General features: G+C 39.0%; 3 protein-coding genes across 5 annotated transcripts; 2 read left to right on the top strand and 1 right to left on the bottom strand.

Annotated features, from left to right (window-relative positions):
* Positions 1 to 5,651: 5,651 nt before the first annotated feature.
* Positions 5,652 to 41,948, top strand: LOC139140162 (one cut domain family member 2-like). 2 transcript variants are annotated; one of them, XM_070709223.1, is made up of 3 exons: positions 5,652 to 6,748; positions 39,879 to 39,941; positions 41,451 to 41,948. In XM_070709223.1, exons 1-3 carry the CDS (start codon positions 5,800 to 5,802, stop codon positions 41,729 to 41,731), a joined length of 1,293 nt encoding a protein of 430 aa, XP_070565324.1. In that variant the 5' UTR covers positions 5,652 to 5,799; the 3' UTR covers positions 41,732 to 41,948. The 2 variants fall into 2 exon arrangements, with proteins under 2 accessions (XP_070565324.1, XP_070565325.1); XM_070709224.1 differs by lacking the exon at positions 39,879 to 39,941.
* A 10,986-nt stretch (positions 41,949 to 52,934) lies between these two features.
* On the bottom strand, positions 52,935 to 69,635 carry LOC139140161 (BRD4-interacting chromatin-remodeling complex-associated protein-like). The gene is given in 11 exon segments (XM_070709222.1): positions 52,935 to 54,692; positions 55,207 to 55,358; positions 55,871 to 55,973; positions 57,092 to 57,186; positions 57,842 to 57,987; positions 61,973 to 62,166; positions 62,552 to 62,836; positions 63,380 to 66,415; positions 66,418 to 66,486; positions 67,764 to 67,890; positions 69,581 to 69,635. Coding segments are annotated over 11 exon segments (5,577 nt in total). The 5' UTR covers positions 69,616 to 69,635; the 3' UTR covers positions 52,935 to 53,357.
* Positions 69,636 to 72,926: 3,291 nt separating this feature from the next.
* On the top strand, positions 72,927 to 114,208 carry LOC139140160 (condensin-2 complex subunit D3-L-like). Of its 2 annotated transcripts, none has more exons than XM_070709221.1 (34): positions 72,927 to 73,058; positions 73,672 to 73,836; positions 74,287 to 74,442; positions 76,023 to 76,100; positions 76,752 to 76,957; positions 77,160 to 77,290; positions 77,790 to 77,889; positions 78,703 to 78,821; positions 79,339 to 79,537; positions 80,464 to 80,533; positions 82,751 to 82,841; positions 83,546 to 83,705; positions 84,649 to 84,772; positions 85,190 to 85,263; positions 86,504 to 86,667; positions 87,317 to 87,505; positions 88,672 to 88,774; positions 89,082 to 89,348; positions 90,286 to 90,450; positions 91,126 to 91,204; positions 94,036 to 94,294; positions 95,866 to 95,974; positions 96,669 to 96,753; positions 97,912 to 98,016; positions 101,569 to 101,723; positions 102,129 to 102,218; positions 105,174 to 105,344; positions 106,463 to 106,547; positions 107,523 to 107,665; positions 109,253 to 109,359; positions 110,198 to 110,483; positions 110,863 to 111,037; positions 112,377 to 112,482; positions 113,155 to 114,208. In XM_070709221.1, the coding sequence occupies exons 1-34, from the start codon at positions 72,995 to 72,997 to the stop codon at positions 113,354 to 113,356; spliced, it is 4,782 nt and encodes a 1,593-aa protein (XP_070565322.1). In that variant the 5' UTR covers positions 72,927 to 72,994; the 3' UTR covers positions 113,357 to 114,208. The 2 variants fall into 2 exon arrangements, with proteins under 2 accessions (XP_070565322.1, XP_070565321.1); XM_070709220.1 differs by having other exon boundaries at positions 76,749 to 76,957.
* The last annotated feature ends 289 nt before the right edge of the window (positions 114,209 to 114,497 follow it).

The raw sequence follows: 114,497 nt of genomic DNA, 5'->3' as shown, positions 1-114,497 counted from the left end.
CATCCATATATCTATGTATCTTTGTATCTATCTATGTATGTATGTATCTATGTATGTGTGTGTACTCCATTCTTTAGCTTTTACTCTCTATTCTAGCAAGTTGATGACGAAACATGGAAAAGAAAAAAAATGCCTGATTAGGTGAAACCCTTTTTTATTTTATGCAATCGAATCATGCTGAAACAAAATGTATATTACTTTTTCGAGATTTTTCGAAAACTCTTGTCGGACATCAATTTTTGATCCTTCGCAAATTTCAGCATACAATATCAAAACACATTTTTATGTGTTCGATAACTTTGGTAACTTAATTTGCCTGCGCTATGTACAGCCGTTTACATTTCTCTACTTCTCTGGGGCTATTTTCTTATTTTTTTCTTTTCTTAGTCTCCTGAAATTTGTTCCGTTTTGCGAAGGTAATGGGCCCGTTAGACCAATAATAAACACTATTATCCAATAAAAGAAGTCGTTGTTTGTTTTTTGTTACGCTAAAATTTGCATTTGTTCTGTTTCTAATTCTTCCCGGCTACTCAAGGAGTTTTACCGCTGAAAAAAAAGAGTGTTCAATTTACGCACAGGTCTCTAGCTTCGCTGAGTCAACACTCCGTTGCAACAATATACCTTTTGAGTGGAAAAGGGGTAAAATGCGGCTAATTTGTGTATTCAACTTCGATTTCCGATGTCGAGTTTCCTTGGATCGGGAAGCAGTGCATTGTATTTACATGCTCATAAAAATCATTTATGGCACAAAATGTATAAATAATGCTTGAAATCGAACATAAGATTCGAGCTTTGAAACTTACATTAAGGAAGAAGCATCCGAAACTAAAAATTTAAAACTTTCACACAATCTTTCTTTTTAAAGAAACCTTATTTTATTCCATGAACAAGAACAAAAGTCGAGGGTTGCAGTACAAAGCTTGCCATTAGAAAAAACTAACACAGAAATATTCACCGATATATGAAACTCAAAATGGCCGCTGTACCCTGTGCTATCTCTGTGAGGAAAGAAAATTAGAATCAAACAAGACGATGGAAACGTTATTAACTCAACGGGCCTCATCAGAACCAGGAAAATATTATAAAACGTCCGCAGAACTCTTCCTATACGCATTCAATTGGGGGATTGGAGCAGGGGGTTTGTAAGACACATAGACACGTCAAAAGAAAAGACATATTTTGATAGTGTGTTTTAACTATTCATGAACAAGACATTCACCACATGAATTAATTTGAGTTTTGTCAGGTACACCTATAGATCCCTTTAGAGTCTATGGTACATCATTTATTTCTTTCAAATTAGGAAAGTTGGAAATTATGAAATATCTCGTGCAGCGTAGCTATGCAGCTACGTTGCACGAGAAAAACTTGACATTTATTTCATACGATAACTCAATCAGACAATAAAATTTCGAGAGCTGGGTTTATAAGAACACCTTTACATATATAATGCATGCAATATGCAATGCTTATATAGTGCCTTTACCACAGTGAAAATGTGGAGCTATTATGACATTTCCAGGGAAGATTTGAAATGAGATAATTGAATAATTGATCATATGTTTACCGTCATGGTTTTAGCTACACTATAATTTCACGTAAAGTCGTATTTTATCCTGACGTGCCGTCCTAGTCAACAATAATGGCGTATTGCAGGTTTAGAAAAAGAGTTGCAATTTCTCAGCTCTTAATATCGCACTGTGCAATAAGTGTATTATTCTCCTCCTGTTTAGCATGATTCGTCCTGACCTTTTCATCCTTAAAACTATTCTCTCTCTCTCTCTCTCTCTCTCTCTCTCTCTCTCTCTCTCTCTCTCTCTCTCTCTGGCGATGTAATTTAAAACTTGAAAGGTTTTTAATGTAAAATTAAATATAAACGTCAACTGATACGTTTATCTAGAATGCATACCAATTTTTGCACTAATAATTCATTAAACAGGCGAGTCGTTTCGCTCATCACACTCCGATGTTGTGCACCCTGAGATTTTTCTTCACGCTGACCAATCTCCCCTCAATGAAGTTGTTACATTAATACGGGTGTCTTCTGTCGCCGTCTTTTGGGCGTGTGTGGCGCTCTCACATTAAGCATTCCATGACAAGAATCGGGAATGATACCTGGTGGGATTCATTCGATTCCTCATACATTTTCAACACCCTTGTTCACGTTCGCCGAATTGACCGTGTATATTTTCGGGGATGCGGTCAGTAGTCTATTTGGCTGATACTGCGTTGAGAGCTTTCTGCGTGATTAACAATGAGAACACGTCATAAAGGGGCATAAATTTTATACCATTGCCATTTCAACGAATGATTCACGCAACAACAACACAAATGGCAGAAATCAGGATCATGAAGTTTACATCTAGTTACCTGATACAATTTGAATCTTACGCTATGAACGTCATATTAACTGTTCTGCCTGTATGTAAATCCCTGTTTGTCTCTAACACTTCGTCCGGCCTTTGTCAGTCTCTTTGATCTCTGATGTGTCTCAGCGTCTATCTACCTAATGTCTGTCTGTTTGTTTGTTTGTTTGTTTGTTTGTTTGTATGTATGTATGTATGTATGTATGTCTGCCTGCCTGACAGTCTATCTATCTGCCTGTCTGTCTACATGTCTGTTAATCTGTCAATCTGTCTATCTATCACTCTATTCTTCCGGTTATCTATTTGTATGTCTGTCTGCCTATCTATCAATTAATATATCTATCTGTCTAGCTGTTTAAATTGTCCATTTATACGCCTTTCTCTATCCATTTATCTATATATTTATTTATATTTGTTCGTCTTTATCGACACACAGTATATATTTACATACATACATACATACATATATATATATATATATATATATATATATATATATATATATATATATATATATATATATATATATATATATATATATATATATATATATATATATATATATATATATATACACATTAATATACAGCTTTCTGTCTGAATGTCCCTTTGCCTTATCTCTCCACCATCTCTCTGTCCGGTCCCTCAGTTCAATCCCATGAGCGTATGACGTGACACCTTCCGTGGCATAAATCCACATTTAAAAACTGAGATCAAAGTGGGATCCCTCAGCACAAAAAGAAAACTTTGTTTCGACAAAACAAGATGTCTACGGCCTTATACCTTTTCGAAACATATGTGTCGTAAGATAGTACTATTGGAAAAGCAAGTACAATAGACCCTGTCCAGTTGACTCTGTGATATCACCACTCCAGGCGATACGAAGAGCAAACCCAAGAGTCAGAGGTAGATATTAAATTCTCGACACTGTCATACCTAAATAAATGTTTAACATTCTGTGAATAAAATGCGCTTTTTTTATGTCAGATATAAAAAAATGGATCATGTTTCATAAGTCAGAGAAAGTAAATCTGCTTACACTGTGTTTGCTCTTCAGAAATCAAATTTTAATTACACTGCGTGAAAGCCGGCGGAGGGAAATATCAATGCGTTGAAATTCGCCCAATAACTCACGAATGTCTTTTTTCATTACGTAAACACCTCAGTAAATGACAGGTTTTTTAGTTGAAGATATCATTCAGTGAGGTGCCTTGTGCGTGAGTAACTATTGAAATATGAATGTCGTAAGCTGTAGCGAAAGTTTATGAAAATTATAGTTTTTTCCCTGAGGAACGCGCGCAGAATATCATCAACCCTCTCCATGGCCCATGAATGACTGCTGTGTCCACGTCTGCACGCTTCTGTATATTGTCCCCTCTCGTTTTTGCGAGGCGAGAGAGGCTCCGGGTCTTTGATCCCCTCGCACTTTTCACTTCCCGTCACGTGCTCAGGACCCCATTGCCAAATATAAATGTCGATTTCGTGTGCTTTTTGCTTTCAAAACCCCCCAACGCATTGCGAAATTCGCCCCGGGAGTGTAGCTGTGCGAGAGAGTGCACGGTATTGTTATCCGGCGAGGGTGTCGGGATATTGGCTAATGAGGTCAATGCGCGTCCGTCACATTCGTGAATGGCAGAAAAAAGTGTTCTTACTCTGCACCAGAACTACTACTACTCTTGTTTTTTAAATCAAAGATGTATAATTGATACTACATCGAAGGCTGAACCGATCTTTTCTACGACAAGAAGACAATCTCCCTAATTTTGGAATATATTGCCATCTATAGTATATCCCAAATATTCGCATTTAAATGTTTGCACACAGCGATGTGCCATTGTGTGCGCGCGTCGTGTATGAATGTTGATGACTGGAATTTATTTCTCTCCTCTTGAAATCGGGGTCACGTCAACAGAAGCTATACGGCCCCGTGCAACGTCAGACCGTCCTATACATGGAAAAACACACAGAAAGTAACGGGAATCTCCCGGCTGTTGCACCTGTGACGCTTTCTCCTTTTTCGCCATGTTTATAAAACGCATGTAGGTTGTTCGGATTAGACTGCAATTCGCCATATCCTTACCGTCAACGGAGATGGGTAAAAAAAAAAAACGCTGATGTATTAACTAAAGGCACGGGGAAAGGCACCGCGCCTTTTTTTAACAAATGTCCCCTAATTATGTGCCACAACAAGAGAACAATATATTATGTATGAGCCGAAGACGCTTAAGTTTTCCCTTGGCCTGGCTAACACAATGACACTATTAGACAATAGCATAGCATCACACTGGAAAACAATTTTTTGAATTTATTTGGGCGTGTTGATATGACAACAATACAGGGCGAAAATAAAGTTTACCCGTTGTAGAACGGCCTTGGACAACGAAAAATAGGTTTGAATACTGAGTATTTCCTTTTGAAGGTTTTCTGTTGTGTGCGTTCCTTGTTTTGAAGCTAGGCAGACCACGGACGGTGAGCTGGGTGACACACAAACATGAACTTGGTTTCGAAGTGATCCCGAAGAGCCGAAATGTTTTGAAAAATGCACGTCGTAATATTGGGAATGTTGTTGCTTGGTACGGTGTGAAGGATAAGGGTGTTATGTTAGCAAAGAGGCTTGTGTTCCGCGAAATAGCCGAATACAAATTTACCGCGACTTAGTTGCGGGTTAATAGACAGGGTGCACAGCTGAAAAGGGTGACAAGAACAAATGTTGAAAAGACACTGGGGGCTTTTTATGAAAGTGATGGATACCCTTGTTCGGGCTGCTGATGTTCGTGTTTACTTTTGGGGGTGCGCTGTGCGTTCGCTTGCTATGTATCAGTCAGCCTCTCATTGTTGGCGAAATTTCTGTCACTCGACGTTACAGACTTCATAAAAGTGTGAATGTAAAAGTAGCGTATACACATAGAAATAAAAGAACTTACACACCCGTCAGTCTGTTCTGAACTTCTTTAAAAGGAAAGCCGATTAAGGCCTTATCTGCTTTTCCCATTGTTGCGAAGATAAAAGTAGGAAAATAGAAACGGCTTTGCGTGACGCTGGCAGCGTTATCCTGCAAGCGAACTCTTTTACGCGTATAGCTACACTAACGGCACTGATGCCGTTATTTGAATGGCGACTTTAGCGCAAAATTGGGTGATTTCGAGCATTTTTGTCAAAAATAGCATTTCTTTTGCGCGAAAGTGGTGTGTCAGGTGCATTTGGCTTCGCGGAAAATGTACTACGGAGCATGCGTAATGTATTTGAACGCGGCTGCGCATATGCAGTGCGCATTTCAGTAGTTAGCAGCTGTCTAAACATGGAGGTACAGTTGTACTGCAGATTGCATGTTCCCAGGCCTACACTACTCCCCTAGGCCAGACAACATCAAGCCCTTAAAAAGCTCAGCGCTACCGTCCGATTCTCCACTGCTTCGCCGTTCCACGATACGGGCATGAATATCAGCGACTTTCAGGTGATGGAAAGCTTAGTCGGGGATTTTGCCCACGGTGCGTCCGAACCAGTGCCCGTGTCCACAAGCGATCTCCTGCCTTCGTCTGCCGACATACCTAAGCATTCTCGCTCTTCACTTGCCAGTCTTAGTAACATGATGGACCCAAACGATTACCGAAGCCCCGATTACGGTGTCACGTCGTATAACGGACTGCAGACAAGCACAAGTGCTAGCTACACAACGCTAACACCCTTACAGCCCCTTCCGCCGATTTCTTCCGTCACTTCGGACAAGTTCCGCCACCATGACCCGAGCAATGTGAGCGGTAGTTTTACCCTGATGAACACACACGGCAACCATATGATGAACAACCCGTACGAAAAGCTTACGAGTATGAACATGGGCCAAATCGGCGGTGGCATGGGGGCTAATGCAATGTTGAACGGCTACGGACATCACCCGCAGAGCATGACCGGCTACGGACCTCACAGCCCAAGCAACGTAAATTCGTATTCAAGGAGCATGAACATGAACGGTTACGAACCCCAATACCCGTCCCATCACACAGACCATATGAGTCGGTTGCAACCGCAAAGATCGAGCCTGGCGAACCCCATGGTCCTCAACGGCATGCACTCTGCGCCACATCCGACACCCACACCTCCAAGTCGAAACCATTCGAGTCTTTCTTCGAGGGACACGGGCAATGGCGAAGAAATAAACACCAAAGAAATAGCCCAGCGAGTGACCAGTGAACTGAAACGCTACAGTATACCACAAGCAGTTTTCGCACAACGGGTGCTTTGCCGAAGCCAGGGGACGCTAAGCGACTTACTGAGAAACCCCAAACCGTGGAGTAAATTGAAGAGCGGGCGGGAGACCTTCCGAAGAATGTGGAAATGGCTACAAGAACCCGAATTTCAGAGGATGTCAGCGCTCAGGTTAGCGGGTACGTATCTCTGAAAAGAAAAAGTAAATATAACAATTGACGGGTTCACAACGCAATGCATGCTCAATCAACACAAGACGTTCGGCCATGCACGCTTGTTTTGAAATGCAGAACAACATAAACAATCGCTTTCGAAATCAATATACCAGACTAGCCATCTCCAAAAGCACTATTTTGACATCTCAATTCAGTGCATTCGTTAAATGTGTGTCCATCAACATTTTTGGCGAATATTTTTATATTTTTGGACGCGTTTCGAAGAGACGCTTCGAACCTAGCAACAAACACTTGCCATTTCGTGTGGGAACATTTTTCTTGTTTTTTTACGGAGTCAAGTAGTTAGGTCGAAGCCTTTTATTCCTTGGGTGTCCATGCGTAAGTACGGATGAATGGCTAAGAAGCACGGTAAAGGCACTTTCATTTGCATCTACGCTCTATCAAATTAAGCAATTAAAAGAAACGGCGAAACAATATATCGGTACTGTGTTGCCAAACGGAAGAAAATGGCAATTCTGGTCGCGTGAAAGTGATGCTCGTTAGCACGTACACGTTTTTTGTAAAGCTTTTCTTTTGTAGCGAATGCCCTCTTCAGTATATTCTTCCTCCGTATTTTTAGGCTGTTCAAATCATGCGCACAAAAAAGAACGTTTCCGAGCATGTTACACAATGTGTGGTTATTATAATGGAAAGGAAAAACGAGGAAATATTTGTCGCGCGGGAAGCGATGACCCGCGTTATTGGTTTGACGGACATGCATAGAGCCGCGGTCGCGCACACTCACACACTCTCGTACATGTTGACAGTACATTACTATTTTTTAGGCGACGCGCTTTTTGCTCACAAATTCCCGCACGTACAGTAGGCTAATAAAGCAATGTCGTGATTGATGGCCTTACATCGCACGCTCACAAAATATTGGTTTTGTCGAGATAAGTGTACAAGAAATTATGATGGTAGAATTTACACGTTGACTGTTTTTTTTTTCCGGCCCTAGCTAGTAATTTCCTAGCAAGCACCGCGCGCCCCCCAAAAATACGCGAAAGTGTTATCAGATCGTCCGCGGTACTAGGCCTAACATCATAAAAATACACACGCATCAAAAGCATTTTCACTACACTTCAATTTCATTCACTAGGTAATATTTATCAGTTCATTGATTCGCTTTGGAAAATTGAATTAATTATACCATTTGGGTGGAGGCTTTTAGCGGCCGCTTCCATTTGCATCCCTTGTGGTTATCAAGAAAATATTGACAAAATTTTTTTCAATGTGTAATTTCTCTGTCAACACATTTAGAATAATAGGAGACCATCTTCCTAAGACCGGGTGCATATGGCTTTTGTGGACTTTATTAATGTAACAGAGTATGCATATTTTTTACCTGCGTTTTCATCATTTTCTTAGATTTTTTTTACATTTATATTAATTTAATATGCCCTCTTATGTGATTACAGACATGCCTGAATTATTAGCATTTGTTGTGTGGTGGAAAGTGTCCAGTGTATTGGTAAAGTCGACTAGTTTGTCACCATTGTGATTTGATTAAGAGCAATCCACATGGCCACAGAACACCACACACACACCTACACACACACACACACACAATCCTGTATTTTAAAAGTTCATGAGGGATATGCCATCCCCTTTTTCTGTCGACTAAACGCCGCAATGCTGTGGGTATAGTACATGATTAGTGAACTCCTAGGCGCAGTTGTATTTCTTAAGGGTATTGTCGGATCACACTGACCGTTTCTCACAAATGCGTTCAGACTCTGAAATGAATCACTTTAGGACGTGAGTTAAAAAGGAGGTCATTTGACTTGCGGCCATTACTGGAACTGCCACACGGCAGTCTGTTTGCTTGAAAAAAAAAAAATTGTACTGGGTTGAGTTAAAATTAAATCGGGAGGTCTCAGTCAAAACCAGCTGTTTAAATTTTTTACTCGGCAAAATCTACTGCCGAGCTGAGTTTAATTAATATTTCTCTCGAGTATCTGCTGGCATTGTTCATTTTGAAGGCCTTTTTGGAACAACGAGCTTTGATGGTTTTTTCCCCCTTCATTCTGTTCCCATCAGAAATTACTACTATTGTTAAAATTTAGTGCCTCTTGGTTTGTTGCCTTTCAAAGCAAATTGACTGATCAAATGCCCTGTACAGTTGATGAAAAACAGTTGCAATTGAGCCGGCCACTTGATCACCTCGAGAATAATTTCAGATGCCATTGAAGTGGTATTGTGCGCTCGGCTAGTGCCGTTATGTTTCGGTGATGTGGTGTCATTCCCACGTTAATTTCTGCCCGAACATCAAAGACGCTGAGACAAGAAAGTTGTAAATGCAATTATATGGCAAGTTGACAGCGGGCGAAGCAAGCTCTGCACAAGGCAATTAGGTGGCATCGCTGTCTGACTGACGATTGCCGTCCAAAATTACTGCTAAGCAAACAGACGCTAGTTATCGCTTTATGTATTGCGCTAGAAGGCTCTGAAATATTCACAACCAAAGACAAATTATTTAAACCCTCCAACACCTTTCATAGAGACACGGTGAATTTTTAAAAACTGTAAACGATAGCCACTTCCTCAATTATTCAGTATTAGGTAATTTCTATGTTTGTTTCGCCAAACGGGAAATAAAATACAAGATGGCGTGTCTTGCGCTGTACTTTTAAGACAGTGCCTCGCTTGCAGTGATAGACTGTTTAGTCATATCTCAATTAGGAACATGTTTGGTCTTGATATGGACGAGAAGTTAAAACCAGGCAATCTGACATGGCCAGCGCAATGTCATGCGTGTGACTAGCCCCGCATTGCACCAATGGCATTAGGTGTCCTATAGTTACTAAATAATGATCTTTGATAAGATTATAGACTAACGCAGACCTCCTGATCAAGCCCCCCTGTATATAGCTTCAGAGTTTGCAGTGCTTGCTTTTACAAGTTTGATGACAGCAACAATAGCTAATAAATCAGATCACCCCATGCCCTGCGTAAACTGGTATAGCCACCGGACACGACCTCAGCTTAAAGTTGATTTTGGAATCATAGCAAAAAAACACTGATATGACACACAAAATAATGTCAACTCTTTCTCATTAAACCAAGTATTAAACCCAAGAAACCTGCACTCTGTTAATTCCTAGATTACTTTCAGTTTCTGGGGAATGATTTTTGGTTTTAGGGGTTTTTTTTTATTTAATATAAAGGAATGGGTGGATGTTGAAGTGTTCCATTGTACGTCCTGTGCAAGTGTAAGCGTGTGCTACCATTGAAATATATGGGACATGATTTGTTTTGGTTAAAACATTGCTTGAGGCGAGAGAGTTTTTGAAAAGGGGAAGATGTTGTGTGTACGTGTGAGACAGAGAGAGAGAGAAAGAGAGGGGTGTACAATGCATGTACAGATTGCCCCCCCAAAATCACATGCAGATGATAGGCCAGGCCCGGCAAGGCATGCATGGAAGTGACAGGCCCCCCGTTGAATAGGGCCGGCAATTGATGTCAATTTCCTGGTGCGCTTTACGTGAAATTAACACATGAAAGAGCAAGAGGAGACAGGGAATGCCTGGCCTTCCAAAACACTCCCCAATCTGCTTGTATGGCTTGTTTCCTGAGGGGGATACCAAATGCCACGCATATTGTTCGATTGACCCTCATCACCAACTGCTTCTCCGTCAATTCACTCAGTTACGTTTAATTAAGCGCAGGGTTAAATGCACCTCCTATCTCTTTTTTCCCCCTTCTAATTTTTTTTTTTACGCGATTGCGTTGATACTGGGGCGTATTGTGCCTTTTATTCCGTAGGCTGCTCTGCGGAGCCAAGAGACAGATAGAGAAAGAAATTCCGAACAAAACACCAGGTCCCAGTAGCAATGATCTCGGTCCTTGGAGTGTTATAATTTGTTAAATAAATTGGACACTTTCTGTTGAGGGAATAATTGAACATGAGTACCTACACACAGGCAATTTCCATGTTGAAAGCGAAGTCTCGTTTTTTCCCAGAGAGGCATTGGGACGGTGTTATCACTAGCATTCAGCCAAGGCGCGTGCAACACCTTTTGTTAGGCAGGAGAAGATAATGCCTGTTTGTGTTTGCAACCAACAGTCAAGTTTAAAAAAAAAAACTGTACTGCAAGTGAGAATTCAAGTATAGGAAATTTTTCAGGAGATACATGATCACTTCTATAGGATTTTTTTTTGCATCTTTTTCCCCCCTGTAATGAATAACTGTGAGCAAGCTAAATAAAAGCTGCCCTTTCTTATTAGCATGCTCAGCCTCCATTTTTCTTTCCAAATGTAATTTAGCAACAAAGGGGCTTTATTAATCTAAACAAATATCATTAACTGACTGGAAAATGTGTATAAATACATGATCAAAAAAAACCCACCCCTGTCATTGGCTATTCAGATCCCTGACAAAAAAAAAGTTGTGTGTCAGTTGATATTGTGTGGCGAAGACCTCTCTTCCACTAATGTGAGTAATTTTCACTGACATTAAATGTCGCCGAAGCAAATGCAGCCCTGTGTTTGACAGCCTGCCTTTGCCATTAAGCAGCAATTTTCATTTTTAAAAAGCGGGTTTGTTTGCTCGCTAGGGGGACATAGAAATTGAAGTTTACTGAGTGTACGCCCGTAACAATGGCCATATTTTCATAAGGTTCAGCGTTTTGTTTTCTGGTTGTATGGTTTCATCCACTATTTGCTCGCGAGAAATATATTCATGTCAGAGCCTCAACTTGAATGAAAATAAAAAAAAAGTTGAATATGATGGTAGGTATAGCTACCTGTGAAAGTTAAAAAATCTTAATCCAGGAGAAGATGTGTCTTTGAATTATTTTTACCGGTATTAATTTCTGCTAGTAATTCCTTGAGCCTTGAACTCATATTTTTAAAGTAAGATTTTGTTCGGTCATCTAGGAAAAAAAGAGAAAAATTTCATCTTTTTATTGTATGTGATTATTGGGTTTTGATAGTCTGGACACCACTGTGTTAAGTTTTATTCTCAGCGTTAGTGTCAATAGTAAAGTTCATAGGGTGGTCCGGTGGAATTGTTTTAAAAAGCCATTGAGCTGTTTAGACATGTTTTGTATGGGTGCCAATTCGTCATCCAGTCATCTTGATTTTAGTAGCTATTATGTAGAAAACTTTTGAAAAGTTTTTTTGATGGATAGAAGCCCTTTACTTGTCTCCTAACAACCTCAGAAACGAGAGACCGAAGTTTTTGGGTTGCTAGGTCATCCAGAACTTGTTTTTTATTAAATTTCCATTGCATATTTAAGTCGTTGGAGACAAAAATTCTACTTGTCCACCCCTGGGGTTTTTTGCAACACGACGACAAGTTGTGGGCAGTGAACTTTGGATTGCAGAATTTATCGTCTCCCCCTCCTTCCCTCTGCGGTTGTTCTGGCTACCCACACAGGCACCAAGACTTCACCGGCTCAACAGCGCAGCCTGGAACGATTGATTGAACCCATGATTTTTATGAGCGTGGTCAATATTTTGGCAGTGATTATCAAATGAGGAGCCATCTTAAACTTATTTGCTGTGATCTCCATTTACAAACATTTGCTTATTGACTGGGCCCGTGTTCATCTGAGGATAGCCTTTGTTTCTCAACTGTCTTGTTATGTACAAATCAATTTTCACCTATTTGGTCAGGACAACTGCGTTATAGATTTAGCACAGATATATGGAGTGTAAAAAGTTTATCTTTACTGCAGATTAGATTCTGTGGATGTTAACAAGATTTTATTGACTTGACATGACAGGGATTGCACGCCGCATTGGGAGAACGTTATCTCCAGAGTGCCAATGGTCTGAAACATTCACGTACTTGCAAAAAAAAAAATAATTTAAGCGTTATTAAACCGAGCTTATACATTTTTCAAGAGGCTTCAGAGCTTTGCATGCATACTGATAAGGGTTGTAAAGAATTATTACTCTAATTTGGTGTGTGTGTCAGGGGGAGCTGATTTGAACTGGTGCTCGATGATGTGCGAATTGGCTAATTAGACCTTCGCAAGGAGAAGGCGAAAAAAAAGGACAGTCGTTACTTTCAATTTCCTGGAGAGAGCAGAAGTGCCAATGAAAACTAGTGTAATCAGAGTTTGGTTTTTTTTTATTTGGGAGTGTAAAAGTTTGATTGCTGGTTGCACTTTGTGTGTGTGGTGTCCTTACATGACTCTTCAAACTGGGATCCCCCCTTATAGCCCAAGTTGTAAGATGGTGACAAAATGCACAGGCTATTACAGCTGATCTGCCAATAACCAGTAGCGGCAGCAGTTCTGGTTGATAGTCTTATCTGCTGATTGAGCTCAGCCTCCCACAGGTTTTATGGAGTGATAAAGAGTCAAAGTTTGTTTTGCCAGAGATTGTAACCCTGTTAATAATTGCTCCCCTACTGGGCAAAGTGTTTGCGTTTGGGTCCGGCACTGTCACAGGGGGATAGCTCAAGTGGCAATACACACACGGAAAAGAGGTTGAAAACCAGTGTGATTCTATGTGCTGACCTAGCTCAATATACAAAAGCCCCCACCCCCACCCCCACCCCCTCACTTGTCAACCTCCAATTGACAAATCGACAATGCCACTCTTTTTAGCTTGTGCCCAATTTGTTCTCAACAGAATGCCAACAGTCTGTGCCGGCTATGCACTCTTGTACCTTAGACTAACTTAGAGTGTGTTTTCCACAGCTCAACAGCCGTGTTGACAACTCATTGAACTTTGTCCATACTTCATATAAAATTCAATCAAGTAGCATTGATGTCTGGTGATTTACATCCGCGTATAGACTGCTTAGGACCGATGTACTCCATGGGAGTACGGGAATGCTCGTTCGCCTAGATTAATGATCATGTGTTTAAAAGCTATCAGTGTGTGTTTTACCGGCTACCTGTTTTTTTGTGAATTCCTTTTTTTATGTCGCCCCTATGAAGTGTCCCTCCATTTCTTTTCTCTGCGCTCTGTAGAACGGCTATCAAAAGACTGAATGACCTTGCAGACAGGGCTTTTTGTTTTGACCCCCATTAATACTCAGGTATGTAAACTGATTGGAATGGGGCATGTTGAAACTACCCATTTTGAGTGACACAATTGGCTGGAATGACCAGCATTGTCTTGGGTCAACAGATTCTAACAAGCGATATCAAAAAGCAACGCCGAGCTGACAACGATAGCCGCGGTTGAAATGCCAAGTGTCTTTTCTTTCCCCACCCCCATCCCCCGACAGCGCGATCGGAATACGAAACACGGTGGAAAGTAATGTCCCCGTTCTCACTTAATTTCATTCGTGAAGGTCATTTGGACTGTATAACACAATTACATCCAAACCAAAACAGTTAACCTGTGCACTTAATTATGATGAAAAACCTGTACAGCGATCAGCGAGTACAAGTCACTGAATACAATGCGCAATGGCAGGGTCAGACAATGCGTCTCGTCCTGACTGCAGACTACTGTGCCGGTTAATAATTGATAGGATGTGTGACCGTATCTTTCCATTATCAAAAGTAAAACATCTCCTTGACACATTGTACAAAAATTATAGATCAGTCCTGGAGTAATGGCTTGATTGTTGTGATTTTTGGGAAATTAGACAATTACCTGGCAATTCTGTATTGATTTCCACTACAAGTCTTGTTGGGAGTTTATCGAGAATTATGTTGGCAGTTTACTGATGCATAGTTACACCCAATGAAGGGTGATAAATGAGAAAATAAATAATCTTTAAGACAGGTGCCTCAGTTGCAGGAGCGGTTTTTGTCCAGGTTTGAACCCCCCCCTCCTTGCCGTGGTTTTTTTTTTCAGTAAACGTCATGTGTAAACATGCAAACACGAGTAGGGTTTGTTCCCCAGTGACAACACCACTGCACTGGCACTGTTTGTCCTGAGTTGCCGGTGAACTACGTCCACCGGGGAAACCGCAGCGTGAAGCAGTCATTTTTTTCCCACGAAAGCCGTGCACTTGTCAGGCTTCCTTCATCAAAAAAAACAGTCGCACCGAAATCGAGTCGACAGGCCTAGGTGTTGTGTAGAATATCTGCAGTTGCTGGAAACTGTGGTATGCGTGTAACACAGAAGCTAATAGGAGCTACATTAGTCTTGCTTAAGCTGGATTTGGGAGCTACATTATATAGAGCCCGCGTGTGTTTTAATGATGCTGTCCGCTGTGTACCAGTTAATACTGCCAGCCGGTAATTTATTTGTGAAGTTCTTCTGAGCTCAAATCTACATTCCACAGTTTTAGCCCTGCTTACCCAGCCACTGACAACCATACATGTATGAATGCCACCAAGACATTGGAAGAAATTGTCACATTTTGTTTGGCTTTTCTTTCTAAATTTCTCATAATGTGTTTGTAATCTGCATGTTTAGGGAAAAATACACACTGTCAAGTGCGACTACCTGTAGTTGACCTTTCTGTATCTAAACCTCTGTGATAGAAAAAATAAATTTAGAGTTTAGTCTGATACTAAGTCATTGTCCATTATTGGCTGTGAGTAAATTTCCAGCACAGAGAAATTATTTAACCCTCAGAAGGTACAAAGTCATTTTCAAACTTACTCGACAAAACAAATTGACATAGATCAAGTAATCAGTACTCACGGCCATTTTGACAACTCTTGTATCTGGTTTTTTTTTGAAAGAAAAATTTAGTTTGAAAGAGTCAATTTTGATTATGAATAACACAAACACTTTTTACAAAATTTACCTTTCTATGATCAGAGAAAATTTTTACCTCAATGAAGGGAGTTTTCGACTTCAGTATAGACAGGGGGCAAAAAAATGTTCACGAATAGCACAGTGCTAGATTCAGTATGTTTTTTTGGTTATTCACAGATATTTCAGCGCATTCAAATGACAGCCATTGTGACATCTGCAATGTCCACAAATGTTTCAAGAGTCCATTTTCTTTTGCTCTGAATAGATTTGTGTTTATTTGTAAGATTATACACGAATCGCTATGCCAGGGACAGTGTTTTGCCACCAACGCATCAGTCGTCATGGAAATGAGCTTGGTGAATTTGCATGAAAATCTAAGTGGCCTCTTTTTTTTTTGTACAAGATTGTGTGTGTGTACCGTCCAGTCTCATCTATGCTGGCATTATCCTAGAACACTTGCACTCTGACATTATACGTTAATTGCCGTTTGGCTATTTGACGTCCATCTATGTCACTATTCCCCCTCTCCTTAATGATGAAAATAGCGTTATGAAAACGAAAACATTTACTGAAAGAGAAGTGTATTCAACCATATGTGCTCGCCGCTGGTCAGCCACAACCTTATGGGGGTATGCTGTAACACTCGCTGCTCAGGGATATCATAACACAAGTGTGGACATCCATGCCCATTCCACACGCACTCACTCAAGATTGCGTAGCAGAAATTGTCTTCCTGTACCAGTATGCTAGCACCAGCCCTCACGAGTTTTAACCCGATGCTTCATCAATGATGCTCTGAAAGATAGTCTCAATTGTCATTTTGAGTGTTCACATTCAAAGTCAGGGTCATACCTAAAATATTCAAATAAATTTTCATTAGGATAAGCAGCGTTTTTTTTTTTTGTGTGTGTATGATGTTCTGAGGACTTCCCATTTTCCTGTTTTTGTCATCATATGCCGGGAGTTTGCAGTTTCTCACAAAAGGGGCATTGTCTGAGTGTGCTCTCAAACACGGAATGACATCACTCAATTTACCGAGTGTGAGAACTGCAATGTGGTCCGTTTTTGCAGTTTGTTAATTTACTCAGTATAGTTAAAACATACCTTACTACTTCAAACATTGCAAAGTGCCCCAATACATGTTTGACATCTCTCATTTCTAGTGTGTTTTTGGAAAAAGGCAAAAAAAACCGGGCGAATCCTTCATCAAATATTTCCAGTTGATGGGCCCGTCTCCTTTTTTTATTCTCATGTTTTCTCATCATTCTCTCATTGTTTGTCGTAACTCGTGTTCATATCAGGTCCTCCCGACGGGCTTGTTATGGACCTTAATTGGCGAAACATCCCATTCCAACTGATAAGACAGTATAAAAATTAAACAACCGGTACACAACTTACTTTGGGGCAAAAGTCCAGTAATTGTTGTTTTTTTTCCACATGTTCTCAGCATTGCCATGGATGATCATATGGAAAATACCCAGGATAGAAAAAGGAAACCCAATTGAGAAAAAAGTATTTTTAAGTCATGATGATGAGATTTTTATCAGCTATGAATGACAACAAACTAAGACAAAAATAGTTCCTGAAAATTCCAGGTGAATCCAAGGTTCATGCTGGGACGCAGTTGTTTGAATAAGGTGCCAATAGGCCGGTGTAGGTACATTTAATTAGTTTGTGATGAACCTGATAATTCCCTCATTTAGTCTGATTGCTTAGTCTTGTCGGCAGGATTAGGATAAAGTCTAGCATTTTACAGATAACAGGACACTGTCTTATCTAGATAGCCATATTTGGAAATCTGTTATCTTGGCGGGGAGGGGGGGGGGGGCATAGCCTCTCAGCCAAACACAATATCAAAAGCTTGAAGTCTTGCTATTCTGTGTCTTTTCTAGATCACTGTCCGTACTAATTTTTCAACAAAATTTTTTCATTACAATTTTTGGGCCAACAGCCCTTTCTAGCATACCTTAGCAAATCACAATCTCTGGTCAGTTCAAATCCAATGTACTATCTGTTTACATTTTTGAATGTGTGTGTGTGTGTGTGTGTGTGTGTGTGTGTGTGTGTGTGTGTTTATCTGAAGGAGGATGCTCAGATTATTTCCACAGTGAAAACTGTATATCTGATACACTTCCAAGCAGGTCTGTTTTCTTAAAAACCAACAAAACGATTAAATTAGAATAAAATATTTGTATCAATAATGCAGTAAATTTGAGGACTTGATTACATTTGGATCTGTGCACTTGACTTTTTTACTTTCCAATGTAAAGAGGAAGTAAAAATCATAATTTGATGTCCTGTGAAAATTGCACCATAAGGAAATCCACTCCAGTTCCCCATTTTTTCTAAAATATGTATGACCATCATAATTGACCAAAGTCATCATACACACACACACTGTACCCTATAACAGGATGATGACTAGAAATTATTTTGTGTAATGCTGCAATAAAGGACAAAAGTTTGAGTTCTGTTCACACTTTTTTCCTCGAACTGACAGTGGGAGAGTTTATGATTTTTTTGTCAAATTATCCGCAAGGCCTTCATGTTCATTCACAGTCTCCTTTCAATCCCGCCATCGCTCAAAGAGACTCAGTCAAACATCTAATGGATGTTTTGCATCAATTGAATTAACACCCCTACCTATCAAATTTTCGCATTTCCATCATATGAATTGCAACTGTGCAAATTTGCAGGTGAACAACAGTTTGGGGGTAAAAAAAATATTGGCAAGGCCGAGGTGGTTTAAATTCAGTTTTTTTTATGTATTTTTTTCTGTTCTGCAGCGATCACTTTAAAAGGGTGTGTTTGTTGATTAGATATGTAAGTTTGCAGGTCATCAGTCGACGGCTTGCTGTGCGTTTGACAATCACCAAATGTCAAAAAAGTCACCGTTTTGTTTCTGTTTTGATGGTGGTAACCACAATAGCGAACGGTGCCGCGCGGCTTCTGACCAAATCTGAAAAGGCGGATGCTAAGTGGAAAAATTCAGGCCTCACTTTATCATCGCCAGTTGTCGAGGTCTTGGCAGGTTGCCATGGCGAAAACAGATATATTGCATGATGTCATGGAAGCTGACTTGAATGTTTTAACTCACGTGGGCCAGCGTCAGTCCATTTTATTTATATTTTACACCTTCGGACAAAGTACAGACATTCTTTCGCGTTGGCAGAGATTGACAAACTAGAAGAGAAAATTTGACACTGAAATTTCAAATCGTCAGTTTTTTTTAAACTCGTGCGGTTTTAAAGATGAGAATAATTGAATCCTTGGAGTATTGTTACAGCTTTAATTGAGCTGCAATTGATGTTTATTGCGCGTAAGGTTTGCATTGTTTTAAAGGTGTTTTGTGTTCCCTCTCTGACGGACAAACTCCTCGTAAAAATAAACACTGAAAACATTCTCAAACATGTCCTAATCTGTACATAGTACAAAAGCTTGCAACTTTTCCATCATCATAGAGGAGGCTTCAATGTTTTTTTCTCCCCATTGAAAAGTCAAGGAATTTGTTATCAAGATTTCACCCTTATACTTGGAAGAGTTCATTATATATTTGACGAGGGGGGGATTGTAAATCAATGTAAATTGTCCATCAATATTTTTTAATGTGCAAAGTGCCGTAGCCTTGCCTGCTCAGTAGGTCGTGTCCCCCACTGGCGAAAGGAGGAGGGTGTCATTAAAAGTTAAGCTGTTTTCGGTTACTCTTTCACAACAATAACAGTAAACCTTGATATTCCCGATGGGACTATAACATTTAGACTTTCAAAGAAGTCAACCCTGAAAAAGAGAGCCCCACTTGCATGGCAGATTAAAAAAGCCTACCCAGTTAGAAAAAGAAAAAAAATTTATGAAAGCTGGAAGCCTTTGTGCGTGCATAGCCATTCTATTGATGGCGGAGCGTAGCTGTTATCCAACAGTAGTAAGCTTTACATGTCACACTTCAATGGAAGATTTAAGAAAAGCAGATTGAACCGTTAGAAGGAGAGTTTAATGAGTCGGACAGGTTGGAATACGCACAACTTTTCCCACTGCTTTTTTCAGGATATATGTTTATTTTTTTGTCACAGAAGACCCGCAGCTAAGAGCTGAGTGCATCTTCAGTTATTGAATTAAACAAAAAAGGTCTCTTTTTACCTCGGTGACAACTGAAATGTTCTATCTTGATTTCATGGTGGCAGGTTACGGTTCTTAGGGGTTAGAATAACGCTGCTTCCAAACACATGTGCAGCAGTAATTGGCGCTCAGTTTTGCGGAAAGGAGATCCATTCTCCGCGACTTGTACTGCGGTGTGCGCCTCTGAAGGCCCTTTCACTGGGTTTGCAAGAGTACATGTGTCCCGAACAATGGGCGACAAAAAAATCGCACTTTGAAATTGGGGGGGCTTGTTTGGCCCTTCAAAGACGCTTATTTCAAAGGGCTACCATGCTTTATTGAAGTCAGTTTTAACCCACACGTGAAGGATTGTCCGTTGATTTGATGCGTGTGTTTGCACCAATCATATTATTAACAGCCCTCCCTCCTCCTCCTCCTCCTCCTCCTCCCCCGCCTGCTCTCTTCCGAAGCGAAAGTCCGCGGAATCAGAGCTTTGCACCTTCCCGAGTCCGCAGTGTCAGTTCGACTCGTGCAGCGCTGAGTTTTAGATGTGTGCGTTTGATAAGTGACAGCTTTAGAGGCCAGCTCAATTCAAATACACATTCCGCCAAGGGAGTGATTACTGGCGAGAGCTATCTCTGCCTGGCTTGTTCTGAAGAGTACGCCCCAGGCTTTCATCAGTTTAGCAAAGCAGCGTTGTTTTTCACGATATATCATCCTACCAGCTGACTTAATACACGTTTTCCTTTTTTTCCCCTGAAATCACCTCTCCCCTGTGATTGGAATTACCTAAATTTGTCACAAAAAGTTGAAGAAAAAAAAATTGGTTGTTGAGTTACACAACTCTCATGTAAGCTGAAGTGTCTGGGCCATTGATTTTATTAAGCGATACCCAGAAGGCTAAATCAAACCTGATTGTTTTATTGAATAATTTACATATTAATAAATCCTGTCTGTGTCCCACAGTTATTAATATTTCACAAAAAACATGTTTCTCTCTCCCCTCCCCCAATTTCTCCCACACCTGTACCTCCTCCAGGTTTTGTGTTATCCAGGGGGGAATCTCTTTCACCAACACTCTCCATATTATTCATAGTTGCGTCGGTCAATTTACAACTCCGAACCCTATAACTAAATTGGGCAGTAATTACGGTCGGGGATGATGTCCGCTTCAAAATAGGAGAGAATTTTATTGCAGTCGTCAAATTGCTTGTGTAAATTTTTGAATATCAATGAAGTGGACAGTAGCTTTTAGTAGTACAGTGTTGTCTTTAAAAAAGTATGGACAGAGAAAACAAAATCTTAATCTACAATAATACCGGTTTTCGGGTTTTTATGGTTTCTTGAATTTTGTTTGATGTATTTGTCATTCAGAAAAGAAAGAATATGTATTTGAAGCTGTGGAATCTTTAATGCAAAGTGTAAATTAATACAAAGTGTAAAAAAAACCATGATGGAATAATATTGAAACTTGACAGATGGAGTCTTTTCCTTATGCCTTCTCTTGGAATCATCATCCACTTTCCATTTCCACGGCAGTGAAAGAAAAACACAGCATCATGATGTGTGACATTACGGAAGTTGATTTTTCGTGTGGCAAGACGTGAGTGACACAGTGAAGATCATGGGAAAATGAAGAGCGGACACAACGCGTGTCAGATGGGATGAAGTCTCTGTGATAGGCTTTCCCTCCAACAAAACAGTGGATTTTGCCCCCCCCCTAAAAAAATAGCCAAGAAAAGTAAAGCGACCAAACAAACTGAATGGCACAAGGCAAACAAGTTAAACTTAGGCTGGTACAATAGAGAGGAGCTAGGCAAACACTGCCACGCGCGTGCCCGCCAATGAGTGCTTTTAATTGGAGCAAATTATAACACTGTTGTATGGGGTAGTGCAGAGTAGCACAAATGAAGAGCAAACAAGATTGTCTTTGTTCGGGTATAAAGGGATCACTTTTTCAGCCGCGTGTTTGCAAATTGTAGACAAAAAAGTTCCCATCTTACGGCTATTGTACCCATTTTGCCTCCGATTACATCAGTTTCATTCTCAACCCTCCCTTTTTTTATCCTAATTTTTTTTTCACGCCTAAACATTCTGATTCTGTTGATGTTATAAAAAAAACTTGATGATTTGAAACTTGCTTCTTGGATTTACTCTAAAAATTAAACAGTTTTTTTTTTGAGAGAGAGTTATACAGTTTAATATGATAATTTATCCAGGTTTGACATTGACTGTGTTTGTGTGTGGCCAGAGCACTCAAAAAAAGTAAACAACTAGTGATTCTGCAGCCATTTTTTGCATAAAAAAATTTGCACAAAGCCCGTTGCAATAAGGACATTCACAAAGCAAGCGTTTTCTTTACGTTTCTGCCTATTTTCTACTTGCCTTTGCTTTCAGTAATAAAGCCCGGAGGGCGATAGTTTGCAGATGTCTTTGCCCATTAATTGATACAGTAGAGGCTTTACACTGACAACTTTGTCAGCCTTCGCCCACAATATTTGTTGTTACTGTATTTAAGAAATTCACGGAAGCGCTGAAAGTTTAGCCGAGAGGATAACAGGTTGAAATTTTATCCACACACGTTATATTGTGTACCACCAAGTTTAGCCGTGAAAGTCTGTGAACAACGCAAGATGGAAGTATTGTTTTAATTTTAACCTGGTTGTTCAGTTTTGTATAAAACCCTGTGCCTGAAATTTTTATTGACCTCGGGGAAGCTTGAGAAATATTTTGTCAGGAAAATTTTGAGAGGTTTTCTGGATGTCAATATCTGAACTTGCAGGGGAAATAAATGCTGCGGAGTCAGTCGCGGGAGTCAATGTGTTTTAGAGACATATTTGAACTGAACGTGCAACATTGAATTTTCAGAAGTCAAAATAAATAGGACCGGAATAAACCCGGTCACGAATGAATGAAGTTTTAGTCCCGCAATGCGGATAATGATGTTCATTTTGAAAAAATATGGATTTTTGAAACTTCTTCCCCCGGCAGGTGAAAAGAAACGTTAAAGAATATTTTTAAAGGGATCGGGCCAAAGAGATAATGCAAATGTCGTGCAATTTCCATCAAGCTAAGTCAGCGGAGGCCGGCCAGATTTTCAGCTGTTCACTTGATACAAAGGCGGAGATATTACGCTGCAGATTCCTGTAATAGCTGTGCTGCTGCTAGTGGTACCCTGAACACAATACCTCCCTCGTGGAGCTTTTCAGCCGATGTTCAGACTCAGAAAGCTGACCAAACTTCCTTTATTCAGCTCCTTCGTTGGAAATGGGTTTCTCTTTGTGGAGGCGCGGAGCTTCAGAGATGCTGATGATAGGGTTGAAATTGAGGAGGCTGGCCCAGGGCCGCGCTGCGTACGGCTTCTCCGTCCGTCAATTCAAATTCTGCGATAAGTTTCCTTTAATTGTTGTTCATTTTGTTGTAGAATGGATTTTTCAATTTTGGTCTCATTGTTTGATAGGGGGGAAAAAACCCCCGACTCACTCGTTGGCTTTATTCTTTTTTCGGAGTTAATTGACTTTTGTATAACAAGGTGAGCTGATCTGTGTATCAATACAATGAGTCTGCTTCCTGGACAAGGAGTTGCAAATCGTCTTTGATCCAGACATTTTAATCTGAGGTAAAACCGATACTGAAATCTTTAAGGTGTGATATTTGACTCAACAAGGAAATATCCGCCATGTTGAACTTGACAGCATTCCAGATATCCGTTTCTGTGTTTGACTATAATCACACCCCTAAGATAACGACCAAATCATGATCCAACTATGTTTGCTGAATATATTTTGTAAACAAAAATATCACAGTTTTTTTTTTCCATTTTATTTCAAGAAATTAAAATAACAATAACAAAAAGCAACATAAATTGAAAACAAAATGTTTTCTGGTATTGCTTTAGTAATCTATAAACAATATGTTTCCTGGAAATGTTTTAGTAATTTGTAAATAAAGTGTTTTCCTGGTATGGTTATTATTTTAGTAATTTTGAACAAAAATTTTTTCCTGGTATAATTTTGGCAATTTATAAGCAAACATGTTTTCCTGGTATTAATTTAGCTCACTCTGTTTAAATTCGTCTTTCCATTCCTGATTTGGTTTTTTCGTTTCTTTTTTTAAATTCATTATTTTTATTTCAATATTTCTTACAATATGAAATCTCACCACACCGTCCTGTATGCTGATAGAATTCTGTCTACTTCATAGCACTTTTCATTTTGGTATCTCTGCTTCCCATAAGTCACAAAATAGAATCACCCACACTCAAGGTGTGTGAAGATCATACCATTACTGTGTTGGGTGTAGGGAGTGTGCATTTACGAGGTAGAAACTGTGCGTCTAGAAGACGCATCAACAACAAAAAAAAACATAAAAAAAAGGTAAAGCCTCGCAGGTCTACATTCTCCACAGCTAATTCTTTGGATTCAACTCATGTAGATGTCGTCTGGCCTGTGGTTTCTTAGGGATATCAATACTATTCATTGGATAAGTTTTACCGAGTGCCTGGGGACGCAAGAGAAACTGAAGATAACCTGTAAAGAATACGTGAACAACTTGCGCGGAAGTACTTTATTAAAAGACGGACGTGTTAGCTGCCAAGAAACTGCTTTTGCTCAATTGACGTTTGTCTTGCCCTGGAGTTTTTGGCTCGTGGGCTAACGTGTACTTGGTACACAGTTAATGATGGATATTTTACTGGGAAGAAAAATCTGTCGTAGAATGCGGAAGTAATTTTGACAATTTAGGCAAGATTTATTGAGGATTTTTCTCTCCCCTTTTTTGTGACTCAATAAGCGATAAAAGAGAATTCCCTGAGCTGGCATGGCCTTGATGTTGACAAAGAACGATGTTGCTAACCGTGTCAACAGAGTGGATTGACCAGCTTTTCTGCCGTGGATGAAGTGAGCAAAGTGGAAGCCCAGTGTGTAATTTGCCACTGTACCATATTGTGAAGCGGAAAATGGAACAGCGCATTAACCACTCTGTCATAAGTGCAAATACTTCCCACACAATAGCGTCAAGTTTTTGTCCTGCCGTTTCATATTTTTCTCCGAGTTCTCTGAACGGTGGGGTTCCAAATTAACAGAGTTTAGTAAGGCATTGCAACCAAATTACTGCTTGTCTGACAGAGATAAAGGAAAAAAAAGCATCGTGTCACGGTATGCACACTTTTCCCATTTTCATCGGAGTGACGTGAATGTAGTTCTTAGCAGATGATCTTTATTTTTAAATCAAACCCCATAACTTGTCAAACAGTACACAAAAATGACCTGAAAAACTTTGCGGTAAAAAGAGTGTTGTTATGTGGAAAAAAAAACTTGTGCACACGTGACAATTCAAGGTACGTGGATAAGTGGAATTTACATTTTAAGAACGAAACAAGATTAAATTAGCCGGAATTTGATTATCTGACATTTCTCAAGAATTAAACTGATTGCTATAAATAATAAATACCGAGTGAAACTCGCCACCTCTTGTGCCTGTCAAAAACAGGCTGCAACATCGGCAATGAAAAGATTATTACGGTGTATGGAGATAGCTCTTCATGTTGTTTTTTTTAACCGGTTTTTTCCCCCTATTCTTCTGCACTATTGTTCTGTCGTGGACCCGTGATGTATTGCCGAGATGCCATGTTGTTAACCTTTGACCCCGAGGAAACAAATACAGACGGAGCAAGTAGAAAATAATAGAGTACAAAGAGTCAACATTTTGTTTCGTGATATTCTCAAGTCTTAACCTCGGTGACTCCCAGTACGCAAAAAAAAATATGGTCGGGGAGACATTTAATGAAAATCCTTATCATAGCATGGACATTATAGAGATTTTTTGATCATGTTTAAAGTTTTGAATCTGTATTTTATAAATTTTCAAAGTTGTCAGAATACTTTGATTTGTTATTTACATCAAAATTTCACAGCATAATTTTTCCTGTTTTCCATCGTCTGAGATTTTCTGTGTTGCTAAGAAATCTTGTAAACTTTGTCAATAATTACATGTATAATGCCACAGTTTCATCTGAATAACTCACTCTCACCATTCCAGCTGATGGAAAAATATTAATTTGGTAATCTCGGCGCTGGTCTAACCAAATTATTGGAAATTGCATTTATGATTAAAGTATCATTGCCAAATTGAATTTCCAATTTCTTTCTTATCACCAATGACCACCATCGCAGTATTTTCAAAACTTAAATATTTGCTCAAACAATGTTTTTTGCACTTAACATATTTAGTTAATAAAACAAAATGAACCATAGGTTGTAAAAATGTGAAGTGACGCATTTTCCAAGAGGCGTCTTAAATGCTTTCTTGTCTTTTCTAGCAGTAGTCAAAATTATAACTCTTACCAAAACTTGGAACGTTAAAATGAAAAAAAAAATTTAGGAATATTAAATTTGTTGATATTTTATTTTTTGAAAATTGTGTTGAAATTATTGTATTTTGAAAAATGTGTGTAAGACAGACTGTACTTAGTTCTTTGAGCGTTTCATTTTATGATGACTGGTAAAGTGATAATAATAATATCTGACAGTAGTTACATAAGCAATGAGTAAGCGAAACAAAATTTAATTTTCTATTTAGTAATGAGTTTATTTTTCAGGGAAAAACATTTAAAAACATTTTAGTCATACCTTGTTTCAAGGTATGACGACAGTTTATTCAAAATATTACGCGACAGGAAAAATAAGTGTTAGCTGAAAGATGGTTGCTTAGCATTTGGACGCTCCACTCCACAGACAGGCCGTAACGCGTGCTCTTCGATTTTCTCCCGTTTTCCATTGATTTGTGTGTATACGTGACCCTTAACAGAACCAGTGCCAGTGCGACTGATAGAAGATCAGTGACAGATCAGGCAGCTTAAAAAAGATAAAAAAACCAAAAAAAAGAAGAAAAAGAAGGAAAAAATGTAAGAAAGGGAACGGTCTGAAATGATCAGGAAGAGACGAGAACCCTGTGTTGTTTGTCAAAATGCCCTGAATAACTCAGAAGGTGCGAAATGAAATGTACTATCAGGGTATTTTTCTGTAATCCACGTTGCCCTAAAGTGAGTGTTCACGGGGATCATGCATGGGAACCGACCTATTGTTGGCACAGGTTGTCACATTACACTAGTCTGTTTTCTTTAAATGCAAACAAAGTTCTGGAGGCTTGTCCGTTTCTTTTCAGTTGTCCCTGAAAGGCACATAATGAGGGGCTTATGCCTGCCGCTAAAATATTTATCAAGGACCCTAGTTCTCGGACAATGCTCCTACCGGCCCCCAAAACAGGTTTGAAAAGTGATTAGCCAAACCGAGTCTCTTAATTACAGTTAAAAGAAACAGGGTCTGTGTTCATTTTGTCACTAACTCCACATCTATTGCCAGTGGGGATTTTTCTTTTTCTTTCTTTTTTTCACTGGCATGCATACATGTAAGGGAGGGAAATTTATTCAGCAAAAATACCGTTGGTGTTTCAGTGGAGCTTAATTGGTTGGGGCTGGCTGTCCCTTACTCGCTCAAATTAAGCAGACTCCAATAGAGACAGGGCTTTCTCTTTTAATTACACTGTGTGCGCGTTAAATAACCAGGGATGTTTCAAAATTAGTGCCAGAGTGCTTCCCGGGTAATGCAACATCTAATTGTTTGAACATCTGTTTTCCGGGAATAATTGGCAGTTAGTGAATTTCCGACAGCGCCCTTCCATCACTGTAATTAAAATGGATGGAAAACTTTGCACTTTAGTTTGGAAAGATAGTAGGGAGAAAGGAAAGGGAGATAAGATGGGTTATTTTCCGCCCACAACCGCCCGTGCTTAATGAAATAAATTGTAAAACAAAGAAATGGACATTGAAATGAGCAGAAAAGATTTGAGAAACTGACAAGGGCTGTCTAGAGATTAAGCCGGCTGGCTTGATTGAAGTGCCTGTAATTCAATTGCTGGGAACTGCTTTCCGCTTTCCCATCACATCCAGAGTTTGATCATGTCTATTCCGGAATTTCCGTCAATTTCACTCTTCAGACTTGTCATTAAGGTGAGAGGTGAATGTTTTTTCCGCAGACAACGTTTCATTAAATAGTAATCAGCACTTGGGAAATAAATATTTTTTATCGAGATGGAAATTTGTAACATGGGTTGGAGGCGGGCAAAACTCTTTGCAGCGGAGTTTTCATAGCATGGTACATACAATGTAAGACTCGCTTACCTCGCAAAGCAAGACAGTTGTAAGGGTGCATCCATTTATTGGGCAATGTTCACCCAAGAAATATATATTTTTTGAAAGTGAAATTGGTCATTTATTTTTTCCCTGAAGAATTAGCCAAGAGAATGGCCACAATGGTCAGTGTTGAATTTCAACCGTTCATAAATTTTAAGCAGTTGTTTCTGAAGTACCAAAATTGGCAGATAACGATTCCTATCTTCCTGAAACTTTTAAAAGCTGATGGTCAAGGGTTTCTTTCTGCTAAGCCTGCAAGAAAGTTTGAGATGTGAATTTTGGAGGATTGTATTTCTTTAATTAATGAAAGAATTAAAAAAGAAGGTGTGAAAAACACATGGCTGAGAGAGATGAGCTCATTACGCTGTTCTCAATGGATCATCACTTTGAATGCCCGTAAACAGGTACATCGGACTGAGGAGTAACGTTTTGTAATGGACACTTTGATGAGGTATGCAGAGATTGCAAATTTCAGCGATAAAGAGTTCTTGTGTCACCTCGGGGTTGTTGTGAAATGGCTCAATCACGGAATCGGATAGAACTGCACGTGGGGTCGGATTTCATTCCGTCTATTTCGTCACCCATTCGCTGAAGATAGTGCGCTACTGTGGATGAATTTGAGGAGAAAGAAAAAGAGAGAGAAAAAAAATAGTTTGAAGGCGGGCAGTGTATGAGTGCTTGCTTGTCCCCCTAACGCAGAAGCTGAGCACACCGCTTGGGTTTCAGCAGCGAAGTGCTGATGAAACTGATTCAAATGTTAGGCAGCATTTTAATGTACATACAGAATGAGGTGGACGAGTTTAATGGACCCGAAGTGCGTGCAGATTGAGTTACAACTTTGATTGACACTAAAGCAACTTTTAATTTTTTTTCTCCTCTTTTTTTTTGTGCTCTGTCAGATTTGTTCTGGGGTTAATTTTGACTCGGATTGATGTTAGTGCCAATGCGTCTTCACAACGGAACGCCTTCCACCCTGTGTTTGCACACCGTTTTGGCGGGGCTAAGCGTTATAATGAAACATGGCGAAGGTGAATTGCTGAAAAAACCATATTGAACAATTGTAGCATTATTGAGGTGATCAGGCCTGAATAATATGTTGGACTATTTTGCTTGGCATTATAATTGCACACTAATTTCCTGTTACACCTTAACAAAGGCCCAGTTCCGTACTTTAATTTTACGCCGTGTTGACAGAACAGCTGAGAGGAGATGTTTTTTCCCTTTTATGTACATTATGACACTTGTGGATCTGTGTGGTGTATTAGTGAAAGGAGACATTGCCACTGGAATAATATGGCTCACATTCTGAACATAGAGTGCGCATTCACCTATTTAATTATGTAGCACATTTCCTGTCAGATATTAGTTTGCCCAGTCACAAAAGAAAGCCTCACTTTCGATGTGCATTTCGTCGTTTATTTCCACCAGACAAAGCTACGGTGAGTTGAGAAAACCTCATAATGAAATGTGATTCGTTCATTTCAATCAAGATGTCTCGCGGAAAAGAAAGCAATAACAAGAACCATACATTCCTTTTTTTTTCTGAGAAAAAGCCTTTCAGGCTGGCAACTTCTTTTTTTTTTGAATTTTTTGGGAAGGCAGGAAGAACTGATATATTCATATTTTTTAGTGCATTCACTGCGCAGTGTCAACAAACGCGATTCTTACATATACAAGAGCCTGGCACACACTTTCTGCCTTTAGGTCAGAACAGTGATTAAACAGCAACCTGCACTGCTTGGTAATTACAGAATCAAAAAAAAAAAAATTGAGTCTGGGCTTCAACCGCTGTAAAAGTTCACAAGACCAGGAGAAGCGAGTTTTTTTTCCGGGACTGATGCTGTCAGGTCGGGAATATTAGATTTGACTTTTTACATATTAAACAGTCATCGGATTCCAGCGTTCCATTTAATCGAGGGGAAAGCGGGAAACTTTAGAAGAGCACTTTGCGTTCATTTGGCGCACATGCTCGGTTTTTAAACAGGCAATTGGTGAAATTTAAGCTGTCCTCTGGGAAAAAATGCTAGAAAAACAAAGATTGTGGTGAAGACATGATTGCAGTTGTCAGGAAACTGGAAAAAAAACTTGAATATTACATCCACCCTCTCGGCGACAGCCTCTGAACTTTGTATTTTTCTCTCCCCAAGTGATGACGAAATCTGCTCGTCTCTGTTTAGTCAGCAGAGAATATGATTTAATTTTATTTGAAAACTCTTGTCGACGTGTCTGTCACTTTCCAAACGAAACGAGAAATGATTTCATATTCTGTCAAACAGAAGGCAATTCAAATGTGAAATACTTGGAATGTGTCTGCCAGACCATTTTTTCGCAGTTTGTTCCTGCGAAAACCTGCACAGCTTCTTGCATGAAGTAAGCTGCGTCAAAGTTCCTGAAGAACGAGGACTCGCATGCCTGGCAAGATCGTGCATGGCCGTGACTTTTTTCCCTGAGAGATAATTTCATACATCTTGAAGTCATATAATTGCAGTAAGCCAACGAAACTGAAACTAAACAAACCTAGTACAGAGCACAAAGGTCATGTGTGTTCACATACTAATGGTTTTCAAGGAAGCGTTTCAGATCTTGCGCTAGACCGTATGGATATTCAAGAATAAGGGGAAAAATGGGTTTGGACTGACATCTGTATTATTTGACAGCTGTGAACAAATATTATTAAATTTGACTGCACATCACAAAGCACCTATCTGATAGAAATTATCCAGTTATTCACTCTGTGAATAGTCCCAGCAGGCATGCCAAAATTTCCTAGATACAAAGTTCACTTGAAAAAAAAAATGATAAAATTCAAATTTACTTAAAAAAGGATGCAAAAAATGCCCATTTTTTCAGTGTTTTGTAGTTTCACTTTTCGAACTGTTGTAGGTCAAGTTTAATCACATCTGACAGACATTGATTCAGCCCTGCCTCGTATTGATTAATAAGGAAACCCAAGTTGTAGGAACACGAAGAAACAGACTGCGTTGTTTGGATTGGGTATTGATTTGCCCGACACTCTAAAGCATTTCACAGTCTATCATTTCACCACAAAAGTTGAGCAAAAAAGAGAAGAAAAAAAAAAGGAAACCCAGGAGGGAATTTAACAGATAAAAAGCTATTTGTTTTCTGGATGTTGGCAATCAGTAAACCAACCTCGTAGAGCAGCAAGAGAACGTGTTATTTATCTGGTTAAAACTTTTTTCAAAGTTTAGCTTTATGATTTTTGTCATTCGTCTGCCAACACTTCAGCCGTTATCTCATACAGTAATATAAACTCAAATTTTTATCAATTTGTCGATAACCATTAAGGATATCTAAAGATAGTGTTGTTGATATATTTAGTGGTATGCTGGAGAAAATGCACACATGTTCCCTAGTAACTTCTGTAGAATTTTCAAAAAGTAAAATTTGTTTTTATCTTGTGTAATTTGTCTTTTTTGTTTCAATTATAGCCTTACATTTGAAACTTTTAAAGCAAGTACATTTGATTGAGGCAGAAAATTACCGAAAAAAAAAAATTATTGGAGCAATTTCAACATTGTAGTTTGTATGAAACTTGAGTAGAATGTGAAGATTTCATGGAAACCAAATTGTGCAGCTCAGAGGATGTGAGAAATGCTTGTAAAACGCATCTTTTTTGTTCGGAGGGGAAATTGTAATGACTCTACATCACCTGAATTAATGTAGCGTCTAATAACCAAAATATGCCTGTCACTGAGAGACAGCTGGCCGAGTTGGAAACCAATCCACACGATTTTTTTCCTGTGGCGATTTTGTGCAAAAGATGTCTGCGCGTTAGCCACGGTGCAAGCCGTGTTCCGTTGCAGTACTAATTGATCTCGTGGGCAGCCAAGCCGTCGTATTTAACGACGGGAGCTGTGTAAGCAGATTACGACATTCTGACAGACATGCGGGGCTGATTTGATTTTGATATGCAGTAAAAATTGATAAGTTTAGCAATATGATCTGTGATTACAAGCGCTCTGAAGTGAAAATCTATAGAAAATATTGAACCGAGATCGTGGCGGATTTGAAAAGGCGGTGTGCGTGAATGGCGTTGGAGTCACACCAAATAGGGAATATTGATGGATGTTGTTGTCCTTACGGAAAAGGTTGAAGTCACAGTTTGCGCCGTGTATCAGATTGTGGAAATTGAAACTTTCCCATCTCGAAGCGCAGGCAAGCACAATTGGGGAGATATTGGCTTCAACGCACTAAGTACCAGCAGTACTAGAGCTTAGGCCTGCAGCCGCTGGTAATCTTTTTTCAGAAAATTGATCAAAAATACATCAGTTGCTTGGTAATTAATCATGTGCTCCATTTTTGAAAGCTGATCTTATATTTTCATCCGAAGTAAAAGAAAAAAAATTCTCAAGGAATTTCAAATTGAAATAATTTTTTTGGCATAAAAATGGGGGTAATGCACCATGAAGTTGCTGTAAACAATTAAACGCAGACTGTTTTGACAATAGTTTTCCATTATTTGTTAAAAAGTTATAATTTTAATTCAAAACCTTTGACTGAATTTTCACGATCTTTGAATTAAATTTGAGTGTGATAAAATTCATCCATTTACTTGTAGGAAAATATCAATTCTTCAGCATCCTAGGATTCCCACAGTAGCAATTATTTGACTCTCATGCCAGCCAGAAAATATGTCCAGTCATTGCAAATGCTTTACCGTTCAGAAAACAGAAAAGGGGGAAAAAAAAAAGGAAATTCCATTATGCCGTGAGAGTTATTCCAAGGCAGCAACCGCATGTAGTGAAAGGTGAAAATGCTGAAAACAAAGACAATTCCGGCGTTATCTATTCGGGAAACGTTACATTTATCTATATCCAGCTCGTTACCGGTAGCGACAGATTACTCTGCCATCGTCACAAGCTTGTAACCACAAAGTTGTCAAAAACAGGTGTTTCTGTGAGATTTCAAATGTGCATGTGTTCCCCCATCCTCTGTTTTGTAAAAATCATTAGGATTGACACAAAAATTTGGGTTTTAAAAAAAAAACCCGGGATAAACATGCTGTAGTTTGTGGGGAAACTTGTTTTATTACAGTGAAACGTGCATCTGAGAATTATATGTTTGAATTTTTCGTCGGCCGTCAGAGCTGGCTCACTACACTGAAAGTGTGAGTGAATTTGGCCAGATGTCGGATCTCACATGTACAAGAGAGAGAGAGAAAGAGGGGGAAAAATGTTTTTAGAGGCACTGTTTACTTTACTTAGTATGCATTCAGTGTTGTGAGTATGAAAACTATATTATAGTAATGGAGACAGTGAGACAATTGGTAGTTCCTTAGAAAAGTGCTGTTTCTCACTCGCTCTCATAATGGGTATATTCTGTCGGAGGAAGCGCGAGCTGTTATTTTCTGCTTCCATTCTCGTGCGGGCATTCATCGCCATTGCCGTCGCCACAAAGAAGCTTTTCCCCCGAAAAAAAAAAGGGGCGAAACATGCCCCCAACGTAAATTAGGCTTGCCAAGTAGTCTCGCGGAAGGAAGTTACATGCCCAGTAGCTACACTAATTTAAACATCCTCGTTGTATGCAACTTTCCGACAATATTTTTTTTTTTGTTGCGCCTTCGGAAATTACACTGAAAATTACAAGCGATGGCAGGCATATCAGATTATGAAAAAAAAATGGCTAAAGCAAATAAAGGGAGAGTTTTTGCCTTATATCACTGAAATTACACGGATGAATGGAAATCAATTCTTTTTCACAGAAGAATTCCCTGATTTCTATGGGAAGTTGGTGAAATGAATATAAAATTTGGTTTACTTTAGCTAGAGGTCAATATAGGGCATGATTAAATTTTGTTTTGTGACGGTGTATCCAAATATTGCCCTGGTAACCACATATGGAACTTGACAACCCTTTTCCAAGTAATAATGTTGTCAGTTTGTCGTCCGTGCAAACTAATTTCTATCATGAGTCAAGTACTGTGATATCTCAAAGGTGCAACGTAATTAGTTCCCACCATTCTTCTCATTTTTTCTCTATATGTCTGTCATCCACGGAAAAGTTTGTTCTCAACATTGTATATCTCATTATTGAGTTTTCCTTTCATTAACGTTTATTTTTAGTGCCCCCTCGATTCAGTTCATAATCACTTTTTTTCTCAGCTTCTTTTGTGTTTGAGAGTGAAAGTTGAGCGAAATTAAACTCCAGCGCAGGCTGTCATGATGACAGGGCTGGGAAGCTCGGGAGGATGGGTAGCTGTGTTTAGAGGGATGGGTAGTCTCGGTGTTGGGGATGTACACAGAGAGCACAGTACGTCCGTTCTTTCCCCCCCAGTGGAGCTTGATTTTCCAAAGTGATAATGTCGGTGTAATTGACTAGGCGTAACTCTCAATGCATTCGTTCAATTATTCATTCCAGTCGAAACTATTATGCAGACAAGGCCTGAAACAGCTGCAAAATCAATGGACTTCTACCCAGCATGCACCAGGATTTTCCGACTTGGCTCCTTTCAAAGTTTGGGAAGGCAGAATGGATGCGGATTTGGGTTTGGCTATTAGTTTTCCACTGTTGTAGTTTGGGATTTACTTTCAGCTCCGGCCAGCAGTAACTGTTTGCCTAGTAATTAGCAAGCAGCTTCCTTCGCTAATCTCCGATTGTTTTCCGAGGCTTTACAATGGATTATATTTCTCCGGACCTGTGCCGTGCGGTACACATGACATTTTTAAAAGCTTCTCAAAAAACAAAAAAAAAGAAGGTGAAAAAGAGAGCTCTTTGGTTCATTTTTTCCCACCATTTCAAAAGGGATTTCTTTCCGTGGTTGCAGGATGTAGTTCACGGAAAATCACTTAGGCAACATCACGGGTGATAATACTGGATTTCCGAAATTGTGTAAGCTGATTTTATTTCACCCTCTAACGATAAATTGAGAGATTAGAAACCATTTACTGCCATTGTTTTAATAAATGTAAATACATTTCTAACGAGATTTAGACTACACAAATTGATGCGTAGATCTCAAAAAAAATTAACACAATCATAAAGAGGGAAAGTGATTCTTTTCGCATTTCCTCATAGACGTGACAAAATGATCATGAGACAAAATTGCATTAAGTGGAGGGTTTGCCAAGCCAGTGAATGAAATAACCAAAAAATAAAAGAAATGGTTTTTAAAGTGAAAATTACAAATTGGAAAGAAAATTTTTTAAAAATGGGCAGAAAATTTCAGAAAATTTTTTTAAAAATGGGTGAAAAATTTCAATGTGATGTGAAAAATTACACAGTGAAAAATAAAACGTCTATTATTAATATTTGTTAAACAATTATAATCAGGAATTAATCGTGTTCCTTTAGGTTTATTTTCAGTGGCCACAAAGTACACTCAGTGAGAATATTAGTTTATACATTGGATCATTTATCTAGCAATTTGTTTGCTATGCTGGTCCTTTCCGAGCTCTTGAACTGTGACAGCAGCTTTGATGGGCCTAGCATCTCGGTGATTTCCGCGCCAGGTGATCAAACCTGGGCATCGCCATTTTCCGTGGAAGTGCCAAATCTGGCATCAACCTGTGCAATCGAAGGGCTCTCTAGGAGCCGGTCGCTGTTTGGTCAGTTGCTCCGCACCAGACATTCTGGCAAACAAAACCCCCTGGCCTGTTGTACAAGATTTAGTGTTCAGAGGGGGTAGGTGTTTGGGTCAAAAGTCCCCCCTCATCAATGAATTTTGTGTGTTTGTGTTCTGCAGAGCGCCATACTCCTTGGATGTGAAAGTGTAGATCAAAATTTTCAGAATACAAGGAATTTTTCAAAACCCAATTAGGATAAATTCTGTTGTGGATATTGTCATCTTGACATTTGTGTTTATTCCAGGTCCCTGAAATGAGCAAACATGGTTCAAAAATTACAATGAAATAGAGTAATAATGTGTGGAAAAGGGCCATCAACAAAAAGTACATTCATCGCTTCAAAGGTTTTTCAACATTATAGATTGTGCAACATTTTCAGAAAGTTACTCAACAGAGAGAAGTCATAATTTTTTGTTTTCCATTGTTACAAAGTAAAATGTCTTTTCGCTAAAACAAGGAGAGTGACTGCATCAGTATTTGAACATAACGTTCAGAAATGCTGGCGTTGTCAGTAAACCCTGTTCTGGTACCTGAAAAAAACCTCCATGAATTAAGATGCAAAATGTAAGAGTGTCAGCTGCAGTAAAAATCCCCAAGTTGATTACTGCATCCTTGATGGGGGATAACTCGCAAGCCGGCATTCAGACATTCGCTTTGGAGGTTTTTTAATTACTCTTTGAGATTCAACGTCCTCCTGTAACCTTAAATTCTTAGCCAGTTGCCTCGCTTTGAGGGTGAACCGAAAAAAATATCACCGCAGTTGAAATTAAAATGTCTTACCTGGCGAAAATCAACCACCTCCCTCATCCATGGTGATCACTGTATTTTTTTGCAAAAATAAAGAATGAATGTTTTGATACTGCTGTACTTTGGGCAGTCAAATCTCTGTGTCAGTGCAAATAAAATTATGTCATTATTTCCCCCCACCCCCACCCCCACCCCCACTCCTTGTATTTCAGTCAAGGCAATTCACTCAGCATGAGGGAATCTAGTAAATTCCAACACTCAATTAAAATATTGAGCTTGGAAATAAAATGACATCAGTTCGGGTGATATTCAGTGACACAGAACAAAATGATCTCATTGTGCTTTCAGGGATGGGACACCGGCGGCAGGGGTAGAAACATTATTGCATTAGGACGGAACAAAAGGGAAGAGAGTAATTTCCAAATAAAAACAATATGCTGTGCTAAGTGGGGGCTGTTACTGGATTACCCGATGTCAACATCTAAACACGTCCATTGTTTGCCGGTTGTAGCTTTCAACCAGACTGAAAGTACCACTAATCAGACAATGTACCTCTCTCCTTCTAATTCAATTTCGCTTCTTTTGACAACGTGTTTCTCCGAGCATTTTGACCAGGTTTTTTTTTTCTTTTCTCTTTTTTTTTTTTCGCTGGGAGTGATTAGAGCTTTGATGGACAGATGTTCATTTCGGAGAGCGAAATTGGATTATAGTTGAAAATGTATTAATTAAGCATCCCTTTGTTGAGATCATAACCCACCAGCTAAATAGTCACCAGGGTTGTCCCTTTCAAACTTTGAAATGAAATGGACATTACTGCACTCAGGGAGAAAATATATCCTTTTTCAGACTTAACATTTTAATTATTTTTATTTGGCTTTTTTATTTTAACAAAGTATTGTGTTTGTTTATTTAATATGCAGGTAACATAAAATGTTGACATCTTGAAAACGTACAGTTTATGAATCTGTGGTAATGAGTTTCACATTGGGATAGCACTGGGACCATGATAAAAAACACTCTTTACAAAGCCATTATAATGATAGAGCCATTATGAAAGAAGCGAGTCTGATGAGAAACATAGTGTCACTTTCACTGATGTCATTATTCTCTGAGAAACTAACACGAATGGATGAGGAAACTCTTAATTAATGCTTTTTAAGGACATATGCCCTGACGTCCATGCAAAACAAACTCTAAACACAGTGATAATTAGGAAAAATTGCCTGAGCGATTGACAAAAAGTCTTTCGTATATGTTTTCAAACAGATGTCTCCCGAGTCTGAAAAGGACACATTGTATCTCCTCTGTCCACATATGTTGTTTTTTTCCATTGAGTTTGGCAGTGGCATTCTCCGACAGTCCTTGTTTTGTTTGTTTGCGTTCCCCTCATTGTTGTGGTATTAGAGGGATGAAAGTGCTGGCTGTCTTATATTGTTACCGTTTTTTGTGCGTCCTAGTCTAACCATTAATAATAGATCAGGCAGGCCATTGTCACCTTCCTGGATTGCGTTCACGTTTTGTCCCCACTGGTGACCGTCTTTCACGTTTTGTCAATGGGTGAATTTTGGAGAGAGTGGTTTCCATTGTTCCACTAATGCCCACATATGACCATACTCCCAAGAAATTCTTAGCCCGCGTAGCCATGGCAGCGTAAAAAAGAAGCCTTCACTGGACTGTCATCAGGGATATTTTTTCTCGGCCAAAACTTTCCACACACCCAATGCATATGCGTCTCATCGTTTCAAACGAAACCATGTCTTGGGAAAAAAGACAGTTGAAAGGCAATTGATTGTGCTGTGTGTAAAGCTCTGTACATCTCTATAATGCGAGACGGATAATTGGGCTTCTACTTATGCGTTAAACTTTAATTGAAATGTTATTAGCTAATGAGATATCTTGTGCCGTCCCAGACCTGACATATCTGTGGAATTAGAGTGAAACTGTAAACACACACGTGAAAATTCAGGCAATATTGCGAGACAAGGGCAGCGGCAGGGGTGTACTGGGATGACCCGAAACAAATCAAGTCCTGCTATTTAAAGATCCGTTTCAGACTTCTATTGATCTCCAATAAAATTTGACAAAACTTTCATCGATGGGCGCTTTTTTTTCTATTTTGGAAGTGGTGTATGTACTGTGGCTGTATTGTGGCTGTCTGCATGCCTCTTTAAGCAGAAAGTCAATGTGTAGAGCCTCGTGTTGAAAGACTTTACAGATCAGGACTACTTGACGGCAAAATATAAACAAGGGGGAAAGGCTGTTAATGGTATGGTGAGCAGCGCCCACAAAAAATTCAGCGTGTACCACTTCTCTTTGTGAGAAAATTTTGGAAGATCGTAGATGAACTGCTCTTATCTGTTCTAGAAGATATTAAGATATGTTTTTGGTGATTTTTTTCAAGAGTAGGCACACAATATACCTGTGAGAAACCTGACAACAAGAGATTAAAAGCCAAATCGCTAGTAGTCAATGAGATCTATTGAGCTATAAAAATCTAACAAGCTTCACTTTTGATTGTTTTAAGTCAGACCATTCTTAGTCAGTTTTCAATTTTATCATAAAAAAATAATAATAAAAAATAAATAAATAGATAAATAAATAAATAAATAAATAAATAAGTCAGGTTGGGTGTTCAGTACTTGAAATGATCCAAAATGGTAAACTCTAGCACTAAAATTATAAAAGTTCAAAATTAAAGTCTTGTTAGACATTGGTAGGTGACATGTAGCATGAAAGCATGTTGGAGTTTCATCTTTTGCGTGTCTGGTCGTGATTCCCAACTGTGTCAGTAGATAAATCCATGCGTGGTGATATTTGAGCTGGAAGATTGACAGAATAGCGGGTGAATTTGGCTGAGAGAAAGTGGCTCCCAACGACAGCTGTTTCTGACACACCGATGAAGAGTGATTCATAGGAAGATAATTATCGTGTGATGAAGGCAAACGCTTGCATTCCCTCTTTCCTTGAATCATCGTCACTTGCTGTCGGGAACTGGTAAATTAGCCGGGAAGGATAGAGTGAGAGAGAAGGGGAGGGGGGAGAGAAATCTTGGTAGGTAGTTGATGGTTGGACTAATTACAAGTATAGAACTGAAATTGTGTGTGGGGGGGGAATAAAAAGGAGGGATGTAGAATAGAGGGTGATAGGAAAGCTAATAAGGGGAAATGAAGACAAAATTTACGGAGGATGGAAAGTGGATTGGTAATTGGCGGAGGGACTTTGACATGAGGAGGCAACCTAACAGGTGCACCGATTCATGTGTTTGACAACCAGATAATAGCAGAATGCCGACCACAAAAATAGTTCAGAGAGAATCTTTCTGGTAATTTTTTCTCTCTCTCTCCTTCGAATGGAGATTGAAACCCTGATGGATGAACCGGCAGCAACTCGTTGTGCAGCAATGTGAATGTAAATGTCAAAGAAAACAGCTCAGATAAAAAAAATAGACACGAACACTCTGTTTGTGGTGAGAAACGACCCTAGGGGAAAGACAAGCACGAAGCTCTAGATCTCATCTCGTCGCAAAATATCTAAAATTACGCACACACATCCCAGGAAATTGTTGAATAAAAGTATTTAAACTGTCCAGTGTCCATTTTCCACTTTTGAATAAACACCCTAGAGATGGTATATTTGCCGACTGCAAAGCGCTCGCTAAAAGAGCCCCAAGACAGCTGAGTCAATTTCAATAAGACCACGGGCTGGCTTCACTCGAAGCCCAGAGTCCTCCTCGTTGTTTCCCAGCATGCACTGTAATAGACTTGTTTAAAAACAAAAACCGAACGTTACACCCCGAAGCTATCCAGTATTCTTTTGATATTCCCATTAATTTTCCCTCTTTCTCTCTTTCTCTCAAAAGCTCACAGTAAAGTGTCCAAGGATTTCTCTTGTTATAATTCGACTGGCCACATGCTCGTAAAAGGTGAAAAATTTTTACGATTTCTCTCTTTCTCTCATAACATCACTAGAACCCTGAGCTGCCGGCATAACCGGGCTCAGATTTCATAATCTTCTTTTCTTCATACCTATATTTTTTTTTTTCCTGCCATGGTATAATTAAGTTCAAGTTCAACTTGTGGGTAGTACAGTTTAAGTAGACTTCATGTTAACTGCATGCTGAACAATAATCCAAATTTTTCTCCTCAAAAAAAACCTGCTTTTCAACATCAGTCATAAGCAGCAGTTTTTGTAGGTTTCATGTGCAAAATAAACGCCATTGTATTCTCTGAATCTGAATCCGAATTTGCCCAATTACTTTGATGAACAAAATCACAACATCTGGCTTTTTTACGCTACATTAAATCAACTAGCCAGCAGCTTCAGACTGACAGATTGTTTTTTTCTTTTCGAGTCAAAAAACCCACTCTTTATATCTGTCTTTTGTACAATGGAATCCATGCATGAGACTATCATTAATAAACGCTATTATTATGCTAAAATGATCACAATATTTTTCCACGCTGTTCACTGTGAAGATATTTCGGCCAGAAATAGCATCACTTGCAATCACTGACTTTGCAATCTGAGCTGTCTTTTTTATTCTTTTTTGATTCATCATTTGGGAAAAAAATTCTCACAGTTGTGGTCGAGTAGTAACCCCCTCAAGTAGTGCATGGTTCAGTATTTTACATCGTAGTTTCAGTGCATGGTTACGATTCTGGGTGAGATATATCTATCTTATGCAATATGTAGGTGACGGGGTACGACTGGTGGCAGGTTTTCATGTCTGTAGGTCAAGGGTAAAATACCTTTTATTCTCTGTAAGCAAAGAAATTTTGTAAGGTGTTAATGCATGATTGTACTGTAATTTGGGTGATCATGGTGGAGGGCTTCTAACAATTAAAGTGAGAGTCAGTGGACAGAGAGTATGTGATGGTCGTTTGGAATGGTGAGTATTTTTTATCACTGATGAAGTCAAACCAGGTCATGGTGGAAGGGCATGTTGATCACTCCATTGGTGAACTTGCCAGTTGTTGTCAAATAACTGACACAGTTTAAAATCGGTGGTAGGTTTCATTTTAGAGTTTCAGTGCCATCCTCCGACTGGTCAGTGTGACCTTGGTGTTTTTTTTTGTTTGCATGTCAGTTCAGTTCAAGTGATTCATAAGTTGGTAGCAACAGTTTGATCAAACTTGGGAAGGATCATGACAAATGCCACAGCAAATGCTCAGATAAGACGGTTTGCTTGAATGTCAAAAATATGTCCCAATACCGTATTCTGTTGTATAAAGCGCCGTTGAAATGTATGTGTGGCTACAAGAATGCTGTTACTAGGGTATGAGAAATAAACCTTCCCTTCAAACTCAGGGTAATTGACATTTTAGGTGCTGACATTAATGCTATCAGAAAATAAGCCAAACGGAAAATTCAGATTGTTTTTATCACAAAACATGATGATTAACTAGACAAATTTTTCTGTTTGTTTTTGCAGCGTGCAAGAAAAAGGAAGAAGACGCCAAGAGTCCCCAACAACAGAACATGCCAAAGAAGCCGCGCCTGGTGTTTACTGATATACAGCGCCGTACCCTCCATGCCATCTTCAAGGAAACCAAGAGGCCGTCCAAGGAAATGCAGATCACGATTGCACAACAGCTGGGTCTGGAATTAAGCACAGTCAGTAACTTCTTCATGAACGCGAGGCGGAGGTCGTTGGATAAATGGCAAGATGATCCGAACAACAGCGCCAACAACAATGCCTCGACGAAGGCATGATCACGTCCATGTCCGTCGTTCTCCGATCCTGTTCCAGCGGAAAGAAAAGTAATAAAAAAAGAACAGAAACTCTAGAGAAAACAAAAAAATCACAGTGAAATACAAAAGAAAGCTATGCATCATGGGAATGAGCGAGTCGATGATGTTTTGAATGTTTCAGCCGTTGTTGAAGAAACTGATTATTTTCATTGATGCAAAATGAAAGTTTTTTGGGGGGGAAGAAAACAAAACGACTGTAAAGGGTGATGACTTCAGCGTGTTGTACGGAAACTGAGAAACAAAGCTGCGCCCTGAAGTGAACAGGGACGGTACAGTCTGTGCTCCACCATACAGCGTCGGATATCATTGAAAGTTGTGTGCCTATCTATATCCATGGGATTCTAGGTCTACCTCAATAATAAGATAGTTAAATGACAAACAAACAAACAAATGGTCAAATAACAAACGAATAAAAAAGCGAACAGAAAGATACAATTGTGCATTATGATAAGTACTGTTCAAAGTAATAAGTCAGAAAAAAAAATATCGTAATACTCTAGTTTTATGTTTAATTTATAACACTGATTGTGTTTTGTTTTCCCTTCATCGACATAGTCAACTGCAGTAGATCGTCCAGAGTGTTTTAGATTCCTGTTTCCGTCCTGGTATTTTGCCCCAGTGTAGGGTATTTTAGTATGTGCTCGATTTTTTCCCAATTGGAGGAAAGAAATAACAAACATTGACACATTCACTTGTGTTTTGTTTCTTTCCTCCAATTGTCAAGGTCGAGACAGCTTCTTTTTTCTGCTGCAGGGATTGTGTTCATGTCTTTTAATTTCTCCTGGCAAGAGTTGGCCTTCCGTCCCCACTTTTCCATGCTTATTGGAGTAAGCAACTTCACGTCCATAGGTAAACCGGTCCACCATTAAAAAAATTAGCAAGAGGTTGAAACAGGGCGCATTTAGGCAGAAGTCGTAATTTCCCTACTACTGCTAGTTTGTAAGAATTTTTGTATAAATTACTGAATTATTTGGAATGTTTCAGTTCATATCGTCCGACCCGTAAAAAAATTGGCTCCACTACTTGAACTGACAAAGTGTCTTCTATTTATAGTTTTGATTAGCAAAGAACAAGAATCTCTCTCAATTTTTTTGGAGAAGTCTTTGTTGTCATTCTTTGACGGCCAGGAAGCGTTGGCTTTTGCCAAATAAGTTACTTGTCATTGCAATTACGTGCAACCATTGCCAATGTGTTTAACAAAAGAGTGTTTTCAGAGTGTTTTGTGTCAAAATTATCATGTACATTATTTTGACACGTTGTGTGTTTTGAAAATAACCAAAAAAGGTAATTTCAGAATATATTATATTGAATTACATTGTTGTTTTTTTTGCATAGTTGGATGGCTAAATTTCTGTCTTTCAGGAAAAGTGTATTCTTGTCACATGTGTTCCATTGGATTTGAAAAACCAGATATAGCGTAATATTTTATTTTTATTTTGAACAGGACTAGGTCAAACCTACAAATGCCCTCCAAGAAAACTGAGTAAAGGCCAGTTTTGTTATAGCAATTTAAGTTTTTTTATTGACATGTTCGAGATTCTGACTTGTAAAACAAAAATTTAGACTTTTCGACTTAATTAATTTCAAATGAACGTCCGTGAGTCTGTAAGGATACAGATAGTTCTTGCAAAAGTTAAATTATTTGAGAGTAGGTTTAGACGAAAAACACACCAGCCAAGAAATGAAGAGATGGAGTTTAAAACTCATTGAGGTAATTAAAAACTGATTAAATAGGGAACCTTGGACAATATAATTATAAAAGATGACATAAAAAAAATTTGACGAGAAAAAAGGAAAAAGGCCTTACAAGTGTTGCCTTACTGCCAGAGTTTTAAGATAAAAAAAACGTTGCCATACAATACAGCATTATTATTGTACAGAGGACCATGACATTGACACATTTTTCCTGAAAGAAAAGCCGTTCAGTGTCAAAGAGTACTTAAGAAATAATGAACTATTACTTTTAGAAAATATATTTAAGATTTGTGTGTGTATTTGTTTGCTGGAGAAATATTGCCAATGAAATTTATTGGGTATGAATATTCAAATAATGTTTTACCAGTTTATATCTATCATTCCAAATATGGTCCTGAAAATTCCTAAACAGGACACCTGTACTTGTAATTATCTTATTTTTTAAAGTTCCATATAAGGTATTGTCTTTACCATATATAGTATTATCCTTACCACCGTGGGTATTGTGTTTACTATATATGGTACTGTCATTACCAAATATGGAATAAAGTTCTCTTGATTACAAATGAATGTTACAGATGTGTGAATACTAAACAGAGTTAGCTTTAAGGTTGTACTTAAAACAGTTTGTGTTTGCAAACAGAAAATAATCGGATATTACTATGAAAGCAGGGTGGCTTCAAATTTTACTTTTTTGTTCCAGTGTTTTGTTTGTATTTCCCTTATATTTCTCAAAAATAGACTACTTTTCAGTGTGTATTTTTCCAAAACTTTTTCCCGCAATTTTTCGTTTCTTTCTAAAAAAAAATTTGAAAGAAGAAAAAATTTCAGCTGTACTTTCTTCTGAGCTCGTGCAGACTTATCCCGTCTTCTACTCCGTCGAGATTAAATAACGTAGTATGTGTTAGAAACCCGCAGCTTTCTGATGTTCTAATCAGGACGTGAATCTAGTCACTGCAGCTGTCCAGCCGAATCATATCAAAGCCGGCAGATAGGCTGTAACACAAGCTCTCACCTAACTCTTCCCTTTCATATGCAGATTTTTACTCTTCAAACATTTTCACCCCCCTGGAATATTGAAAGGAAAAAAAAAATCAGGGGAAGAAAATTTAGCTTTGTACGTCCTTCGTCTTGTGATGTTGAGTTTGTGTGTATAGGTTGTCTGTTTTGGACAGACATCTTTAACATATGCAAATGAGCAGACTACTTACTCAATGATGACTTTTTTGTAGTTTGATGAAATTCTTTACAAAAAAATTTGAACCAAAAAAAATATCCAAGACTGAGAATTTTTCAATGACTTTGCTTTCATTCAATCATATCAACTTCTTTCCTGCTATGTTTTGATGAGGCTGCTGTAAAATTTGTAGCGTTTCAATAAAAATAATAATTAGGTAGGGTAATCGCTTGGGGCAGAGAGGCATACCGTGGCCTGTTTTCACAGCATGGCTAGCAAACTTGCTGACGTGGTTTTTGTTTTGTTTAACTTTGTTTTAGTTTGGTTTTGATCCATGCGGTACGACTGTAAATACGACAAGCAAAGCAATACTGCATTACGGATCAACTTGCATGAGCGCAAGAACAAAATGATGTCCAGAGAATGTAAGCAACAACAACAACAACAACAACAACAACAGTCCCAGAGAAACACCCTTCTAGGGCTCACTGGGACCGATAAACAAAAACCAAGCTTCATTCTCAAGATTCTCTCAAGATCTTAATAATAATACCGGTAATTCGCCAGAAATACTAGAGTTCTTGTAATTTCATTCAAACAGATTGAAATCACCATATTCTCCCTCCCTGTTTTTGTTTTAATTATTATTTGCCAGTGGTATGAGGACCAATCATTTTATCATCATGGTGTAAATTTTATCAAGACGTATTCTTTCCTGAGATTAGGGATCATGTGTGTGGTTTGTGCAATATATCCTTTTTTTTATCATTCCGGTCCATTTGAAAGAGTTACTTTTTTGAGAATATATATAATAATTTTGCTTTTTTTGTGTTGGCCAGAATTTTACAAATGCTGTAGATTTGGCTTTGCTTTTTTGCCTGTATATATATGCTAATTTAGAACGAAAGCACCCTAAAAGCTGATTGGTCATCAGTCTTCAATATTCAAATCAGTTTCTATATTTGGAAAAAATATGAAAATGAACTTCCATATATGGATGAAAAAAATGTCAGCCTATCGATTCTGAGTCTCTATATGTATATTTCAGGTGTTCAACAGAAAATAGTTCTGACATTTTTGCAATAATTTTTTCTCTCAGACAATTTTTGTAGCAATTTTTCAGATTTTGACAGCTGCATTGTACAAAATAAAAAAAATGAACGCAAAAGGGTGCTTTCATTAGATTTGCTGCTGATGTGTCATGTTTTGTGTGTTCCACTTTTAGTTTGCTGTGTGCAATACTAACCAGTTGACAGGGGGTGTCACAACAATCCAATGTACTTGCCCATTCTGTACTGTAAATTACAGTATGCAATATATTTTCAATAGGAGTGGCTCCCCTGTTTTTTTTTTGTTCCCGTACACGTCTATTGGACTTTGCAATTTTGCGTGAGTTTCATAATTTTGAATTTCTTGTGATATTTTCATTTTTATCCGATGTATATGTGTGTTTGCTGCCATAGTTACGGAAGTTTAGTTTCTCGTGTGCTGCTGGTGTATACTTTACAAAGAGGTGGTTTTTTTTAGTTTTTGGCATCACCAAGAGAACTTTATTTGATGCTTTTGAAAATAAATGGATATATTATTTTGTGTATGTTTTCCCAGAGTTGGTGTGATCTGTATATATTTGGCATTTTCTGTATTGGATTAAAATATATGCAAAATACATTTTGTTTATTTGTCATTTACTCCATGTACATGTATGGTGTCTATGACTGTGTCTGTGTGTGTCTGTCTGTGTGTGTGTGCATGAGTTTGTATATTGATGCATCCAGCATTTGAAATCTAGGTTGTGTCGATTTTCCCCATAAAACATCTTGGTACTGCCTGCTAGCAACAGATTTTAAAAGACGAGAATATGCAAAAATGCCACAACAGCATGTTCACAGAACCAATACCTCACCTCTAAAAATGCCTACATGCTTGTCTTATCAGGTGCCCTTTCTCATTTCTGATATCGTACATTGGACAGTTGTCTTGGAGACAGACAGACAATATGTAAACACAACAAGGTTTAAGTGTTTATAATCTACAGCGTAGTAGGTTTGCTGCAAAGTTCTAAAAATTGCAAATCATTGCAAAAAAGTCTAAAATTAAGAATGTTTATGGAGAGGGGACATACAGACAGAGACAAGAACCTTCAAATTCTGTCAGCTTGGCTGTGATCTTTGCCCTCCAGCCGCTGTTGCTGGTGATCATAGTTCTCTTGCGTCCATGTATACTCCTAAACAGCGCCACCAATCATGTAGTTTTCATCCTTTTGTTTTTCTGTAAAAGTCAACGCTTGATGGCGCTATACGAGTTCGCAACGCTTTTTCAGCATTGCTCATGATGAGCCTTGGATGAACGAGCAAGTGTGCTTGCGAGAAGACCGCGCACACAACATTGCTCACCGCCGACGGAAATTCCTACGCGATTCTTTGTAAAATATACGATTACGTTCATTCTTGGTATCTGTGGTAGGGGCTCTCAGCTAAACGTGTGACTGTCGAAATGATCGTAACCTTTTCAAAAATTCTATACAAATTATTTTGCACATAATTTAAGTCAATTCAGCGATCGCTTTGTGTTCACATATTAATGTCGCGCCCCTCCCCTCATGACTAAGCAGTCACAAACCATTTTAAAATTACATAATTTGTCCTCCTTGCCACAAAATTTAACTTGCACCTCATAAATTTTCACTGAGGGCTGCTGAAGAAACGGATCTTTAAGTGCATCTTATTCATCAACATTCATTGAAAATCTGATTTAGGGTCTACCATTTTATCGTTTCAACAGGAACGATGTAACAAGTTCATATTAATAATAACTAAATCCTTTAAACGAGTCAGAATATGCTTATCTTCTGCATCTTTCACATTTTTCCGTCTCGTGATGGTGTTTGAGTGTTTTTCACGTTTTTAGACGGAGGTCTGAAGGGCGTGAGGAATAACTTTGCATTATTTATGTACATGTGATCCCCCCGACCTCAAGAGTAATAAATAATGACAGCTCTCTTGAAATACCGGCAGCTATTGAGGTTTCAACAGTTATACATTAACTATGCCCTCTGTTTACATGTAACATAAATTGTTTCGATCTCATTAGTAATATACATAGTGCATGTAATTGCCTAATTTATGACAATTATAATGTTTGCGGCTGTGGCATATTATTGTAAAGGATAAAAACCATACAGTGATAAGAATCACAAACACGATGAGTTTTCACCCCATGAGGGCGCACACACTGACAAGACAAGAAGCACGTCAAAATTCCAATGCCGGATAAAAAATAGTTTGGACGGACCTGATAAAAGTTTCTGCCCGACAACTCGACTGCATAACCGAGGGAATTACTTTTCGAAAAATAAACAAGGAGAAGCACATTTTCGGTTAGTATTCAGCGGACAGGAGTTTTTCCAAACGCATTTGTGACATCCCCGACCCCGTTTTTGGACAGTTGACTTTTATTGCACACACTAACTCACGCCGTCTAGCTTGGGCTTTAAAGGAGTGCACATGTAGGTACGTGCAGGGGCAGGTACTACATAGCAGATTTTCAGCAACTGTTTTACACATTGTCCTGATGCATTTTAATAACAGACTTCAAATTCTGAGGGCAAAGGCGAAGCTTCTCGCAACTGTATTCCGCCACCGTACGCGTTTAAATTTCCCCACTCGCCCAATCATATATAGTTTTCGCCTCACTCCACCTGGAAATCTCTCCGCTGGCTCTCGCCCATTACAACACAGTCCCTCCGTCACACATCTCTCCATTGCCCTCTTCCCGAAAATTCTACCTATCGACAATCTCGCTACTGCCGAATGGCAATTTTCTTTATGATGGACATGAAATCTGAACACTGTGATTTATAACTTCTTAGGCCTAACCTTTGCACGAGGAAAAATATTTCTCTCACACAACTCATGATGATGACGATGAAGTCAAGCTGTTTTTTCAATGGTTTCCACAAAAATGGTATTCTTTAATGGACAGTTGTCGCGAGATTTCCGGGGCAGTATGTAGGTCTCTCGATGCATAGATGTAATGGTATCGTATTGCTCTCCTCGTACCGCCTTTCAACTTGCTTCCCAGTGACAGACCTAACAATCAAAACGCCCGGTGGTGGCACTCACGGAAAAGGATAAGTACCCATGCTTGTTCCTCAAAACTTCAAAACGCCCCTTTCTGGAATCACTCTTTTCTGTGATTTTGTGAACACGCATGGATACCCTTTTCCCTGAGAGTGCCTCTACCGCGCGAAAACGTTGTGTCATTTGCTTCATGGCGATGGCTTGACATGCTTATTGCATAAAGGCAGTTAGCATCTGTCAATGGAACGACCCATGTCCAGCATGACCCCTCCCCTGTGTTGAGAACATCAGCCGTCTGAATCTCTACTGTTGAGCGACAAATTTATTAGCTATAGGGCTGCTGTTAGTGGCGGTGAGATTTTTCGGTGGCGTTTTAGACACCGCCCTCACCGCCAGGAACTACCTACGTTTCCACAGCCACACAGCTGTATCGTCAAACCACGGTCCCTCTATCTCAGAGGGACCGTAGTCAAACTAAGTAGGGGTATTGGAGCGGATCGCAGGCAGATGTACGGTCCAGTGCGGCTGACGACACTATTTGCTGAACAAATTCATCAGCGTTTCCACAAAGGTCCTTCTTTTGCGAGTAGGAGGATGAGGGAGCAGTAGGCCTACATAATCCACTCTTTGATAGGCCACATCCCTGGGACAAACCGTGCCTTTACCTTATAGTTTATACAACACCGGGATTCGAACTTTGTCGTGCATCTGAACCTTCCCCCACCACGTATGGGGATAATACGGAAAAACACCATCTACAGCATGTGTTCGTAAGTATGCTGTATTTTATTGCTACACAACCCGTCGGCTGCTGAGCAGGTTGCCAAGAGCATAATATTTTTATTTACGTTGTCCATGGCATGATTGCGTTTCTTTGTTTGAGAAACCATTTGCGGTGTTTGATCGGTATCCATCGCAACAGGCGTTATTTTTTCAATCACCATTTTCAGTGTAAAATCACCATAATATAGGGAATATAAGGAACCTACTGGTGTTCGTAAGGTGCGTCTCCCACCTTTTCACAACTAGTATTACCACATAGTTTTCTGTGTTAAAGGGCAAGTAGTTGGATATTTTAGATGAGGCCAAAATAATTAAATTCTTTGTTTTGAGTCCACTCTAAATGGGAAAAGGTACGCGTCTAAGCGGCTGAAAAACACACACAAGAAAATTAACACAATGTAATTTGATTGCAGCAAATAAAAATTTGTAACAAAATTTTAGTTCAGAAAAGCTAAGAAGTCATGTCCTAAAATTTCCTATTCAAATACACTGTGTGTGTTTTTCATGGAAACTTTAAAAACCTACGCGGGTGGGGACGCAAAACAAAGAATTTAATTACTTTGGCCTGATTTGTTTTCACCGACAGGCGTAGTGAAGCGAGGACAATCAATAACGGGAATAGCAAAGAGCAGGAAAAGGGCACCAAGGATGAAAACGTAACCATCTCCACATTTGATTTTGATCATATTGATACAGGTTTAGTTGACAAACTGAATACGCTGTATGTCAATATACTTTTAGGGAGTAACTGTTGGACAGTAAACTGTAATAGATATTCAAAATAAGAATAGTGGGGAAAATTCATCAAAAGTTACAGCCACTGGCCCTTTAAAGTTGGACTCAATAGAAAAGCGGAAATGGTGTTTAAAGATCGGGGCAGTACGCAACACCGGGGAAGTGATATATCAGTTTGTATTTCGCGAAGTCATTTTCATTACCTTTGGTAGAATGCCAGGTACAAGATGTTTTTGATGATAGCAGTCCTCAAAATCAGTCAACATTTATGCATATTTTTAAAGGGACAATGATTGTAAGTTTGGTAATAAGTTTTACATCATTCTCCCTGAAGTGAGTTAAAGGGGGGTGGTCGTCGGAACTGCGCGTGTGCGAGTTTCTTGTTTATAAACAATGTATTTCATGCTTGATATCTATATGCATCACTTCGACATAAACACGATTGGAACTAATTTGGGATAATTGGATAGTGCAGTAATGTCGATTTAATCTACAAATGTAAGCTCATCTGCTTTTCTTTTTGTATTACACACTTCTTTTATGAGTAATTTGCGATATTGCAACATTCAGCTATATGGCACCTAACACTTTTGATAAATTTGCAAAATATGAAAATCCAATTATCCCTAATTATCACTAATAAGTAAAGGAATGACCATGCTACCACAAAGCATATTGAGACAATGTGCAATAAATACATGTATTTAGAATTGAATTCTAGTCTTGACCACAATTCTCTTGTCGATGATAACATTTGGCATTTCATGCGTGCCAGCTGGGCATTTTTGACATGATTTCAAGACCAGAATAAGAAACTGCTTGTAATAAACATTCTTGAAAATATATTTAAAGATACAACCATATCGAGTTTTATAAATAGCAATGTCACTGTATGGTAGACATAGTGAGAATTGGGCAGACATGATTCACATTGTGATTCACAATGCAGTTCATAAATATTGGCTGCCTCATTGAGCTAAATTCTCTCTTGTTCTGCATTTATGCACAAATTTCACGATTACTGTACTGTTTGCACAATGCAGTATTGACACAGGATGAGAGTTCACGGTTTATAATCACCGGCCTGTGACTGATACCAGATCAGATAACATTAGTAACTGGCTGGAGTGCTTTCAGCGTTTTGTCCAATTGTTAAAAGTGAGATCACCTGTCCAAGAATTCGCCATTGACACCTATGGAGTTTACTTTGAATATCATAGCAACTGGTCTTCAGCTTGCTCCACTGTTCCAGAAATTTTAGAGTTCTCCTCGCTAAATTCCCTTTGGCACACATTGTCTACATAGTGAACAGATGTATTACACAGATTTTTAATCAAATTGTAATTGGTCTTCTCAAGAGCTGGTTGGGACCGAACACCACAAAAATATATTTATACAGATGCTTTGTCCCTTTTGGATGAAAGCTCACACATGACTATGAATTTTGATGACTATCAAAAACGTATGCTCAGATAAAGTTGAGAGTAATCTATCAGATGTGTGTGAATTATCATCAGTTGAACTCTGAACAGTTGTGAGATAAGCTAAACAAACCACAAATTATTTTTGTACATAGCAGTCTACTGTTACAAACAATATCACTCTAAAATGACCAGAGGAATACTGGCCAGTCCTGTGACACTGGCTGATAGAGAAACAAGTTTTCCAGTATAAAAAAATTCACCTCCAGCTATCATGAATTGCTGAGATCCCCCTCCTACCTATCTCCCTACCAGGGATGTTTCATCTGACAAACTGAGAATCCACACAGAAGGTATTTTTTTGCTTTTCAGTGTTTATTTATTTATTTTATTTATTTACTTCCTTTGTGAGATGCGACGACTGTCACATCATGGCAAGGCATGACAAAAATGACATTTCATCATAAATATTTGTACAAGTATCATGATTGTGAATAGCAAACACAATTTACACAAAAATACTGGAAAAGTAGAAATATAAACATAAACTCTGGTATTTCATACAATTATAGCAGTGGACAAAAATAACATGGAAGAAAACAACTTAAAAAAAAAAACAAAAAAAAACGTTGGTCACGCTCTCATATTTTTAAGTATCTCAGGAACAAGCTATTAAATAAATGTAGACAATAGCATGAATATTTCCACAAAACTTTCACAGGTACCAAATGAGTGTATCAAAACTACACATTTCTACGCAATATACCACATAGGAAGAATATGTACAGGCCAGTCTTTCTCTTTCAATATCAACCTTTTTCATCATCGTGGTTTGGTCCATCAATGACAATTGTGGACCTGTTCACTGGGAATTAGGGGTGAACAGGTTACTAAGCCACAGAAATCTGTACATCATTTAGTTCTTTGGCATATTAGCATCTCTTTTCCTCAAGGCATGTTGTATGATGATGCCTGTCAACCCTTTCACTTTCATGGTTTGGCCCAGACCCATTGTTATCACTAGTGAGTGTGGACTCATGTACTGGAAATAGGGGTGAACAGGTTACCAATCAGGGACTCTTTTCCAATATACATCTCAGAGACATTTGAGACATGTATTCCAAAATAATTCTTTCTCCTCCAAGTCTTTTGAATATGTAGGAACAGTACTTTTGACAGCACCACAAAGTACAAATGACACAAGTTTACCGACAGGAACACGGAGACAGCAGGTAGCTCGGGTTGTACGACGAGATCTGCACAGTTGCCAGCAAGTACCGTATTTACAGATACAGGAAAACACGAGCCCTAGATTACACAATTATGGAATGTTTTCACACAAATACGCTTTTTAAAAAAAGTTTGAGATGACCTCAGCCACTCAGAAAGGAATGGTCCTGCTGCATCATACTGTAGTTTGATCATCTTTAACTGACACAACTTTTAGAACAAAGCTTTTCAAGAAGATGTAGAAGTGTACACAACAGAGGAGGTTGGTTTCTTGCCTACAGCTCACTCTAGTGAAGGTAATAGGCCCCTTTGTGGAATTGTTTCAGTCCGATTGAGTGCTCCGAATGGTGGTGGGCCAGTTCACTTTGTGGGATGGGGTAAAAGCCGCATCCCCTCTGCATGGTGTTGATCGACAGATGTCATTGAGACTTGAAAAGCATGGCTACAGCAAGGAGACAGCTTATTCACTACATCATAATACTCTTGATGGCCTCTTCCAAAGCAGGATCTTCCGATTCTTGATCGGCAAGCAAGTTTTCCACGGAGAGTTCCTCCTCCGTCATTGAGTTACCCGTATTTGCCAAGAAATCCTCTTCCTCTAGCATAGCGTGCACAGGACTGTTCTGGTTATCGCACGGAATGCCGTAACCGCTGCCGATGGGATTCTCCATGCCCTGGAGGAGGTTCTCCACCGTGGCCTCCCCTTCGTCCTCATCCAAGACCGGCATCTCCTGCACCGGTTCCTGAATGACAGTCTCTTTGCGGCTCGGCTGAAAATGAGGGGTGGGGGGCCTTTGTAAATCAAGGATGCTGCTAATTGCACTTTGCATTTGTTCGTTAAGGAGCTCCGGGGCCGGGCTGTTCAGCATGCCGTCGGCAAATCCGTCGTCCTCCGGCTCGCTCTTCAACAGCAATCTCGGCAGTGGCTGGGGTTTGGGGGTTTCGGCAAACTGTTCCGGAATCTCCGAAACCTTTGTGTCAAACTTATCAGTGTCGAAAACAAAGACATCGTCAGCTATGCTAGAGTCAGCCCCGTCCAGCCCACCACCGAACATTTCGTTGAGTTCATCGCCGCCATCACCTGTAAAGTTTGTCTCCATGGGAGACAACGATTCTATATCGATCATTTCAAAACCAGAGTTACACAAAGGATTGTCGAGAATGCCCTCAACGGCAGAATCTGATTCTGTTTTTAGCTTAACTTTCGGAGATTTTTGTTCCCGTTCCTCTTGAATCTGTTCATTTTCAGTTTTAATATCTTCTAGTGGTAGGTTCTCAAAGTTTTGCACAAATGTCTCCTCCACACTGCTTACAACTGGTGTCTCTTGTTGTTGAAGCTGAGCGTTTGTATTTATTGCACTAGACACAGTGGTGGCAGTTAGTAATGGCAGACTTGCGCTTGGCGTGGAATGACTGGTTGCGGAAGCCGGCTTTATGGTCGGCGAAACTATTGGCGCAAGTTTAGCCGGAGTGGTCACTGTTGCGGCGGTTACTGCGGGCTGTACTCCTTGGAATGCAGGTGCCGGGGTTGTTGCTGTTGCTACGACTACAGTTCCTGTGGCGCTCATGCTACTTGCATTGACAGACCCTACGACCTGTATCGACGCTGATGTGGGCGAGACAACGGCCGCGAGAGTCACCGGAGACAAGGACACACTGGAAGTGGACAGAGGACTTTGGAATACTGATGTGCTTGGAGCTATAGGAAGAGCAGCCGACGTGCTGATTGAAGCTAGCGATACCACTGGCGTAGATACGTTGTGTGTCCGCACCTTGGCTATTGAGGTCACCGGTTTGGTTTGCTGTGACAAAAAGAAAGAGAGAGTTTGGAATTCCGCTTCCTACAGTATGTATTCATCTGTCCCGATGAATATGTTTTGGCAATGTTTTTAGGAACACAAAAACCAAGTATGATACAAATGTGTATCTATGGCTCAGCTTTTGATACAGTAGCAGTACTTCCATAGCAACCTCATCAATCGGGGAACCTTTGTAAGAATGACACACATTTGACAGGCATTGTTCAAACAGAAGACTTGTGAACCTTTACATACACTCACTCTCTCTCTCTCTCTCTCTCTCTCTCTGCACCCTGTTTTTGTCTTCAGATATTCAAATCTGTCCCAGCAGAGATAGCGTTGATGATGGATGATGCACAGACTCAAATTTGATCAGAATTGGTGTATACCACTATGGGTACCAAAGATCAACAATAACCCCATTTTGTCTCATGTTATCCTGTGGTGGTTCAATTTCACAACACAAAAACAAAGGGGGCTGAACCGTTTTTCGATGGATGACAGGGGGTGAGCTCACCTGTAAATAGGCAGTGGTGGCAGTAGCTATTCCTACTGCAGTTGGAGTTGTGGTTGCACCCAAAGCTGATTTGAGTGTGGCTGTCACATGACTAGTACTGCTACTCAACTTGTCCTGTCTGACCACAGGAGCTGGCACAATGTTGCTTGTACCTGTCCAAATGAATATCACTCAAGAGTTAGAAGTATGTAATCTGGATAGTGCATGGATAGCAATGGCAATGTGTAATTGAAGAGGTTATTGAACAGATACTGCCCGAGAAAGTTTTGAAATTTTGAGTATTTGTATTTCAGACTAGAGGTGTAGGAGGTACTGATGTACCCCTCTCTTCCCTGTGTCTGTGTGTAGAGGTGCAACTTTGCTGTTGAAAATAATGGGGCTACACCAAAATTTTCCAGTGAAAGAGTAACGACCAAGCAATATGTTGGAAAGAGACACATATAGATAGACACACACACACACACACACACACAAACAGACTAAACTTACAAGAAAACAACACAATAATGTTCATTTCAGCATTTCTTTGTCTGGATATCTTATACCAACATTTTGGAGTACATAAGACTTGTGCCTTTCACTGCTCCACATTCTAATGGCACTGTCCTTATCTTTTCCTTGCAAATGTTCCGAATATGGAAGAGGTAGATAGTGAAAGACTCACCATGCTTCTCTACGGCAGCTGCTTTGTCTTTCTGAAGCAGTAGTTTTTCATCTTGGATGAACATCCTCTCGATCATCACCATCTCTGCTGACGGCTCAATTCTCTACAGAAAGTCAAACACACACACAAACACATTAATGTTAACCTCTTCTCTATCAGAGAGAAATCTCAACCTCAATTATGTACCATTGTAATGATCAACGATGGCTTTCAACACGGTAATAATGATTTTGACTGAATATCAGTCAAGCTGAAGCTGATGAGCCTTGGGAACAGATATTTAGAATCTCATACTTTCACAAAACCTTTTTAATCTGCATTCGTGGAGTAAATAAAGTTTTGTTTCCCCATTATCTTTCATTTAATGTTTCCCTATAGAATTGATATATAGGGTTGGCGGCCATTTTGAATTTCTAAGTGTCAGGAAATATTGAGTGATTGGTTTCTTTGGTACCAAATTTTGCATTGTTGACCCTAATTTTTATTTTTATTCTAGATTTTGAAAAGGAATGGTATACACTTCCCATTCTGAAAGTTTGAGCAAAACTTAAAGTTTTCTATTTCAAGAATATACTATGTCAGTTTCACAGAATGTGCACATGGATCGTGCAATGCATTTTCATGATAACTGTGGACTTTTTCAAATTAAACTTCGCAAAATTTCATGTCTCCTGGGTTGTTGCTTGGCGATTTACTACCGTACAGTTTTGTTCTAATTTTGTTCTTAATGAACTCATTCACTCACACGCTGTGTTCCTATTCCTGTGAATGAGGCCGATCACAGGGTACACATCTAAGAAAATACTTTTCTAGCTGGATCAAGTCAAACAATCCAACTCCTTTAAATTGAGACTAAAAATTTTTGTATGAAGCTCATATAGCCCCATCCTTTGATGACCTAGATGGAGTTTGCAAAATAGCTTCATTTATTAGTTTAGCAAGTGTTCTAGGAAAGGTGCAGGCATTTGGATTGGCTCTGCCCTCGCTGGTTATCACCTGCAGTTGCAATGTCAACTATAGTTTTAATCTCTCTCTCTCTCTCTCTCTCTCCATTTAGAAGAAATGATAATAATTTTGCCAAATGACTTGTACTGCGCATGAAACCCAACTTTTTCATCTGCACTGACATGCTGAGCACCCTTCTATAAGACACTGAACCTTACAAAATACAGTATGACTGTCGCATGTACCAAACTTCTACGACATGTACATTCATCTCACCTGGGCTTCATCGAAGAGTAGAAGTCTGTACTTGCGTAGCATTTTATCCATCTTGTCAAGGAGCTGTTCTGACACAGTCTCAAAGATTTCGTCGGCTGGGAACAAAAATTTACAAACATTAAGACGGCTGTTCAGGCACAGACTACTGTGTTCTGCGATACATTACATGTTGCACTTGTCATGTACCGACTGAAGACAAGTCATTGCAAATGACAGAGTCCCTAACGGTAATTAAGGTGAATTGATATGATGTAACCAAACTCAATGCACAATTTAGAATGTTTATGTGGAAAGCATAGGTATACATAGTCACGGCTGTATGTCACAGCATCTTGTCTTTGTGCCACGTTTAAAAGCATCTGGTCTGAGTTCCATCAAATTTGGTTAGATGTGGCAGGCCTGAGTGAGTTTACCCACAATATTTAATAGCTTCTATGGGCCTTAGCTTGTAACATAAAGTCAAAGCAGATTTATTTATAGCAACTTAGGGAGTCTGACACTAAGGCTATTTAGTGCATATTGGCTGGTTTACACTGATCCAATGGCAATGATACTCAGTCAATCAATATTCCACTAGCTTCCAAAACACTGCACGCTGCCAGCAGAAAAAATATATGGCTGGCAAAAAATCTGGAAGTCTTGTCATTAGACAGCATACCAGTCAGTGTTTGTTCCACATTTTGAGAGCACTTTATAATTTCATATATCCTCCAAAATTGCATACTCCCAAAGAGAAAGGTATTCTCTCACCTCTTTTTACTTTTTTCTCATCTGGTCCTCGATCACTGATGACGTGGTATTTCATCAATCTTTTCACAGCTTCCTCTCGGGACTTGAATGGAGCGAAGTTCGGATGCAACACTGCATTTTGGTCACTATCTAACTCTTGCATTAACCTGTTTTGGATAAATACATCCATATGAATCTTTGAGGAATTTTCATTCAGTTTTACATACAGACAGATTCTTTGCAGGGTAGGTTTACCACATAGGTAGGTTTAGAGCGCGAAGCCACTGCAGTGAACTGCAATAAAACTGCTCACACTAATTAGTTTCAGCTGTAGCCAGCTGGCAAAGTCTACAACATTGTATGTCCCATGCAGACAGTTTGTCTGGGGAAGTTGAAATAAAAAAGATTTGAACATGGACCAGTGCATGGTAATGTTACATAGTATCTTAATCTTGAACACAGGGTACCAATGTAAACTCTAATTTACAACTCGAGCCTCAGACAGAGCTAGTTTTGCCTTTGTACAAGCAGACTTTTTGTCTGTATCAAGTAGCCTTATTCAACACCAAAGTGGCCACGGCTACAGCTGAAACTAATTAGTGTAAGCAGCTTTATTGCAGTTCACTGCAGTGGCTTCGCGCTCTATTACTGAAAATGGTTGTAATTCAACTGTAAGATCTTTTCATTTAACTCTGCTGTGGGCAGGCTGGAAAAAATGTGTCCCTTATACATGACGTTTTCGTAACATTACGATGAGTCCCCATCAAAATAAGAGTCCTCATGGGGTTGAAACCATAGTAACACCGTAAACAACCCCTTATGCTAATTTCGCAGTTTGCTATATGTAACTGATCAGCGCCAGAGACTCAACCTGAATACAAGGCATCTGATGACAATTCTGTAAGATAACATATCCCTGCCTGATCATATTCCAATATCACCCTGTATCTGCCATCACAGAAGGACTGCAAATTCAAGGCTTTCATTCCTCACTGCACTTTCACATGCTGTTACTAACATCTGCTGTACACAGAGGTCGCGTTTACGCATAAATCCTGCGTATTTGACGCAAAATGTAGCAGCCAGGACGCAATTTTCATTTGACGTGCGTCCCCAGGGACGCAATATCTCAGCGCGCTCAAAGCAGTCATCGCTCCCTATCGAGCAAGTTGAGTTTGTGCTGTGACCTTTGCAGATTACGCGTTTCTAAAAATAAACACCCCTGGGAAACATGCACACCTTCATCAATGCAGTGCATGCGGCACGCGTATGCGCACGTGGCACCTGATGCGATGGTTCTGAGTCGAGTATTGACTAAAATGTTACATTTTTTTCATGTCGTCACACAAATAAAACTCTCGCTCCGCGACGATTTGTGTCCACAGAATGCGTTCGACGTTTCCCATTGGCAGTTCATAACTTTGGTTACATTTCAAATAAAAATCTACAAACGGTTTTTAGGTTTGGTTGATCATAAAAACTGCTGACATGAATTCCCGCAAGCAGCCGAGTCTTTTCCAGTTCAAATTTACAGCGAGTTCACCGGCACTGGAAAGCAAAATGTGATGAAAGACAACACGATATCAGAAACGCAAACCAATGAGGCAGACCACGGTGTTGCATGCTCTCCGAGTCCGAGTGCCGGTGCAGCTGTTGCAGCCGACAAAGACGATCCCGACACCGGTTGTAAAACAACAAAATCGAAGAAACGAAAGTACAGGTTACAATGGGAAAAAGAGTTTCCGTGGGTACAAAACAAAACTATCGTCATTGATGGACACAGCGAAGACAGAATGTTTTGCTCTCTTTGCACTGGTAGCGGTAAGGCCAATACTTTTACTGCTTCGACTGGGTGCGGAGATTTACAACGATCGGCATTACTTCGTCATTCCAGAAACAGCGATCATATTGATGCAGTCAAAAATAGGCCACTGAAGTCGCGAATGGAAAAGGTGATCGAAAAAGGTCACGAGAAGAGAAAAGATTCGCATGCGTTGATGATTCGGACAGTTTATTTCATGGTGAAAAAAGAATTGCCCGATGATATGTTTTTATCCATTCTGGAGTTGCAGCACGAAAATGGTTGTCCCATACCGTCGGTGTTTGATGGTACCCTGTACAAACACCACGACAGTGTAAGAGAAATGCAAATAGCAATCGCCAAAGTTTTGGAGAGACAACTTAGCAAAGAAATTGCTGACAGTCCAGTCATTTCTGTCATTGTTGACGAAACCGTTAACATAACAGTAAATAAAAAACTCATCATATTTATCCGGATCGTAAAGAACGGTATGAGTAAAACCATTTTTTCTGGAAATGTAACCATTGCCGCCGGCAACGCTGAGACTGTCACCGAAGCGATACTTCGACAACTTGAGCAAAAAAATATCTCCAAGTACAAGGTTGTCGGACTTGGATCAGACGGGGCGTCTGTCATGACTGGCTGTCACAATGGTGTAGGCGTACGGCTTCAACGTGTAAACCCGTTTGTCATACAGGTTCATTGTGCCGCCCACAGAGTCGCGCTTGTATCATCGGATGCTGCTAAAGGCGTCGACCAGGTCAGCAAATACCGAAACACCGTCAATTCGATCTACAACTATTTTGAGTACTCCGCCGCTCGTTACGAACGATTGCGTGAACTGAATAAAGCTCTTGAAACTAGTGATTTTCTCAGTCTGAAACAACCATGTTCAGTGAGATGGTTGTCCCTGTCGCGAGCAGTCAAGTCAATCGAAAGTAATTGGCCTGCACTGGTGTTAGAACTCGACGAAGAAGCGAGAAGAAATCCAACTGCTGATGGTTTGTTACGATCGATCAAACCATATTCATTCGTCGCAATGACCTACACTCTAACTGATGTTCTACCGGTTATAGATAGGCTGAACTTAGTATTTCAGCGAGAGGACGTCAATCTGTCGCGAATAAAGCCGATGGTAAACACGACAATATCGACACTTCGCGACTTTCTCCTGCAACCAATGTCTGGTAATAGTGAAAGGCGGTTTAAACAGGAGTTTGAGCAAAATCGTGGCACGTTTCGCGGAATTCAACTCACATATGCCGGTGCTACAAACGTGACTGCGTACGACCGGGTAAGAGTGTCGTTCATCGAACATTTGATAACAAGTCTAGAAGACCGATTTCCAGACAATACATTAGATATATTGAGCTGTCTGGATCGCGTTTTCAACGTGAGTCAGTACCCAGATGATGATGAACGCCTTCGCGGCTACGCTATCGAGCAGATTGATCGATTGGCAGCATTTTACGGCGAGCCGAAACAGGATGTAGCAGGCACCGAAGTGCCATCGTTGTTAGATGGCCATAATCTACGTGATCAGTTTCTCGCGGTCAAAAGGACACTTCAAGGTCACGGAGTCCGTTCCTTCGAAGACGCGTGCCGTGTTATTATCACCGATTACGCTGATGTATTTCCGGATTATTCCGTCCTCGCATCGATTGCTCTAGTTGTACCCGTTTCAAGTGTACCGTGTGAAAGGGGTTTCAGTACTCAGAACCGTGTCAAGTGCGCAAGACGCAGTCGTCTATCTGACTCTCATGTTGATGATCTTATGCTGATTAGCATTCATGGCCCACCGCTACGTGACTTTGATATTGACCAGGCTGTCGCAATATTCAATGAGAAGCAGCGGAAGAAGTAAACTGTGATCAAACTTGTCAAAGACAGTACATTTTGTGATGTTATCAATTTAATAGTGCTACATCTTGTCTGTTCTGAGTTTACCATTCAAAGTGTTACATTGTGTATGTTTACGGAGTTCACCGTTTCTTGACTTTTTCATTGACATCAACACCGCAATGGCAATATGCAAATTAGGTAAGGACGCACTGAAAAGAGTAGAGGACGCAATTTTGAGTTCTACTGCGTCACAAGGGACGCAGGCAAGAAAATACGAGCGCGACCACTGTGTACAGAGTCTCTAAAATCAGAGTTTGACTCAGTTTCCCTATGCAGACAATTTCTATACCTTCTCTCTTGACATCTGCAAGCATCACATCCTACTTTTTTTGTCTCTGACCTTTTCACAACCCCAAATTTTGGTAAGTGACACATTTACAACAGCTAAACTGATCTGTACGGAGAAGTTGGGTGACAAGGGTTACAGGACACATGGCTGTTACACTTACAGTGATGTCTTGGTGAGTTGGCTTTCGGCAGGTCTTTTTATCCCCTTTGTTTGGAACTGAAGCTGGCCATCCTGTTGAAGTTGCTGCTGTTGTTGCCTCTGTTGCAGTGCCTGCTGGACGGTTTGTTGAGTTGGTTGTGGTGCAATAATTGCCGGTGCCAGGGTCTTGATCTGGTTGATGCCCTTACCAACTGGCTGTAATTCAATAATCAATTCAACACATCAATTCTGTTACAAGTTCTAGCAAAACATGACCTGTTTGACAAATGCCTGAATACTTTTTCTTCTTCTTTAAAAATTTCAAAAAAGTTTGTCCAGTGTTAAAATTACTCTCTATAATTAACACAAAGAATATAAATTGTCTTGTAAGTTTGAAGACAGAAATAACGGCATACAAACTTAGCATATTCAGCCAGTTTTACTTTGAGTACTTGCTTGGTTATTCAAACTATGTACAAAACATTGTAATCTCTATCAGATTATAAACTTCAATCAGTACACAGAAGTGCAAAAACTTTCTGATGTGCACACCAGCATTGCAGAGTGGTTATACAGGCATGTATTTCAAATCCAGAATTACCGTAATCTGTATTGGTACTCTTCCTCCCACAGCTCCCTGCTGTTTGACTACGGTGACCAGCGGAGCCGCTGCCTGAGATGTGTTGCTGCCGCTGACTTTGGCGATCAGCGGCTGCTGCTTCTGTGCGGCCACGGCACGGCCACCCTGTGCCTGTATCCTGAGCAGCAGAGCCTGCTGGTGCTTGTAGAACTGTTGCTGCTGTTCTGGGGTCATCGTCTTGATCTGCTCTTGGATCTGTTTCACTGTCAGCTTCTGTTGTGGAGTCAGTGTTATTATCTGACCACTCTGGGATGGGGAAATCAGAAATGAAAGAAAATCGATTGATTGAACTCTTGGAAGTCTACATATTGTAAACTGGGTTTCCTTTTCGTTAATTTAAACTACCAGTAACTACCTTGGCAGGAAACTAAGTAATTTTGAGCTGTTTGTGCTTTCAAACACTGTGAATATTGCAATTTTTCTATAGCTTGTTCTTTAGCACAGGAAAACTTTTACAGTACCAGAGTACCCTATAACATGGATTTGTTAGGATACCACTAAAATGGTCTACCTGCATAACCTGAAGCTAAATTTCATACTTGCTTTCTTTGCCCTTGTAATGTTACTGTTCAATATTTCATTATATATAATCATGTCTCAATTATTCACTTTGTGTTTGTGGTCTCTTTTATAAACTTTGGAGAACTATTTTTCCCCCAAAAGACTTCAAGCAAACCTGAGGCTTAGCGAAACAGTGCCCACACACAATCTCGGGCAAAGCCAAGAACACTAGAATGGAAACCATTAGATTTATCTTAAAACGACAGCACTACAACTGTATGTACATACCTTGACCTGTGTTTGCTGCATAGCTGGAGTCGGTGTAGTCTGCTGCGGTACTGTTGATGCAACAACTGAGGTAGTCTGTGCCACTGCAGACCTGGTGGCGCTGATCTGCAGCTTCTCCGGCAGCACTACGTTGGACGAAACAGCAACTGACGTTGCAGCTGTGACCTGTGCCGTGGATCCGAGCTGTGGGGCGACAGTACGGATCATAAGCGGCGGTTGTTTTGACGCTGTCGTCCCCACTGGAGTCTGGGTTAAAAGTTTTGTTAAGTTCGGCTGAGCCTGCTGGGGTGGGGTAGTGGTGGGTGCCGAGGTCTCCATCGTTGTGGTCTGCGTTACAACTATGCTTTGCTTGGACTGTGTTGATAACCTTTGCTGTAGGAGAGTTAGCTGATTCAGTAACTGTTTCTGCTGAGGGTTGGGGTTGGTCAATGACAAAAGTTGCTTGATTTGATTGTGAATGTTGGCCTGTACCTGCAGTCTTTGCTGAGATGTTAAGTTCAAATGATAGACAGTTTGCTTTCCCGGCTGCTGCTGTCCTGCAGTCAAGGGTATCTGCAGCTTTTGTGGCATTTGCTGGGGTGGACCTTGCACTTGTTGAACTTGTTGCTGTTGTGGCTGTCGCTGCACAGGCTGAACCTGCTGCTGCTGCATTTGCAATGGTTGCTGAATTTGCTGTTGCTGCTGCTGTTGGACTTGGAGTTGCTGCTGTTGTTGTTGCTGTACTGGTTGCTGGAGTTGTTGCTGCTGCTGCTGTTGGACATGTTGGATTTGCTGTTGCTGCTGCTGTTGTTGAAGCTGTTGCTGCTGCACCTGGTTGATCTGCTGCTGTTGCTGCTGTGGCACTGTCTGTTGGATTTGCTGGGGCTGCTGTACAGTTTGCTGTATCTGCTGCTGTTGAACATTCTGCTGGGCCTGCTGCTGAACAGGCTGCAGCGGTGGCATAGCCTGCTGTACTTGTAACTGCTGTTGACGTTGCTGCTGCTGCTGCAGTTGTTGTACATTGCCTGAGCTGATAACAATTGTATTTGCAGCCTGCTGCTGCTGTGCTGGACTAACCCTCTGCACTGTCACGTTACCCTGGGCTGCATTGGCTGCCTGTATATTCTGCATCTGTACTTGCTGCTGCTGCGGCTGCTGCTGCTGTAATTGCTGTGGTTGCATTATCTGCACTTGCTGCTGTTTCTCTTTCTGAATCTTGAGAGCCTGCTGGTAAAGGAGTTGTTGCTGCTGTTCCCGCTTTTGGATCAACTGTTGCACATCCGGTGTGACCTGTACCTGACCGGCTTGTGTCTGTGGCTGAACACTCAAATTTCCCTGTTGAGTTGCTACCTGTACAGGTTTTGTGTTCAGCTGTGGCTGGACAACAGCGACCGGGGGCTGAACTTGTGATGTGGCAAAGTTGGCAGTCTGTCCCTGTTGCTGCTGCTGTTCCACATTCTGTGGTTGCTGCAGCTGCTGTACTGGTTTCGGCTGAATGTTAGTTTGGGTTTTTAACAACTGGGCGTTCAAGTCTTGCATCTGTTTTTGTAAATTTTGTGGGATGATGGCTTGTGACACGGCCTGCGACTGGTTCTGTTTGACAATTTGCTGGGGCTGCTGGATCAAGGTTGGCGGCTGTTTCATAGCCTGCGACTGGTTCTGTCCGACAATCTGCTGCTGCTGTTGCTGCTGCTGTTGTTGCAGCATTTGAAGTTTCTGCTGCTGTGCCTGATTCTGGATCTGCTGAGCGACAGTCAGAGCGGCCAGGGGTACCTGCTGGTTTGTGGCGTGACCCGTTTGGACTTGTGGGTTTGTCTGTAAAGTACTGGTTGTGCTCATGATCGGCTGGGCAAGGGACTGGTTGGGCTGAATGCCACTGACATTGACCTGCCCAGCACCCATGGTGGCTGTTGTAGTCCTGGTTGATTGTAATACATTGGAAACAGATATCGTCCTCACAATATTTTGTATGGGCACACCCTGACTGTTCACCAGAATGTTTTGTTGTGGAGGAAGGGATGACGCTGACCCAACAGCACTCTTGTCTTGGGTGCCCTGGTTTTGTAACCTCAAGGCCATAGCAGCATTTTGAATTACCTGAATATTGTTGGGCTGAGCTCCATGTTGCAATGTCACTTGTCCCTTGGGGCCAATTGTAATCTGGGCTGGCTTAGGGCTAATGTTTACGTGAGTCTTTGGGCTAATTGCAACGGGCTGTTTGGGTTGAATTAAAGTTGGAGTTCGGCTTATTTGTTGCGGGTTTGCAATGTGCACTTGTCCAGGCAGTCGAATTTGTGTAGAGATCTGCCTTCCACCAACAGACGTAACAGTGTTGGTGGACGATGGCTGCTGTAACTGTGGCAGAGACACCAGTGTCCCTTGCGGCGTCAAGATCTGTTGGCCGATCTTGGGCTGCAGCGCTGTCCCCGGCACAGAGATCTGCTGAGTAACATTTTGGAATTGTGTAGTTAGCTGGGGATTGGCAGCGTTCACTGTGATGGTTTGCCCACCGGGGTTTGTGATCGGCGCTGAGATTCCCTGCTGTTGCTGCTGTAACTGAGTAATGTTCTGAGTTGTTCGCACTGTCTGTACTGGAACGATATTGCCGGGCACAATGCCACCAACGTTGACCGCCTGTTGCGGAATACTTCCGGTAGACACTTGCTGCGTACCTACATTCTGGATGGTGGCATTAGCCACAGACGTGTTTGCAAGGCTCTGGGGAATCAGGTACGTTTTCCCTTGAATGTTAATTGTCTGAAATGTCTGTGTCTGAGTCTGTCCCACATTGCCGGCCGCAATGGTGGGATTCCTCTGAACGTAAATGTTCTGCGCTTGATTCAGCGCCCCTGATACATTCACACTGATGATCTGCGGTTGTGCGTTGCTATCGATGGTGGTCACGGCGGGACTCCCAATCTGCGTTGTTGCGATCTGTGGTTGTCTTTGGACGCCGACACCGCTCTGCGTAACACCCTGAATGCTGCCGCTGCCATTGAAATTAGTTGTCTGTATGGCTGACTGAGTTGTTGTTGCTGCTGCTGCTGCAGCACTGGCTGACTAACTGTAACCACTTGTGGAGTTGTATTTTCTGAAATAGTACCAGTCTGGGAGATCTGCATCAGCTGCTGAAAGGGAAGGAAAATAAAATATTGCTTTAGTTCAAGCAGTGATATTGAAACCAGTGTGTCCTATGGGCTGATATGAGACTAGTGTAACAAAACCGGCATTCAAGTTGACATTACAAAGATTTTGTTCAGGAGTGTCGAAAAATAATTTGAAAATATGTTGCATGTAACAGACACTTGAAAATGACATGTCTTTGCAAAGACTTGAAAAGCCAAAATGTATGTGTTACTTATTATTTTCATTGACGATATTTTGTGCAGCTGAAGATTTCAGTTGACTGTGCTATACTTGTAGGTGTTTTGTTACTTCCCCATTACCTATGGCGTTTTGAAAATTCAGTTTTATAGTGGTACTTTTGTTAGTTTTTTAGTACCTTGCAGTTGTTAGAATTCTGTCTGTCACATCAATGGTGATGTGAATTCAGTATTTTCAATGTGTGAAAAATTTTCTTGAAGGCTTGGTTCTGTGTGTATTTCTGTATTGAAATCAAGTTCCATATGGCTATCAACATGTTGTCTATGCTTCCATGTGATCAGTCATATCTAGCCATTCATTTATTTCACCATTTATTCTAATTCATTCATGAGTGGGAAGAGGTTTTAGAAATACCGTAGCTAAAAAAAACATTTAACTTTCATATCGTCACACCCTAAAATACTTGACATTTTTGGGAAGACAAATTGATTTATCTCCTTATGTTGACTTCCACAAACACAGAGAAGGATATGGTTTCAGATTGAGGTTTAAAACTATGCTCCTCAGAGACATGTACACAAGGCCAGTCTCGTCAAGTTTATGACTTCACTTACTGCAGCACATCATCACAGGTTTATGTAAAGAGAGTAGGCAGCCCTTTATTTATTGTGGGTGTGTCAATGACAGACAACTTGGACTGAGTTTCTTTTAATTGCATTTTCCGATCATTGCAACTTACTGCTATGCATGACTGAATATTCAGTTGTAGTGTTTGTTTTGGCGACAAAACGCCTTGATGAGTTGAAAGCATATTACCTCAACTACGCCAAGTGGAAATCTATGTGTTATACCAGGATGGTGAGACTAGCATACCAGTAGTATCCCATAATTAATTATTATCCTAAGGGGTATCTTTCTTTTCATTATGCAGGGCACCTTAGGACATGCATATTTCTACCATAGGAATTGCCCACATTTTGTGCTGTGTGCAACGAGCAACTACACAAAATGTTGACTTCCCCATAAAAGGCAATAACTCTCTTTGTAATCTTCAAAACACCAAAATATTTAGTCACATTACCTGTCCCTGCTGACTCAGACTGCCTGTCGTGTTGACAGTTGTACTGGCAACTGACGGTGACAAATCTATTTCTTCACTGGGAATATTGAAATTTGTCTTGAAGAAATCATCCAAGGCCTGTGGATCACTGAAGAACAGACATCAAATCATTACATACTGGAACATGAAAGTTCAATTTTGAGTGTATGTGTATTTGCAGTTTTTGTTGCAGTAATATCTAGAAATAGCACTTAATTTACAAATCAGTAAAATACTGACAACCGTCATTTTTGATTGAGTATGCAAGGTTGAATCACCACTGTACATGGGGGATTTACTTTAATTGTGTAAGCTGCACAGTCACAAAAACTGACGATGATAGGATTTAACATTACTCACTACAAGCATGACTAGGCAAATTTTTGCACTCATAAGCCATTATGTCAATGGACTGTCTGAAGTTTCTATAACTTCACCCAGTTAAAAGCCAGACGAAGCCTCAAACCACCTCATTATTTAATCTAGCAAGTGTTCTAGGAAAGGTACAGGTAGATGATATGCCCTGCCCTCGCTGGTAATCACTTGCAATCCCTGAATGGTAAAACTTCATAATATTGTATCATTCATTCAGAATAAATGTGACACAATCTATATAACACGGCAAACTTTCACAGATATTGTTTTGTAAACAGAGGCAGGCAAAATTCCAACGGTGTACAATAGTTAGTTTGACAGACCTGACTTTTGTGTATTGCAACAAGTATTCACAATTTTGAATGAGGTAACACATGAGGTTTAATTGTAAAAGTGTGCCTGAAAAAGGACATCTTTGACAAGGTCCACCATCGTTGTAGCAAAGGAGTAAAACTTTCACAGTTGACAAACAATTCACTACGCCACGTAGTTCTCAACATATACTTTGCATTTACATTACACAAGACGATGGTGAAATCTGGTGCCTGTACACACTGAGAGATACAGGTATCCATATCCCTGTACTAAATTAATCAATTTTTTACCCTTTCCCCCCCTAATATGGTGATATAAAGTCTGCCAGCCACACTGAAAAGAGTGGACTGGACCAAAGTCTTGTGGTGCAAGGGTCATAGCAGGCTTGACTTGTGACAAGAGTTCCAATCAGAAATCAACTCTACCAATCTAAGCCTGAGGCGTGTGTCACACATTCACTCTAGTTACAGCTGTTAGCATATCAGACTGAGTTAAATGTAGAGTACAAAAGTGATAACATATCACAAATTACTATCATGCTCATGTCAGCTGCACTTTGTGGCGACAGCTCTCAGCAATGTGATGCGCCAACACATGGGGTCATGTTCACGACAAATGGAAGTCAAACAATGGGACCATTTACAGGTCTATAAATGCAACAAATATGGAATAAGGTAATATTTTATATCCTATAAAAAAGGAAAACAGAGGTCAAGGTAACTTTGTATTCAGAATTTACTGCCTTATGCTCTGCTACCAATTCCTATAAATGGAACAGACAGCTATTGTCCTTTGTGGTAACATTGGATTAATTAGAGCAATTATTGATATACCATACCACCATACTACAGTACATCGAAGCATGTGATATTTTCAAGGTCATAACATGACAGCTATTAATAACTGAAATATGACGATGCTTTTAAAAAGATACTCTTAAATGAAAAACTATTTTTAAAATGTAAATACAATATTAATATATGTATTCATTGTGAATGTGGAATTATGGAATTACAATTACAAAGATGATCTGTTTCTGGTACAGAGGTAGTAGTGATGATGATGGGGGTGGGGTAGGGGAGGGGGCAGATGAGGTGTAAAACACTTACTCTATGATGTCCAGTAACCGTGGGCCATTATCCATGACCTGATATAGTGTTGTTCCTGAAAGAAGATAACAGCATAGCTTGTATTTAAAACAATATGGCATGGGAGGTATTCAGCCAAATTGCTTTCTTCAACTCATATTTACAAGAAGTATGCAACCATGGTTGAGAAGTTATCAAGTCTGCCTATTTTGAAAGCAGACATCTGTTCTGAAAAAGTATTCTCGACAAAAAGCATTTATTTTGAATATCTTAACCCTTATCCTGCCATAAGTATCGCTTCTCCATCTGTTGAGTCAATAAAATGGGGTAGTGAGCCAAATCAATATGTATTTTCACCAACTTGACATGGCATATTATAGCAGATTTGCCAAGTAATATTGAAGTTTGCTTGGGTATTCAGGGGCGTTAAAATATTCAAATTGTATAAAAATGCAATATTTTGGACTTGTTGTGCCTAACTTATTTTAACTTGACCTCATAGTAATATATGAACTTAGCAGGATAGGGGTTAAATTTCTATGGCTATATGTTCAGCCTGTGGTGCACCATGGTTATGCTGATAATGCAAAGCAGCATGGGATGTGTTGCCACATACCTGGAATACTTTATAAGGTGAATGCAACAGGGTAATTTACATATTAATAGAGGGTCTGGTTCCAAGATTTTACTATTCCAAATCACACTTAAATAACAATCTGGTTGTATGGCAACGTCATTTCCCCCTATTTGTGGTGTAACTGAGAGTATTTTGTGTACAAAAAAGACTGGCTACGCAGGCGAAGGGAGCAGAAAAACTTCCCAAACTCCACTCTGTCCCGTCATACTTTTCAAGATACCTTGGTTGTGATATCAATATTTCAATCATGATAAAGTTCACTTTATTTATTACTCACTTCAGAACTTACTTAACAATTTACATTCTGAAATTTTTCTCTCTGTAAAATTTTCAGCAAAATAACTTTTAATCACTACCACCGAAAAAAAGGGAAAACAAACAGGTCTTACATGCAAAATATAGAAATTAAGACTCAAGCTGGAGGCCATGCCTGACTCTCAATATCATCAACAATACAAAGGACAACCCGTATTTTCTTTTCCTTTATTTGCATAATTTTTCCAATACTTTCAAGTACAGGATCAATAGCAAAAACACTGCAATCAAAAATTTATGTGCACTCGTTCGAAACAAAGAAAATTTCCAGCATGTATACATACTACCAAATGAACACTTCCTTTGATTTCCATATTTTGCAGTAGGAATAGACAACAATGTAAGATATGTAGACAAACAAGCATGTTTAAAGATATGATTGTAGACTATTTTCTGTCGACTGTATTGGAAATATGCCCAGCATGATAAGTACAATGTTTTCCAGTGCACAAAATCCAGTGTTGTTGGTCTACTGGCCTTCCGTTTTTCACAAAAACCAAAAGCAGACAGACGGATATTTGTAATTTTCCACCCACATACCAATGGTCAAGAACTGTGCCAACTATCAGCGTCATGATGCACAACTTGCACTTTGCACTGGTCTTGGACAGCCATCAAATCACATGGGATTATCTAACCAGAGCAACACAAGCTAAAAATTCCAGGGCTTCTTATTGGTAAAATGTGTTGTGACGTGGCTGCAGAGTAAATTTGGTAACAATTGTCGGTCAGATTTACATACTAGTAACTAATACTGCTATCTCTCTTTAGTGGTTCACAAGGGTCATTCGAAACATAAGCCAATCACAGGCGGGCAGGAAAATATTTGACAATGTGGACTATCACGTGAACACATACATTATGTACAATATGGCCCTCAATTCTATGGTTGCCAGCCTATCCCCGCCAGTAATTAAGTGATTGGGTTGGGTCGGCTTTTCGCAAATGCAACCCCAAATGGCATTGAAAAGCGAGCAGCTAGTACGAGCTGTTCTTCAACGGCGAAACACCACGGCAAGAGAGCGAATTCAGCCATTCCACAGTTCCACACAACTTGAGTGTGGCGGGCGAGAAGCCTCTGTGGCGTCATGGAAATTCCGAACGAAAAGAGTCACTGGTCACATAAACACCAAATTCCTTGACAAACCGGTCGGCTAAATTCCACAAGCAGTTCTTAAAATACTTGAGAATATATAACTCTAAATTTTGTTCTGTTTTCGTTCCCATAATACAACTAAAACAGAGCGTATCGAAGATTTTCCAGCTACATACACACAGTCCTTTGTTGAAGATTTTTTTATGACGAAAACATTTTCACATCGTCCATTTTCCTTTCCGTAAAGTCCGCCGTTACCACAAAATCGTCACTATAAACTGTCTACATTATCCAATCGAAACTATATACATCACCTACACACAATGATTGTTTTCCTGAATCGCATATTTAGACTGAACAGGGCTTCCGCAGCTGACTTTCCCCCGCTTTCGTAGCCGTTTGCTTCGGCGTATTTTTTTATCAGCCAGGGCTGAGGGTAGGCGCTAGACCAGTGCATCGGCAAGTTCGCTAACATCACTGCGCGCCGGTTACGCTCACATCTGCACCGGTTCATGCAATTTTGGAAACGATACAGGGGAAATGAGCTCTGATGCCCTGTTTTAGCAGCGTTTCAGGAGGTTTTCCCTGTAAAATTTTATCAGAAAATAATATTCAGAATGCACTCACCGTCATGTAGCGTGCCTTACATACACTGGGCCTACGCACGACCAACAAAAGGGGACCATGGCATCTCTCACTCCATGTTTAATTGTAAATTAATCTAAATATTATTTGCGCTGTACATTTTATTATACTCGCAATCGAAAATAATGTCTTTGATATCTTATTTTTCAATTACATGTGTCGCTTCAAAGCAAACTGGTGGCAAAAATGATGACTTCAGACACTTGTGACATCACAACACACCCCTGCTAATTACTTAGTGGTATAGTCCACCGGATTTCCTAATCTTCATTACAGGGGCCTATTGACCAACCCTATGACGTCATTTCTAAAATGTGTCGCAAGCAATCTTTTCTATCAATAATCAGTATCGAAATTTATGCAAAAACAAGTAAAAGAATTATGTAGCCATGAAAAGAGTTGCCGTGACATAACAATTCTACATTCCCCATTTTAGTGACGTAGCAGATGTCAAATATTACCTTTGACCCGCTATCGGAATAGCCTACTTGATGAATAGGGAGTTCCAATATAAGTTTACATTTATGGGAATGTAAGCGCTTAAACTTTTATCGGAAAGGATTTCACCAGTTTTCTCTTTCATAAGTCGAACACTGAAATAAGAATATACGAAAGTATAATGAAAAAATAAACTTTGTCACGATGGTGTGTGGCGATACCGGTCCCCTCTTACTCAGTTTTTATCTTGGTCCCATCCTTTCAAAACTTGAATTTTTGGCGGGTCCTTCAAAAAAGCACCAAAATGGCCGACCCAGAGCGAACTGCCCGAGCATTAGAAAATTTGAGACTGGCAGAACTTTCTCAAGGTATGCTTCGTATTTTGATTCTGAACATGTCAATTATTTTTGATCGACCGGCTCCACCACAAAAAACGCCGCTGCGTGAATTCGTACACGGCAACGGCATTAGCATCGGGGCTATGGTACTGTACTACTTGTATCGTCCAGACTCTTATTTTGATCCTTGGTCGGAACTAGTATTTTAAAGTCGGTGGAAACACCGGAGCACTCCGAGCAGGCCATTTACATGTAAAAAAAATCGTTCGCTTTTATAGTCCATATACATATAGTCATCGATTGTTATTTGCACTCTAATTTTAAAACTCGGCACAAGTTATATTTTGAAAATTGTAGACTAGACAGGCCCCATAATCTGATAATCATGATTTAGGACTTTGTGCTACGTCCATGTTTGTGCCATCATGGAGACTGGAGTTACCAAAAGATGGTACCATAGGGGTACTAACTCTTGTTTGCACCTCATGTTTGTACAAAGCCCTTGCCTCGGCTGTCGGATATCGATTGTACATTGGAGAATAATAGACTGTAAATTGTTGTAAATTGTTTTCTGACCATCTATGAGGGATTTACAATGATTACTTAAATGATGTTATTTTTCACTTCTTCAACTAATTTGCAGAGTTCGTTGAGAATGTTTGGGACAGCGACTTTCTAGAGCCAGAACCTCTACCACCTGACTTAGAGCAGGACATCAAAGAAAACAATTACTATGTCACACATTTACACAAAGTTGTGTCGACGTTTGCACCATGGGTGAAAAGTGGGCGTGATTCGATTTCACAAGGTGAGTCTGAACTTTGTTTCTGAGTCAGTGTGTTTTTTTTTATATGAGCTGAATCTTGAATGGACAACCACTTGGAGAACTTTTGCTTGTGGTTTTCATTTTGTACAGTCATATGTAAACACATTTGTAAGATCACATCATGCAAACAGTATTCACAACCACTCCAGCCAACGACATGAGGATGATTTTGATTATACATCTCTGAATCATGTACGCTTGTTACTGTGCTATTCCCACTCTTCAGAAATTTGTATGTCAGCTACTTTCTCCCAGAAAAGGTATCAGAAGATATATTCAAAATCATCTATTCTGTAGACTGTAGTCTAGTTTTAAGAAATAAAAATGTGACTATGTATTGGATATTTCTTTCAAGAAATTGAATTATTATTTTTCCTGAGAAGTGAATGTTCTACCATTTAGACCACATAAATTTGTTGTTGTCTTTTTCAGGCTTCTGGAACACTCTCACAGACAGTGGATTTTCACATAGGACACTGATCTCTCTATTGAACTATTTCATCCAGTGCCCTGAAAGATGCAGTGCTCACCAGAAACAGGCAGCTGCACTTTCGGCAAACGTTTATTTTATTCTCACTTCTATCCCTGGTGAGTGAAAGTTATCTCCTGCCAAGTGTGTCCTCTAGTTTTTAACATCCTTATCCCCATTTCCCTGTATACAGGTCTCCACTCACCACTGAAAACAACAGAGTTGGACCAACCCATGGTGGTTAAAAGGTTAAGATTTCCAAACCCATAGAGTCACTTTAGGAATTTCTTACATTTCTTTCACTCACATGTAATACTTAAGCAATAAAGCACACCCAGCGATGGTATACCACGAGATTTTGACCAGTTCACGACATATATGCACGAGCGATAGCGAGTGCATATATGAAGTGAAATGGTCAAAATCGAGTGGTATACCGTCGCTGGGTGTGATTTATTGCTATTATATCATAACAGTATATTGAAATTCTGGCATGGAATGTCATAAAAGGACTTTCCTCAAGCCGAGAGCCGTTGCGCATACCAGCCGTGGTATATCGCCAAATAGCACGGTTCGTTTCGCGTCTCGACCAATCAGATCGCTGTATTTGCACCATCAATATACTGGTATGTAATACTACCACATATAACATTTAGTTTGAGTGTGTGTGTATGTCGATATCCTTGAACGGTACACTTTTTCTGTAACCATTAGTCCCCTCTGTGGAAAGACTACATTAACTGAATACTATAAGTTTACTAATTCTGTCAATTGGTCAGAGTTACTTCATAGCCTTTTTTTAGGGAGCCACATGTGAAAACAGAGTTAGCCCAGTTGAACAGTTACATTAACCGTTATCATTTATGAATTTTCCATAATTTTTTTTCTATGTATAAAGTACAGTCTTTTGTTCTACTGCCAGATTCATGGTGAAATGCCTAGTGCCCTTTTCAGTTTTTTATGTTAACCCTTTGAACCCGGCTCGGACAAAAATGTCCGCATGATGTCATAGGTCACCAGGGGGTCAGGTTGCAAAGGGTTCAACTTGCCGAGTCCATATGCTCCTGGAAAGTCCATGAAAAGTCATAAACACATTTTAGCTTTGTTCAGTAGATAAATCATGTGCATCTGTTTTGTCAGTGCAACACATGCCCTTCTCTACACAAATATTCTGAACATCTGGCCTAGTCATTCTAGTGATCTGCATGCTGAAACCAGGCAAACCTGATGTAGGCAGCTTCAGCGTCACATAAACTATATTGAGTGTCAATAGCCATCTCTGTAATTTTTTATATTCAGAAAGCGAAACTCATTGATGGATTTTCATATCAAATTGCTGTAGGTTTGCTGACTCACTGTGAAAAGTACTGATACTTTTTTGTAAACAAAGTTTGGATTGGTGAAAACGTCATCTGACCCAGCCCCATGACATCTGAAAAATGAAAAATTACAAAACAGCTGCCAATAGCATCTTTAAATTTGATATTTTAAAGAAATGCCAAATTTAAGCAACTGAATGGCATAGAACAGATAATGCATGAATTTTTATGAAATTCGTGGAAGATCGTTTTATTTGCAGGGTCATCAAAAATTTAGCACACTTTCAACCAATTCACCCTGGTATTAAATTGTACCCTTGCGGGAGTTGGTTTGATTATAACTTACCTGTAAAGTTTCTTTGTATCTTACATTTCATTAGGTAGTGTTGCATACAAAGTATTCCATCCAGTATTGTTTCAAAAGGCCGTGGATGTTCTGAAGCTGTGGCCACAATCCAGTAAGTGCAGACCATTATTTGACTGAGACACAAACTTGTCGATGTATTTGATTACTGAAATACCTATTTTGATTTAATACATGGAGTCTGTTTATATTCACAGAATCACTGATGTTCATGCTATATTGCTGTCCAGGATTACAAATCACTTTTATTGTTAGAATCTTCAACAAACTATGAATTAAGGTTTTATATCTCTCAAAATAGAATATTCTATACTTTTGCTCAATCTTTCCTCAAGGAAACTTTAAACAATTCTCTGTCATTATTAAGAATAAACTTTAACAAATCACCTAAAGTTTGCTGATATTTGAAATTCAGAATGGCTGCTATTCTGCCTGTTAACTTAAAGTTTATATAGGGCTTTTATTAACCCTGAATGGAAAAATGAAATTTTTGATTAAAAAAAAGCAAGAGAGTGACAACATCATCAAAACCACAGGCTCTACACAAGTCTACACTAGCAGCATATCAGCAGTGTCTTAAAAATGTGAGTTCAAAAATCTATCCGTGAAGGAGGATATTTTATCCTGAAGTATAATTATTTATATTTTTGAGTATTGTACATGTAGAAGTTTAATTCACGTTTATTCCTTATCATCATATGCCATCTTTAACCCTATTTTCCCTTACATCTTGTCACACGAGAAGGCGGTGGTAAACGTAAACGTGGCCATGATCCCAAACCGTCAAGCCAAGGGGGAAACAAACGTGGGAAGCAGGCCAGAACTGATCAAGACGTCGAGGCAGATGATGGTGTGGATTTTGAGATGGGCAGCGATGATGACAATGAAGATTTTGAACTCACACCACAGGATATCATCCAGATTAAAAACCGACTGTTGGCATTAGTCAAGGTGAGAAAATCAAAATTGCTGCTATACTCTGCTATACTTATAAATTTAAAATTTTGCAAAAACAGCACAGTGAAAACTTCATGTACTTCACAGGTTCCAAAATGAATGCACAAGCAGCAGACAAAATTTGAAAAAGTGTGCAGTCAATCTTAAAAGAGCTACATAGTAGTTCAAGTAGTTTTGAAAGACTTTTCATTTACAGGAATTAATAGGACTGCTGAAGAGATTCTCTCTGAAAGACTCTGATCAAGCTACTTATCACATGATACAAGTTTTGGTAGAGATGGCCAAGATTGATGTGGAATTGTTAGAGCCAGACTTTGATCCTGGCAGGTAAGTACACCTACTACCAAGGTTTACTATCCAGAAAATACTCCTACTTGCTTAGTTTGGAATTGTCTTTGTAACTGATATGTAGATATAAAGACTTGTTTTTTGTTCTTTCCATAGAGAATTCATCGTTATTCGAAAAAATATAGTACTGCATACTTGTTTGATTGCACGTGTCTGCCATCTCCATGAGGCAGTTTGAATTATAGCATAGACCCTTAGGGTTGTGTATGATTATAGGTACTGTTTGGAAGAAAAACGTGTAAGCATATTTTTTTGTTTGATAGCAGCAATGCAACCATCACCACAAAATTGTAATAATGAACAACAAAATATTGACAGCACAATTTTCCAATGTCATTTATAGGTTTATAATCATTTGTCATTATTAAATTTCCATAAAATATACAAAAATTGGCTATCAAAAAAGTGTGAGCCTAACGATACATAAGCAAATCTTTACCAGTGATAATATTTCTGACTATTCTCTTTCCTCTTCCAGTGATCCAACAGATGTGAAATGTATGAGCCAGCTTGCCTATACCGCGCTGTCTACGTATTGCAAACAACACCATGGAGCCGTTCAAGACACTTTAGTCCAGGCAAGTTTGCCTTCTACCTGAATGTGATTCCAGCAAATGCAACTGTATAATGTCTACAGTGTGATTTGCACGTTTTACTGGTACATTCACATTCTTGGAAAAACTATTTGTGTATTTAGCAGATGCATTACACAATATATTTTATTGTAAACAGAATGAATGTTGATTGCATTACAGTAAATACAACTACAGTTAGTAGTACATGTAATACTATAAGGGTTGAAGATTGATCGTCATTCAGTTCCATGAAACTTAATCGGACTTAAAAACTGCATGGATTTCCATTAATGCAATACTACACTTTGTTAATTTTCTAATCAGGGGTCTATGATAACAGAAGTTACATATGTACATCTGTGCAGTGTCATTCGGCACTGGTAGATTTCAAATTAAATCATGGGTGATCAAGAAACGTAATATTTGGTTAGAGATTGTGATGAAATAAGAAAAAAACAAAAGAGTAATATTTTAAAAATGAAATTTAAAAATCCCTAATTATACTGTATTTGAATCTTCTGTCTGTGAATTACTTCTGACCTTTTCTGCAGGCCAACAACTATCAGAGTACGGGTATCCACTGGCCCAGGGCCCTTCTAAATCGTTTACGCAATGTGGGCCTGGTCTCAAATTTATGTCACTTCTGAAACCATGGCCAGACCAAATATAAATTAGGCCAACCCAGGACTTAAATAGCATGTTCAAATTGTGGTTTTTTTTTTAAACTGAGGCTGACTGTAAGGTGACCTAAACTTGTGAACATACAATGTAGTGTAGTTTTTCTCGATGTAATTGACATGATATATGGTATTTCAGGTTCTTGTGCAGCTGCAGCCTAGCCTGATGATGTTGATGGGCGAGAATAAAGATGTTGCCGCCACAACAATCCCAAGACATGTACAAACTGTGAAGGACCATGCTGTATCTTTTGTCTGGTAAGACTGACCTTGTCAAATCAACATATTATTGAGTCTCAAAATCAGAAAAACAAAGATCACCAATACATGTGTCATCAAAGGCGTTCTGAGTGCTCGTTACATCTTGCCTTTCTCATGCTTTGGTTTATCTCCTCTCTCATAACATGGTTTCCATTGTAATAAGTGGCTTTGTTATTATCATTGGAATGAAGGATTGGAAGTAGATGTGGAAAAATTATGGAATACTAGTACTCAGGATTGAGTTATATTTGCTGAGGATTGAGTTTACCTACTTTTGGCTTTGGAACTGCAGTAACTCTCCTGCTGTGCATCTGCACGTCATAGTGTACTGATTCTAAGAGGATCCCCAAATTTTTCTCAGGCAGGCAGAAAAGTTTGTATCCACTGGTCCAAGCTAGTCTGTGGTCCTAGATGCTTACCACAGGATTTGTTTTCACATGAAATATTTCCATCAGCACCCATCCAATATGTTTTATTTTGAAATTAATAAATGTGTAAATATTTCCCAATAAAGTTATTTGATAGATGACAAAGGAGAGGCAGCATTGAGACCAACACGCACATTACTGCAGAACATCCTCTGGAAAGTTCCGGACCGTGCGGAGTACAGAAGTAAAGTCGCTGAAGCCAGTGTGGCCATTCTGGACAAGTTCCCAACCGAAGCGTACGCCAAATTCCTACAGTGGCTGGTGAAGTGTTCAAAACATTCACAGGTCAGAGGTCGCTGCCATTCATTTATCATATTCATTGATCATCACTATATGCAGCAGTGCTAGGGCTTAAAAAAATATTGTTTCCTTTAACACACCATCAGAAAATAGGGTAGGCTGGTCAGGAACTTTTTTACTTTTATATTTTTATTTATAAAACAAGCAAAATTTGGCAAAATCATGTGTGATTTTTGAAAACATCAAAATAAAAAGGGTAGGGTCAGTTACTCTTAAATAGGCTAGTTTGGGTTACTAGAAACAATATTTTATTTGGCTAAGGTACACAACACCCTCACATTTGTTTCCTGTAGACTTCATTGCCTACATTTGCACATTTGTGGACTTTGGACTTCATGGCCTTGTGATATCTGCTCTTGCTCATTTCTCGTCTTATATAAGCATTTGAATACAAATGCACTAAACATTCAAAATATTTCAGACAGTAAAGTGGTACAACTTTTCCTATCTACGCTATGTAGATTAATTTTTTGATCATAAGATGATTAAGCATCAGAGAATGCATATGCGTGGGATTCAGTTTTTGTGTACCTCAACTGTACAACAACGTGACCCTCACAGGTCAAGCCCGACATTTGCACTGTATAATCTCAACACAAAATGCCAAATCTAGTCAGACAAAGTATTTTCATTAATATCAGTCAGATTTAATGAAAGATTATTATTTACATATGGACTTTTCATAGATAATTGAAATGAAAAAGCAGTAAGTTTGAACGGACTAATTATGTTGTACTGTCCTTGAACAAAGACTCTGTTATCATAGTAAATAGAACTGAATTTTAATTTATCATTATATCATGTCTCAAAACAACGTCAATAATCTCAGTAATTTCTAAGTAAACATGAAAGCTTCAGATTTCTTTTATTGAATTTTTCATCATTTTTCTACTTGATATTATTCACTACAGACTGGGCATCGCATGAGTTCACTTGAAACCGCTGCAATTTTACTTGAGAAGCCAGCAAGACAAGCTGATGGTAAGCACCTGTCCATTCACTAAAAAAGTTCACAGACACTCACATCAGGAAATCACACCCTATTTGTAAATTACAATGATCCCTATATAGCTCATCAATTAACAGTCACACTTTATAACATACTCAAACTGAAAGAGGGGTCTACTTAGAGTGTGTAGGTCATCAGGTATGCATCTGCAGATGTCTTTTCAAAAATGATTTTCACCTAAGAGCCACAACAACCAAAAGACAAAAGTTTACAGCAAACATCTGTACTTTTCCATATTTATAGTTCATTTTATGTCACGTCTGGAACAAAGAATCCATCCTTTTCTGCTTCTGCCATGTTGACAGACTTTCATCAGTGCATCATCACGACAATGTCTGCTTGGAACATCTACAGTTGACACAAATGCTATATAGCTCATGCTCACCTCTGACAACCAGACTTACATGCTTTACAGAGATAGAGTCTGATTATTTTATTTGACATCTACTTCAAGTTCAGTGAAACTTTTTTGCATTTCGAAGTCATTTTATGCTTTCGGTCAAAACTTGACCAGTGCTCTGTTGTTGTCGAATGTGTGCACAAAACCTTGCTAAAAGGCAGAATATGTATACTGTAAACCGGAATATGTTTGCGGCAGGTTATTTTCGCGTTTTCTTTCCTGACAAACTATTCGCGGCGGCGAATATTCGCGTCTGTTGAAACCACAAACGGGAGCCGCCTTGTCAGTGTCATTGTGCATCTATTTGGGAGGTCAAGTGTCAAAGTTTGTCAACTTTTAGAGTGTCAAACGGTATCTATTGTTTACGTTGAGATCAGGGGTTTTGTCGCAACGTTGTCTTTTGATCATGTACTTTTCGCCTCACCCTACTCCTCTTTTTTACCGTGTTTCACAAAATGTTTACGGCGATATTCAAAGGGGAAAAGGGTATTAATAGGGTGAGTTTCGTCAACTTCATCTCATTGAGTCATTCTGACTTTGCTATCTGCCCTGTCAACTACTTTGAGTTACGACATTCCATAATGGTGTGATCGATCGAAAGTTCAAGCTGTGTGAAATACTCAGGAAAGGAGGGGGTTATGGGATTGGAATTAAAAGTGGGAGAAATCAAAAACTTTATTTGACAAATCAAATTAAAATTTCCATTGAAGATATCAACTTTATCTATCGAAGTCTACATGTGCATAGAGCCAAAGTTTCGCTATATAACGTAGTAGTACTAGTATTGTCAGCAGCGGCCATCTTGGAATGATGTCATGAATATTAATGAGTTTGTAAGGGAGCATCGCGTGTCGGAAATTTTCGCGTTTTGTTTGTATATATATATATATATATATATATATATATATATATATATATATATATATATATATATATATATATATATATATATATATATATATATTTGAATGACTTAACTCTGGTGTACAGTGTACATCATAAATTTTCATAGAACTTTATATTGTGAAGTTTTACCATTCAGGGATTGCAAGTGATTACCAGCGAGGGCAGGGCATATCACCTACCTGTACCTTTCCTAGAACACTTGCTAGATTAAATAATGAGGTGGTTTGAGGCTTCGTCTGGCTTTTCACCGGGTGAAGTTATAGAAACTTCAGACAGTCCATTGACATAACAGGTTATGAGCACAAAAATTGCTTACATGTAGTCATGCTTGTAGTGAGTCATTTAAAATCCTATCATCGTCAGTTTTTGTGACTAGACAACTTACAATATTAAGGTAATTCAGTTAAATTAACGTCGTGTCCATTATACTGAGAAAGAGATAGGAACAACATTATGTTACCACTGTGACATATGTTGAAAACATTGCACATAGCACAACCATTGTCAACTTTTATTAAGGAGTACGCAAGGTTGAATCACTGTACATGGGGGATTTACTTTCATAGAACTTTTTGTTTAGTCATGAAGCACAAGAAAAGCAGAGATGTTTACAGCTTTTAACTCAGCATACCTCAATTATCAGAATGATAAAACAACTTTAAATGTGTAATAAAACACCAATTTCAAGATAATGTCGAAAGATTTATACTCTCATTCTATCATATTAATTCCCTTTCTGCTGTCACCAACAAAGTTATGTACAAGTGACCAACTTGTTTTTACTTTAAGGGTTAACCTCTATGTGAGGAATGTTGGTGAATGGAGTCAAATTAAAATCAGCAAAGATTTACACCATGTTCTCTTCTTTCCTTTGTCTACACAGAAAACATCACACCAGAATTGGCAGCCTGTTTATCACATCATTATCTCCTACAAAACATCATTTTGTTAAGATGTAGTGACATATCAGCTATGTAAGTATTTTTAGCACATATAAATTTGCGACAAACAACTACTGGATAAATAGAATTACCTATATGATAATAATCTCAACTTTCAGGAGTAATGTTTTAATCCCTGTTTTACTGCAATTGTTATTTTATTCTGGACAGCACAATATCTGTGAGCTGCAAGTACTCACTTAATATTTACAGCCAAAAACAGGATGGTTGAACAGTCTCATATACATTACGTTTACTTTTTTGTAAGTCCCCCACAAGTTTTGTAGTTAACACTGTAGATAAAAGAGCCGACTCATTTGAGTGAAATACCAATCATGTAACACTCCACTCCACTGTTTATCTTTGTGTGTCTATAAAAACAGATTGACATCAGTACGTTTACGTTTTATTATGGTTTGTTTGGCCAGAGTGCTGTCCTAATTAACTTCAGTCTCTACTATCAATTCAACAAGTAATTTAGCAATTCCCTTGTGTGTTCTATCCAGACACTCAAATGAGTCGGCTCTTCTTATCTACAGTGTTATCTACAAAACTTGTATGCTACATACAAAAAAGTAAACGTTATGTATATGAGACTGTCCAACCATCCTGTTTTTTGCTGTATTTATACTTAAAGCCACATTACATACTTTCACCAGATGTATTGCGTTTGAAATAGTTGTGTACAATTTCAATTGAAATTAATTTTCATCAACAAGAAACTTCTGTATTTTCAGTGTGCGGTCCAAGGCCTTGTCCTGTTTTGCCCACTGCGCTGCATCCGACGAGGAAAACATGCAGCATATCCTCAGGGAGCTCTTCTGTTCATCGCCGAACACCCCAGCAGTCACCCCAGCATCTGCACTAAGAGTCCAGCAGATAGTCACTCCCGAAAGTGTGAGTCATTTAACCTGTCCTACTCAACCTTGTCACTATTTGTATTTGAAACGACAGGTTTGTGATTTCCCTAGTCGTGAAAATGCCAATAAGATCAAAGGGAGGTATCTATCCATGCCAATTTAAACTATTAAGTAGCCATCATTAGTGCCATTATTGCAAAAATATTTTAAAACAGAGGAAATTCAAAACAAATCGAATGGCTGAGCCCTCTATAATTCTAGAATTATATGCAACATCTAATCTTACTGTGTGTATTGAAGTGTACATAAAATGTATGATTAACCCTTTGAGCACTGTATTTTTTGCCCCAAAATATCAGGGCAACATTTTACTAATTTTTCTGTAACATTTCCATGATTTTGGACTAAATGGACATAAACTTTCTTGGGCTTCACTTTTGACCAAAATTTTGGGAAAAATCAGAAAAAGTCGTCTACATCTAAAAGAAATTGTTGGCATTATATCGTATAAAGGTAACAAAAATCAACTTTGGCACTCAAAGGGTTAAAGGCATTTGATGATTTGGTCTCTATTTTTATTTTATCTTTCAAATGCCATTTCTTGTTCTACTCCCAAAAGGATGTTGAAATGTGTACTATTTAGGATGCCAACACAGTGCCTATACATGTAGCCTGCATTGTTGTTGTCGACATTTCGATTCTAGTTCAGACCCGAATTCCCTTGTCAACAATAACAATGCAGTCTACACATGTAGCAGCTGAGTTGACAAGCTGAATACTGTGTATTTCAACACGCTTTGGGTCACAAGAAGGCCCTTTCAAGGTTAGACGTTGTATCTGTACATAATCTCAGATCAACAGAAGTTGTAGCCATTCAGAAAAGAGCATTACTTCTGAAATTGTTCAAATAGAAGAAGCAACCAACTGTCTCTCATGGTAACATGCTATTTATTATGATAATTTTATATATATAATTTTAGGAGCAAATGGTTACTCCAACAAATGCTCAAGGTCTTGTAACGCCTGCCGTATGCCAAGGAACCACACCTAACGACCAAGTAACTCCAGGGGCAGCTGCAGATACAGCTGAGACGGGTGTCACAGGTAACTAACATCTTTCAGATTAGCCATGCAGTATATAATGCTATACATGACTTGTGTCTAGGAGTTAGCAAATCATTTTCAGATCTGGCAATGGCGTTGTAGCCAAAAAGGATCACAAACCCAGCTTGGGTTTCTACTAGCAACAAGTCCATATTTTAGTTTCCAGCCAAATGATTTTCTTGTCTGCTAAATTGGGCTGGAAGAAGCATATAACTACAAGCCCAGTCATAAAAAGTCAAATCAAACAAAAGCCAGAGAATATTGGAAAAAATTGTGAGCTGTCATTTCGTACCAGTTTATGTAAAGAGATCAGGTTGAATGCACTAATAAAATACTAAATTCGTAATAAGCAAATTTGTCTGAAACAGTAGTTCTGTTAATTGCATTAACTAACCTATTTTGTACTGTATCTCTCAGCCAAAACAACCTTAGCAATGCTGAGAAAGAGAGCTCATGATGAGAAGACAGGAGTGAGAAAGTCTGCCATTCAGGTAAAATATTCTTCACAACCTATTCCCTATTCCATTCTTTTGGTGTCACACTTCTCTATATACCTGCAGCCACAGGAATCACGTTTTCCTGCAGTTTATAGTTGACCCGAACATGACATCTTTCTTTCAGGGCTGTGAAAACACCATGCCTATTGCTAATTAAGGTAGTGTGTGCCTTGCAACTGAAGCACTTAAATTTTTGCTCAAACTTTTCTCAGGGAAATCTTCAATTGTTCTCTTTCAAAATCAAGAATAAAAATTGGGGGTCACCATGCAAATTTTAGTACTGGACAACTTACCCATCATTTATCAAAATTTGAAATTCAAAATGGCTGCGGTCCCTGTGTTACATGTAACTCTAGTGGCAAAAATAAATATTTGGGAGGTGATGAAAACTTCATATATATCAAGAGCTTTAATTAAAATTAGCCTCTAAAAGTGGTAAATAAAAAAGTATTGTAAAATTTTGAGTCCAAATACTTGTCCACAAGGTGCATACTACCTTAACTTCACAACCAAGACTGAAGAATAGTGAACTAACACTAAACCCTCTTGTAATTAAGTGTTGTTCTAAGGGGGGCATCTTACAATCAATTTACTGCAAAAGCACTGTAAAAGCAATCAGATTATTAAAAGGCCAGTAGCTGTAACCTCTGGTGATTCTTTTCACTATTTTTGTTTTGATGTCTACTACAGTTTCTTGTGCTTCTCCCCAAAGCATGTTGAGATACACAGTATTCAGCTTGTCAACTCAGCCTGTTCATGTGTAAACTGCATTGTTATTGTTGACAAGTGAATTCTTGGCCAAACTTGAATCCAGATGTAAACAATAAAAGTGTGTTTTACAGGTTCAGAAGTTTTGTTGACAAACTAAATAGTTGGTATTTCAACATTGAGGGAGATGGGTAGAACAAGAACTTGCAATTGATGTATATTAAACAAACAGAGTGAAAAAATCATCAAAAGTTACAGCTACACGCCCTTTCTTGTGGAGAAGCAGTAACATTGTAAATCCAGGCCTGTATCCATTCTTTATTTTCGGATGAAGCAGATTTCACTGGCTCCCAGGACTTGTAGAATTTCAAATTCACTGATCTTCACGAAAAAATAAATTTGTGGTCCAATGCTTGGACTTGAAAGTTTATCCATCCATGAAAATGTTATGTGTATCATATAATAGTTGTCAAATGAGCTACTCCCTCCAGCACACAAAGTTTCATGTCTCTTTTCCTTCCAACAGGCAATTGAAAGCATCATAAAGCTTGACATGACCAACATCAGCAAGGAGGACATTCAAGTGATCAGGGCAAAGTGCCAGGATGCGGCTCTATCCGTCAGAAAACAGGCCATGGTTTCACTCACGGAACTACTGCTTGCTAAACCAGAATCCAACCTGTTACAGAAGTACGTTGGACATAATATTTATGGTGTACTCCTCTCAAAAGTTTTGTATTATAGACAGATCATTAACAGGGACCAATGCGCACTTCTTTTAAAAGTCACATTTTATGGCTATTACAGTATAACTTTTGGTTTCAACACGTGTAGTAAGCCAGGGAATGCTATCAGGGTCACTCTGTTATTTGGTTGACTGCTGTACTTTCTCACGGCAATCATGTTTGGTGGCATCAGAAATATCACCAGAAGTTTCCAGACCATTCACCTGCATGTACAGTTTGTAACTTAAGATGATACATGCCTTGAAAGAGAGTTTAAACTCATACTCAAACTTTCCTCGGGAAACTTTCAGCTATTCTCTTTCATAATCAAGAAGAAAAATCAGGGTCATCATGCAAATTTTGTGATTTGAGGAAAAATCATGTAAAATGTACTGATATTCAAAATGACTTCTGTACTCAGTGTTACATATACTGTAACATTACGGCAGTGAAAACTTCATTTACTCATCTTGTTTCAAAACAAGTCTGCACAAGCACCAGATCAGCAAAGTATTTGCAAAATTTTGACAGTCCAAATATCTGTCCCAAAGGCGCAATCTACCTCAACAAAGGCAACTGACGACACGATTCGTGTATTCTCACTATTCTTGCAGTATGTGGTTAGATGGTGTGGTTCCCATGGTAACAGACATGGAAACAGGTTGCCAGGAGAAATGCCTGGACATCATGGAGAACGTGTTCCTTGGCAACATCCTGCCACTGGAAAGGACAGTGACCCCTCAAAATAACATGATGTGGGACATTCTGAACAAGATAGCCAGGGAAGGACAGGAGGAGTACAGGTAGAGTAATGACCACAGCATGTCTTTCATCAGATTGTATGAAAACCAGCATTGAGCAAACCTTATAGTCCAGAGTTCATGACCTCAAACTTTGTCTCTCCACTGCTCCATTTAGCATACCAGCGGCAATGATCTGATAGACCAGTGGGCACACCTGAAGAACAGTAAGCCCGTCGTGATATGAATTAGTACTTGCCTGGGGGTGCCTTTTGTGATGAAAAAATATAAACATACCCCCTAGGATAGTGTTGAATGTTACTGTAGCACCCACTGTTCTTCAGTCTTGTTCACCAGTCAATACTCCTGAACTGGTGTGATGAGAGTGTGCACAGTACTGGAAAAGTAGACCACAAACTTTTTAATTGTGACTGCTGCATATGTCATTGCGATTGTCTGACACAGGAGTGAACATTAATGCTCTGATATCATAACAAAATATGTACAGAACAGGCCTACTAGACTGCAAGACTCCTAGCGTCCTATCATATATTGGTTTTAGGACTACAATATACTGAATTCATTTGCTTACCCCTGAAAGTGAGGGACATGGTGACATCATGAGCCCCTGGTATGGGATGGGAAAAATCTGCTCAGAATCTGACTGTAGTTGTTCCCTGGACTGTTGTCCAGGTGGATTCAATCCTAGTGATTTTCAATTCATTCATTTGCACCAGCATTTGAAAATGGTAGGCTAGTTGAATTGAAAATCTAGCGGGCCTGAGAGAAAAGAAATTTGTAATGCTGGTACTGTACTTTAGATCACTGGATTAACAACTCCCATCTTGTCATTTGGTCTTACCTTTATGGCTTCCTTTCTCCCCACCATCTACCGGTATCTACCTTTACCTTTTTTTTTCATCTGACTATAATCAGCAGTGAGAGGACATTAAATGATGACTATTAAATTACATGTGATAATCCTTTCATTTTAAAATGATTTAATGTTTTACTTTTGACAATTTCAACCTCATGGAAAGGTCAATTATGTCAAATGGGAAGTTTAAATAGCTATCCTGTTATGGTAGCATATGTGTGAATCATAATGTAGAAACTTTATGCAGTGAAACTTTGCTGTCTGTCCTATGAAATTATTTCAAAACACAAACTATTTTTATATCATCAGAAAAACCAACTTTTTCTCATTTTTGTTGTACATTTCAATATAGATGCTTTGTACAGAAGGCGTGTCGGAATTGGGCAAAGCAGGGTAAACTGAAACCAAGATTGATGAATTCTCTCATCACCCATGTCAACACAGATCATGGACCTGTAAGTGGAAAACTAACAACTGGTTTTATGGTAGTGCCTATCTCTAAACTGAAACTTGTGAAAGTTTTAATCTTTTGCCGAAACTTTCCTCAAAGAAACATTTAACCATTTGCTTTCAAAATCAAGAAAAAACATCAGAAGTCATGGTGCCGAGTTTGCACAAGAGAAACAAATTTCTGAGACTTAACCAATATTTGAAATCCAAACTGGCAGCCATCCATTTATCCTAAAATTCTGGACTAAATGTTTGATTTTCTTCTGAAAACACCTAGGAAAAATCTCAAAAGAATGATGTAATGTTTTTCAGGGGGCTTGGATTCTGCTGTCAATGTTCGCCAAACACTGTCCCACGATAGATCAGTCATTCATCCATCAATGCTGGGAAGACTTCAAGTCCGGCAGTGCCACCATCACATCCACCACACTGGTGCACGTGGTCAGTGTCATCGGCTCAACCGCCAAACACCTTGAGAAGGACATCGTTGAGAAGTTCATCCGAGATTTCAGAAACCTACTGCGAAAGTTCACTGCATTGCCTGACGTGATCCAAGCTGTTTCAGATGCCCTCTGCCAGGTGTGTTTTCAATATGTTGTGTGCTACAGATTGGTGATGACCCTCTTTCACCATTACGATTTCTTCCCCATGGAGATGTTAGTTATGGCGTTTCATTTTATTAATGCTTGACTCATATCAGTGAGGCCCGTTATTATTCATTTTCCTTAAAAGATACTTGAGGAGACAAAATTAGCTGTCAACGGAGGCAGTTTCAGCACTTTCTCCATCAGCTTTAAGTTGCTAAAATATCACAGGGGGTGGCCTCCTAGTCAATACAGCTCTGAACTGTTTTGCTCATATCAAAGTAACGTGGTCAAAACATGAAGATGCATGAAGTCAGGGAATTACCTGTTTTCACAAATTACACAATTTATCTAAACCTCTGCAAATGAGTGCACTGCAATAAAGCTGATAAAAAGCTGTAACAATACCATGCATGAATTTTTGTTCTTCAAGCCTAATAATCTTTTCAAGGCTGCAGCCCATTTCTCAAAGAGAACTTAAGAAATGTTGCCATGTATAATAAAAAGTATAACTTTTGAAGTAAGATTTGCCATGGTTACAGATTTATCCTTTTTTCAAATTCAAAGCCCTCAGTACAGGTCTAACTTTATATAAGAAATAGGCAATTTTCATGACCCCAGCATGACCTTAAATCTTGTTATGCTGGTTTGTGCAGTACTCTCAATTTGACATTTTTCTCAGAAAAATAGAGTTTTTAGATTGACCATATGGAACAGCGGCAATTTGGTACAGAAAACATTAATTATGTTTTGCTATCAACAGTACAGCGTTCAATCAAACCATTGGATTCATACCAACAAAAATGCCAGGATGTAAGGTCATTGGGGTTGATGAAAATGACCAATTTGGTCAAACTAAAGGTTTAGTGGCTGAAAGTTGAATCTTTATAACTTCTGGTTGCTATAACGTTGTGGATGATTTTACTCCACAGCTGTGCAGCACTCTGGAGGATGACAATCTGACCAAAAGTTGGTGCATGGAGTTGATGTCAGAGTGTGATAAGTACCTGTCAGGTGTTCTTCTCTCAGAGAACCCTGACAAGATAGATGAAGACAAACTCACCTGTTACTTGTTCACCTTGGGAGTCATCATACAGGTAAACCATAGGGTCAAGTTTATCAATTGTTTCAGCAAGATAATGCATACCTCATCATAGCATGGTTCTTTGTGTGGACAATAAGAGCCAGTGTTTTAACTTGACAAATAAGTTCAACAATCTGTGAAAAACATCCATTGAGATTTTATCCTAAGTAATATGTTCCAGCTGTGAAATCCTTTGTCACTTTGGGGGACTTATAGATTGGACTCTGTGCATGCATCTGTCTGTCCATCCACACATGCTATCTCAGACATACAAAGGTTAATTTCTTTCAAACTGGCACAAGGATAATACACAATAGTACATGTATACATATGCATATCAATTTGTTTCATGATATGATACAATATGTCCCATGATTTGGTATTAGAAGTTCAGGGATTGAATGGCCGGGGAAAGAGCTTGTAATTCTACAATGTTTCAAGGAGGGAAACAATCCAAAGATCCATGTACATGTACTGTACAGTGTGCCCTCTAACAAACGTGTTTTCTTTGTCCTGCAGCATAGTGGATAGCTTTTATGCAGCACTACCAACATATTCTGCAGAGCAACCAGAATTATTTTCTTTCAAAACATAATACCAGAAACTAATTAACATGTTGAAAACCACTTATATGAATGATGTGATTGCATAGTAGATGAGTGGTTGTCTTTTCTTGATCTTCCTCCAGCTGGCACCGGACAAAGTACCCAAACGTATGAAAACTTTGGTGTTGTCAATCCTTGCTGGTCCCAAGATAGCTGCACACTGTAAGTTATAGCTCTAAATTTCTTTGGACTTACATATCATAACATTCATTTTCAATCAGAACCTAAGAAAAAAATAAACGGGGGAGTTCTCCCACTTAGGCCAAAATAAAAAATATGTGCTGTTCCGATTACCCGACCTACCCCAATTTTATCCCGCCGACCCTAGACTTTTTAGAGCTTTGTAAACCCGGAAGTAAAAATAATGAGATGAAAAATCGTGAAACGCATGAAACTAATTTTAGTTCGATTTTGATACTTTTTGATCTACTTCAATAAAATGCTTTTGAAACAATACCACGCGTAAATTTCCGTACGCTGATTTTGCATATGAAAGCCTATCAGCCAGTTGAGAGTTACGTTCACAAAAGTTCATTGCCCTAGCCCGATAAGGTTTCTGTGTCACATCATCTCTGCACGATCGAGAAAAGGAGACAACTGAAGGTTTTGTGCATCATATGAATGTCCATAACACTGAAAATAATTCTGATAGCAAAATTGACACGAAAAATTGGACTTAATATTGGACTTTACTGTTACAGAAACGTGTTCAGTGCAGACTGCACAAGCATTGAAGCAAGCTGTGGTGTCAATGGGCACATGGGCCCGGTTTTTGAATTCAGTGAACAGACACTGACTCATTTTTCGGAGCAAATAAACCCTAAAATTAACTGTCGGTGACAACCAACCTTTCTGTTTGTTATTTTCCCCATTCTAAAATGACTGAAAAAAAGCAACTGGAGCAAATCTGACATCGAGAAAAACTCGACTCCGCATTCAATTCAAAACAAGGGATCTGACCCTCTAAGTTGTTTGTTTTACCTCTACTGAGTCTGCGCACAAAACTACAAGACCAGCTAGGTCACTAGAAAAATACAGCTCACTGGTTTGCAAAGGGCAATGTTGATCCAAACTTACAGTAGTGAGAGGATGATATACGCACAGTAAAAACGTGACAAACAAGCACATTATTTTTTTCAGAAGCTACAAAACATTCTTTTATAACTACAATAGATTTTTTTCTTGGTTTGTGTAGTGCAGACAGTTCAGTAAAAAATGAAAAAATCCCTTGGAGGTACAGTGGGAATGGCTGGCTGTTGTTAATTTTTATGTTTGAATGTACATTAAGCCCTATGAAAGCAAACTTACAGAATATGTGCAAACAAACATACAGAATATTTAAGCATGAGGGAATATGCTACAATTTTTAGGGATATTAAAGCTTATGAATATTAATGAGCCGTCCGCCACTCTTGGAAGCCCTATACATTCACAACAGTGATACCGAAATTTGTTGACTTTTGAAAAAATCTTATAGAGGATGGTGTTTGGAGCCAGCAGCTTGGATTGTGTAAGCAAGTGATTTATGGCTTGTAGTATGTATATCACAAGTGACATCACTGCAACATTAAAACTTACATAAGATGTCCTTAAATGTTTCAATTAAATCCCCCCAAAATTTTAAAATCCCCCTCAAAAATTCCAGGAGAGGGGGACCAATCCCCCTGGTATAGTATCCTAGATGAAACACTGCATTGATGACAGTAAATATTGTGTTGTGTCATTTCTTACAAGTCAGACTTACCTGTGGATAAACAGTTCACTTTCCTGTCAAAGAATTGTAATTCAGCCATATCAATTTCTGTGGCAGTCTAATAAACCACACACTTCAATAGGCCAAACCCGGAATTCGAATTGACCACGGTACAAACAAAGCCATGTGCATGATGTGCGCAAACGCCCTTAGACGTACCTGTATTTCCATACGCGTTAGTACACATGTGGGCTTGTTTGTACCGGCACCACGTGATTATTTGGGCGTACTGAGTCTGTAGAACGCATAGCGTCCTTTTTATTCCGGAGTAGAACCATTCTACTGATGGATATTTTATTTTAATAAATTGGTATTCAATTTGAGTGCATTTCATGAGGAAATTGTTCACTGGTAGTTTGTTTGAAAGCGTACAAAATGCACATTGAGAAATAAAAAAAAAATGAAAAAAAAATTCCCTACCTACCTACCCTATTTTTGAAAACCATGTAATCGGAACAGCACAATTTTTTTTTTTTTGGCCATACCATACCTTGTCACTGTCATGACATTTACAAATATGAATGGTAAGTTCTTAATTAATACAGTGAACAACAATGTATTTTTTCATGAATTTTGTTTGATACGAGATACTATTTATTTTGTTTGACATGTTGAAAGATAATGAATGGGGGTGACCATGCATATATTCGACCCTGGTTTTAGACACGGTAAATGAAACCAGCTCAAAAATTAATTAATGGTCATGACCAATAATTCATTTTCGCGATGGTTTCATGTATCGTGTCTAAATCTGGGGTCAAATACATGTATGAGCACCCATTCATTCAGTATAATTCAACATTTCAAACAATATAAATTGTATCTCGCATTATATGAAATTCATAAAAAATGGCCGACTTTGTCCCTTTAATAATACAAGTCAATTAAAATTAAGCCTTAGCTTCTTTACAAGAGTAATTTAACCTTTTCACCACCATGGCTTGGCCCAAACCTATTGTAATCAGTGATGATTGTGGACCAGTTTACAGGAACTTGGGGGTGAACAGGTGAATTTCAAACTTTCCTCAATGATACATGATTCACTTTCCTCCATATATTTTGGAAAGTCCACACCTTACCAAGTTCTCCTTAGTTAACAGCAGATATGATAAAGGCGATATTGTGAAATTGCAGGCATGTGTGCAGAAATTTATTTCTGAACTGTATTCATGTGACAACCTCATCAACTGTGGCAGTGGTTGTTTGAAAGATGACGCAGGCTTTCTTGATTTTTTTTCAGTGAAAAGTTCACAACAAACTCAGTCATCGCAGCAATCACAAGGTACAGGCTGTACACAGATTCCCCTCAGTCAGTTACACAACTCCAACCTGTCTGACCGAGTGCAAGCCTTTGCCCTGATCACTCTCGGAAAGTTGTGTCTGGTGGATGACAGCCTCGCTCCTCAGGCCATCGCACCATTGGCTAAAGAGCTAGAAGAATCTACATCAGCCGCGATACGTAATAACGCGGTCGTCATCATGTCAGACCTCTGTGTCAGGTTAGTCACCAAAATATGACATTTGACCTCTGTTAGGTAGGTCAATTTCCTGTCTGACCTGCGAGTAACTTATAAAGTAAGTCAATATCATTTGTGACCAGCATTTTGGTAGGTCAATATCCTGTCTGACCTGTATATCGGGTAAGTAAGTCAGTACAATGTGTGGCCTGCTGCAGATAGGTCAATATCCTGGCCGACTTATTTTCCAGGTAAGTCAATATTGCATTTTTAACCAGGCCGAAGCAAGTCAATACCCTTCCTGACTTGCATGTCAGGCATATCAAAATTATCTGTAACCTGCATTAGGACTCGGGTACAGTAGATTATTGTCTTGTGCGTTAGGTTGGTCCATATTTAATTGTAATCTGCATGGGGAGTCACCAATATCCTCTGCAACTTGTTTGCTACAAAAAGTACATCAGCATTGTTGGTGATGCAGAACAGGTCAATGTCCTGTCTGACATTAGTGTCACCTATGATTGAGTGAAATTTTGTGGTAAAGTGTTCATTAGGTCAGTGTCCCATGTCAGGTACCAGGTCAGCACCCTGACTTCACACAAAGATCTGTGCCTATTCAGATGTGTGCCTAAGGTTAGCATCCTGTGTAGAAATCATTCATCAGTATCTCACATGACCTGAGTACAGATGTGGGTATGAGAAAGATCAGTATGTTTTTACATAATGTAAAGTGGGTCAACATCTCAGGTCACTCATGAATCTGAAACAAGCTGAGGTCCTCTTATAGTGAGAGCATCAAACCCATGACCTCTTGAATAGCATACAAAATAACTTAATGTGATGTAAGCACTTTACCAGCCCCACCCCATCCTGATAGTGATAAAACTTTGGGTACTTAATTTATACACTTTTCAGTTTTGTGTCTTTGCTGTGTATGTCTAAGATGTATAACTACAGTAGTAATGCAAAACACAAATGAAAATATTTGTGGTTGGTTATCTTCATTGCTTTAACTTTCTGAAGCCTACCTGTCTGCAATCATGTATTTTAGTTTATGGTATGTTTTTGGCCTGAACTTGTCGACAAATTTATTTTAAAAAATCATTAGTAAAAATCATTTTCTGTTGAGATACTAGTACACATAGCAAAATTGAAAATAAAGTCATGGTTGGATTGAGAATTTTATTTTTTATTTCCTGTGTCAGCCATCTTGTTTGGACATGATGCAAGCATAGACACTCAAAATAACTGAGTTTCTTTGCTTTGGCTTGATTTTACTTTTCATGGTGTTATGCATTATTATATCATGCCAGTATATTGATCACGTTATAAACCTATCTGATTGGTCAAGATGTGAAAATAACCATGTTATATTTGTAATTTAGCATGGTTGGAATGGGCATAAGCTCTCCACTACTGAAAAATTTCTATTTTGATGTTTCACACCAAAATTTCAATATATTGTAATGATATAATGGCAATAAACCCTTAGCAACAGGTATACGACTCAGTAATATGTTATGAACTGGTCAAACTTGCGGTATACCTGTCGCTGGGGTGGTTTATTGCATAAATGTATAATTATAGATTTACTGTTACATCAATAAATGCAGGTACCCTGGTCTGGTAGATCGGTACATCCCTAACGTCACAGCCTGCGTGAAGGATGAGTCAGCAATGGTTAGGAAACAAACCCTGACAGTCATCACACGTCTTCTACAGGTCAGTACATAGTTTCCATGAATAGAACACATCATAACTGAACGACACGCAGGAATGATATCGTCCTATTGGAACCTGATTTTCTTGATCTTTGCAGAGATTACCAGTAGAGGTGTGACTGCCTCAACGGGGAGGAGTCAAAATTCCTTTGTTTTTATCAGCTCTGGTTGAGGGTTTTGCTAATATATCTTATAAACTAGCCTGTGTCACAATCCAGTGTTTTTCCCACTGAAGGAAAGCTGTGAATGTTAAGCTTGCTGTCTCAGAGATGGGAAACAGCAAAATGGCTACTATCCCTGTGTGAACTCTATAGGGAAAAATTAAAAGTTCAATTTTCACAAAATAGGTATTGGAAACTCCATTTCTTCAATAAGATTTGGTAGATCAAAAGTTTGAGAGTCACAATATCTGTCTGCAACGTGCATTCTACATTAATGCAGTGAGTTTTCTACAGTGTACAGAGTTCTGCCAAGGCTTGTATTCCCATAATTGTTTGAACAGAAAAATTATGCATGTTTTATGAAACTCGCATTGTTAATTCCCATAAAATTACAAAATCTCCTTGTAAAGGACCATGTAGCTCTAAATATAGCCAGGCATTTGTCTTCGCACCACTGAAAAGCCAAAGTGACCTTTGTATGGCATAGAAGCCATATTAAATGTTCATGTTGTTTTCTACTTTTTGAATTCACAGGAGGAGTACATCAAATGGAAAGGTGTTCTCTTCTTTAGATTTATCTCAGCTCTAGTTGATGATGTTGAAGATATACGACAACTTGGTGAGTCATTCAAGCAGGATTATAACAGCAAATGTACTTTCATTGAAATGAGGGTTGAAAGAATTATATTCAAAACCTTTGGCTCGCAGGCATAGTATCCAAAAAAGTTATACTAGCTCAGTCTCAGTGTCTACAAGCCCACTAGTCAATACCAGCCCAATTATTCAGAAATCTGTTGGGACAGTAGAAGCAAAAACCTACCTGCCCAACCATAATAATACTCTACCGGATTTGCTCACCCCTGTCAACTATATGGTGTTTTAGACATATATGTTCACCCTTTGATGCAACAAAATTTTTTTTTAACTTTTACTGTAATTAAGCACAAGGTAAATGGAATGTAAGAAGATCATTACTGAATCCTCAATAATCATCTAAAACCAACATACTTTTGGCTACACAATTCATACTTGACATATCTGAAACACCTCCAGCTAGTTTGTCTGATGAAGTCTAGTATTAGACAAAGACACAGCACTCATATCAAAATAATATGTATTATTATACATCTACCATCGAGAACAATAGAATTTTGCCAGTGCTAAAAAAGCCGTACGGAACGCCCGTTCCGTAACACGTACTGTTCCAGGCGCCCCATCCCCTACGGCTGTATCCGCACGTTCACTATTGAACGGTTTCAAGGGACCCATTGGACGAGTGCCAGAACATGTCTCGCACGCGCTCTGTACGTACGTGTGCAGTGCATTCACTCCAAAACTTGCTGAAGCGCGTCCGAGATAGCGTTCCACACTGGCGCAATAAAATCAGATGAAAAATTGTTGACATTGCACGAAAACGGTCACTACTCTGACAATTTGATGCCCTAGTCAGGAATTTAATATGTATAATAATAAAGTTATCACAAAAATACCGCAAAGGATGCACTCGGACATTGGCGCTGCGCATCGCCCTCCGCTTCGCGTTGGGTGATACGCTGCGCCAATGTCCTCGTACATCCTTTGTGGTATTTTCGTAATAACCTCATACTACAACTGTGGCTGTCCCTCACCATAATCCATTTTACATTTCTCTTGAGCTGTCCTTAGCTTTTACAAAGAGGAGCTGTGGGTATCATTAGATATTTGCAATGTGTGTCTGTCAAGAACTTCAAGAACTGTTACACCTATTTACTCTTTCATGTGGTTTTCTCTCCATCAGCTGAATTCAGCCTGAGCTCTCTGTTTGGAAAGAGACACCCTCTGATGTTCTTCAATCACTTTGTGGAATGTGTCTTCCATTTCAATGATTTCAACAGCCACAAAGGTGAGTGACTAATTTGTTAGGTTTTACCCAGATGTTTACTCAGCTGTGCTATCTCTGTTTCTCATGTTATGTACAGCGTTCGCGCTAACGTTCGCCACAGTCGCAAATTGCGAACAAATGTCCGATGTGGCGACAAAAAATTGCTACGCTTTCGCCACGCGTGGCGAAAGCTCGTGACCGGGTGTCATGTTGGGATCATTGACCCTAGACGTCTTCGAAAGTCACGTCCGTCCTGCGATCCCAGACCGACCAAGGACCAAGAATTTCGACATGTGGGTGTTCATTGTGATCGATCCAAAATATGTACTGGATTATTTATGTAGCCAACTATTCTAACAACTAGTCGTTTTTCTAAATAAGTGTACGTTATTTTCCGCAATCCAAATTTTCCAGCATGAACGCTGCAAGCATCGTGCGAAACATTTGACCACGTACGTCGCGTCATGGTGCAAGCATGAAGGGTAATTTGAGTTCACGCCGGCCAGCATAGCAGCCACAACGTATTCCAAACAGCGTGCACCATCGTTAATCACGCCGGTTCTGTCACTTTGAACGTATCAAAATAACCCTTAGATCGGTCAGATTGTCAAAATATTCAGTCATTTAAATATCTAGCCTTTGGAAAAAAATAATTCGTTGCTCTGTCGTACGTCAACCGATGATCGACAGCAGAGTTCCTGAGCATGCAACTGACAGACTGAAGTGATGGCGTTGTAGTTTGACCAGAGCTAAAATGAGCATGCGCGAAAAAGTTTCAAGATCCCCAGTTTGTATACTCCGTTCCATGTACTGTTTGGGTAGTTTCGAGACACCCAAACAATGCAAATACGTTACGAATGCAGGGTACGATGCGGCTTGCGGGCGGCGACAAAATAGTTTATTGATTGTTCTCAGCTGGGAAAGAAACTAAGTTTAAAATAGCGTCTAATTTAAAAAAAAAAAAAAAAAATAAGCAAACCACCGAGAAGAGAACAAAGACAGACGAACCACGGTCTAGACCATGGTTGAACAAATTACAGCAAGGTTTTTGTCTGTGCATGGAAGTATAAAATGTGAGACTGCAGATGAGTCAGTTGATCCTAGATTTGTCGTATTGACGAACTGCTCTTTTGATTTTTCACTGAGTTTGCCAATTTAATTAATTTTCAAAACCTTAGCAATTTTTTAATACCAATTGTTTTCTTTGATACTTTATGGACAATGCTTTGCATAGTCAGGCAATCACTGTAATTTTATCCAGATCACCAAATATTGGTATATACAGCAGTTTTTAAATCATATAAAAAGAAAAGAGAGGAACAGTCATGGCCAATGATTAGACTTTGATGATTTTTTTCATGACATGTTGTGCAAGTTGTTCCAAGAACTCTCTTTGTTGTTTGTGCCATAATAAAAGTTAAAAATAAACAGAAGTTTGTTTGTCCCTGTCTATAATGAGAGGGGTCAATTTATTCACCAGCACTCACGAAATATAGATCTGAACGGAGTTAAGACCAATTTTTGTTTAATACATATTTTTAGTCGCCACGGACACCGTCCGGGGGGACTTATAGGTTTGGTCATGTCCGTGCGTGCGTCCGTGCGTGCGTCCGTGCGTCCGTCCGTCCGTTCACGCAGATATCTCAGAGATGCCTGAAGCGATTTCATTCAAACTTGGTACAAGGATTACTTCATATGTCATACAGATGCATGTCGATTTGTTTTGTGATACGATCCAATATGGCTGCCAGGCGGCCATTTTATTACGATTTTTTCATGTACAGAGCCATAATTTAGGCATGTTTCAACTGATTTTATTCAAAGTTGGTACAAGGACATCAACCTATGTCATAGATATGCACATCAATTTGTTTGTGATACGATCCAATATGGCCGCCGTGCGGCCATTTCGTTACGATTTTTCATGTACAGAGCCATAACTCAGGCATATGTCAACCAATTTTATTCAAACTTGGTACAAGGACCTCAACCTATGTCATACACATGCACATTGACTTGTTTTGTGATACAATCCAATATGGCTGCCATGTGGCCATTTTATTACGTTTTTTCATGTCCAGAACCATAACTCAGACAGGTATCAAGCAAATTTATTCAAAGTTGGTACAAGGAGATCCAATGTCATACATATGCATGTAAATTTGTTTTGTGATACGATCCAATATGGCTGCTGTGCGGCCATTTTGTTATGATTTTTTCATGTACAAAGCCATAACTCTGGCATATTTCAACCGATTTTAATCAAAGTTGGTACAAGGACATTGACCTATGTCATACATATGCACATTGATTTGTTTTGTGATTCGATCCAATATGGCCACCATGTGACCATTTTATTACAATATTTTCATGTCCTGAACTACAACTCAGACATGTATCAAGCGAATTTATTCAAAAGTATTTTTATCACAGACCTAATGAAGAGGACTCTATCCTCTCTGAGGACCTGTAATCAAAGCACCCATTAACAAGTGGGGACTGTGTCATCAATGATGACTTGTTTAATTGAAGGACTGACAACTTTCACAAAGGACCTGGAGTTTTACTGTGCTCCTTGTCCTTATTATCTGCTGCTACAAAATTAGCAGAAAATGTGCTCAGCAGTTTATCTGTTGAGGAATCCTTAAAGTATGTACAACAGCCCTGGCCCAACATGTGGATAATAACGTATAAACGTTATTGAAAATAGGGTTTGTGCAATTTGTATGTGAAATTGATTTGTTGGGTGTGGCTATAATAAAAATTGCTTGTGGCTAAAAAAATTTTGATCATTTTAGCCACACTAACAGACTGTGGCTACAATGAAAAAATTCCTAGCGCCAACACTGATATGTATCTTATGTTTCTTGCAGAAACATAACATCTGCATGTGAATTCATGTTATGGATCACTTGATATGTTCAATAATTGTTCTCAAAAATGTTCCTCAGGTTTGTTTCTTTCAGTGGCAGCCATTTTACTTTATGGCGGCCATGTTGGAATTCCCCCGAAAAAGGCGGAGTTGGCCATTTTCATTCCAAAAAAAGGAAAAAAAAAGGGAATTCGCATTAATTCATCATTTTTGAATGTATCGAAGGGAATATTTTGTTTTTTGTCTTAAGCTTAAGTACTGTTGACTTAACTTGACCAGACAGTGACAGATGCACCTGGCAGGAAAATGGATTCTGTAGTCCTGTCGTTCTGTATTGTACCTGATACTTAGTGATAGAGGTTTACCTTTGCAATGAAAAAGAAAACCAATAGAGCATTACCGACATTTGACGGTGAAAAGTATTAACCATTTGAGTGCTGTAATTTTTCCTCCCAAAATTTCAGTGCAATATTGTACCATTTCTTATGAATTTTTCTGTATTTTTTATAATTTGGAGCAAATGGACATAACATTTCATTTGCTACAATTTTTCATCAAAATTTTGGCAAAAATCTGAAAAAAATTAACTGGCGTATATTCTGTCAAGGCGACAGAGATTGACTTTGGCATTCAAAAGGTTAAATATACACTAAGGATTATTTGTATCAAGTTCTGTTCTTCATTTCCTTTGCCTGTTACAGTGTATAATAAGTTTTCTCAGACTGACAGAGAGAGGAAGCTGTTCTCTTTGAAGGGCAAACAGAACTTTGCCAAGAGAATGAAGATGTACAAGTTTATGCTAGAAAACATGAATGATGATCAAAGATTTAACCTTACAGCAAAGTTGTGTAAAGAGGTGAGGATTAATTGAAATGGTACCCCTATCTCTCTCTCTGTCTCTCTCTCTCTCTCTCTCTCTCTCTCTCTCTCTCTCTCTCTCTCTCTCTCTCTCATTCGCTTGCACATTATGTATTTGTAGCAAAAATATTTGTATGTTAATGTCAGTGGACTTTGAACCAAGTACCTAATGGTTAACATGTTTGTATGCATCAATTAACCAGCAAATAAAGCATTCACCAAGCAAAAATTCCACAATACATAAATTTGTGTATTTATTTTGCAAAAAAATTATCAATATATCACACTGACCAAAACCTTAGATATATAAACACCTCACTTGTTATACTTGTTATGCTATGTTATACTTGTAATACTGTGATAACACGACAGGTACGTGTATTTACCATACCATCTCGTGCAGATCCTGAGTGGTGTTGCAGACAATGTGATGGCGTATGATGAAGATTCTCAGGACCTGCTCAGAGATGCTCTGGCTGTACTTTCTTGCAAGGTAGGTTGCCCTCGCTGTGTTGCACTGTACACTTCAGGAACAAGACAAAGACTACAATTTCTGCCATGTCTAGATATTGTATGGATGGTCAGCCTTTTTTCTAATGATGTACAGCCAAGTGAATAGTGTCATGCCAACGTGCAAGGAAGGTAGAGAGAGATCCTGTCACAGATAGTCCTTACAAAGTCAGAGTTACACAAATCAATAATTGGTATAAGCAACCTGAGTGTATAGACTTAACACTTTCAAATGGTGGTCTATCTGTCAACTATCTCTGTGCATATCTACAATTAGCTTTGGTCGGTGAATAAATTGTTTTGTATCCCCAAAGACCAGCGTATTGTCAAGGTAAACCCAGTGGTGCAGTCTTCACTGGCTCATTGACATTTGTTATCAATGTCATGCAAGTTTATTACTACTTAACACTTTTGTCTTTCTGGTTTAATGGCTAAGTCGCTGCACATATAATAATTAGTGGTCTCAGACTTCAGACTGATGTCTTTGTTTAACATAAGATAAAATGATAAGCTTTTAAGGAATGAGATGTCCACCAACTTTCTTCCAACAGCAGGGGTCGAAAATTCTCGCCGCCCGACGCCCGTGACAAGTGAATTTTGAGTCCGGGCAAGTGAAAACAACATTCTCCCAGCCCGACGGACAAGTGAATTTCAATGAGGCCACTGTACATACGCGCTGCCACTCTCTAGTTGTTTGAGTGTACCGCTTTCGATATGGCCGGCCGATAAAATAGCTCTGTTCTGCTTGGCTACAAAATGGCAAAATATTGACGTCTTTGCACGCTCTTATGTTTTTTTCTTCTATGAAATCATGTCATGGTGTCTCCTCAACAGAAAACTACAGCTTACAATAAATGTTGTAAGGTGTTGAAACAATTTACCCTCCTTCCTACAAAGTTACAATGTATTGAAACACTTTACTCTCCTTTCTACAAAGTTACAAATTCCCTGGTACGTGAAGCAAACATTGTTGCTGTTCGATACTGCAATCAGGGTCCCTCAGTCCCTCATGGACGGACCGTGCTACAATACATCATGGACGTAACGACCATGAATACACTGAGGCTTGGCTTTGCCTCTGTGAGTCCCGCGTACCGGTCGTCCTTTTTAGTCAAAGTTTTACCTACTTTGCTTGAATCAACATTTGGCCTGCAATTACTCAGTTTGATAGTAAAAACCATTATTTCAAAGGAAACTTTCACAAACAGAGTCAGAATACAAGGGAAAAGGAGAAAAACTTGAGGTTTTCTGAAAGGTCAAATCTGGGTCATCTTATGTGATGTCAGGAATGAAAACCCTTTAAGTACACAATTATGGTTCAAAAGAAACCACCTAGGGAGGTCTAATAGGTACAATCTTATGATAAAAGGTAATTTCTTGGTGCTTTCCAATTTAATGGCATTTAGCTTGACTGTCAGTTTAATTAAATTTATTAACAGTTATGGCAAAGGGAAATTGTCAACAGTAGTTGCAGTAAGCATATCCATTTCAAATCATCACATCAATATTTCTGCAGAGTCCTCCAGTTTAATGATGTAGTAGTGAACATCACTAGACATTTCTTGATGATATCAAAATATCAAATGAAAATGTTCCTGGGCTACAATGTTATCATTATCATTAAAACTATTATTACTCTTTAAAACATTTGGAAATGAATTGAACAATATCATTGTGTCTTGTTTTAAAGGATTTTGACCTGACCCTTTTTGTCTCAAGAAAAATACTGATGCTGAAGATGCTTTGAGCCTGCTTGATCACAACTATGAAACAACATTACAATACTTGTATCTACACTATCGCTATGCTACCAAATGCTTTCTTCTGCATGGAAAATTTGTATGTGTGTGGCTAACAAAACCACATAAGGAACTTGTAGTGTATATGTATGATAAGTTGTCATACTGTGAACACTGACTCAATGCTGCAGAAGTATTCTGTATCTGTGGTAATATACACTTCACATTGCTGATTTTTAGAATTGCCACCTAATTATTTCTTGTGGCAAGAGTTTACCACTAGAAATGAAAAAGTATTTCTTTAATGTAAAAACTATCATGAAGAACATACAAAACATCTTGATTTGTAAAATCAGGAACTCCTGAATGCCGAGAAAGCTGTTGCTGCACTTGAGATCATAAACTGTTTAAAAGTTGCTCAAAGTGGCCACAAGATTTTTGATTTGGCTAATGAGTTGGCTAATCATTTTGGTGACTTGGGGAACCCTGCAGTTTATGCACATACCACGTGGTAGCAGTAAACTAAATGATACTGAAGTTTCACATGGGCGACAATTTGACACAACACCGGTGGCCTATTATATACTTACCCTACGTGCACCTACCTGACTTGCCTATTTAACACAAGGTACCAGGTCATGATGACACACAATGACAATGTACCGGTGTTGTTTTATTGAAATACATTACATGTCCCCCCAAAATTTAATTTGTCCGGTCCCCATTAAGACCTACTATGGGCTACTGTGTCCCCATGCTAGCAAAAGCTGGCTGAAACACTGTGCATGTATACGTTACATAAGATATTATTTTTGATACACAGAATAAGGACACAAATTTATCAGTAAGTTACAGCTACTGTTTCTTTACAATGACATGAATAAAACAATACATATTTACTCCTTAAATCATCTGAAATTCAGGGCAAGTGAATTTTTCTTCCGGACAAGTGAAATTGAAAATTCACTTGCCCTGTGGCAAGTGAATTTTTAAAAAAATTTTCGAGCCCTGAACAGACTGTGTACAAATATCAGGGCTGGAAAGGTTGAGTTTCGAAATATATCGCAGACAATTAAAAAAATGTAGCAACATGTATAAAGAACACCTTTTCATAGCAACTGTCTCTCAGTAATTGCAGAACTGAGCAGGTTTCATTTCAGAGTCAATTTTAAAATGAGATTTTGTCTTTCCACACTAAGGAAATCAAGTTGAAGTCACTGAAGGCCAGATCAGGCGATGATATTGAAGATGAACCGATGGATATTGCTGGGGCTGCAGTCAAGAAAGTGAAGACGACCTTCATCACCCATGTAGTCAGGAAGAATGTCATTGAGAATATTGTACCAATCATTATCTCATTGAAACAAATGGTGAGTAGTGCTGACCCCCCTACCCCTTCCACCAAGTACATCTTGGTACAACTTCATTGCTTTCTGTTGTGTAGGTGTATCTGGATAACTATATACAGTGGTTTGGGGGTTGATATCATGGCCACTGATTAGGTACAGAGTAGATGTCCAGAAAAATCTACCTTTTAAGATTTCAGTGACTGCAATTGACATTTTGCATATCAGGTAATGGACAAGGTGAATGTCAAACACATATAACTACTCTGACGGTAGAATATGCCTTAAGGACAGATATTAAGACTCAAAAAACTTTTACGTAACAATACTGTTTTGGTCTCTCACTTGTGGGGGGTAATTTTTTTAAGCTCTCAAAATAAATAAACTTTTCACCAGCTTATTTTTGTGAAAATTGGAAATTCAATTTTTCCCGATACAGTTAAAACAGGGATGGTGACCATTTTGAATTTCAAATATCTGTAAATATTGGGTAATTTGTTTCTTTAAAATTTTTCTTGGTGACGCCCGATTTTTATACCTGACTTCAAAAGGGACTGACTTAAAGTATCCTTACGGAAAATGTCATTCTTTCTGAAATTAACACACAGTCACTGTGTCTGGTAACAGTTTTCTTTCTGGCCCTGTGCCAACATAGGTTCCCATTAAAGATGGCACCTAGACACCAGCAACAGTAACTTTCTGCACAGTGTCAATGGATATGAATATTCTTGACAACAGCATCATGCACGATGTGAAATGTTCTAAAGTTGCCCAGATTACAACAGGAATGCAGCTGATGTGCCTATTTTCAGTTTAAATTTTAGGTGTTTTCTTTGCCCATGCGAAAGCTTCCCATGTTAGCTGCAGTGAAATAGTAATTTTCACATACAATGTAATTGTTAGTATTGCTCAAAAAGGGAAATCCATTCTTACTCTCTAGATGACAGCTACCATCCATTGAAAACCAGACATATCCAAGGCAAAGTTTCAATTTTCGTATTGAAGTTTTGATTTGGTTGAAGATGAATGAACAGAAGCTTCAAGTTTCTTAGAAATATCTTGAATACAGACAGTCTGTGACTTCTATCGCAGAAATCTAAAAGCACCGGACAATCTTCACTGACGTTTCTTTTCTCCCACAGCTAGAGAAACACAGGTCACCCCTACTGAGAGATCTCATGCTCTATCTGGCTGCAGTCATGAAAGAGTTCAAGAATGAGGTCAAAGGTGAGTAAACTTTCAGGGTCATTGACCTCATGTATCCATTCAGCAGCCCCTCTTGGTATGTTTACTGTCTCTAGTTCCAAGAGTTGTGTAGTTTAAATGATTGGACGCAGATGTACTTTTCTAGGAATACTGTTTTTGATTTTGTTTTGGAATTTTTAGTTCACAAGTTAAACTACGAATGAAAACAGCAAACATGAGTTACCATTAGCAATTCATTTATTCCTCAAGTTGTTTTTTTCTCAGTAGTCACCTGTATCCTCTCTCAATTACAATGTAAGGTCATGTCATTCTGCTGGTCTCACATGTATCATGATCAACATAATTTAGAATTGGTACAAACATTGCAGTCTTTCCTCCTTTCCTTCAGTTTTGCAGTTTGTCAGAATTTAAGCAACAGATCCCACTAACTGTCCAGAACGCATCATTTTCAAGCATCATTTATACTGATCTGGGGGTGTTGTTTTGACTACGTCTGACCGCCTTCCAGACAATGTTTCAACATTCGCAGAGTTGATTACTTTGTAAATTACTGATATTACTGCCCAAACGATAATTACACTTGACAGTTTTAGCAACTCCTCAATTCAGACAGTATGTCCGGTATCCTTTGTAAAACTTCAAAAAGACCCCAAACACAGCTATTTTGGCCAGAGACGCAGAATATGAAATTGGCCTAAGATGGTGGGAGGATAACTTTGAATTACTGTGAATTTATTATTGATAAACTAAAACCCAGTCTCTGTGCACACACTGGAAAGCTTGTGTATGTTGAAGCGAAATGTGACATTCATAGCTTGGTGTGCATGTTGGTTAAAAAATTTGCTTCAACCTCAGCAACATCTACCCTTACACTGATCTTGGCGACCATCAAAGATTACATTTGATTGATGTGCTCCCCCTCCCCCCCCCACACACACACACACAGCGCTGCAAAAGACAGTGACACATTTGCTTTTTGGTTCATACCGTTTCCAGACATCCTTGCCGCAGACAGACAGCTTGCTATCGAGATAGAGTTTGACTTGAGGAAGTTTGAAGAAGAACAGAAGGAGAGAGAAAGGAAAGAAAAGGAGAAGAAAATGCCGAGACCAAGGCAGAGCATTATTTCATCAAGGATGGTAAGCAGCGATCTTGACGCATGGGGTTTGTCAACTGTTGCAGCCATCTGTTGTACTCTTTTGGTTTTTTTGGGGGGGTTTTTTTTTGGTGTTTCATGAAGATAAATATGTGACTGGGTCTGTGTTTGCACAAGCCTGTATGACTTATTGCGAGGGCACGAGTTATCGGAACACCAAATTAGGTAATTACCCAGCAACTTAGCTGAGCACTTTGCAATTTGACCTGGCATTTACCTAAACAAGAGTCTGTTTCATTGTCTGAAGACTGATAAGATATCCACCAAACTCAGCAGGCAGCTCCTACTGAGTAAACTGATATGCCACACTGGAACAACCCATTTTCAACTGGATCTAGTTCACGGGAAAATTGTGAAAAGGGGGAATAAATATTATGATGTAACACAATCTACTGAACTCATTTTGTGTCCTGGGCCTGAACCTGACAGGTTTTGCCTCTGTATGTTATTCGGAATTGAAACATGGCAGCATCCCTTGTAAATCTAGAGTTACAAAACTCGTCAAATTTACTACCTTCCATGAGCCCACCACCGACATTGATGGAACAGTCCATTTATCATATGATTGGATGGTTGCTCTGACAGTCAGTGTTTCTTCGATGTATGTAATTGTGATTAAAAAACTGGTAATAACATGCATACATACAAAAACAGGACACAAAATGACAGCGGACATCATGTTTTACACTTTACAACATTTTATTCCGGCCCTTCAAAACTCCCATCAACTACATGCAACTGCCAGTCAAAAATGTTTTTTGCAGTGCAGGCATATCAGTTTACTCAGTGGAGGAGCTGCCTGCTGAGGTGTGGTGGATATCTTATCAGTCTTCAGACCATAAAACAGACTCTTGTTTAGGTAAACGCCAGGTCATATAGCAAAGTACACAGCCAAGTTGCTGGGTAATTACCTAATTTAGTGTTCCAATAACTGGTGCGCCAAGTGTAAAGCCCCAGTAATGCTTCACCATTTTATATTTTGAATGTGAACCATAATTCCTTGTTCTTCTCCTCAAAGCATGTTGATATACACAGTCTTCAGCTTGTCAACTCAGCCTTTACGTGTGTAAACTGCATTGTTATTGTTGAAAAGTGACTTCTTGTCCGCACTGGAATTCAAATGTAAACAATAACCATGCATTTTACACATATAGACGCTAAGTTGACAAGCTAAATAGTGGGTGTTTCAACATTCTTTGGGGAGTAGAATTAGAAGTTGATATTGATTTATAAAATAAAAATAATGAAAAAATCATCGAAAGTTAACATTACTGGGGCTTTAATAACTTTAAAAACAGTACTTTCTAGTATCTAGAGATACTTGTGAAAAAAACCAGGTAGTTCTCTAATCAAGAATTATAGAATGCTTTATGATAGTTCAAGCCAAAGAGTTCAGGCCTGAAGAAAAAACAAAGGAAGTATTTATACAATAAAAAACAGTTGCAATGCAAAGCAAGTTACCATACTTATTATCAAAAGTCAGATCATCTGTCTCTATGATATTATTGCTACTGATACTGAGCTGTGCAAATTGTCAGTTCTAAAGTTGACATTCTGTATCTCATCACAGGCTTCTCCAAGAACTCCCAATGTTTGCACCCCACATGGTCGGAGTAAAGTCAACACACCAAACAGTGCACCAATACCACCTTTGTGCACCCCTGTCAACATGAGAAGGTAAGATCAGAATCCGGATACCATGATTTTAGAACCCTTTCAGAAGCCCTGTGTTTATGGTGGAAATCTATTGCCTGGTAGTGCTGTACTGGAAGTTGGACCAGTTAACAGGAAAATAGCCGTAAAAAAGTAACTTTTGCGCCATCCACAGTATCATGCAGTGATCAGCAAAGCAGAACCACCAGTGTGTTTGCCTTGGACCAGTGGATCTATTCCACAGGCCCACCAGACCAGCCTATCATTGGACTTGTATATCAAAAATGTTTTGTATGCTGGACTACCAAACAGGCTGCAGGACCACCAGATCTAGCCTGATAACTAGCCCTTGGTACCACCAACCACACAATCAATTTGGATCAATTATATTATTGATATGATCCGTTTTGCTTGACACCTATTTACTCCGTCAACGCTCTGTTACTGTTAAGGTTAAGACAAAAGGGAGATTAACGCGACTTGTTTGTTTTGATCAGTTCAGAAAATTAGTAAAGCAAAACAAATGAGAGAACATCAGGGCTTTTGTTGATTTTTGGTATTTTTTCCACTGTTGTTGAGATTTCCAAATGTCATCCGAAGCAGTGAGCTATCCTGGCATACTTCAAACCTGTAGTCTTCGTCATTTTACAGCTACCGTTCTGTCAACTATCACGTATGGTAAATAGGTGCCATTATTTGAGATACAGAAACTATAGAAAATTAATTTGATCACCCAAGAAACTCGAACAGAGTTTTTTTTACCTGACTTAGCTTTCTTCCCAGATTCCAAAAAAGAAGGTATTGGTATGTTGATCAAAATAATTCGATTTTGTTCTTTCTATGTATTTTCTGTATTTTATAGAACTTCAATTCTTGCTGCCTCTGCGAAAAAAGTGATTGAGGAGGTCACTAAACGCCGAAGTAGGTCTCTGTCAGACATCCATAATACCAGCCAACATAGATCAATATTGGAACCAACCCGAACACCACTGGCAGCCTCCGCCAAACCAACAAGACAGACGCCCTCTACCGCACCCCGCAGAAACATTGGTCCAGGACAAGACGCCCAACGCAGTAAATCTGTGAGCGATGCCATAGTTGAGAAGACCACACCGGTGAAAAGAGTGACCATACACCCTGATATCAGAGTGAGTGAGCTTTTCCGCAGTAAAGAATTTCAACTCCACTGTGAAATTACATAATTTTATCAAAGAGGAGTTTTTGGTCAGACTTGCGTAACTGAGAGTACATAGCTTTTTATCAGGCATGGGCATTAGTGAAGGTTGCTGGACATGGACAGTTATTGCATTAATCACTAGTAACCATGATAAGGGTATAAAGTACATGTACATTGGTAGAGACCCCTAGGAAAACCCTTTCAGCAAAGTTAACATCCTAAGTTACTGTGTCCACAATCTTCACTATTGCAGTGTCTCCAAGAAAAAAATGTACATTCTTAACAACGACTTGCTGACAAACAACTTTCTTTTCTGTTTGAAATTTAAAATTTCTTCTGTTCTCTTTCAGTCCCCAGCGATACAAATGAACAGCAACAGTGGCAAAGCCAACAGAGCAATCAGTACACCGGACAAGTCCATTGCTAATATTACATTCTACAACGACACCAGCAATACTGTCCCTCCGTCTCCAATACCCACCTCACTACCAATCAGACTGTGCAGTGATGCCAACCCTAGAGACTGTGAGTTCTCAACCTTTTTCAAGTCGATCTTTTTCTAGTCAAGTCGATCTGGTCATGTCAATCTGTGCCATTCTAAAATAATCTCTGTTATTATACATCTACCTCGAGAATAATATAATTTTTTGTGCGCCAAAAAAGCCGTACGGAATGCCTGTTCCGCAACATTTGCCGTTTCAAGTTGCCTCCCGCGTGGCTACATCTGGGTGTTCACATGTTGGACGGTTTCAAGGAACCCATTGGACGAGTGCCAGAATATCTCTCGCCCTGTACGTGTAGTACACAGGCTACATGTATGCAGAAGCTCGTCCAAGAAAGACAGCGTTCCACACTTGTGCTATAAATCGGAAGAAAAATTGTTGACATTGCACAAAAGCGGTCAATACTCTGGCAATTTGATGACTTAGTCATGAATGTAAGATGCATTATAATAAGATTATTACGAAAACATCGCAAAGGATGCACTCGGACATTTGTGCCACTTGTCGCCCGCAGCAAACCGGAGGGCGATACGCAGTGCCAATGTCCAAGTGCATCCTCTGTGGTAATTTCGTAATAACCTCATAATCCAACACAGTCATGAAATATGACAAAGTATAACTAGGGAAATCTCACAGCAATTGAGACATTACAACTTTACCTAGACAGACACTAATTTTATGTGGAACGAGAAACAAAACAAAAAAGTTTTGAGTAGAACAAACCCTAACAGCATTCATGACTTCCACTTAAAAGATCATCAACTGCAAATGTTGTCAGTTTTTTTACTGGTCTTGTTCCAAGTATCAAGTACAGCTTCTCAGTCTATTACTGCTGCATGATGAAAATACCCATTATTTGACCATCAACATGGAAGTCAGATATGCAATCTGCCTTGAAATTGATAGTGTCCACAAACAAAGTCAGGTCAGGACCAGGATTATTTTGTCAATAACAGCTATGTATGCCACCCATTTACATGCAGACTAAGCTTAATACGGGGTATTTCAACATCCTTCAGGGATCAGACCAAGGAATATTACTTGATGCACTGAAAAAATATTCTGATAATCCTGTTATGTGTCGCAGATGATTACAACTATGATAATCTTATTTTGCCAGAGGCTTTCAATGCCACACTGTAGATTGTAGATTAGAAACTTTCTGATGTGAAACAAAATGATATTGTTTTGTAATTTTTTTATGTTTGCTGCCTGATTATGTCTGTATAAAATTCACTTTTTACTCTCTTTTGTTTTTGAGCCTTATACTGACTGTTCTCATCAGAACAAATAATACAATTTCCTGAAAAACAAGTAAATAAGGATTGTTCTTTAACCAGAGATGTTTACTGTCTTCTCAGTCCCAGGTACGGCCAGTTTCCTTCCTCGGCTTGAATCAGATGAAGACAGTGGCCAAGGAGGTGGACAAAAGAGAGATTTAATCTGCATGTTCTCTCCAGAACATCCGTGAGTTTCATAAATTATCATTGTCAAAAATTTATAGAGCCTGCAAAAAAGATCAATAACAGTGAAGATAAAAAGAGTTGCCAACGAGACAAAGTCATCTTCTGGAGGCAATTCAGAAAATGGATTAGTTCTGATATCATCCTCTATTCAGAAGAATATTTTTCAGCATTTTACAGCATATTGATGACATTTCTTTGAACTTTGCTTCATTATGAAAAGGCATGATTATGATAAATATACAGAGAAAAAAAACCAGAGAAATGCTAGAAGACTCACATATGACATCATCAGATTTGTAAAATTACCAGTACCATGAGTCGTTGTAGAAACAGTGAAATAACAATTCTTGTGTTGATTATTATTATAGCCAGGTAACATGCATTATGTATTGTTTTGCTTTTTTATCCTATTGTTACTTCTGTCAAGAATTCAGTTTTACTACTGGTTTTGCCAATTAGCCAAGTCAGCAGTTCTTTTAAATCACATTCGAGGGATAAGTTTCGGAGAATTTTATTCATTTAATTATTAGTAATTTATCATTGATATCTACTTAACATTAATTCATTTGATCATACTTTTTATGTTTTAATTACCAATTTCCTTGTTTTTTCAACAACTTTAACGGAATAATTGAAAGTGAAATTTGTCTCTGTTTATGATTCACCTGTTTAGGATACCCAGGCCGAGAACTTGGAGAGTAACCCCAAAGGCATCCAAAGTTTTAACTGAATCCAACACAGCGACCTCTAGAGGCAGCCCAAGGCCAGGAACAAGCCGTGAGCCAGACAGTCCAATTGAAAAAAGGCAAACCAGGTCAAATCATGGAGGAAAATTGAAAAACACTCGATCAGGCAACAGGAATCAGAAAAGATAAATATTTCTTCTGTTGTCCTAACCAACGTATTTTGAAAAATGTATCAAACAATAATTTAAGCATGAAAAGTTACAAAAACAGGATCGGTAGAGAGGACCTTCTGTAAGATTTGTGTATTAATACTAAAATTACCAAAGAGAAAAATCTGGTTTTAAGCATATAACAATGAGTTGCATATGTTCATAGCACATTACGTGTCTAATAAAATATTCCATTGACTACTGTTTGATAGTACAAATCTTTCATATCATGCCTTTCTTTTCTGATTTGGTCAGTGTTGTTCTCCTGTTTGAGCTATAGCCATCAGGTGCTAGCCGTGGTCTTTGATTTTCAACCATAGTGTAGATGATTTCATGCTGTCTTGTCAATGTAGCTTTTGGCCTCTACCAGCCTTTTTACCCATTGAATGTTAACCTTGCATCAGAAAATGATAGCTTTCTTCAAAGATTTTGCACTTAAAACTTAGAAATGTGTCTGGTCATATCACTGTTTACAGGCAATATATCCACAGTGACGTGCAGTGAGTCGAATGTTAACTTCATTTTCTGAGAAAAGAAGTCTTACAAGAGGACCATTTCTCATATTGCCTTGAAGCTTGCGTTTTCACTCCAGATGCGTGCAGTAATTATGCAATCTTGTATTTTTGTGATCGTCTCTTATTACTGCCAATTTTTTAATGTGAGTTTGATTTGATAATTTGTCCTCTATATGAGTGTAAATTTCAGATCTCAGTGTGTGAGTGTACTCAAATGTTAGATCACAGTAGATTATGAGATACTTATCTTTACTGAACCTTACATTAGTTTTTTATTCATTTCTAAATAAATTATACCATATATATATACATTTAAATATATATATATATATATATATATATATATATATATATATATATATATATATATACCATATATATATACATTTAAATTTTGTTAACTTTACTCAAGAACTGTTCTCTCTCCCTCCCTCCTCCCCCCTCTCTCTCTCTCTCTCTCTCTCTCTCTCTCTCTCTCTCTCTCTCTCTCTCTCTCAGGCCTGTAATGACACTTCCTGGTCACATTTCAACCACAAAATATTCACTGATCATTTGCACTGTCAGCAAACTGAGCTAAACTTTTGTTATTTAAACTTAGTCATGTAG

This window comes from Ptychodera flava, chromosome 9, assembly GCF_041260155.1.
Source record: "Ptychodera flava strain L36383 chromosome 9, AS_Pfla_20210202, whole genome shotgun sequence".
NCBI classification, from domain to species: domain Eukaryota; kingdom Metazoa; phylum Hemichordata; class Enteropneusta; family Ptychoderidae; genus Ptychodera; species Ptychodera flava.
Note: the sequence above shows the minus strand (reverse complement) of the source record. Positions and strands in the feature narration are given on the sequence as shown.

Coding starts and splice junctions, on each gene's coding strand:
- LOC139140162 (XM_070709223.1), top strand. CDS start 5,800: ATGAATATCAGCGACTTTCAGGTGATGGAAAGCTTAGTCGGGGATTTT. Junction 6,749..39,878: donor GTCAGCGCTCAGGTTAGCGG/GTACGTATCTCT, acceptor TTCTCTCAAAAG/CTCACAGTAAAGTGTCCAAG. Junction 39,942..41,450: donor TGGCCACATGCTCGTAAAAG/GTGAAAAATTTT, acceptor TTGTTTTTGCAG/CGTGCAAGAAAAAGGAAGAA.
- LOC139140160 (XM_070709220.1), top strand. CDS start 72,995: ATGGCCGACCCAGAGCGAACTGCCCGAGCATTAGAAAATTTGAGACTG. Junction 74,443..76,022: donor TATTCTCACTTCTATCCCTG/GTGAGTGAAAGT, acceptor ACATTTCATTAG/GTAGTGTTGCATACAAAGTA. Junction 107,666..109,252: donor GCATTATTTCATCAAGGATG/GTAAGCAGCGAT, acceptor ATCTCATCACAG/GCTTCTCCAAGAACTCCCAA.